This window comes from Lupinus angustifolius, chromosome LG17, assembly GCF_001865875.1.
Source record: "Lupinus angustifolius cultivar Tanjil chromosome LG17, LupAngTanjil_v1.0, whole genome shotgun sequence".
In the NCBI taxonomy this organism is placed as follows: domain Eukaryota; kingdom Viridiplantae; phylum Streptophyta; class Magnoliopsida; order Fabales; family Fabaceae; genus Lupinus; species Lupinus angustifolius.
The window spans coordinates 2,879,423-2,988,011 of NC_032025.1; the positions used below are offsets into that span (position 1 = coordinate 2,879,423).

At 32.0% G+C, this 108,589-nt stretch overlaps 17 protein-coding genes and 1 non-coding gene across 24 annotated transcripts; 7 read left to right on the forward strand and 11 right to left on the reverse strand.

Annotated features, from left to right (window-relative positions):
• LOC109331079 lies at window positions 7,626-8,308 on the reverse strand. The gene is made up of 2 exons (XM_019565354.1): window positions 7,964-8,308; window positions 7,626-7,924 (listed from the first exon to the last, which is right to left on the reverse strand). Exons 1-2 carry the CDS (start codon window positions 8,265-8,267, stop codon window positions 7,707-7,709), a joined length of 522 nt encoding a protein of 173 aa, XP_019420899.1. The 5' UTR covers window positions 8,268-8,308; the 3' UTR covers window positions 7,626-7,706.
• On the reverse strand, window positions 13,160-15,130 carry LOC109332019 (BOI-related E3 ubiquitin-protein ligase 1-like). Its single transcript, XM_019566859.1, has 4 exons — window positions 14,622-15,130; window positions 14,433-14,509; window positions 14,050-14,333; window positions 13,160-13,938 (listed from the first exon to the last, which is right to left on the reverse strand). Exons 1-4 carry the CDS (start codon window positions 14,666-14,668, stop codon window positions 13,435-13,437), a joined length of 912 nt encoding a protein of 303 aa, XP_019422404.1. The 5' UTR covers window positions 14,669-15,130; the 3' UTR covers window positions 13,160-13,434.
• LOC109331222 (beta-amylase 3, chloroplastic-like) lies at window positions 29,254-31,769 on the forward strand. Its single transcript, XM_019565596.1, has 4 exons — window positions 29,254-29,831; window positions 29,939-30,149; window positions 30,434-30,541; window positions 30,749-31,769. The coding sequence occupies exons 1-4, from the start codon at window positions 29,314-29,316 to the stop codon at window positions 31,538-31,540; spliced, it is 1,629 nt and encodes a 542-aa protein (XP_019421141.1). The 5' UTR covers window positions 29,254-29,313; the 3' UTR covers window positions 31,541-31,769.
• On the reverse strand, window positions 33,401-36,133 carry LOC109331223 (probable serine/threonine-protein kinase PBL19). Its single transcript, XM_019565597.1, has 4 exons — window positions 35,432-36,133; window positions 34,725-34,985; window positions 34,244-34,366; window positions 33,401-33,959 (listed from the first exon to the last, which is right to left on the reverse strand). The coding sequence occupies exons 1-4, from the start codon at window positions 35,762-35,764 to the stop codon at window positions 33,612-33,614; spliced, it is 1,065 nt and encodes a 354-aa protein (XP_019421142.1). The 5' UTR covers window positions 35,765-36,133; the 3' UTR covers window positions 33,401-33,611.
• Window positions 33,690-54,374, reverse strand: LOC109331224 (casein kinase II subunit beta-1-like). Of its 4 annotated transcripts, XR_002105759.1 has the most exons (8): window positions 54,363-54,374; window positions 52,426-52,650; window positions 52,114-52,332; window positions 51,614-51,723; window positions 51,359-51,524; window positions 50,078-50,469; window positions 47,804-47,807; window positions 33,690-33,700 (listed from the first exon to the last, which is right to left on the reverse strand). XR_002105759.1 is itself a non-coding variant. In XM_019565598.1 (5 exons), exons 1-5 carry the CDS (start codon window positions 52,646-52,648, stop codon window positions 50,333-50,335), a joined length of 855 nt encoding a protein of 284 aa, XP_019421143.1. In that variant the 5' UTR covers window positions 52,649-52,813; the 3' UTR covers window positions 49,931-50,332. The 4 variants fall into 4 exon arrangements, 1 of the variants encoding a protein (XP_019421143.1); XR_002105760.1 differs by lacking the exon at window positions 54,363-54,374 and having other exon boundaries at window positions 52,114-52,329; window positions 52,426-52,817; XR_002105758.1 differs by lacking the exon at window positions 54,363-54,374 and having other exon boundaries at window positions 52,426-52,813.
• Window positions 38,638-41,395, reverse strand: LOC109331225 (novel plant SNARE 11-like). Its single transcript, XM_019565599.1, has 10 exons — window positions 41,086-41,395; window positions 40,844-40,936; window positions 40,214-40,307; window positions 40,068-40,105; window positions 39,823-39,911; window positions 39,533-39,612; window positions 39,273-39,329; window positions 39,094-39,186; window positions 38,926-39,000; window positions 38,638-38,786 (listed from the first exon to the last, which is right to left on the reverse strand). Exons 1-10 carry the CDS (start codon window positions 41,160-41,162, stop codon window positions 38,676-38,678), a joined length of 807 nt encoding a protein of 268 aa, XP_019421144.1. The 5' UTR covers window positions 41,163-41,395; the 3' UTR covers window positions 38,638-38,675.
• On the forward strand, window positions 42,936-46,983 carry LOC109330787 (SNF2 domain-containing protein CLASSY 3-like). Its single transcript, XM_019565065.1, has 3 exons — window positions 42,936-44,342; window positions 44,677-44,847; window positions 45,036-46,983. Exons 1-3 carry the CDS (start codon window positions 42,936-42,938, stop codon window positions 46,911-46,913), a joined length of 3,456 nt encoding a protein of 1,151 aa, XP_019420610.1. The 3' UTR covers window positions 46,914-46,983.
• On the reverse strand, window positions 47,289-47,361 carry TRNAE-CUC. The gene has a single exon. It is a non-coding gene; the product is annotated as a tRNA-Glu (tRNA).
• Window positions 47,715-49,227, forward strand: LOC109331227 (60S ribosomal protein L37a). Its single transcript, XM_019565602.1, has 5 exons — window positions 47,715-47,849; window positions 48,103-48,142; window positions 48,634-48,722; window positions 48,841-48,923; window positions 49,008-49,227. Exons 1-5 carry the CDS (start codon window positions 47,847-47,849, stop codon window positions 49,069-49,071), a joined length of 279 nt encoding a protein of 92 aa, XP_019421147.1. The 5' UTR covers window positions 47,715-47,846; the 3' UTR covers window positions 49,072-49,227.
• On the reverse strand, window positions 54,754-57,387 carry LOC109331226 (casein kinase II subunit beta-3-like). The gene is made up of 5 exons (XM_019565601.1): window positions 57,101-57,387; window positions 56,790-57,008; window positions 55,909-56,018; window positions 55,660-55,822; window positions 54,754-55,108 (listed from the first exon to the last, which is right to left on the reverse strand). Exons 1-5 carry the CDS (start codon window positions 57,279-57,281, stop codon window positions 54,978-54,980), a joined length of 804 nt encoding a protein of 267 aa, XP_019421146.1. The 5' UTR covers window positions 57,282-57,387; the 3' UTR covers window positions 54,754-54,977.
• LOC109331880 (decapping nuclease DXO homolog, chloroplastic) lies at window positions 58,573-63,430 on the reverse strand. The gene is made up of 13 exons (XM_019566649.1): window positions 62,991-63,430; window positions 61,850-62,097; window positions 61,514-61,579; window positions 61,319-61,397; window positions 61,082-61,161; window positions 60,963-60,986; window positions 60,672-60,796; window positions 59,975-60,191; window positions 59,800-59,853; window positions 59,665-59,711; window positions 59,379-59,463; window positions 58,997-59,060; window positions 58,573-58,705 (listed from the first exon to the last, which is right to left on the reverse strand). Exons 1-13 carry the CDS (start codon window positions 63,331-63,333, stop codon window positions 58,602-58,604), a joined length of 1,536 nt encoding a protein of 511 aa, XP_019422194.1. The 5' UTR covers window positions 63,334-63,430; the 3' UTR covers window positions 58,573-58,601.
• LOC109330736 (calcineurin B-like protein 1) lies at window positions 64,225-68,060 on the reverse strand. The gene is made up of 9 exons (XM_019565018.1): window positions 67,905-68,060; window positions 67,073-67,244; window positions 66,178-66,260; window positions 65,658-65,717; window positions 65,223-65,331; window positions 65,076-65,128; window positions 64,794-64,874; window positions 64,564-64,676; window positions 64,225-64,482 (listed from the first exon to the last, which is right to left on the reverse strand). The coding sequence occupies exons 2-9, from the start codon at window positions 67,152-67,154 to the stop codon at window positions 64,416-64,418; spliced, it is 648 nt and encodes a 215-aa protein (XP_019420563.1). The 5' UTR covers window positions 67,155-67,244; window positions 67,905-68,060; the 3' UTR covers window positions 64,225-64,415.
• Window positions 70,384-73,328, forward strand: LOC109330617 (serine/threonine-protein kinase SRK2E-like). Of its 2 annotated transcripts, none has more exons than XM_019564869.1 (9): window positions 70,384-70,885; window positions 70,981-71,055; window positions 71,496-71,597; window positions 71,702-71,755; window positions 71,844-71,936; window positions 72,048-72,140; window positions 72,326-72,430; window positions 72,522-72,557; window positions 73,019-73,328. In XM_019564869.1, the coding sequence occupies exons 1-9, from the start codon at window positions 70,763-70,765 to the stop codon at window positions 73,229-73,231; spliced, it is 894 nt and encodes a 297-aa protein (XP_019420414.1). In that variant the 5' UTR covers window positions 70,384-70,762; the 3' UTR covers window positions 73,232-73,328. The 2 variants fall into 2 exon arrangements, with proteins under 2 accessions (XP_019420414.1, XP_019420413.1); XM_019564868.1 differs by having other exon boundaries at window positions 70,388-70,885; window positions 72,522-72,620.
• Window positions 77,158-81,032, forward strand: LOC109330788. Its single transcript, XM_019565066.1, has 5 exons — window positions 77,158-77,163; window positions 78,046-78,246; window positions 78,824-78,872; window positions 79,330-79,466; window positions 80,369-81,032. Exons 1-5 carry the CDS (start codon window positions 77,158-77,160, stop codon window positions 80,705-80,707), a joined length of 732 nt encoding a protein of 243 aa, XP_019420611.1. The 3' UTR covers window positions 80,708-81,032.
• LOC109331274 (protein TIFY 10B-like) lies at window positions 81,079-82,302 on the reverse strand. Of its 2 annotated transcripts, XM_019565673.1 has the most exons (5): window positions 82,110-82,302; window positions 81,709-81,867; window positions 81,569-81,660; window positions 81,411-81,468; window positions 81,079-81,308 (listed from the first exon to the last, which is right to left on the reverse strand). In XM_019565673.1, the coding sequence occupies exons 1-5, from the start codon at window positions 82,184-82,186 to the stop codon at window positions 81,173-81,175; spliced, it is 522 nt and encodes a 173-aa protein (XP_019421218.1). In that variant the 5' UTR covers window positions 82,187-82,302; the 3' UTR covers window positions 81,079-81,172. The 2 variants fall into 2 exon arrangements, with proteins under 2 accessions (XP_019421218.1, XP_019421217.1); XM_019565672.1 differs by having other exon boundaries at window positions 81,569-81,867; window positions 82,110-82,301.
• On the forward strand, window positions 83,996-90,673 carry LOC109331271 (DNA repair endonuclease UVH1). Of its 2 annotated transcripts, none has more exons than XM_019565667.1 (9): window positions 83,996-84,910; window positions 85,527-85,750; window positions 85,946-86,034; window positions 86,220-86,378; window positions 87,758-88,555; window positions 88,730-88,825; window positions 88,915-89,175; window positions 89,518-89,741; window positions 90,194-90,673. In XM_019565667.1, exons 1-9 carry the CDS (start codon window positions 84,042-84,044, stop codon window positions 90,402-90,404), a joined length of 2,931 nt encoding a protein of 976 aa, XP_019421212.1. In that variant the 5' UTR covers window positions 83,996-84,041; the 3' UTR covers window positions 90,405-90,673. The 2 variants fall into 2 exon arrangements, with proteins under 2 accessions (XP_019421212.1, XP_019421214.1); XM_019565669.1 differs by having other exon boundaries at window positions 85,949-86,034.
• Window positions 90,837-93,639, reverse strand: LOC109331272 (cationic amino acid transporter 6, chloroplastic-like). The gene is made up of 5 exons (XM_019565670.1): window positions 93,002-93,639; window positions 92,544-92,766; window positions 92,012-92,342; window positions 91,692-91,920; window positions 90,837-91,598 (listed from the first exon to the last, which is right to left on the reverse strand). Exons 1-5 carry the CDS (start codon window positions 93,393-93,395, stop codon window positions 91,042-91,044), a joined length of 1,734 nt encoding a protein of 577 aa, XP_019421215.1. The 5' UTR covers window positions 93,396-93,639; the 3' UTR covers window positions 90,837-91,041.
• LOC109331273 (glutamate dehydrogenase 2) lies at window positions 103,794-106,633 on the forward strand. The gene is made up of 9 exons (XM_019565671.1): window positions 103,794-103,984; window positions 104,083-104,196; window positions 104,813-105,034; window positions 105,138-105,212; window positions 105,467-105,583; window positions 105,676-105,926; window positions 106,085-106,160; window positions 106,247-106,333; window positions 106,420-106,633. Exons 1-9 carry the CDS (start codon window positions 103,877-103,879, stop codon window positions 106,603-106,605), a joined length of 1,236 nt encoding a protein of 411 aa, XP_019421216.1. The 5' UTR covers window positions 103,794-103,876; the 3' UTR covers window positions 106,606-106,633.

A 108,589-nucleotide genomic window follows, 5' to 3' on the forward strand; every position in this document is an offset into this window, starting at 1 on the left:
ATTAATATCACTTGTTAATAAAACCCACCACCAATTATTGTTGCAAATTTATTTGGGTTCACATATGTCCTATGAAAATAATCAATTATTAATTTTTTTACTTCAAAATATTTTTTAACCAATCACATACAAAAGATACAAACAGTAATACAATTTATAGGACATTTATATGTGCTCCCAATTTATTTGAGATGGTACAGAGATTTGGGAGACGCGCCTTGAATGAAAGTAAAAAATCTTAACCACCAACCTACCCTAATATTATACTACGTACTAGGGCTATTATTTTTCCTGAACTTGCTTCTCACTCCAGGCCCTTACGTCATCAATTCTCTTAACTTTTTCACAGATTCTTTCGTCGTTTTCATACACAAATTGTACCCTTCACTTTTTGCAAAATTCGGAGCACTTTGGTCCCACCCAAACTGCACCATGATGATGAAGATGGCGTGGTGCTGTATGGGCTTCTCGGGATTTGCTTATTAATATAATGACTACTAATAATATGCGTGATATATGATGAACTCAACATAACAACTATTCCCAACACTTCTATGATACTCGTATTTTTTATTCTAACTTTATCATACTTAAGGGGAATATTAATGTGTTTTATGGTATATGGATCACGAAGTATGTGTTAAATAAAAAATTAAATGAGTTTATTTCATATAATATAACAAAAGTATACAAAATTGTTTTATATTTAGTATCACTATTACGAAGCATCATTAACTAAAATTTAAGAGGGTTCGTAATTATTCCAACTAAAAAAGCAATATTTTTTTATATTACTAAGGTTATTTTTTCACCTTTTTGGTAAGTAGGTAATCTTTTTTGAGGTATGTAAGTGTTCCTTTAAAAAATTGTTGCTCCAAGAACGAACTTTTAATATTTTGGTCAATGTTAAGTAACTAATATGATATTATATCACTAGAGCAATATTTTGTTAGTATGAAAGTAATGATTTGCAACACATTGTTTTTATAATCTTTTAAGAGTATTTTCATTATTTCCTAAAAATTCCTCTAACGCTGAATAGAATTAATTATTAAGTAAATAAAAAATATCCTTGTTTTACGAATACATAAATCATTTACTTTTTTGGAAATGAGTTAAGAGTATTTAGATTTTTTATCTTACTTATTTTATTAGGACGAAATCTATTGGGCACAGTATCTAACATCTTCTATGTTACAGGCATTGAGGTTTAGTCACCGCTGTCTGCCGGAACTACCAACTTCTAACGTTAGAACACGTGTAACATTACGTGACTTCAGCTGACACATGTAACTATTTATTATGTGCTGCAACGTGGTTTTAAGGACAGTCGCAATTTTCCATTATCGTTCACGATCCTCTGCTTCCTTTATTTGAAAAAATAATCAGAGAACTGAGTAACGCTGACGATGATCCTCTGCTGCGAGGAATATTTTGGGCCAACCATTGAAAAGTGGATTCTATGTATGCCGTTTAAAATTATATTTTCTAGTTTAGAATCTTCCGTACTATTAAATAAATATGTAATAATTATAAAGCAATTATTTTTATATCATTTTATCACATATGTTATATATTTATTTCTCACAATGTAAGAGAATTTCTTGAAAAATATCATTTATTTATTTTGAGCCAACCATTATAAAGTACATAGTAGTTTAACCAAAGAGAGAACAAAATGATTAGAAAGGAAAATGTGGTAAAGATATAATGAATAGCGGAAGACATGAGAAATATAATGAATTTTTATATTAATTAGTATAAGAGATAAAACAAAGAAAACAAATAGAAATATGTGTCTTCTTTTCTCTTTTTTTTTATTTCATTAAGTAGAAAATAAGAAGAGAGAAACATCATATCTTTTAAATATAAAAAACATTATTGAAACAAATATAAGATAAAAATATTGATTTTTGTTACATGTAAAAAATTAAAAAATTTCTATTATGATATATATTTATTTTAATTATTATTATTATTTATTCAATAATTTTAAAGATAACTATTATGAATTAAATAGAAAAAAGAGGTAAAATTATGAAATCAATTTTTTAGGATATAATTGATATTATATATAAAATTACTTATTTTTCTTTCATTTTCTTCTCATAATTGGAGAGAAAGAATTTATGTGCATCCACACTTTTTTACTCTCTTCCCAACTAAATAGAAGAAACTCACCAACAAGATATTGAACTAGTAGTGTAAGGCATCGTTAGATTATCTTATATACTAAAAGGTTGACAATTTGATTTCTAGTAATGACATTTATTAGAATGGACAATCATATAATATGAAAGTGATCACTTCCTTCTACATAGCATAAAATGATACTCTTAGTTATACTGAGAAAAAGAAGAAGAGAAGCTTATTATTTGTCATTTACTTATCTCTCCTTCTTAATTAAAGAGTTAATATTTCTTCTTTATATTTTTAAGTAAGTAATTATAGATGACTCCTTAATAAGGCTCCTAATATCTATATATTCTTAGTTTATATATCTATTTTTAGTTAATATATTATTTATCATTCATTTATATTATTTTTCTAAAGAATCAATAATAATTAAACATAAATAATGTATAATATATAGTTAATATATAAAACTCTAAGCACACATTGTTTTCCCCTTCTTGAAAAGGAAGGATAAAATATACCCACACTCCTTCAAGTTTACAAAATACTCCACTAGAAATTGTAGTGAAAAACTCCACTCCAATAACTAACACTTTATCAATAGTTACTCAATAAGATATATATTCATACTAGTTAATAAAGGAAAAACATAAAATAATTATTCATGGTGTAATTTGTGTTTACCCATTTTATCCTTCATAATTTATAGTTTCATGTATATGTATATTACGAACATGTCAACGTAAATTAGTATTTATTCTTTAAGTGAATGACATAATGATGATATTTTTTCTTTTTTCCTTTTTGAATAGAACATGCATATCATGGTTAAGTCTATAAAAGTATAAAATTATGTATTAATACTACATATATTTTTTCCTCTCCATTTTTATTATACATCGTTTTTCTCAAATGTTCGAGTATTTTTCTTCTTTGTTATTTTTTCGATTATTTTGTCTTTAATATAAGCTATATATTATAAACAATAAAAAAATGGGTTGACAGACACAACAATACCTGTCAATATGCTAATCATAATAAACTCCCAACTTAATAAGACCACTGTTGAAATTTAAAAATTGAATGAGTAGTAGTTTACCAATTATAAAGAGGAGAAAAATAAGTTGCTGTGAGAGAATTAGGAAGGATTGTATTGACTTTGTCCGCAATTTAGTGGTCATTCATTTGTGTTTGGTACATACACTATAATACCATGCTATTTCATAATTTAAGAATGTAAAGTTGAGGTTTTCACATTACGACCAAACAAATAAATTGAAAGAAGTGAATGTAAAACATACAATTTAAAAGGGACGATACAGCTATGAATCCTCGTGCATGGACACGTGGTATTATATGCAAACTAGGGACCCTTTAAAACTTAAATCTTCTGTTACTGTCACAATAGAATATTTCGTTAGATCACAACATAATTAAAGATCGACACTCATTTAAGCGAATGCCCGACCAATTGTTTAATAAAAAGGTTATGTTACTAGTACAAGTTCACTAACGGGTAAAGGCAAAGCAATTAAAGCTTAATCAATGTATTGTCCCCTATTTGCTGTTCTTCTACACTTTATCTTTGTACCCTTTAGTATTACTTTATTGAATTAGATGCGGAGAAGCATCACATATGGCTTGAAAGCTAGACAAGTGTCAGCAAACAAATCGGAACTTGAGTTTCTTTTTAGTTACATTCTATGTACTTAGCCCAAAACAGGTTGCAAGCATTCATGCTAATCTTGTGCCGAAGTTTAGTCCTTAATGAAGAATATATCAACTTACTACAAATTATGCTAAAATATAAATTATTATAATAGTGCAAGATACTATCGTTCATGACGTTAGGGGTGAATTTGTATTCGCCAACTTTGAAATTTGATGACCCTATGACTTCAACCATTTCTGGGGAAAAACCTTGTATTTAATTAATCAATAAAAAGGATAAACTGAATAAGAAAAGAAGGAAGTGGAAATATCATCAAATATAAAATGCCATGAAAACAGTGTCTTTAAGCCTTAGAGGGTGTGTTGTAATATTTATCTCTCTAACATAGACCAGCAAATACAAAATTTGTCTCCACCAGTGAGAAAGGTAGCTCCTTCTGGCTTGGGGGACACTAACAATGTCACCGTTGGTCCTCTTCTAATGTATGGTTAGTGTTGATGTCTCCTTATGGATTTTTTATCAAGCCCAAATAATTTTATCATCACAGTCCATGTGTGTGAAAATTAAAAAGCCCAGTCCATTGATTTGGTGTGTTTAAGTATGCGCGATGAACTCTAACTTCTCAATATATTGGCCACCAACTATTTGAAGGGAATGTTAACCGGTTAAAAAATCAAATATAATTTTTTTATTAGAAGAAGATAATTTAAATAAATTATAATTTTAAAGTATGTAAGTTTTAGTGCATGGTATCTATATTTTGATTCTTAAATAGTGACTTAAGCATTTAGGAGAACCCTTATTTGAATCATTTGACCCTTAAGACCAAAAAATCATTGTCATGATTGTTGTGTAAAATAGCAAGAACGAGAGTAAAAAACAATCACCTAGATGATGTTCATCTGCCCGTCAAATGCTATTTATCATTGATATGTTTGGCTATAATGCTTGTAACATTAAACTTAAATGACATGAAAATGGGTTATTTTATGAGTGATAGGTGTATAACACTTTAACCCTATCATTTAACACCAATACGACATTGGTTTAGTGGTGTAAGGCGTATTAGGTCATCATATTAACCAAAATGTCAAATGTTCAATTTTGCCAGGACACTTGTTGAGAAAAACAACAATACCTCTCAAAAGAGATTAGTTTCTTAGTCGTAAGGTAAGATGATGGTTTAGTTATACCAAAACCTATTACCCAACATCTTCGACATATTAATGAAATAATTGAATTTATGATTTAATAAAATATATAATAAATTTTAAACTTGAAATTAATTCGTTTGTTAAGATAATAGAAATTAATTCACCTAAACTCTCCACTTTCTACTCATGATCCTATAATTTGCATCTATTAGGATGTTCATGGCACACATTAATCCCACAATGTATGTGCCTATATCACCTAAACTTTTAATAATATAATAGAAACATCTTCTCTTAAATTGCACATTAAATCAACGTTTTATGGGATGCCATTATAGAAAACTGACTAGTTTTATAGGTCGACTATGGACTAACATGAAAGCACATAAATGTGTTAAGACTTAAGGACATAGTGTCATTTTGTTTCTTTAATCTTTTATTGTCAATAAGTTGATGCCACTAAACAAACTTTCCCTTTATTTAAGTGATGCATTGGTCTTCGGTCATTGATTCTAAGATGTATGCATGTACCCAATTCATGAGTCCTGACTCTATAATTGCAATATCTACGCAAAGGTGGTAGGTATTGAAGAAGACAAATTAAAACATTGATCATGCTCTATAACATTTCAAAATTTCTTCTGTGCTAATTGGTTGGCATATGGTTATTAAAAGAAGATACCAAAATGTACAGCTGGCAAATCAGTACAAGACAATCCACCACCTAACATGAAATAAAAGGCATAGATGCAAAGACAGCGTCGATTTACAACTTCTAGAGTGGTAGCTGCTATGCGAGTACGATATTAATCAAACATACATTTATTATTTGATTTTAGTATTTTAAAATTCTTGTTTGTCCAATATTAACTACTTTTTGGAAAATTTAGTTCAAAGGTTTCTGAAAAATAACTTCAAGTATAAGATTGTAACTGAAGTCTGAAATTACAATTGAAAGCTGATAGTTGATGATCATGACTTACTTTTTAAGCTCTCCACTTGATTACTTTATTGTTAGTAAGACTAAATTGCAAACTTATGTTTCATTCCGCACTAGATGACAGACTTAAAATAGGCAAAGAAAAAGAGGTTACAACCAGTTTTAAAGTTAAACATAATAACTCCCCTAAATTGGAGGTAATTTGCTAAACTACATATCCCTACTAACACAATACATAAACTGAATATAATAAAAATATATAACATTCCCTCTCTTAAACTAAAAAATTATGTTTTCAGTTTATTAACTCTGCTGCTGCAAATTGCAAACACTCAACAAATTTCTCAAATTTTGGAATAAAGGTGCTTTGAAAGGTTTGGTAAAAATGTCTGCCAATTGATCTTCACTTCTGCAGTACTTCAAGACAATTGTTCCATCATTGTTGAGGTCTCTCAAAAAATAGTACTTAACATCAATATATTTACTTCTTCCATGGAGTACAGGATTTTTGGAGAGTTTGATGGCTGAGGTATTATCACAATATATTGTAGTAGCCTCCTCTTGCTTGAAATGTAGCTCTTCAAGTATTTTCCTCAACCAAATGGCTTGACAGGCACAAGTTGAAGCCACAACAAACTCAGCTTCAGTAGTTGATAATCTGACTATAGGTTGCTTTTTAGATAACCATGAGACAACACCTGTACCAAGCATAAAGACATAGCCTGAAGTACTTCTCCTATCATCTTGATCCCCTGCAAAGTCACTATCAGTGAACCCAATCAATTCTGATTTTTCACCCTTCTTGAAAAATAGCCCAAGTTGTTTTGTTCCTTGTAGATAACGAAAGATTCGTTTTGGCAGCTAAGATATGCATTTTAGTTGGATTTTCCATGTATCTACTAATTATGTTGACAAAATGCATTGTGTCAGATCTGGTAGTAGTTAAATACATCAAACTACCCACAATTTACTTAAATAGTATGTTATCCACCTTTTTTCCTTCGGAATCTTTGTTTAGCATCAAACCATACTCAAAAGGAGTACTTACACGATTGTAATCCTGTATCTGAAACCTGTTTAAGAGTTCTTGGGCATACTTCTTTTGAGAATAAAGTATCCATTAGTAGATTGCACTACTTCTATACCAAGAAAATAATGCATCAAACCAAAATCAGTCATTTCAAACTCAATCATCATAGACATTTTGAACTTTTCAAACATTCCGAAATCATTTCCAGTAAATATAAGGTCATCAACATATAAGCAAACAATAAGTATTTTTCCTTCAGATCCAACTTTAACAAAGAGTGTGTGCTCTAATAGGCATTTATTAAATCATTCTTTCAAAAAATATGTCTCTATTCGACTATACCAAGCTCTTGGAGCTTGTTTTAGTGCATAAAGTGCTTTCTTCAATCTATACACTTTATGTTCATTTCCAACTTTAATATAGCCAGTGAGGTTGATCATCAAATACAGGCTCATCCAAGGTTCCATGAAGGAATGTTGATTTAACATCCATCTGATAAGTAGGCCATGAGTTTTGAGCTGCCATGGCAATTACTAATCTGATAGTATCATGTCTTGCAACTGGAGCGTACACCTCTTTATAGTCTACACCATATTCTTGCTTATATCCATTTGCCACCAATCTTGCCTTGTACTTGTCAATGTCACCAACTTCTTTTCTTTTAGTTTTGAACAACCATTTTACACAAACAATTTTATGCCTACCTGGAAGATCAACAAGCTCCAATGTATGATTTCTTTCTATGGCTTCAATTTCTTCATCCATTGCCTTTTGCTATTTTGCTTCATTTGCGACATTCTCAAATGTTGTAGGATCACAATATGAAAATAATGCAAAATGTGTAACATGATCATCAATTTGATTAATTCCAGTTACCTCAAAATCTTCCATCCAAGATGGCCTCTTTCGAATGCGACTTCTAGGAGGTTCAACATATGCATATGTTGAAGTTTCTACTCTTGTTGGTGTTGCAATTTTTTCTTCTCCTCCATATTCAACTTGTGAATTATTTGTACAAGGTTGCTGCCCATTTTCTTGTTCCTCTTCTTCAAGTCCAAATTCTGAAGTATTTAGAGTAGGTTGCTGCCGATTCCATTCCCAAGTTCTTTCTTCATCAAAGATGACGTCTCTGCTTGTCACAATCTTTTTAGTGAGAGGGTTGTATAACTTATATGCTTTGGAGGCTTCACTAACACCAAGGAAAACACACTTTTCACCCTTATCATCAAGCTTCTTCCTTTTCTGGTCTGGAACATGGGCATAAGCTATGCAACCAAAAATTCTGAAATGCTCAACACTTGGCTTGTGTCCATTCCATGCTTCTTCAGGTGTCATATTCTTCACAACAAATGTGGGGCTTCTATGCAGCAAATGAATGCTTCAATTTACAGCTTCTGGCCAAAAATTTCTTGGCAGTCCACTCATCTTCAAAATGGTTTGAACCATATTTAAGATTGTTTGATTCTTTCTTTCTGCAATGTCCTTCTGTTGTGGTGTGTGAGTTGATGTAAGTTTCCTCTTGATTCCATGTGTCACAAAAATATGCAAATTCTTGTGAGCTGTATTCACCACCACGATCGCTACGGAGAACCTTGATTGCATGTTCGCTCCCTTTTTCAACAAGTGCTTTGTAGTGTTTGAAAACAGATAGAGCCTCATATTTTTGCTGCAGAAAATAAACCCAAGTTTTTTTACTATAATCATCAATGAATGTAATGAAGTAGCGTTTACCACCATTAGAGGTAGGATTAATCGACCTACAAATATCATAATGAATCAACTCCAAAACTTGTTTTGCTCTCCATGATTTTCCTTGTGGGAATGATGAACGATGTTGTTTGTCAACAACATATTCTTCACAAATTTGAGATGGATTGACTATTTGTGGAAGACCTACCACCATGTTTTTATGCTAAAGAGTCTTCAATCCATTGAAATTTAAGTGGCCATAGCGGAAATGGCAAAGCCATGAGGAATCATTCACTTCACTCATCAAGCAAGTTTGTGCACTTTGAATCTTCATTGGAAACAACCTGTTAGAACTCATTTCAACAACTGCAATGGCTCTTCTGATAGGATTATATATCTCACAAACATCTTTTTGTATGGTTATTATATAACATTTTTCCCGCAATTGACTAGCACTCAACAAATTGCTTTTCAAGTCAGGAACAAAAAATACATTAGAAATGGTTTCCACCATACCATTCTTGGTTTGAATTTTAATATCTCATTTTCCCATCACATTTACAGTAGAGCAATCACCAAAACTGACTTTAGATCGAAAGTTTTCGTCTGAATAAGAGAAAGACGACTTACTTCCACATATGTGGTTGCTACAATCAGTATTAACATACCTACATCGGATTGGAATTTCCCATGAGATGTCATCAACAATGTTTCTTTTTCCTTCTCCTCTACAAAGTTAGACATTTCTCATTTTCCCTTGTAATTAGACAATTTTGTGTAGCACTCAGAGGCATAATGACAAAATTTATGGCATCTGTAACACTCTAACTTGGACTTTTCATAAACTCTACCTCTTCGTTGTTGTTGGTGAGGATTGCCTTTAAAGTTCCTGTTGGAATCTCTATTTCCTCGACCTCCATATCCTCTACCTCTACTCCTACCCCTTCCTCTGAAGTTATTGGAATGAGTATTGGTAGAAGCCTTCAATGCTTGTTCCTCCATTGTTGAACTTCTATGCATATTTTGTTCATGAACCAACAATGAACTTTGAAGTTCATCAAGGGAGAGTTAATCAGTGTCATTGTACTCTTCAATTGAGCACACCACATAGTCAAATTTTGGTGTGAGTGAGCGTAGAATTTTTTCAACAATGAGGGTGTCTCTCATCTTTTTTTCATGAATTCGCATGTTGTTTGCAACTCCCATCACCCTTGAACAATAACTAGTAACAGCCTCACTTTCCTTCATTTAAAAAGTTTCAAAGTCCCTTCTCAAGGTTTGAAGTTGAGCATGTTTGACTCTAGAGGAGCCTTGATATTTCTTCTTCATTGAATTCCAAATATCCTTGGAAGTTTCTTTGCAAAGAATAGTTTCCAGGATAGAGCGATCAATTGCTTGAAATAAGAAATTTTTGGCTTTCAAGTCTTTCAACTTCATTGCATCATGCTCTCTGTTTTGTGCAAGAGTAAGTTCCCTGCCTTCTTCTGGTGTTGCAACACCATCTTCAACCACGTGCCAATACTCCTTGGACCTTAAGAGATTTTCTATCAACATGCTCCAGTGCTCAAAATGACCATTAAAACATGGAATAGCTGGTTACACAAAATTATCAGTAGCCATTGTCTCATCTTACTATAATTATGCTTATGTTTTCAGTAAAATTACTTCAGGCTTCAAGTTGCAGTAGGATGAGAAATAAATGACTCCTTAGAATGGGAATGACTACTTGAATGAAGAATTAGAACTTCACTATTTCTACATAAAATAAAATAAAACGTTGCTTTTTCTTTGTTCTCTTCGGCTCTTGATACCAATGTTAGTAAGAATAAATTGCAAACTGATGTGTTCATTACGTAACATAGGTAAAGGAAAAGAGGTTAAAACCAATTTCAAAGTTAAACATAATAACTCCCCTAAAGTGGAGGTCACTTGCTAAACTACATATCCAACCACTAATACAATACATAAATTGAATATAATAAAAATATCTAGCATTTATAACTCCGGAACAAATTCATGTATTATCAAAGGACCCTTTATCATTTAGATTCTCGTGTACATATTTCATGTTTTAGAATTCATTTAGCGACATTTTTATTGAATTTAAACCTCCTGGGTTTTCTTCAATATTTATTGGGAAGCTATACTGTTAAACCTCAGACATGGGTGGCCCATGACCATTATGTTATGACACTTTTCTTTATACTGCATAGTGTTCTATTCGGAGTAAATTGACCCGCAAGAAAGGGCACCAAAATCTACTACCGTTGGAACTAAAGGTGCCATAAATGTCAACTTAATATACAAGACCGTGTCCTTTCCTACGCTTATTTTTCGTTTGAAAAATGAGAGCGCATCCATACCCATGACCCTCATATTTGACTTGTTTAATTACTTCATTTCCATTTTGATCGTAAATGCTTAATACAAAAGTCTTTTTGAGGGAACAAACAAAGCAAAGAAATTCATATTTGATACCAGTTGGTACCAAATTACTTATTACGCCTCAATTTATTATCAGAATAAGAAACCCATTTCAAAGTTTCATCATTTTATGAAAATAGAAGAGAGTGAAAAGCTGAAAAGCAGAAGAAATGTCTAATTTAATAAGTGATGCAATGTATAGCAACTATACTTTTACCTATTATTTTATTAAAAAAAAGACCTCGAACGCATGTGTATGCAATAATTATTATTGACTTCGATTTTACTGCAAGTCGAACTAGTTTTATTTGGTGTGATTGGTGTAGAAATTTCTGTCAATTTAAAATTTGCAGTTGTCAGCATTTGAAATTTTTTACCTTCTTTCCCTGCAATGCTGTGACTATTATTTGCATATGGGACCATGGTTGATGACTAATCAGACAATGTAAGCAAAATGGGCTTATAGTTGGCGGTGGCCCGTAAAAAGAGTGCACTTGCAAATTAAATGAGCCCGTGACTAAGGGCGTATTTTAATAAATCGATATGTAAGTGCTTATTTAGGAATTTTGTTATAGTAAGCTAAAATAGCTTATAGTGATTTTCAGATATTTTATAAAATTTATTTTTGTAAGCTATTATCATAAATCTAAAAAACTACTTAATTTCAACAAGCTTGAGTGGTAAAAGTAAAATACATTAAATTTATGGAATAATTTTTTTTGGAATTCAACTCGGTTATTTTTTTGGCTGAATCTAACCCATTTGACCGAGTTTTATCTTATATTGATCTGAATCCGTTAATGGGAATGATTTCATTAAATCTAGATTGTTGAATACAGATTTAATAGCTTAAGTTATAGATTCTGTTTTACTATATAGTGATGTTATATCTCCTACTAATCCTCTTACATACAATAACTACAATAAAAAATCAATCATTACTAAATAAAATATTACATTATAATACATGTCATTTTTTTATGTGGTAGTAGGATTTAGTAGGAGAATATATCATTTTTCATAATCAAAATATAACTTGGTTAATCATCATTTAACAATTATTGATCAATATTTGTACTGGGCACAATAACACAAAGTGAATCATGATCACGTTCGAAACGATACATTTCACCCACATACAACAATATACATGTTACTTTCACCGAAATACGAGGGAGCTACGTCTCTTCCTGCTTGTTTTGAATTCTTAATAATCGAGCTACTATAGAACGGTACAATTGTTTCTGTTTCCTATAGTGGCATTGATGAGGACAAAATAAAATATTTATAGAATTCGCAGAGAGCAGCATAGACAAAGTGGAGCATAGTCACATGTGTGTGGTGACGATCGAATATCCTAATTAAAAATAAATTTTAATTTAAAAATTGAAAATATAAATAATTAAAGATCAATTAATAATGACAACTTTTTAGTTACTTTATTATTTTGAGTTTAAAATGTTGATTAGATTGACGATACGTTGGATTAATATTTTATTTTATTTAAAATATATATAATATTTTTATATGCAAAACACAATTTAAATATTACGTTTTTCTTTCGCAGTTACCCACTACCATTGTCAATCCCGCATGAGATCCTCGTTTAAAAAGAAAAGGCAAAAACCTTCGCAGCTTCGTTGAAATTAGGTGCGCTGCACTAAATGCCACTCGATAGTGGAGTCCTTGAACTCATCTACACCATGTAATATGGTGCTTGGAGCCGAAAGGTGATCCGATAACAAAAAACAAGCATCAAAATTCAATTTAGCATACACACAAATCCTAGTGCAATAAGCAATTAAACATCTTTCTAACGTGGAAGTGAAATTAACCAAACTATTCAACATGGTGCAAAAAATGTCGAAATTGTGCAAGATTCTGAGTTTTGATATCTATATGGTTATTTTGGATTAGGAAAGCTATTAAGGTCGCGTATCTATCCAGCGAAAGAATATATATTAAATATCAATTCGATGCAATTTCCAAAAGAAAGAAAGTAGTCTAAAAAATAAGGAAAAAGAGAAAATAGCATCACCATCACACCATGTGACCATGTACATTATCACCAAAGTAATCCTACTCCAACGAAAAATTATAAAACGTAACGGGAAAAAAATCAAGAGTCACCAACTAGATTACCTTACTCAAATCCAACTCAGTCATTGTGTGGTTCCGGTTCAATTATTCCAAATACAATTAAACTAGTTGTATCTAATAATGGTTTATGGTTTACGAGCCACACAAAAAATTCTCTCTATTTCACAACCATGTACAGTAAAAAACAAAAAAACGGGTGCAAACCCATTTTGTATGCATGAAATGGAAAAATTGTAACTTTATTAAACCTTCTTTGTCTTTTTTCTTTGGACATGCATGTGATTTGGCACTAAGATAGACAAACTTCAATGGAAGAATTTTTAACGGTGAAGCAAACAGGGCACGCCCTAAAATGTCTATCACATTCCACGCACACGCAAAGATGCCGACACGGTAAAACCACCACCGACGCAACCCGTGAATCGCAACCCCTACATTTGGGACCCGACACCGTGACCCGGTCAGGGTCATTATATGCTGATTCAGCATCCTCAGCCTGGCCCACGAAACAAGAAAGTGCCCTCTTTTCATGACTCATCATAACAGCGTGTTGCAGTTGGGCCTGTAACGATGCAGCGGTTGATTCCTGGGCTTTTATCTTGGCCTGCCAAACCTGCGCTTCCATGCTAAGCTGCGCCGCGTGTTCCTCTAACTCTGCGTTCTTGCGCTTTGCTTTCTCCACCTCAGCTTCTTTTTCTCTTAACCGTCGTGCAACTGATTCATCCGCTGCGTTTAGGAGTTCCCGATAATGTTTATGTCTCTTCTCCGCTAATGCTTGACTCAGTTGTTCTCCCTGTCAATAAAAAACATTCATCGTCTTAATTCGATGAGGTCGGCTACATGGATCGATCATAATGATTTATCACAATAAATAAGTAAAATATATAAGAAAGAGAAAATGTACCTGGGCTCGAAGGAATTGGTCAATTTCATCTCTCTGTTGTTTGATTTGGGAGTTTAAGCCTTCGGAGAATAGAGATAAGAAAGGAGATGAGAGAGAGCTATGCTGTTGTTGATGTTGATCACCGAAGGATAAACCTAAGCCTGTAGAAACTGCATTATGTTGACTGTTATGGAGTTGAGTGAGGTCTATAAGCTGAGGAGGCTGAGATTGAGATTGCAAAGTGTATAATGGATTAACAACGTTAGGAGCTGTTTCTTCTCTTCCTCTCTTCCGAGAACTAGTACCTGTTTGGTTCAAAATAAGAGATTTTTCATATTTTGTTATTGGTCTCAAACTCTCAATTAGGCACAAATTTTCTGAAATAAATAAATGATGAAACTTACCTCCATTGTTGAACAACATATGGGATTGATCTAGTCCTGTATGTTGTTCCGATGAATAATCATATCCTTGTTGTTGCCTATTTTTCCCAATGAAAAATGGATTAGCCACATCAGTTTTATGCAATCATTACCAAGCAAAATAGAAAACAGCTTTGAGCTTAAGAGAGAGAGAGGGAGAGAGAGATAAACCTGTTTAAACGAAACACATTGAATGGATATTGAGCTTGAACAGCCATGACTATTGAGAAGATAAATAAATAATCTTAGAACAAGGAAGGTTAAGATGATAGAGTATACTGAGAGTAGGAAACTTTTGAGAATACGAAGGAGTCAGAGAAAGAGAGAAATATAATGGGATTGGTAATACCTAGAGAAGTGAAGAAGGGAATTCAATATAAGGATGAGAACCTAATTTCCTTTTATAATAATGATGATAATAATAAATGAAAGGGAGATATGGATATTTAGAAAAGGAAGGGAATCAGAAGAAGATGGAACAAATCATATAAGTGTTGAGAGAGAAACCAACCACCATATAGTATAGTACTAGAGGAAGGGAAAGGATATATGAGATTGAATCGAATAGAGGGAGACACTTTTTCTTTGCTTCTCTTCTTCTTCGCGTGGTGGTGGGGAGTTAGCTTTTTCTTTGTTCAAAACAAGTGTCACCTTTGTTATTATTGCATACCAATTCTATTATTTAAATACTATCTCAGAAAATGTTTACCAAATATAGTTGTAAGCTTATATTTAAAAATGATCGTCTTAAACAGATATCGAAATGAATAATAATGGATTAGTGGGTAGGGACAAAGAAAGAGGGGTTGGTTTGCGTTTGCGTGGGTTAGTGTGATGTGTGAATGAACGATGCGTTGGTAAATGGAGATGTTGTAATTGCTGTTGTTTGGGTGTGCAGTGCATGTCTCGCGCCAGCTTTGTTTTCTTCACAACCACCTTTCCATTTTGTGCATTTTTCTTCAACAAATTTCTAAATTAATAAATAAAAAAAACTGTTTTCTTTTTGGGTACCTCCAAACATGTCAAAATAATCAAACAGAGTTAATGGTAAATAACTCTACATCCGTATTTGGGGTTTTCCCCTTGGATAATTGAAAAGCTTTCAGAACTTATCTGATGAAACGGGACAACCCCACGTGGAATTATAGCTCTATTTATTGGAAATCCTGTCAAATCATCTAAGGTTTTAGTCATTGAAATTCTCTATTTTCATTTTATTTTCTTTATATATATACCCATTCTTAAAAATCAAAACTAAAAGACACCCTATAATATCCCGATGTTAATATTCAAGTGACGTTGCCGTAATTTAAAAGCTTGAAATGCAGCTGTTTTAGCAGGGAATTTATTTTCTATTTTCTATTTTGGTTTGCATCACTAACAATAATCTTTTTAATTTCATCACGATACCTCATCGGAATTTGAAAAGAAGATGTGAATATAGTTATGATTTAGTGGATCGGATGCATTTTTCTTTTAGATGTTTGAGAAAAATAGTTAATGTATTATCAATGTGATAGTTTTTATTACATTTATTAATCATTAACTAAAGATAATTCAAAAGAGAGAAATGAATGATATATTGATGAAAATAATATCTATGTATTATCAATGTAAAGATTTATACACAATTGACATATTATTTACAATTTATTTATATTATTTTTTATGAAAAGTAAATCGTAATTAAATGTTGGATTATGTATTAACAATATATAAAATTAATAAAGTATTAGGGTATATATTTTTTATTTTTTAAATTTTATATCAATCCTATAAAAATTTCTACAATGACATTAAACTAATGAACTTTATTGCTTACTTACTTAAAACAATCTTGTAGTGAATTAAGAATTTTGATTAAACGTTCCATCATAGAAATAATATGTGGAATATTTCAAATATGGGATTTTTATAAACAGAATAGGATTTTTCAATTGAATCGAATTTGAATAAGGCACTTCGTTCTATATTGATCTAGTTATCATTCTTAGATCTTATCATCTTAATACCAATCCAAATTGTAAAATTGTAGAAGTTTAAGATGTAAAGATTGATTAAACTTAATTTGAGTTAATTCAAATAATTTATTATAAAGGCAAAATTATTATACTATAAGATGATAACGGTCCAAATAATAATTAATAAGATAATAAATACTAACTAAATACTATATAAGATAATAATCTATCAATTTAAATATATTTAACATGTCCCTTCGAGCTAGTTACGAATAATTCTTCTCAAAATAAAAATAATCAAATAATTATATATGCTCCATTAAATTTGTTGAAAGGTGTTGTGAATTATAAATTTTTTGCACAATAATGTAATTTGTGACAAAAGAGGCATTAATGAAATGATTGTAGGTGAAACGAGAAATATTAATATAATCACTATTCGAATGATCATAGATTAATAAATAAGTCATTAATTACATAATTATTCAATGATAAAAAAGATATAACCAAAATGAACGTAAACGGAAATAGAACATAATGATATAATTGCAATCAGAATAATTGACTATTGGTGTGGAGATTACCATAAATATATATAAAGGAAAAAATAAATTGTCCATCTCATATGGATTTGTGAGGTTGAAAGAAAAAATGAATATTAACGAGAATATAACCTATTAAAGGGAGATGACTAATCAAAGTTCAAAGTTTTCAACATATCAATAGTAATACAATTTAAAAGTTTAAAATAATAGAAATTAGTCAAATTCAAATATAAGTTAGTCTGAGTAATTCATTATATTAATAAAAATCATTGCAAATGATAATATAACATTAATCTAAATAATAACTAGGGATGTAAAAAAGTTAGCAAATATAATGTTTTGTGAATGCAAATATATCTAATAAATAAAAGGTACGTTGATCTTTAGTAGGTTTTCAATGTTCAATCACTGATATGTAACAGCTGTGCGTCCTCATAATTCTTATCCTATAAACTAATGAACATATCCAATTATCCCCAATCTAAACGCATTATTGGATGAGTTACATGAATTTCTATTTCTTTGCTAGTTTGTTGATGCTTAGAAAGGATTTCTCGTGTGACTATTTCAATACCCAAAACTAACGTAGCAAAATTTAACTTCATCAATAGTAACACGCAGCAGTGAGAGATGAAACTTTCAAACCTGCCATACTTAGCTACAACAATTTTAAGAATTTTGATTTTTCGAAACAAATTCTATTTTCCTTTGATCAACAACTTTTGTGTTTATTCAAATCTCAACAACGTTTTCCGCAAAGGAAACAAATTTTTTAGCGATTTTTATTTTTGTAAGTTTTGATCTGGTGAGGAAAGGAGTTATGATAGCTCACGTGACCTAATGAATGCATTGTTTTGGAATGTTTTAGTATTTATTACCAAAAAAAACACGTAATGTTTTAATCCACACTTTCAGCATCTTTTTAATCGTTTGAGGTATTGTGAATAATTTAAGAAGTCTTATACTATATAAAAATTTGATACAATTTAACTAGATAATTTTATTTAATTTACAATGGAAACTAAATAAAAAATGAATTTTTTTTATTTATAAAAAGAAGTAATGAATAAGAGCATGGTCAAAAAATAAAATACAAATGTATATTGAAATTTAAAAACATTAAAATAATTGAAATAATATGAAATACTTAAAACTTAAAATTATATAAAATAAATACATTGTTTTTTATGCTCACATAAGCAGTGTTATATTTTTATACTTAGAGAAATGGCTTAAGTATTTATCCCAATAAAAATTGCGTAGTTAGTAAAAGTCATTTTTGTATAATCGATGGGTAAAAAATGCAAAGCGCGGCTACCAAATTTGAAAGGAAAAATGGTAAAATTCTCTGGTTCAGGAAGTAATTTAACGTTAAAATCAAAGGTTACCTACATAAATTAACTTGTTAAATGCTTCAAAACACACCAGACAATCAAGTAAATACTATGACTCCAAACATGCATCCGGTGAAAAGTATAAATTCAATGAACCACATCAATAATTAATGTTAAATACAATAGTGCTCTCATTACATTGTATCAATAGTTTGCAAACGAGTTTAAGTTTGATTCAATGTTTTTATATTTTAGTGTTATAAAAACTCGGTCGAACAGGTTGGTCCGACCAATATAAAAGTGAACTGGACATCTAATTGTTTTGAGTATCTAATCTAACTGATTTTGCATTAAAATAGGATCTACTCAGTTTTATTTGGTTGGTTAATTCTAAAACTGGTGACTCGAATTATTAAACCAATTGGATTAGCCAAGTTAATTGAAAATTATTTTTTTAAAATAACCAAAACGACATCATTTTAAGATAACAAAAATTAATAATTTTAATTTATTTGTAGTTATGTTTGTCTCTTGTTAGTTTATGTTATAATAAATTTGGCGTTGTTTACCTGAATTTTAAACTTATTATGTATTTTTTTTCTTTACAATTAAAGCATAACACATTGATGTTTTCAACTTATTTATAAATTCTATAGTAGTTAAATCTTTTTTATTAGTTGTTTAATTATGTACAATAATGTTTTTAAATTTTGAGTATAAGATTATTAAATAATATAAATAGCATTATAAGTTTTTGAAAATTTTAATATAAATAGAATAAATCAGTTCAACTATTGACACACTGGTTGAACGCATGATTTATTAACTCAGCTCCATGAGTTTCTCATTGATTGAGTTGAGTTTAATAAGATACTCAATAATACATGAATTTAACATTGATCTCTTTTGATGTAAAAAATATAGTTATATTATTAATGTATATTATTATCTAACGGTTAATGATTGTTAATATAAATTATAAATGATATATTGATCACTATAAAGAGATTAAGCAAGTTTTTGATTAAGGAGCTGTCCTGCGTGAGATAATTTGTGTTTAAGAATTTTCCACAAGTCATCGAAAAAAAAAGAATTTTCAACATCATTCCAGAAGGTGCACTCTTAAATATCTACCGAATTTCTAATTAAGTTTATTTTTAGAGCAATAATAACAATGCTTTAACTATGAATGACAAATGACATTCTGAAAATTTTGGATGAATGCAAATCAATTTATGTTTAGATCTTAATAGATAGACGAAAAATCATTCATTAATCTATTTAAATTATATTTTAAATTATCTAATTTATTTTTATATAAATTTAATGAAAATATTGAATGAACAAATATATAATCTATTGATTTTTCAAGAACATTTTGAACAAAAATATTCTTCTAAAAACCAATATTTCAATAAATCATTACGTAAACTAACCTTTTTTTTTAAATAACTTATAAAAATCACTTTTTTGAAAAAATTGTTTTTTTTACATTTTTAAGAAAAACTTTTTAGAAAAAGTGAATTTTAAACTTTTAAAAAATAATCATTTTTGTAATATTCTATAAGTTTGCGAGACTTAAGTTTAAGATTTTAGGTGTAAATTTTTTATTATGTATTAATAAAAGATGTAAAATTTACTTAATTTACAAGAATAATAGTTTGACATCTAAAATCATGTTTTTTCGATAGTAAAATTTACTCAACACATTATTTATTAATAAAATTCATTTTCTTCAATTAAGTGGAGATCTAGATTCTAGAATGTATAAATAATCAATAATAATAATCTCACATGTAAGTTTTTTATACATAATGTTTTACTTTACATTTTCAAGGAAATAGGCAATAAAACGCATCTAATTCTGGGACGTGGGACCCAACATGTTAATGCTCGTCTTTGTTTGATGAATATACGTTCAAAAGAAAGTTCAGACTGTGATTTGATTCCATGATTGATGGTTAAAAATTAGAGACTGTGAACACTGGGTACTTTTTTATTTCCAATTTTCTAGAATAATATAATTCTATATTCTTACCGCAACAAAGCACGATATAGAGTCGTGGATTGCTTGGCCTGATGAAATAATATTTTAAATGACTTTTGCCCTAAACTTCAAAAATAAAATATAAGTTAATAACAAAGTTACTCTTGAATTTTGAACTTTAAATATAAGTTCATTTTAAAAGGAAGTTTGCCCATAGACGTAGCCATGAAAATTCGTTCCGACTTATATTGTATGTATCTAAGCAAAGAATCGTTTACCTCCAAATTAAATTTTACCTATTAATTTCTTCAAATCCATGATGTGAACGAAATAGATAATGAGAGAAGTAAAGAAAATATTAGGTGATTCTTCCATTCATTTATGTGGTCAATTAGATTTGAAAAAAAAATGAACGAACGAGATTAAATATAACTGATGTAATTCAATTTAATTATAAATAGACATGCTGCTATGTAAATTTGAAGTTATATATTATACTACTTTAATTAGTTAGTAAATCCCATGAAGATATGCACCCAAAAAAATGAAGACACGGGATTGGGTGATCTTCCCAAATATCCATAGGATATCTAACTTGAATTAATGGAGGATGGTGACAAAGAAAGAGAAGGCACCAAAGAAAAGGAGAAAAGAAAGCACATAGAGGAAATGTGAAAGAGAGTGTTTGGAATGGTATCACGCAATTTGTCTTTCCTTTGGTCCCACCAAGAGGGTTAGTTACTTTCCCCTTCTTACTCTCCTTCATTTCCATTACTACTATCTATTTTAATTGTTCTTCTTTTTGTGCCGATATTATAGCCTTGCACGTCAAAGATGACTCTCTATGATTTATTTCCACATAGTTTTCTTAACCCTCTTATTCAAGGCTTCCCCTTCATTTTCTCCATCTTATATGCATTTCTTGTTTTGATTATTTGTTGTTTAGGTCACGAGGCCACAACATGCTTGCCTTGCCTTCTTAGTTCTTACTTTTCATAATTCCGAATATATGAACTCATAATGTCTTCTTCTATTTTCTTTAATTTGGTCCCCCATTTCAGTTTTGGTATAACGATAGAATATAATTTTTTATTGTAAAAAAATATAACCTTTTAATTTATTAAATACACTTCCCATTAAAGATTTTCCTTTTTAGGTTTCTTAAAAAATAGTAACACCAATTATATAATCAGATGCCCTTTATTTCTTTAGCACATATAAAAAAAACCGATATTTTTGAAATAACTTATACTGGCTTATTAACGAACGGAAGCATAGATTTATACGAGGAGTGATTTTTGTAAGAAAAAAGTAGTGAGGACTGAGGACACAGCAATCAGTCCTGGTCCACCTCGAAAAGGGCAAGAAGACATGTTAAAAAAAAAGGTATGGAATTATTTATGGAATTGTCAGTTTGGGTTGGTGATGCTATAATTTATGAGGCAGTGTGTTAGTACACTGGCTACCGTTTCTGATGATAATGATAATGATAATTGCAGTCACAAGAAATATGAGCAGAGCAGACAGAGAGCTCAGAGAGATTGGTAAAGAAAGATAGATAGAAAGAAAGGCAAATAAAGAGGGACTCGTGAGATCGATGTAATGAGGAAACAGCATCAAAGTGTGGAGAGGTGATGGTGGAGCCTCTTCCTCTCTGCAAAACTCAAACCCTACTTATTCCTTACAACACATTCATTAATGTCAACAACTTCCTCATTTCATCCATATAGTATAGGCTACATAAATATTACAAGTTATTGCACCCTGGAAAAATAATACTAATTACATCTAAATTATTAATTCTCAATAATTTATACTGTAGTTTAAACTATCAATACATGGTTAAATATTTGATATATATAAAAGGTAGTCCAATATATGAACTTTCCGCTTAGTGAAATTTTGAGATGATAAATATACGAAAAAATTATTTTCTATGATTTGAATATGTAACGAGTCACGAGTAAACATGGTGAAAACTTACCCACTAAATATTTGAATAGATCGAAGATGATTAATTCATGAGCATGTAAGATATGTTAAGATGTTACTCTTTCTCTGCTACTGCCACGTCATTATTAATAGTTTTGATTTTAAGAAACTACAAACCATTTTAGAGATTCTACTGTTGTAGTAATCAAAATTTGTCTATGATATTAAATATTCTTTCTATTTCTATTTCAATTCTAACGTGAGGTAATAGAGTACTTAGTTATCTTATAATTTTTGTATTGTGATATGCTATCGAACACTTGAGCTAATGCTTACTGGCGTTTGCTGTCTTACGGTGTTATTTTTTAAAAGTATTAATTTTATGGCTAGCATGTCAAGCATGCAAAAGACAAATCAATGGCTGAAAACAATTAACAATTATTAGTGTTTTACAGCTTAATTATCTTTTTGAAAAAATATTGTGTTTTAATTTATATAACCCATCCTTTGAAATGTTTGATTAATGGACGCGATGAATAGGAACAGGCAAAACATTCGATTAAGGCCTAAAACTTGTTGTTTAGGCACACCTTCATTATTTAATAAATCAACTTATTAAGTTAATATCTTTTGAAAAAAAATCTAATTGTTTAGTTAAGTATAATGGGTGTCATGCATTTGAAATAATTTTTTGGAGATAAATGAATATCCACGTTTCAAAATAAAACTAAACGACTTATTTATACTATAATTATTATTAAATTTATTTAACATAATCTTTTTTTGTGTGTGGATAATAACATATTTTGATTATTTTCCAATTAAAAAAATACTCCAAGTTATAATATATCGTCAAATTAAAGGCTAAAAGATCTCTTTATTATGGTTAAAGTCCGCAAAATCATTGTTTAGTTAATAACAAATGTTGCGGACTTTAATTAAGTTGCACTGAATACACCTATAATATGTGTTAAAATAAATTAAGTTGTCGTTTTCAACTGCATTTTTTATTCACCGTCCAAAAGCCCCGAGCATCTAAAAGCTTTTTTTGTTTAACATGATGGGTAGATATAAACATAAACAGACAAGATTACATGGATCAATGAGCTAGATCGACAATCTTAAATTCATTTTGTGGACTTTCTAATGTTTCTTGCTGAACAAAAATATATAATTGAGGAGCGAACACGTACATGAGAAAACGACTTGCACCTCTACAATAAAAGGAATATTAGCAACCACAACTATAGTACAAATTGTAAAGCCAACCATTTATATATATATCATCATCAATATACAATAGAGAGCTCCATCATGTTGTGATGGTTTGGTTGTAGCAAAATAGCAAGCAACGCTGAAAGCTATCTTTTCATTCCAACCACTAGTGAGTGCAACCACGATGGCACGACCCATGACCCATTTTTTGTTTTGAATTATAAAGCCTTTGTGTCCTCGCTTAGAAGCAAAAAAATGACCCCTATAAATCACGAATTAATTGTAATTAGATTCTATATCTAAAAGACTTTTCTATCAAGATCATGGGGACCAGTGGAGAGGGTGAGATGATGGTAGGGGAAGATTGGTAATGAGGGAATCGATCAAAAAGACCATGCTATGGATGGGTTGTCATTCTTTGGAATGACTAAGGTGTTAATTGGCATTATATTGACTTGGGATGCAAACAAGGGAAGATGTGATTCCTTTTCAAAGTTGAAGTGCCACTCGAATATATGTAATTATTTCAACAAGATATTCCAAATTTTAGTGTCTTTAGTATGGAGTAAAAGAATGGAGAGGAGGTAGGGGATATAGAGGGAAAAAAAGGTAGGGGAGAAAGAGAATTAGTTGTCGCTTTCCAAGTGGTATATGCTTGATTTCCTTTAAGCAAGTGGTACATGCTTGATTTCCTTTAAGCAAGATCTCGAGTTCGAATCTTGTGGATGAAAAAAATGTTCATTAGGAGAGTTCGCTCCACGTACTTGTGGATGTTCCCGGCTCGGACATGATTGCCTTAGTGAGGATACATGTGAAAACAAAAAGAAATTAACTTATTTAACTTCACTCTTTGTTTTGAAGAGAATTACAAAAAAATCGGTGCCAAACTTTTGGATTCTTAATTAAGACTTAGAGGTTTTAATGGTTTTTTATTTATTTTAGGTGCTTGATGTTGTTGATGAATGATTATATTTTATATATATAGCTACTCACTTGAGAATAATACACTATTATGAGAAATAAGAACATTTAATATGGATCAATGAATCTTGATTAAATGGTTAAGATTAAAGATACATACATGTGAACAATCATTTTTGTCCGACCCAGAAAAAAGGCCAAAACATTTTTTTTTAAAAAGTAAAAAAGAAATAATAAATATCAAATCTATGTTGATAAAGTTCATAAATCTAAGTGGTTAGGTTAACTGAAAATTCAAAAAATAATAATAAATAAATCAATGTTCATAAGGTTCCTAAATCTATGTGATTGAGTTAACGAAAAATTCAAAAATAATAATAAATAAATGAATGTGGTTAAGGTTACTAAATCTAAGTGATTGAGTTAACTGAAAATTCAAAACTAATTTAAATTAATTCATAATCTTTTTCTTAAAAAAAGAGGAAAAAAGAGAAAATATATTTTTCCATATATTTATTTTGATTTTTTGAAATTTTGAATATTAAATGTATAAAAAATTAATTAAAATTTATTTTATCCATTTTTATAAATATTTTCGGGCTAATTAAAATAACTAAATAAGTAAAATACAACAACAACGTAATTTGAATTTGAAAATGAGTTAGCATAAAAATTATTAAAATAATATAAATATAGGATGATCAAATCAGTTCGGTTAAGATCTCTTAAATTAAGTGATTAGATTTACCTAGAGTTGAAAATTTGTTAACTTAAGTTTAGGTTAAGTTAGTGTTAATTTTTCTATAAATGGCCTAGTCTAGGTTTAGAGAAAGAGTTTTTTCCCAACAATTCAAACATTCCCAAAAATTCTAAAAAACATCCAAGAAATCATCTCAAAAGTATAAAAAAAAGCCATCCCACAAAGCAAAGAAAAATTTCAAAAGAAACATTCTAAGAAATTCCAAAAAAGCAAGAAATACAACATCAAAAAGCTCCCTCGTAGTCTATCCGGAGAGAGAGAAAAACTAGTATATGCATATAATCGAGTGTGGTTAAGAGGAGTGGAATGGGTGTGCATCTGTACTCCTCACTGTTAGATTGGTTGACTTCCATGTTGACCATAGTCTTCCGCCAATCCTTATGCACCTCCGTATCTACACTACCTGTAGCAGATCCAGACCCCTATGTAGACGTGGGATCAAGCGTAGTCAAGTGCACGTCGGGTTTTCGTGGTCCTTCTGTCCCAACCAATGATAAGTATCCACGTGGAGGTCTCTTCACATGGTGAATCACGGCGCTACACATGGCTCCATATTCCCTCCTTTATTTCATGGAATCCTAACACCTATGAGGTTTATTTATTTATTTGTATTGTTGTTTCTACTTATACACTATAAAATGATCAACATTTAATAAATAAAAATGTAATCTTTTTATCAAACATAAATTCATCCAAAAAAATAAAAATAAATGTTAATAACAATTTTTATGAACATATAGTAATAACAAAAAAAAATTATTTAATATAGTTAATTATCAAGAAATTCTGTTTTTGAAATTCATATAGAAATTTTTGGCAATTAAAAATAACCATAACTTTTTACTGTGATTAAAATTATCATTTGTAAAAAAATTATTTTTGTACAAATATTTATACTTAAAATATTAATTATAAATGATTTTGATATGATTTTGGATTTTTGGGAGTTAACAAAAGATGGAGAGAATGTCGCCCCGAACGCCTCCTTATTCTCAAAACATATTCGAAAGGTCGCGCTACGCCGCTTCTTTTCAACCAATTAAATCTCAAAATCGAGTAAATTCTATTTTCTTAATTAAATAATGACAAAAATTAATCAAATAGAAACCTTTTTTCATCAATAAATAAACATGCAAAATAAACATTTTTTACTAAAAAATATATTTTCCTTAATTATATGTATGACCAGTGTCAGTATTGTTAAACACAATAATAAAAATAACGAGATAATTTAATAATAATAATAATAAAATCATATATTTTAATGAAGGGTACCGCTTAAGGTGGGTGGGTAGGATGTTAATACCTTCCCTACCTTTTAACCGACTCCCGAATCTGGATATAAAAAATCAAAAAGCCCAAAGTAATTTGGCTTAAAAGATTTTTCTACATTTTTAACTAAATTTACTCTAAATAAAGTCGTGCAGTCAAAAATTCGGGGCACGACAGCTGACGATTATGTTGGGAACTTTTTTTAGAGAGTTCGTCCCACAATCAATAAAGTGTGTGACTGTTTGTCTATTATATAATCAATAACTAACTTTTAATCCTAACCATCTATAATTGGTTGTAAAACCCAAAATTTTATGAGAAATTTTCTTACTTGAGTAGCTATATATATTCATAAAACATCATATTCATGGATTATCCCTGAAAAATATGTGAATTTGGGTTTGTGTATTATGATATTATGAATAATTTTCAAGTGTGGTAAAATGATATCACGAGTGGTTACATACCAAAGCATCGTCCCTACTCCCAAGCTATATCATACAATCACTAAGAAGTTGAGGTGCTTGTTGTCATTGTCAACCATAGCACACTTGATTATACGAATATACGTTTTTTGTCTAACTTACTAGTACTCCATGACCTTTATAAGCATATTTCAATATCACTAATCTATTCATCATTCCGAGTTAGAACATGTCAAACATAAAAAAAAATCAGACAAAATGTAACAGCTTATATTTGAGAAATGTTTGATTTTCTAAAGAAGGAAAAAATGAGACATAGCACAGTATAAAAAATTGCGCCATGTTTTATTTCTAAATTGCCTTTCCTACTAGATAAAAATCTCTTCATAAACATTAAGAAAGTCTTATTTTTTTCTCCTTTACTGAACCAACAAATTACTATACTATCTTCTATTTATTCATATTATTTTTATAAATAATGAACTAACAGTGTACAGAACTCTTAGACTATCGGTATATACATTTTTTCCTCTTGACTGAACCAAAAAGAAGTACCATTGATTGGATGTACGTGTATCTGAAAGGCCTGGCCCGCTACTTATCTCGGTTTGGCCCACACTATTTACAACAGTGTTTTGGGCCTTTGTTTCTAGCACCATTTTGACAAGCCCTCTTTTTTCAACGTCGGCGGAGAAGATGCCCACGTTCACTTTGGTCCATGTGTGGGTTCAGCTTGGATCTCCATCTTGGTTTTATTAGATTGCACATCATTTCTTCAGAATTTATATAGAAAGGTTGACCCCAAGCCCAAGGTAGAATTAGGTTGTAGCTGTTTTGACTATTATTAATAGTGTATTATTAGGTTGAACTAGGTTGAAGTATTATTAGGTAGAACTAGGTTGAATCCTAATATAAACTTGATGACCTCGTCGATAATCCGTAAAACTAAATTCGTATAAACTTTTATTACTTAAAAAACATTACCCTGAAAGCTAATTAACATTCAAAATACCTAGCTAGTGGGTGTATGAAAATGTAGAATCCCTTCTGTAAGAGATAAATCAATCTCTATACTATTAGATGATATATCAAATTAATGTGTCAAAAACCGACGTGCTTTTAAATCACATGTTTTCTTTTGGTTGTTCATGTATGAACCCCAAGTATGTTATGTGGGTGAACAACATTTGTCATGTTCTGTTGATTTCAAAATTATTAATTTAATACAGAAGAATTGAGGACCACTTGTTTATATGTCCCTTCCATGCATGTCTTTCCCACGTTTTCCTCTTTAATTGATTTCTTGTTTCTTCAAATTTCATAGACTTCTCGAGAGAGTGGTGTGTGTGAGAAACATAAAGGATAAGGGCTCTATTTCGTCCACAAAATTGTGATGCTACGCAGGCCTAGGAATTACATGGATATAGCTCATCTTAGAGTCTCCTTCCAAGCTAAGATAAGGTACAAAACATCATAAATCAACATAGCGTAAGGGAATCATCAAAAATATGAACACTAACAACTTCCCTATCAAAGTTGAGTCATTCCATGTTTTTGATGCTGATGCATTATCACCGACAATATAATATTCATCTATGACTCAAATTTCCATGTTGCCTAATAATATGATTCTCTTAATTATTAAGCTGATTCATTATCACCAATAATATTCATTGATTACACAAGTTCTTTCTATTCTGAATGTATGTCCCCAAATAATGCATTCCACTTGAAACGCCGTGAAGCAATTTATTCTGAAATTTCATGTTAGACACACCCATTTTATAATTATTATTAATTATTTAATCAGGTAAACCAGGACTAATATAAAATAATTTTCAAATTCTGATAAATTTTCATCCATGAAAACGCAAAAAATTGCAGTTGGAAAACCTTGCTCACTTGTGGGGTATGTCTTAAGGTGGCAATACAAAACACTGTGCTCAAATTAAGAAAGTGATTAATATGATGTTTTACTACTTTGCCATTTTATCTCAATAATACCCATGCTTATTTATTTTCAGTTTTTATATGTAAAATGAGAGTGACATGAGAACAACTGTTATATTGCTATCTTGTTTTTTTTATAAAAGAAACCGAGTAAACATAAAATCATGTCATTTTCCTTCAACTTTGCCAAATAAACTTATTTCCTTTACTTAATTCCGATAATGAACTTGTAAGACAATGAAATTAAAAAAGGTCTTTAATCGAGATCCACTTTATATAGAGAATCTCTATTCTCTAACAAAACATTAGGCAAGGTGGGGTAACCATTAAAAATTGAATGTTTGAAGTTAGATAAGAATGGAATAGGTGGAAACACGTAAGCATGTTTCAAACACGACCAATTGAGCCAACTAGTTTTGAACTTTTGCACTTTTCCACTGTTCAACTTGGTCCTACAAAGGTTGTCAACAAAAAAACTTGAGTTTCTTATAAATAAATATGAACCATTAACAATTCTCATATACCCTCTTTCCATCTTCAACTACAACAATCACAAACAAAATGGCTCTAACACTTCGTTCCTCTATTTCTTTCATTAACCAGAATCAAACCAAAGTCCTAAAAGCTTCTGATGATGTTCTTTCCAAAGTTTCCTTTCCAAAAATGAATTCATCGTGTTGTCTAAGAGCAAAGAGTTCCATGCAAGAAGCACATGTCACACAGGATAACAACAATAACATCAACTCCAATGAAAAGGTTCATGCTCCATCTATTGCTCATAACCAAGGTGATTCAATGAGAGTGCCCGTGTTTGTGATGCTACCATTAGATACTGTAACAATGGGAGGAAGCTTGAATAAGCCAAGAGCAATGAATGCTAGTTTGATGGCACTGAAGAGTGCAGGAGTTGAAGGAGTAATGGTTGATGCTTGGTGGGGTTTGGTGGAAAAAGATGGTCCTTTGAAGTATAACTGGGAAGCCTATGCTGAACTTGTGCAAATGGTACAAAAGCATGGCTTGAAGCTTCAGATTGTTATGTCTTTCCATCAATGTGGAGGAAATGTTGGAGACTCCTGCAGGTATGTGAGAGTTCTCATTTTTAAGTTTCTCAAACTTGTTCAAGATTTTTTTGTGCCTTTGTTTTTTGCATTTTTAAGGTACTAATTGTGTTTTATTAATTTTTCAGCATTCCTCTGCCCCCATGGGTTGTGGAGGAAATCAACAAGAACCCTGATCTGGTTTACACAGACAGATCAGGGAAGAGGAATCCCGAGTACATCTCCTTAGGCTGTGATTCACTGCCAGTTCTAAGGGGAAGGAGTCCACTCCAGGTGTATTCTGATTACATGAGAAGCTTCCATGACAGATTCAGAGATTATTTGGGAAATGTAATCACAGTAAGTACTCTAACAACTTGAGCTATAATTTTTGGGGTTAAGTTAACATATATGAAAGAAATTCAGGTATATTTTTTAGGTAGCAGTGAGCCTTTCTGTCCTTATCATATTAAGTACATTAGGATCTAGGAGCCACACACCCTTATTTAGGATGGGTCAATATGATGAATAATATCAAATAAAATTATGGTACTGAAATTTGGCCTTTCACCTTTAAGTTTCAACCATGATAATAAGAGTAGTTGTTATGTTGCAAGATTTTCTAAGTCCAAATTCATCTGCAGGAAATCCAAGTGGGGTTAGGTCCTTGTGGGGAGCTGAGGTACCCATCTTATCCAGAAAGCAATGGTTGGAGATTTCCCGGAATTGGAGAATTCCAGTGCTATGATAAGGTATGAAAAAGTAAAAAGCACTATTAAAAACAATAATTTGGAACTATTTTTAAAAAATGTACCTAAAACATGGCAATGATAGAGATGTCTTGTGACAACAAGGAAATTACACATGTGACAGAATTTTATAAAATCTAGATACAAAAATAACTTTTCTTCATTTTACTTTGTTTTATGTGAATTTAAAATGACTTGTTTGTCTTACAGTATATGAGAGCTTCTTTGGAAGCATCAGCTGAGGCCATTGGGAAGAAAGAATGGGGAAGAGGTGGACCCCATGATTCAGGTCATTACAATCAATTTCCTGAGGATACTGGATTTTTCAAAAGAGAAGGAACATGGAACACAGAATATGGACACTTCTTCCTTAACTGGTATTCAAGCAAACTAGTGGCACATGGTGACAAGATCCTTGTATCTGCCAAAACCATATTCCAAACAACAGGAGTGAAACTATCTGCTAAAATAGCTGGAATCCATTGGCATTACAAAGCAAGGTCTCATGCAACTGAACTAACTGCTGGCTACTATAACACAAGGTTCCATGATGGTTATGAACCAATAGCACAAATGCTAGCAAAACATGGAGTTGTGTTCAACTTCACATGCATGGAAATGAAAGATAAAGAGCAACCTGGACATGCTAATTGTTCACCTGAAGGGTTAGTTCAACAAGTTAAGATGGCAACTAAGAAAGCAGGAGTAGAACTTGCAGGTGAAAATGCATTGGAGAGATATGATGCAAGTGCATATTCTCAAGTTTTATCAACAAGTAGGTGTGATTCTGGTCATGGGTTGAGTGCATTTACTTATCTTAGAATGAATAAAAGATTGTTTGAGGGTGAGAATTGGAGACACCTAGTAGAATTTGTGAAGAGCATGTCTGAAGGTGGTAGGAGGCAAAGACTCTCAGATTCTGATTCATGTGGGACTGATCTTTATGTTGGCCACATCAAAGGAACAAAGAAACAAGATCTTCAAGAGGTTACACTTGTGTGAAAAAATATGATAGCATCATGTGCAGGTTGTTATGTATAGTTAAAAACATCATAATTTTGCTTAGAAAAGGGGAGAATCGGTAGGAAAAAAATGGGAAAAATAGGCTGTAGAATTGTGGTGGGTATAAATATTAAAAATGGCATATTTCTTGCCAAAACATGAGAAGATCAATATTATTTTATTTCATGTTAATGTATATCTCCAAACTTTTGATAGGGTTGGTTCATTGGAATTTTTCTTTAGTACTTATTCTATCGTGTCTCATTATTCAACATATGTATAAAACAAGAGTAAAATAGAAACTTATCTCCGTTGGAGAAGACCATACTTGTTGGGTGAAGAAGCACTGCAATACCAGCACATACAAACCTTTTCTTTGGACTGGTTTAATTGTGGCAAATGCTATAGTACAAAGCGGGTATATGCTGGACCAACAATAACATATCAGAAATATTCGATTATCATAAACGATGGACGTGTAAAAAATTAATGCAATTGAACTTCACATACTTATTTACCTCTGCAAACCAATTTAGATGGAGACGATAGAGAAGTCGTATTGGGATCAGTTTTTGAGGTTTGTCAATAATGCTATATAGAAAAGTAATGCATATAGAATTGAAGAAGAATGAAATCTTATTGTGTTTTATTAATGAGAGAAAGGAAAAATTTATACTAGTTTGGTTAGTTGCTTGTGATAGAAGCAACCGATTAGAAAAGCCAAAAATAATCAAAACTAACTTAACTAAAATAACAGAATTGTTAATAAGCACATGTCAACATAAAATGCTCTACTACAATTCATTCTTCTAGAAGATAACATATGGCTGCCCAAGGAGGGGAAAGAGACATTCGCCAAAGGGAACTCTTTATGCGCCAATCTGTCCAGACTGATGTGCCAATGTGATGCGCCACAGATTCAGACAGATGTGCCAATAGCACTCGGTCAAGCATAAGCCCGATGCACCATCCTCAGTCAGGGCCGATAAGCTGACTCGGTCACAAAGTCCTTGGTCCAACATAATGCTCTGATGCACTTAGGCCTTGGCTATGGCACAATTTCTGACCTGATACTAATAAACTTGAGCAGCATCAATATGATTGCTGGCTGCATCATGAAGGCTTGGCAAAATAATCAGATGATATCTTCATTAAATGCAATGCTTGCTTGAAGCTTTCCACTATTTGAGTCATTGCTGGTCTATCTTTACGATTCATCTTTAAGAAACTATCAACCGACTTAAGCTATTTTACGAGCTGCATGACTGCATCCAAAGCATATTGGTTCCACATACGTGAAAACAGCCAAAGTGGTTAATTGTAATTCCTATCTCCCTTTAAATCATAGCACTTTAGATTTTTTAATCCTAAATTTATGTGTTAAGTGTAGTTATGCTCAATGGGAATAAAACAATGAGAACCGATAACTTCCGCAATTGTGTATTTTAAAACGACATTAACATTAACAAGTACATATTAAATAAATATTTTCTATAATTTTCTAATTACATGTTAGGCATATACATTCCCGTAAAGTGGGATTATTTGATCAAGTCTCGATACAAAAATAAATCATTCAAATCCGTATAAATTAATTGATTTTAATTGATTTGGTCCATATAGTGTATTATATTTAAAAAATTATACCCTGTTTATTTATTTGAGTTATGGATTCTGTTGCTATGCCATCATTTACACGCACTATGACCAATTTGTTAACAATGATGAAAATCAAGAGAGTCATACAGTCATCCTTGACTGGACTACGAACATATTTAAGAATAAAATGTTAAGTGTCATCACTTCTTACCTAACAAATATTGAAAGGGTAGAATTAGACATCTGAAAATTCTTAGTAGCAGCAACATTAACACTGATTGGTATATATTAGAATCTGGTATCACACAAATGGAATAGACTTCATGGTATAGTCGCTTTTTACTTTCTAGTACATTAGTTTTGTCAAGGTCAAAATTATGTAAACCTTCACAACTTGTTTCTTGAACTACCTCTCTTTCTTTTTGGAGGATAGATAATTCATAACTTGAGAAGTATTTGAGGTTTGTAACTATTACAATGCTTGCTTCAAGCTTTCTACTATTTGACTCATGGATGGCCTATCTTCAGGATTCTTCTGCAAGCAACTATCTGCTAACTTGGCTATTTTACGAGCTACACCAGAAGAATATTGGTTCCTTAAACGTGGGTCCATTATGATGCTGAATCTGCTACTATCAGCAGGATAATTTTTAACCCACTCTAGAAGCCTTTGTTCCCCTTTTGGACGTTTTCTTTCTAATACCCTTCTTCCTGTGAGGATCTCATACAGTACCACACCAAAACTCCAAATGTCACACTGAACTTTTAGATGGCCTGTTTCCACATACTCTGGGGCAGCATATCCCTGTGTCCCAACTACCTGATAACAGGATTGTTAGAATGATTATTAGTTCGAGATGAGGATTTGATTGTAGATTAATAAATGCACGGGTTAACGGGTTGGCCATATATCAAATAACAGTCAAATAAATAAACAGAGATTTGTTGTCCCAGATAATGTCTTATATGTTATCTCGCACCGATGGTAATGATACAAGATAAGATTTGGTATAATGAGATGCAATACAGTAAAAAACCAGTGACATTGGTATAAAACTACAAATAAATAGCACTTGATATGATAGAAGTCCACCATAAACTTACCGCAGTAGATACATGAGTATTATCACCTTGTGGACCTTCCCTAGCTAGACCGAAATCTGAGAGCTTCGGATGGAAATTTGCATCCAGTAACACATTAGAAGATTTGAAATCTCGGTAGATCACCTTTACATTAAACAAAAAAGATTATCAATAAGCAAGTTGGTGTTAGAATATTATATTACATGGTCAATATTATATTTAATCCTACAAGAGAGATGATCATAGGAGAAAAATTTACATCTCCTACTATGTATGTTTTTTAGTTCAACTGTGACAGAAACAAAATGCTCAATAATAAAAATCCAGCATATTTGGCCCAACACTACTGCTATCTTTATAAAGAACACTGGTCCTACACCAAAAGAAAACACTAAAGAGAGCCAATGATCATTGTTTATGTAGTCTACATAGGACAGTGTATTAATAAAAAGCATGCACCTAAGCAAATTGAAATGTTCAACACTATGCAAGTAGAAAGTACCTGAACCTCCAACCCTTCATGTAGGTAATGTAATCCTTGGGCAGCACCAAGCATGATCTTCAATCTTCTTTTCAAAGACAAGTGTGGGAAAGAAGGATTGAAAATGTGATCTTCAAGGGTCCTGTTGGGCATGAACTCATACACCAAAAGCCGTTGGATTTCTCTTCCTCTATCTACTGAACAATATCCCAAAAGCTTAACCAAATTAGGGTGATCAACAATGCTCAGAAATTGAACTTCAGCAAGCCATTCTTTATGCCCCTTCACAATAAAAAGAGACAAACATAAGAATTCAGGTACTATTGGACATAATTCAGAGAAAGCATCACATACTTGAGTAATTGGCATATTATGATATAGTTTCTAAGAGATCCAAAAACATTAAATCATTCCATCACCAAATCACAACAATGGAGGACCAATAAATACTACTAGTACTCTTATAGTCTATGCTAATCAAAAACAATTATATTGTGCATAATGTCTAAACGCCTAAAAGTGAAAATTATGCTCATTTCTACCAAAAATAGCAATAAGATGATGATTACATTTGACAAACGCTTTCAGCAGTATAATTGTGCTTATTTGGACCCAAGAAATTTTTGGGGGCAAAACTAATATGAAGTAAAGACCCTCTAAATAGTTATCAAATACTGAAATCATACACAAAAGGTGACATAACATAAGCCATTATATGTAATGAACACCTGGAGGCCACGTGTGTTGAGCTTTTTGATTGCAACCACACTTGGATCACCTTCTCCATCTTGAGGAATAATCGTTCCTCTGTATACACTCCCAAAACCACCTTCTCCAATTTTCAACATCCTATTGAAACCCTTTGTTGCCTCTACGAGTTCTCGCATAGTAAAAACTCTGAAGTTTTGTTCTTTCTCTTTGTACAATTCTATAACGCTCCTTGGTGATGATATGGAACTCGTAGATTTGGTTGCACCATTCAAAGTCCGGGTTTTCTTCTTGCCTGGGCTTTGTGATTCTGGGTTGATTTCGGATTTATGTTTGAAGAAGAAGCACTTCATTTTCCGACCATAAAAAGTTACTAAATTCGCTGAAGAACAGAAACAGAGTTTGAAAGAAGTTGAAGGAAAATGAGACGGGCAAAGTCAGAAAGATTGAGACTTTAAGAAGCAAGTGAAAAACCCAGATGAAAAAAATGAGAACTTGTCGCAGACTATATAGCAAAATGAAATGAATAATGATAAGTCCGTGGAATAGAATTGAAAGTATAAGGTAATAAGAAAATGAATAGAAGAGATAGAAATTCAGAAATGTTGTAAGAACATATTGGGGTGAGTTAAACGGGTTTGAATGGGACTTAAGAGAAGAAAGGAAAAAAACCGCGTGGGAACCCGATGTAGAAAAGAGTTGTGTCTGTTTGACGTAAGAGATATTCAACGGAGTATAATTCAAGTAAGACGCTTTACCTTATTTTATTATGAAAAATATAAACCCTCCAATTAGTTTATTAGTTTACAAATGACATCTTTTACTTTTTCATAAATTATTACTCTTAATATGAGCTTTAATTTTTAAGTGGTGACAAAATTAAAGTGAAGTATGGTAAAATATATTAATGTTGTGTGGACGGAAGGAAGTGAGAACCAGATTATGAGTCAACATAAACGAAGACTTAAAAGAAGACCTTTCAAAGTTGGAAGGTGCTATTGTTGATTTCTAGCAACAGGTAATTCCACGTCCAAATGGGTTTCGGTCGACACTGGCCACAATTACCCTTCATGGTATCACATTGACTCTCAACAATGAAACGCGCATTTCTTTTTCAAGGCTTTTGAATCAGCTGGAAGTATGAAGCAATGACGTAAAATAAACGGGACCAATGGGAACATGGATAATTGCAATTTCTGTTTCCACTTAATTCAATGGCTATGCTTTATGATGACTGGCAAAAAATAAATGATAACTAGAACCCATAAGTTCTGGAATTATCTATTTTAAATACAGGGGAATAAAAAAATGCAATAAATAGTATTGAAATATGTGCAATCTTCCAAATGTATGACCATGCCTAGTAAGTGAGATAGACATGTAATTGATGATACGTTGATGGGCAATTAGGTGCATTCACATGCCATCTTGCACTTTCACAACGACAATTGCTAGAATAACAAATTAACTATCCTAAAATAACTTTATTCTTCTATTTCAAACTAACCAAATACTAACAGATGTAATACTGTTATCTTAAAAATTAATTTAATATATATTTGATACATATTTATCAAAATCCTATTTATAGTAATGAGTTAGACATAGAAAAATAGAATAGAACATGTCAATTCAATTGTTAGGTGCACTAAGATATCCATGTGTAATTTAAAGGAAATCCTCTAATTTGATTGTACAATTAATTTTTTTTATAATTAGTTTCAGAGTTGAATTTGTAAGGGGAATGAATGAAAAATGAAGGTTTGAGAGTCATGAAATACACTCGTGAGATGACTTCCAAGCTTTCCCTTCATTTTCCTCTCCAAAATCCAACTCCCAAATTGACAGGTGTTAATAATAATGCTCTTGCTCTCGATGCTTACTTGACTTTGCTATATTCATTGACAGATCTTAGAAGTTAATTAGAAATCAGTTTTGCATGATGCCAATGTAAATTACCAAGTCGTGCTAAGCTTCTACCAAAACTAGTGCGACCTTTGTAGCACTCTTTATAACTGATTTATTTTTCTGATGAACTATGGATAAGGTGTTCGAATATTCTACAAAGGCTCGACCATGGCGCCAACTCTAAAGAGACTTGGGTGGACTCAGCTAGTGAGCTGGTCCCATTATAGACGAAAATAATATATTGCAAAACAATGACTGGAAATGAATGCCACATGACATAAGACACAAATAGTTTCCCATTTTTAAAGTATACCGATGAAAAATGTGATTTAACCAACAATGTGTTAGTCTGTTGGTGTAAATATATATTATATTAAATTTTAGAAAGATCAAAATAATAGTTCAATTCCTAGGAATAACACTTGTTATGAATGATAACCATACACTAAAAAATGAATCAATTTTTTACCAATATAAAATGAGAAAAACCTTGATATAACAAAATAATGTGATTCACAACTTTTGCATTAAGCAAAATCTAAAAAGAATGTTCTGTACATATTTTACACACACCTTTACTTATTTGTAAAGAAAAAAGATACGGAGAATATGTATTGTGATATGTGAAGTATATTTATATTTTTTTTCTAAATAAAAGTATGGGTGATTTGGAAATTAGAGTTCTAGATATTGTTGGCTATTTATTATTTCTATTTATTTTGTTAAATAAAATAAGAAAATAATAAGAATAAAAATTTCAAGAGAAATTGCTAGAGGTGAAACTATTAAATTTAAAATACAGAGTTTAGATACATGCAAGAGATGAGTGATAGGTGTCAGTTAAAACTAAAAAGTACATGATACATTTTTCTCTCTCAATGGCATCTTCATCTTACTTGGCAGTTGGCACTAATTAAAGGAATTTCCCAGAATCATGGAACAAATAATCAAAACAAGGGTTAATTTGTTTTTGGCTTTTCATGTGGTTTGGTAAATGTTAGTTATATGTGAAAATTCTGTACAATAATAAACAATCAATTCTACATGCTTTTCAAGAAGTGCAATTGAAGAGATTAGTAGTGTTCCATTGCTCTTGAGCTCAAGTAAATCCATCTATTTGAGTGGAGGGTTTTGAAGACATGAAAGGAAAGATATAATTTTAATTTTAAATTAAAATAGTGATATAATGTTTATATAAATAAATAAGGTAGATCCAATAATTTTAATCCTTATTTATTTATAAACATATTATATAACTCTCTTAATTTTAAATTAAAAAATATGTGTTCCATTCTCTCTAGTCTCTTCCTCCAATAACTGACTCTCAAGTCAACCCTAAAGCAATTTTCATGATAATCACAATTTTCTTTCCAATTCTTCAACTTGATTCCAAAGCAGTTTTCGGGTCATAACTGGAGGGGCTAATCCAGGAATGTCACGGATGTCTGTGTTGTTTGGGTTTACAATCTGGAATTGAAAAATAAAAATAAAAATGAATATTTTGCTGATAACCAAACTCAAAACAAATAAACAAATAAGCAATTCACTTGAGCTAGAAAACCTCAAGAATAGAAGAAACTCGTTGAGTAATTAAATTTACTCTTACCTTTATAATAATGATAGCTATGATTCCAATAACAATAAGGGAAAGTAATGCCATAAAACACTTGTCAGTAGCAATCTGTTGCAAAAACTCAAGTAAGTTAATCCATTAATAGTTCATATAAATATTATATAGTGGCACAAAAAGGAAGTGGATTTTGTAGAAATTGACCTGCCTACCCAATTCCTTGACCAATTGAGAAGCTTTCTTCATAGAGAAATGGATTGAATCCAGCTCATTAACAACTCTACTCATTTGTTCAGTCTAAACATGATATTATAGTATTAGATTTTATGCCAATGTGTGTGTTTAGGTAAGAGGAACCATGAATTTAATTATAAGTTACACACCTGAGCCTTTAGTGTTGCTGCTGTTTCTGTTCCAACATTTATTGTTTCTTGAACAACCTATTCATTAATAATTTGATGTGAAGGGATTCACAGCAATAAACTTTTTATCAGAAAAGGATGAGATGAGTTATGAAATATTCAAGATTTTTAAATTATACATAATATTCTATTTCTAATTCTCCCAAGTAAATGGTGGTTAGGGAGTTCAATTCTGAAAATGGTGTTGCATTGAAAAAGTGATGTTGAAGAAACAAACCAACCTTCTTTCCCCTCTCAATGGCTTGATCTGTTTCATTCATCATGTGATTCCCTCTATCCATCAATTGTTCGCTTGTCATTCCTGTAAAGGGAAATTTAACATGCATGTTTTGATAAATGACTATTTTTATATCATGGTTCGAGTTTAATATTAATGTATTGTCAATATATTATACTGAGTATATCATCTGATATTCATTTGTATTATTTCTTTAAGAGATAATGACAAGAATAATGGATGGTAGGGTAAAAAAACACTTAGTATACATATTAAATCCCAAGTAATGTGTACCAGAAGCTAGCAAGACATTGTCTTCTCCATAACCTTGATCAGGCCCCTCAAAGAGCTCAATTCTTTTATTCTCAATATTTGTAGCATATCTGCATTGCAATAAAAAACATGAACTAATTGTCCACAATATCAAAGTATTCACATCCCATTCGTTTAAGACTTAACAACATAGTCATAAATTTTACAAGTATTTTAAAGAAGGTAGAGGCATATGACATGAACAGCAAAAATATATGTCAACTTACCTTTTTTTCAAAGCAACATATGAATTTAACTCTTTGATCTGCAACACAAATTGCACAGTAAGGTTGATGATATAATGTATGAATATATAATATATACACATTCATATATGTGTCCATTGTCAAGAGTTAACAATTTAACATCTCACCTGAGAATGTTTTTTCTCATTCAACATTTTATTGGTTTCTTTATCAAGTCTACCCTCTGAAGCTTTGACTTCTTTGTCAAACTCTTTTATAAGCCTGTAAAGACAGAAGCATCAATATATACACTCCGTTAGAGACAACAAAACCTTAATTCCTCAAGCAGTTAATAGAACATATGAAACGGCAGAATAATAGGAACACACATTTGACATAACGTTAAGCAAAGTTTGGTTTTTCTTGTTTTGATCTAAATGGTTAATACATATGTTCAATTTCTATATAGTCATTCAGATACATGCATTAACTAGCATATACAAAATGAACAATTTGATGCTTTACAAGAACATACTTTGCCTTAATTAATCATTGTAAAAATTCTCCAACAATTACATTCAGATTCTTTCCCCTGACTCTTCTATTCTTCTCCCCATGGCAGCATGTTGTGAACAAGTTTTCATTACATTCCACCATATCATGACACAAAATGCAACATATGAATTATAAACAACATGCAAGGTTCTCGGTGCATAGAAGAAAAGCTACTACACTAATAATAAAAATAGCAGAAAAAAAGATGATTCAAAAGCTGCACCCAACAAATAAGATTAAAGTGAATGTATGAAACTGCATACCGCTTACAATCTCTCAATTTATCTGTAAGATCTTCCAGCTGCCTATTCTGCCTACTGGGATCCTTAATCTTTTCCAACTTTTGAAATCCATTTCTGCACCAACAACACTATAACTATTAAATATCATTTTTTTCAATGAAAAACAATAACTATATTCATTAGGAACAATAAACATGTTCAAGAAGAGATTCATATCATTAAGATGAATTGGAGTATGAGAAATGAAGGTTAAAAAATCTTACGATAAAGCACGAAATATATCAGTGATTTGTCCATCAATCTCCGCTAGGTCCTCGTTGATCATTGACAATGGATCCATTTGGTGTATTTAAATGTAAACTTAATCACACTATATTACAATATAATTATATTCCCCTCAAAGTTCATGATCATAGAATCCAAACATTGGGTATTAATTTTGAAGGCCAAACAACATTAATTCATTACATGTTCATATTATCCCCTCAAATCTCATTACACCATTTAGGTTGCAATGTACAAACAAAATATGGGTACCCCACTTGATTTACACAAACTTTGGTTTCTTTTAATTTTTTTTCCTAGCTAGTTAATCAATTTTTTTCCCAATGGCCCCATAGCTGGCAATATTTTTTTAATGTGATCCTGCATGTTTCTCGCTTTGGTTGCTATTTTAATGGCTACTAATTCGGTAATGATAATAAAGGGGAAGGAAAATACTCTTTATTGATTAATAATCTTCTACGTCGGTTTGCAAAATATCACATCTATCCTTATAAATTTGAACATTTTGTTCATCCTCATTTATATCCTTAAAAAATTTAAATAAGAAAAATCCTAAAAAGTTCAAAGCTACCTCATCCTCACGCCCAAGATTTGGAAATAAATGATATATATATATATATATATATGTTTATACCTCAATTAAGTTATACTCAATCTCAATTATTCACTTTGTTATATCCAACAGACTAAAATAATTGAAACTTGATCCAAGAAAATAAATGATTGAGATTGAGTGTAACTTAGATACAAACGCATTCCTCCTTTATATATAAATATATATTAAGTGACATGGAATATTTGATAGTAATTCAATGGAATATTTGATAGTAATTCAATGCAATATTTGTCACATATCTACACATATTCGTGATACAAGTGAGGGTAATTTATTACAGTATGTAAATTTTAATTAATCCAATGCCTCTAACTATTCTCTTAATACCAAAATATTAACTTGTTTTAAATTTTTTATCTCATGAATGTGTGATGTTAATGAGAAAAATAAATAAAAATGTAGGACACTATTGTATACAGTATTGGATCCATAAATCCCATTTAATGGGATCAATGATAAATATATAATTTTAAATATTTAAGCAACATATATATACAATTAGATGACTAGAAATAACAAATTACTATAAAATATTTAACCAAAAAAGTTACTATCATATATAATACGAAACTACCTAACTTAAACAGGCACTTGTTTACAATAGGCTAGGCTTAACATGGTTCCGTCTGAATATATATGAAGATAATGATATTAGCAAATACTGTTTTTTTGGGTACATTATATTATAGTTATGTTAATTTTTTAAATTGTGTTTTGATAAATTAAAAATTGGGTTGATATGCGAAATTTTGGGTAGATTATATTAATCATATCATATGTGATATGATTCACTAAACTATAAATTTCAATGAGATCCTAGAGATCGCGTCTCTTTTCAATGCACAATAAGGTAACATATTTTTCTTCATATTTATCCTATCATATGAAAAAGATGCATGTTCGGTTTCTTTCATTTCATTGTATCCCTTATCTTACCCCATGTACATTATTGGTTTCTCGTTCTTCTTCTTCTTCTTCTCTAAGTGTTATTAGTCACATGACATTATTGATCTTTCACTTATTACTTCTGCTAGTGCTTCTGGTATCTCTTTCTATCTGAACTAAAACTCCTCGCTCCCTCTATTTATTTATTTGTTTGTATTATTTGAAACAATTAAATGCGTGATCTTCGGTTACGGTACTGATATATTTTGGGATTGGTACTTACAGGGAAGTTTTTTTTACCATCTTGATTGCTTTTGAAGTTCAACCATGCATTGTGTTTCTGCTAGAACTCGTTCTAAACGATCACTACTCCACAATCTGAAACAGAGCACCACCACCAACAACAACCATGTTTCTGTTTCCGAGGTTGTTGGCCTCAGTTCCGACAATGATGAAGAGGAATATGAAACCGTTATTGACTATGGAGAAGAAGAAGAAGAAGCCACTGAATTTAGTGCAATTGAGAATGATGATGATGGTGAAGTTGTCTCAGATTATAAGGAAGAAGATAATGAGGTGCACATTGTGAAGGGAGTGAAGAATGAAGTAAAATGCGGTAATGTAGAAAAGAAGGAGGGTAAAAGAGGAAGAGGGAGACCAAAAAGAAAGGAGGGTGAAGGTGAGGTTGGAGGATTAAGGAAGAGGAGAATGTTGGGGCTTGATATTTTGATTGATGAGAATAATAGTCAAGAGAATAAGTGTGCTGCAAAAAGAACTCGTTCACATTTTCTTAGTAAGAACAAGTTGAAGTTTGGGACTATTGCTAAACCAATATGCATTGATGATAATGATGAAGAGAATGAGGAAGAAAAGGAAAGTGATTTTGTTCATCACACTCACGAGGAGGAAGCAAGTGATTCAAAATCTAAGGAAGAAAAAGCAAGTGGGTCTGAATCTGATGAACAATACTCTAGGGGTTTCAAGAGAAAAGGCCATGCATGTGTGCACAATAAAGGGAAAAGGCACAAAAGGCAAGGTTTTGATGTGGTTAAGATTCTCAAGGATTCTATATATGGTAAAGGGGAGATGGTTTTGAAGGCAAGAGACAAGGAACAAAATCCTTGTACTGATTTGCCAATCAAGTTTTCATTTTTACATAAGGGTCCAAAAGAAGCAGAGAAGTCAGAAGAAGCATTAGAACCAACTTGGGCCAAAATAGAGAGTGGTCTTGATGGTACTCCTGATTCGTATGAAGAGGAATATGAATCCTCTGCACTCCCAAAGAAGAAACACACCTCATCCAAATTTTCTTTTTCACATAAGGATTCAAAAGCAACACAGATATCAGAAGAAGAAAATGGACTAGAACCTATTTGGGATGAGATGGAGCACGGTCTTAATGATACTCCTAATTCTTGGGTTAGTTGTCACAAGAGAGAAGCCTCCACATGCTGCAGAAAGAAGAGACATGTTCACAGTGATCCAAATAACATTGGTGTGCTTAATAATGTTCTCCAGGATTATATCTATGCTGAGGGAGAGGTACCTATGGAAGAGCCAATCAACAATGAACTAAACCCAAACAAGGAGTTGCTGCCAACGTTTCCTTTTATGTATGTGAAGCCAAAATCACCAGAGAAATCAGATGAAGAGAAAGAATTAGATGCACTGTGGGCTCAAATGGATCTTGCTCTTTATGCTACACAGGAAAAAATCTCTAGTCCTGCTTCTCAGGTTACTTACCTTCTATGTGTCTACTAAATAGATAGATATGAGTATGAATACCACCAAAGCATGAAATAAGCTATGAAGGAGTAACTTAACTTAAAGGAAGTAAAATAGTTGTTACATTTAAAAGGAAAACAAATAACTCAGTACAACTTTCCCTAGTATTTTTTATACTGGGGACCTATAAAAGTAAGGTTGATCATTCTGCTACTGATCTTTCTTTTTATTTCGTTTGTTTCTCCTTAGATTTAATTGTCTATTCTTTTCATATCTGTGTGTATGCACACACTTCTGTCCATGTCAAATTTAGTGAAACTAAACTTCGCTTTGCTTGCAGAAGGTCCAAAATGATTTTGATTCTGATAATGATCAATGTCCAAAGGATGAAGTTAGCATAGCTACAACTTGTCGTCAAGGGAAGCATCATCTCATTCTTAATGATGAAATAGGACTTGTATGTGCATACTGCTTACATGTTGGATTGGATATAAAGGATTATCTACCTCCCTTTGTAAGTCATTTGCTTTTGCCATAATGTCCATATTAAGGAAAACAATTGATACATTTTATGTTTTGAGAATATGACATTTTCTTATATTTGGTGAGTGATTATTTGGAAATTTTACTTCACTCAACTCTTCACATCCCAACTTCTTTGCTAATTACTTTTTATAATATGCATGACCTTTTCATATGCAGAGTGAAAATCCATTTGGAAAGTCAAACAGGAGAGAATCTTACATTAAGGACCATGCACACCACTCTGTCTTTAATGATTTTCAGGATCGAGTTACAGGATATGATGATGGTGATGATAACCTCTGTGATTATACCGAAACAGTGTGGGCGATAATGCCAGGTCTGAAAAAGAATTTGTATCCTCATCAGTGTGAAGCTTTTGAATTTCTTTGGAAGAATTTAGCTGGAGGGATTTTTCTTGATCAGTTGAAAAAACAAGAAGATTTTGATGGAGGTGGGTGCATTATATCTCATGCTCCTGGCACTGGGAAAACCCGTCTCACTATTACATTTCTCCAGGCATACATGAAGTTATATCCAAAATGCAGATCAATGATTATTGCTCCTAAAGGCATGCTTCTTACATGGGAAGAGGAGTTTAGAAAATGGAATGTTGACATTCCATTTCACAATTTGAACAATCTTGACTACTCTGGCAAGGAGAGTGAGGTAGCTATGAATCTTGTGACCGGTTCTGGTTGTAACATTTCAAGCCGATTATTGAAGTTATATTCCTGGAAGTGTAATAAAAGCATCTTGGGAATTAGTTACAAATTGTTTGAGCAACTTACTAGGCAGGACTGCAGTGATAAGGAGTTAAGGAAATTCCTTCTTGAACATGCTGGTTTATTAGTTCTTGATGAGGGACACACTCCTCGCAATTCCCGAAGTCTTATATGGAAAGCTGTCTCACAATTGCGGACGAAAAAGCGGATAATCCTCTCTGGAACTCCATTTCAGAATAATTTTGATGAGCTTTACAACACACTCTGCTTGGCTAGGCCCAAGTTTTCTGATTGGAATCCATCTAGAGGGAAGGAGGTATTCAAGGATAAGCCAGGGCGCCCAAGAAAGGAATATGTTGGGAAATGGAGGCATCTGACGAAATCTTTCGACAAAGTTACTGATTATAGTAGAAAATTCAAGATAGCGAAAGAGGTCAGAAACATGATACATTCTTTTGTTCATGTACACAAGGGAACAATACTGCAAGAAAGTCTTCCTGGAATGAAGGAGTTCGTAGTTATATTAAAGCCAACCCGGTTGCAGAAAGAACTTCTTGAGGAGATTCAGAGAAAAAGGAAAAGACTTTCTCATGGAAACCAGGCACCCTTGAATGTGATGAAAATAGAATATGAGGAATCTGTAACTGCTGTTCATCCTGCATTGTTTGATCTATCTGAAGGCAAGGGGAAGTTTGAAAGGCTTAGATTGAACCCGGTGGAAAGTTCGAAAACAATTTTTTTAATGGAACTCATCAGACTTAGTGAGCTTGTGAATGAAAAGGTCTTAGTTTTCTGTCAATATATTGATCCCTTGAAGCTTATGGCAAGCCAGCTTAAACATCATTTTAGTTGGACAGAAGGAAGAGAGGTCTTACATATGCATGGACAAGTCGAAGCGAAGTTGCGTCAAGCTTCAATAAATTCTTTTAACAATCCCAATAGCAAAGTAAGGGTAATGCTAGCATCAACCAAGGCTTGTTATGAAGGTATCAGTTTAGTTGGTGCATCAAGGGTTGTTTTGCTGGATGTTGTATGGAATCCCTCAGTGGAGAGGCAAGCAATTAGCCGCGCTTATCGACTCGGGCAGAAGAAATATGTGTACACTTACCATCTGATCACAGCAGGAACAAGAGAAGAAGAAAAAATCTGTCGTCAAGCTGAGAAAGATCAGCTATCAGAGTTGATGTTCTTTAATTCTGATGGGGATCAGCAGCATCATGAAAAAGAATCATCTGCAGAATTGGAAGATCAAATTTTGGAAGAGATGGTTCAACAACAAAAGTTTAAACATGTGTTTGAAAAAGTAGCCATTAAGAAACACACTCTTCTTTGAAGTCTCAATCCACCTCCCCTTTTACTTGGTTGATTTTTTGATATACCAACATGCTTCTTATGGCCTTTTCTGGTTAGATTCTTATGTATATATTTTGATTGGTACTTTGTTATACAGTTTTTTATTATTGGTTTTTAACGTAGAGAGACTCTATTGTTACGTGAGTAAGTATACTCTCCACTAATGGAAAGGCAAGTATCACAAAAAATAAAGGAAAAAATAATACAATAGAATCTTTATACATTGTTACACATGCTAGATGCTATATTTTTTTGTTAATCTAAATATAATGTTATTTTTTCATCAGTCTTTCTAAAAATAAACTGCTTAAATCGTTTGTATTAATAAACATGGATTGAAAATAAAGATAAAAATTTCCGTTGCCGGGACTTGAACCCGGGTCTTTCGGGTGAGAGCCGAATATCCTGACCAACTAGACTACAACGGATTTGTTATTGAGACACATATGATCTATAATACCTAATAATACGTCCATTATTATAACAATATATCGCAATAGACTAAAATTGAAATAATGTAATATATAAAGTTTATAATTGATGATAATAATTGATTTAATTTGAGATAGATAATAGGAAAATAATGTAATAAAACATAAATCCGATAAATTAATCATTATAAACTGATAATAACACAAACAAAAATTATATAGTTATAAAATAATATGTAAAATTTATTATTACTAAAGAGATAATATAAATCCTTAATCATGTAAAAAATGGACAAAACAAAATTAATGCGGATATGGTAATTCCCTTTACCACGTTAGGTATTCAGATTTGAGAAGATATAGATAGATGTTACTTGCTATTAGAGTATTGAGGAGCGAGGTTTAGGGATTAGGGTTTGTGTGTGGAACATTCATTTACTTCACTCACACGAAGCCGCAGTAGCACCTTCAATCCACAAAACATGGTACTCTCTCTTTTCCATTTCATTCATCTTCTTCTGTAACTTTCTTATTACATGGTTTCATGATCATATAATCCTTCCATTCTATTCGATTATGTACGAAAAACACTATTGGATCGTGGAAAATGATTTTTATCTGATTATGTATTATGTATATATATATAATTATTCAAAACTGCTTTTTGATTTTCTCTGCATTTTTATTGAGCATCTCCTATAGCTATATGTTCATACCATCGCTTTTAATTGAATGTAGACCAAGAGGACGAAGAAGGCTGGCATTGTTGGCAAATATGGTAAGTTTTGTATTCAATTCAAACCTGATATGTCTCTCTTTGCATTCTAGATCTTGGCTTTAACATTAACATGTCTCTGGTTATGTTTGTTATTAAGGTAATTTGGATAGGAGGGTGATGGTTATTCTTAGATTCATCTGACGTTGATTTCGGGTATAGGATTGGGGGTATGATTAGGCAATTATTGTTCGAAGATGTGAATTTTGATGGGTACAGAGTTGCTGAACACTTAGTTTTTGGAATGCAATATTATATGCATAGGTGATAGTAGGATTCTAGGTGGTTTGAGATTTTGGGCAGATTAATGTGTCAATGATCTCTCTCTTTCCGGTTTCTTTCATCTTTGTATGAAATATATTTGGGAACGTTTCAATTTTTTCAAGAAATATGGACTTTCTGTATAGGTTATGGATATGTAGTTAAGAAGACAATTAGTTTTTTTTTTGAAATAATTTCTGAGAAGCCATTTTGGTCTTATTTTCTTCTCTCAGGTACCCGTTATGGTGCTAGTCTACGGAAGCAGATTAAGAAGATGGAAGTTAGTCAACATAGCAAATTTTTCTGTGAATTTTGTGGAAAGGTAGACCTTCCATCTCCTATTAATGCTGAATCAACCTTGTGTTTTTTGGTTTGTTTAAATGGTTGTCTAACATTTTTCCCCAATAAGTTTGAATTTATTGATGAACTTTTTGTTGCAGTATGCTGTGAAGAGGAAGGCTGTAGGGATATGGGGATGCAAGGATTGCGGTAAAGTGAAAGCTGGAGGCGCCTATACTTTGAAGTATGTAATTTCTTCTTGCTTTCTACTACTAAACAAATTTATTCCTCAAATCCCAGCTTATGTTGTTTATTACTCTTTTGACAGTACTGCAAGTGCTGTGACTGTGCGGAGCACCATTCGTAGGTTGAGGGAACAAACTGAGGGTTGAGCTTATCGGTTGATGCTTGTTTTTTATACTTAAGAGATGATTAGTGTGTGTTCAGAGAACCAGTTTGTTTGAATGCAATGTAAACTTTTGAGTCATGTTCTGATTTAAGATTACGGCTATAATTTAGTTGCTTGGAAGTTGGAACTGTTTTCTGGTATTGTGATGGCATCTAATTTTATGTTACAACAATTTTATTAGCATGCAAAGAAAAGGAATGTGCTAATGTGCTAGATCCATTTGAGAAAACCTATATGAATTTTACGGGCAAATGAAAACGTTAGGAAGGCTACACTGAATTTACAAAAGTAGAAAATTTCTTCAAATCAATTCAAAAAGGAATGTGTGAACCGAAGTTGGAATGACAAATGGAATTTGAAATTATGGAAGAATTTGAAAATCCATACCTTTTCTTCCATGATAGTAGACATGACCAATGGGAAAGGGGAGAGAGGAAATAAAATTGATTTCCTAGTGCTAAAAAGATAACATCGTTGGATGATGGTCGTTTTTTATTTGCTCTAACCTAGCTCACCCCATGTTGAGCCCGTGAGCCACCAGTCATATTAGCTCTGTCAATCTTTTGGTGAACCAACTTTTCACCAGCCTAAAGCGGCTCAACCCCATGGTGAGTTTGGTTGGCTCACAGGTTGAATCCCACTTTGAATGGACACATCCAACACTTAATGAGAGGATTCACAAATCACATAAACTTGAGGAGCATATTGTATTCATATTCTATATAATCATATTGTTGATGTTGGATGAGTGGGCATAAGATCATAGCAATTGAATAATAAAATCAATCTAAAATGTTGAACCCATCAAGGTCAATTTCAAAAAATCTAACGCTACGTAAATGTGACGGGAGAAAATGAAAATAATAATACAAAATAGCATGGGTTCTGTAGTATAAGAATGAGACAACCGTAAAACAACATCAAGTAAAACTAATTGCAACAATACAACTTGTAATAAGCAATTAAGGCTCATTGAAGAACCTGAGCACTTGCTAACCTGAAGCTCACTGAACTCCAAGTTGTAAGTGAAACTAAGCACTTGCATGACATGTCTCCAGTTTTCATTACAACAAGCTGCTAAAATAAGACAGGGTCTAGATTGTACTAATTTTGGACGCGTACATGAACAACTGCATGTTGCAAGGAGTTAGGCGAAAGAGATAGCAGTAGTTGAGATTGTAATCATTGCATGTGCAAGGAGTACCAACATTGGCAAACTCTTACTTTCATGGAAGCTTATAATTTCAGCTTTGTGGTTTGTGAAGTTTGAAGCCAAAAACTCTCTGAACATAGTTCTGTGATGGTTTCTGTGGCCTAAGTTGCCCATAAGTCATCAGGAAGAGGTGAGGAAACGTAGTTCCGAAGTAAGCACCATCGATGTCTATAATAGAATCAAGGAAAATTGGAAAGCACAGACTACAGAAGAGTTGCCACCATAAGTTTAAGTCACAATTATATACGGCAAAACAGTGGCACATGCATGCAATCACCCCAATATTCCTATACATATCAATAATACAAAAGTTATTTAGAATGGAAGCAAAACAAAGAACATGATGTTTGCTTCCACTTTTAAATAAAATGTAGCATAATTAAATGAACAAAACTATTCGTCCTAAAGAAGAATTTATCATTCTGCAGAATTTTCCCCATGCCCGTTTAAGGATTTCCATGGTTTTGATAACAGTCTATGTTTCTAAACTTGAACAGGTCCTAAGGTTCCCAAACTCTCCCTATGCTTGAGATATAGGACTAGAAGAGCAGGTGCAAGTAAAATTCCAGGATATAATTTTTCTCAAAGAAAATAAAGTAGTATTTTCAGAAAATCACAAGTGACAAAACACTCCAGATATCATAAATCACTTGTCAAGATATCTAGACTATGAACCCCAAATCCTATAAATCATACTTAAGTTCTCCATGGTTTGGATATTACTCTCAAAACTCACTATAAACCATCTTCGTATTGTGCATATTAGCAACGCACTCAGTAAAAGAAATCTTTCCACAGTCAGGACAAGAGTCCCCAGCCTTATTCTTATAGACATTTAACATTGTTTAGATTTTAGAAAACATCGTATCTTGTATTTCCCATTTCTTAAATGAATAATATTATATTTTCTAACAAAAAAGACACCTAAAACTGCTTGATAATAGACTAAAGAATGAAACCTCCAAACCAAGGAAGAAATGAGATGGATAAGATGATTAAATGCTGATATATAATCATCTAGAACCTACACAAGATTTGATAACATATATAAGGATACTGCCTTGATACTTAGAGCGAGGATAGTAAATGTCCTCACACCTTGGGCAATATATTTTCACAGTACTTGACCGAGCAATATCTGACTGACCCACTGGAAGGCAGGTTTGCCCAGAGCAGTAAACTCTTGGACATCTACCAAAGTCATAGTTCTTGTACTTGTCCAGCTGCAATTAAAACCCAGTATCATTGATAGAGTCAATCTTGTGAACACTAAAGCAATAAAGCTGACAGTAATTATTGAGAAAATTGGTACCATTGCAGCCATTCCTTTGCTTGTCAATATGAACCGGGCATGAATGAGACCATACAGCATCTCGGCTGCTGATTCAATTAACTCATTTTGTTCCTCCGTAAACATGTCACCTACACATTCCAAATTCCAACCAACCTTAGATGGTAAACAAAATCATACCTCACTTATTGAGCTGCCTTTTTATAAGCAAAATGATATAATCAGAGGTATAATGCACAATTTACTTTACAGCCCATCTGTTCAAGATTTAAAAAGTAATTGTTCATAACGATTTGGTACAAATGTTAAATTCAGCTACTCTTAAAAGCTTAATTTCAGCCTTTTTCCAGATAAATGCTTCTAGCAAAAGCATGACAGAACAAGCATACGAACATAAAAAGTGATTTATTAATAATTATAAAGTGTTTTTTATGGAAAATACTAAACATAACATGCTCTTAATTTGATTGAGAGCTGCAAGATAATAATTAAAATAAAAAAACATGCAGATATAAGCTTACCATGGGAGGATTCAACATCCAAAATTAAATCAAGAGCATAATCATAGTAAGGAACTTGACTGCTTAATCCACATAGGTTAAAATCATCCTGAATATAATCATCATCAACTTCACAAAAAAATTCATTCCCTCTCAAATTGCAGAACCAAGTGATCCATGACGTGTCATCTCCATCTGAGCCACTAATATCTGATCCCTCGCTATCAGTTTCAGATTCTTCTACACAATATCAAATTAACTCAACTATTAATTCAAAAATTCCTATGGAACCCTATATAACTATTCTATTATCATTAGCATTGAAAAAAATACCATCAGAAGCGTTGGAATTCTTGGAGATAGGGTTTGAGGCGGAGCGAGAATCCGTGTTGGTGTATGATGAGGACTTAACGGAGGATCTGTCCTTGCCGCCGTTGATTACCTTGGATGTGGACGGTGAAGATCGATCGAGGACATCGCTGATTCGTTTACGATCCAGCTCCGATTTGGAGGGAACGGTTCCTCTTTCTCTCTCTCGCTCCCTGTGACTGTACATCACTAACGACGGCGACCACCGTCCACCACCGCCACCGAGGTAGGGTTTCTGTTTTTACTCAGTTTCGGGAACAACGGAAACTGGAACGTTCACAATTTACGATTTTATTTTATTTACATACAACACATAATGCTTCATTCCCCCATTCTATTCTTTTTTTTTTCTCTCTTCTTTTTGTCTCCTTTCTCCTCTTCACAAAATATCATGTATAATCATTTTCATTCACGATATTTTGGGTGTATTCATCATTTTTATCTCTAATGTTATCAAAATTATATGGTTGTTTTTGAAATTGACAAAAGTAGGAACTATGACATGGACTACAGTGAATAATCTGAAAAGGATGTCAAACATTTGTCCATTTTAAATCTGATAATAATTCTAATATCGAAAGTGACGAATACTTGAAAATTGGAGGAAGAAAATGATACATTACTCCTTAAGGATTTTTCTAGTTAAATTAGTCCATGACCATTTAATTACATACATTGAAATTGTATGAATTTAATACAATATTACTATATCTTTTGTCTATAATTGTGTTTAAATATTTACAATAACAAATTATCACCTTTATTAGATCACACTAAAATTCATCTTATAATGTTGCATTTAAGTGTAGAGCCACTAGAACACCACAATAGACCAAAAGTTAGCAAATGTCTTCTTCCACTAATTATTATTTTCGGGACTCAATTATAAACATCAATTCCACGATCTTATATTTTTTATCAATTTAGTTTTAATTTAAATTTATACCATCTTGTGATTGTTTTATTATTTTTTATATAATTTTGAAAATTAGTTAATCTTAGTTGCTTATTTAATAATATCATCCATTACTTTTACCGTTGCATATACATATTGCATCATTAATATTTCTGTGCTAAAATTATAAGAAAAAACACTTCATTTATTATACATATTGCCATTGACACTACATATGATACAAGACTGGCAGAAGGAGGGTATAGGCGTATAGAACATAGTTGTCATATACTTGAAAAAGATATATAAACTGATAATTAAGAGTAATTTTTTATACCGTCAGTCTTTCACTACATCATACAATTATTTTTTATTTTTTATTTACTCTTAAACAAAAATAATACAAATAAATGATACAATGTTCATGTATAAATCTTTACACGAGAAAATATATATATATGTTACACTTTTGAATTAAAGTGGTGTGAAGAGAGTGAATAAATAAAAGAAAATGAGTTTTAGAGACTAGAGTTCAGATTCTCTACCAGATTTTTGAAGAATGACAATCTTATGAAGAATCTTTGCATCAGATTCATTTAAGAATATGCAATAAATGCTCTTATCAGTTTCATTTATCTTCCAAGTTTTATAATGCATGAACAGGACACATTAACTTCATACTAGCGTGTTTTCTCAAGAAATAGAAAAATCAAACTAGGGAATAATTTGGCTGACACAGATTTCACTTACCATTTCATCTGCTTGTTTTCTAACATCTCCAACATAGCACATTAGCTACATAACAGAGGACAAACATTTCATATTCATAACAGAGGACAAACATTTAATCTATGCTCCTTTGTCAAAGAAATTTCACAAAATTTGAATATTCTAAAAGATCGCTAATACAAATGGCTGGCCACATAAGTGAAGAAGAGATATATTTGTCACAGAAATTTCACAAAAAATGAATTCTTGACTTTGTACATATATATATCTCTTTCACCTTACAACTGAAGAGAATCCAAATCCACGTCTAGTACCATAAAGGAATCCAATTAAACTGCTATGGATGAATTACAGTAGAGGGAATTCTACTACGCACTCTGCAGTTAAAAGGTCGAAATCACACCGACATACTGATTTGTATATAAAATCCTACACTAAATTAGACGGACATGAAATTGCAGCAATTACATGATAATAATCTTACACTAAATTAGACTCAGGTGCTAAGAAACATAAATGTGAAAGACCAGCAGGTATGCAGTACTCGAAATAAAATCGTAACAAAAATGATATGAAGCCAAGTGAGAGAAAAAACCTGTCAAAAGTCATTGTAAAAGTGCATTCAAGTACTCAAGCTAAAAACAGGAAAACGCTTTACAAAAGCTCACTGAACAGGAAGCTTAAAATAAAACTAAGCCCTTAATACCCTGGGTCATGCGTGCGTATATCTTTACAAAATGATCCCATAAAATATTAAATAAAACAGTCAAATGTACACTGTAATTAGGAAAGATGAAAATCCACTTAATTTTCAAGGAATATAACAAAGAAAACGCTAAAAAGGCATGTGCAGACTCATACTTTGAAGCAAGCTTGAGATTACATCTTAGCTTCATGGCTTGTGAACTTTAAAACCAAAAACTCGAGGAATGTATCTTTGTGTCGGCTTTTGCGGCTTCAGATGCCCATATGTCATTAAGAAGAGGTTAGGAAAAGTGGTTCCAAAATAAGCTCCATCAACATCTAGATGCTGTTAAGGAAATTTCAGGATAGGATAGTGTTTCATCATGAATGACAAAATATGTTGAGAATTCAGTTAATGATAAGCAAATCTCACCAGAATGGGATTAATCACAATGTAAGAAACTTGTTAGATCCAATTATTTGTCTTTAAAGAATGCAAGAAAACAGGAAGCAATTTAGGACCAGCATACAACATCTTTTTCTAATTTGTTTTTAAAGAATGCAGTTTACGAAGATAAAAATAAAAACAACAAAAGATAAATGCAAGAGAGAAGTAAAAGGTCAGCCCAGTACACAGCCTTATCCTCAGAAGTAAAGAGACTATTTCCAGGATTTGAATCAAAGACCTCCAAGTCATAAGACAAACAACCTTACCATTGCACCGAAAAGTAAAATTCCTAAAAGCCAAACTTACAAACAAAACATTGCTTGACAGAAACACACACAAAAAGTGTAAGGACTAGAGAATAATAAAAACCATAGAATTTGCATGAGGCATGATAAATAACTAATAGGAGTTCGACAAGAGACATCAAACAATCAAAGGATACTATGATACTTCGACTGAGGGTTGTAAACGTCTTCACACCTTGGGCAATATAGTTTCACAGTACTTGACCCAGGGATGTCTGACAGACCAACTGGAAGACATGGTTGCCCTGAGCAGTAAGCTCTTGGGCATCTACCGAAGTCATAGTTTTTGTATTTCTCCAGCTGTAGATAATCCAATGTCATTATATCAATTCCAACTTTGTTTAAAGTAAAGAATGAAAAAAGGACAACAGGCAGCAAAATCATACCATGGCTGCCATTCCTTTGCTTGTCAGGATGTACCGGACATGAATCAAACCATAGAGCATCCCAGCAGCTGATTCAATTTCCTCATTTTCTTCCTTTGTGAGCATTTCATCTGATTCCAATGACATTCCGATCAATGGAAGGTATCAGCTAAACAAACAATTGGCAAAAAGAATAAAGTATCTCCTCAAAATAGGAGAGAAGTTATCTCCTTAGCCAATTTAAATTATGATATGTGTGCTATTTTTGTTTTTACTTCTTCTAAAAATTCATAAAGGCCCAAAACTGTATAGCATGTTTCTCCATCCCCTGAGGTGCAACTTCATGAATAGGGTCGCCACTGTCGCTTGACATGGTGCAAGCACCACCAACCCTGGATTCTACTGCCACTATTGCATCAAATGCAAAGTTAGTCCTATTGATATAGCCATTCGCAGTGGTATTATTAAAATTAATAGGATTCGTGTCTGAGATGATGGTGAGACTGGTGCTATTACTATTAAGGGAGCTTCAAGACACTACACTCAACTACTCAACATCTTCAGAGATAAATGAGGAGCCCGAAATCTATAATACCGGTGAGCATAGATAAGAAAAATCTGAGGTAGTCTTCCACCATTGCAATTGCCTCAGAGTATATAGTCGTAATAGGAGATAACTTATCTCCAGGTAAGACGAGATACTTTATTCTGTCTACAAAGTGGCCAGAGTAAAATTTAAATTCAGTCTGAGGCAAAATAAATTTCCATGCTTCAGTCAGAAAACTGTACACTAGTAACTAACATACAATAATTTTCATTTGCAATGCATACTATCACTTTATTTCACTATAACTATAATACTGAAGACTTACAAAACTCTTGAAACACAAAAAAAAACTTACCATGGGTAGAGTCAACATCCAAAATCAAATCAAGCGCAAAATCATAGTGAGGCACTTGACTGCTTAATCCACAGAGGTTGAAATTGTCTTGTATGTAATCATCATCAACCTCACAAAAGAATTCATTTCCTCTGAGATTGCAAAACCATGAGATCCAAGGTGTGTCATCACCATCAGAACCACTAACCTCTGATTCTTCACTGTCTGTTTCAGATTCCTCTACAGTCACAATACATATATGAAATAGGTTAGCTAAAAATAACAGATAATCAAAAGGAAACATAGATAAATAGTGATAAGTGGTAACTAACCATGAGAAAGAGAAGCGTTGGAGTTGTTAGTGGGAGAAAAATGAGTGTTATTGGGAAATATGAATTTGATTGGCTTCGAGGTAGAAACGGAAGTGGAGGATTTGTGAAGGTGCTTATCAAGATCCTCGTTGATTCGCTTCCTTCGATCAACACCAACATCTCTTCCTCCTTCTCTGTTCATGATGATGATACCTCCTTCGATCTTCACACACTCATTCTTTTACCCGAATTCCGATTCAACCAAATCCCTATTTCAATACACGCTAGGGTTTTCAAATTAATATTGTTGTTGAGTGTTGATCAAAGTTGTTATTAATTTATATATTATTATTATTATTATTAGGAATAGGGGTTTAAATTGTGAAGTGTGGTAAAGAAATAGGGTCAGTAAAAAATAATGGTCCTAGATAATTTTAAGTTGAGTGCTTGAATAAAAAACAATTTAGAGTTTAAAATCTGTGCGGTGTAAATTTTTTTATACTATTAGTATATCATCCACTGTCAGTACATCAGTCTGTTTATTTGTCTTACTTTTGTTTGAGAGTCAATAGTAGCTAATAAATCAAAAATAAATATTTGACTGACAGTATTAAAAACATTTACACTATCAATATATACATAAAGTTAAAACTCAAATTGTGAAACCTAAACAAATAGAAATCTCATATTCATCATGTCAACCATTATTATATTCATTACTTTTTCATGTATATATAGTATATACAATCATGTTACACTATTTTCTCACAGGAATCAATATATATACACTGAAGTATAAGTATTTTTGACACTGTCACCGATTCATCAATCATTGATTTATTAACAAACATCAAACAGAATATATAAATCAAACGTGAATAAGGTACTGACAATAACAATTAAAAATCTGCATAAATCTTAAACTCTTTCTCATATTTTGCAAAAATGTTTTCATGTCACAATTTCATAAATGCAAGTGTATTTGACTGATTACAATCCGGTTAAATGAAATCAAATATTTCTGCTTTCTAAATTTTATTGCTTCAAATGTGCAACCAAATAAATTACCTTCCAACGAATACTTCAACAGTTCAATGGTAGAACTTTGAAAATATAATAATTTATAGTTTAAAAAATACAACCAAACCATTCACAAAATCACCTAAGTCGAGTTCATTGTGCAAAATATACAATACTCACTAAGTTATAATGTTATGTCTTGCTTCAGTTATATGGAACCAGACAGTTTTTATGAACAAAGCTCAAACAATATCCTAATTCTTGGAAGGCAATTTCTATATTTCAAAAAACAAAGTAAAGGCATTCTCAAGAGTCAAGACCCGGAAAGAAAAGCAAGTTTAGGAAATAGATATATAAAGTTGAAAGCAAATGGAAAACTATTCTCGCACTGACGTAGAGTATCAATATCCTCGGAGTTCAAGTACTAATTAAAGCTACAAGGGAATCCCATTTTAATTCCCTCTTCCATTGTCTAAATAATTGTTAAGTCTCCAATAGTTGTTTACAAAAGATCCAGATGACTAGTAATTACATCTGGGCATGACTGTGCTTGCAAAAGTTCCAAACGATTGAAAGGTGGAGCAAATTGCAATATGTAATCTTCATCTGAAACCAAAAAATATACACATTAACAGGCACACAAAGAAAGCATTTCTTCCTATACAGTGAACGGTATTTGATTTGAAAAGGAGTTTCAGAAAAATTTCCCCTCACCATCCTTTCTATCAGCTAAACTTGCATAGGCAACAATCAGAATTACAAGTTAACTTGTATTTTTAAATTGTAAAGTTGCCATTTTATTGGTTGTCTTATAGAAATTGTGGTTATACAAGATTTACTCGATTTCTATATGTTTGTCAACAAACAAATAAAACACACAGGAAAAATAATACCCACTTTCTTTCACGGTTCCATAAAGCCAGCATAACACTTCATCAGCAAATGCCAAGCAGACTCCTCCCTGGCAACAAATTTTGTTAGAAAGAGAAGAAAAAGGCCTATTCAATATTATTTTGTCTAAATAGGACTACATAATAGTTCGATCTCCTAACCTCCAAGATAATAGTAAATGATCCTAAAATAGCTATGATATCATCAACTGCATGTATAAGCACATGAAAGTATACTCCTAAATGGCTGAGCGGGGATTTAATATTCGGAATATTCACTGTTAAGAAACCACTAGATGGACGAGGGAGTTACTATAATTGTCACAGTCTTGCAATACCTACCAAAACAAAGATTAGACACAGTGCACATTACAGAAGCAAAAATATACCTGCCAGTAGTTCTTTGTTTTTACCCTCTGTGTTATATCTTTAGTTCTAAGTCTTTCAGTCCGAACAAGACGACCAGCATCATCCCTGTATCACAGCTCACATATCTTAATACAAAAACAAAGAAGAAACCACTAGCAGTATGGATTATAATTTGTCAAACATGCTATGTTGAAGAGGATGATTTGCATTTCAATGAGCTGACATCAGCTTGATAGATCAAGCTAAAGTGAGTCAATTTCCAAGAACATAGTTTCCATAATAATCTCAAACAATAAAAATAATTACCTATACCCAAGGACAATATATGGGACACCTGCCAGGAATGATTGAATCTGTACGCAAGAACAATGACCTTGTTGAATTAATCGAACAGTAGAGAAAAAAAATCTAGAAATTCAAGACAAAATATAGGTAATGTACCCAATACTTTAGCAGCTTCTCCCTCTCAAATCTTTCCTCAGTATGATACTCCAACTGCATCATTACAAAATATACTCATGCCATTAAACCAACATAAAGAATATTAAGAAAAATAACACTTATAGAAGCCAAAGTTACAGAAATAAAAACAAAAGGCAGCTGTGACAATGTCAACCTCACGACTTGTCTTTAGCTCCACATAAAATCTCTTTCCATCATCAGTCGAATCACAGCAATCCATCTCAGCACCCATCAAGATACGGTGAGCCCCTAATTTTGTCTTAATCACAGAACAGAATTCAACATTTGCATCAACATGATGTATACCCTCTCCATCAGCTCGTGTAGGATCTTCAGTAGCAAGGCTCTCAAAACAATATCCCCAATAACATCTAATGGCCAAACAAAACAAGTTAACAATGTCAAATCCTGTCTAATTCAATAAAAAATTAATGAAAAAATAGGTGGTAATATATCACTAGGCTGTCACATGGTTGAGTGGTAGAAGGTAAAACATAATATATTTTTTACAAACTAAATATTCGTTCTTCCCTATTTGCAGTTTCATTTTAAAAATACAACAACTCTTCATCTTGATTGCATTCAGTATTCCATATTGACAATAACTTCCACCACAAATTAAATCAGCATTTCCAGCTTGGTTTCAATCTAAAGCACCATTTTCAGCCATGTTGAGAGAGAAAGATAGTGAGCAATGGATACATGACATCTACCCCTTTATTGTTATATTGGTTATTAATTCATACAAAAAATACAGATACTATGTGCCTTGGTCAATTCTCCATTGCTGTTCATAATAAATATAGAAATGGCCAATCATAAAAAAATAAAATAGGTAAGGCTCGACGTACCTCCTGCGGTCAATATCCCTTTGTGGTCTCTCTGGTAGGCTATGAACATCAAGATAGACAACACCATTCCTTTTGTGCACCCCCATCTCCCAAGGCTCGTGACGAACATAAGCTGTAGCAAGTATCTATAAAGACAGTAGTATTAAACTCATAAGCTCATCAATCGATACACATGTTCAAGTTTAACAATTAACAAGGTAATCACCACTTATCTCGTAAATTTCTCAAATATAATGATATGACAATATTCTAACCAGCAGCAAACATAATACAAAATGAATAATAGATTACCTTATTAAGATTGTTACGATATGTCTGCAAAGGATAGAACAAAAGATTATCATATGCATTAAAGAAATAAATCCGGTTACATAATATTATGAAATTTTAGAATAATATATACTCCATACCACAAAATGAATGTTTTGAAGGGGGATATTTTTGTCTCTAATGCAAGCAAGTAGATCGCCAAAGCCCTCAGAGCCTAAGTCTGCTTTAAGAAATAACAACAAATAAAAAGGATTACTAAAATATAAAAACAGTCATATATCACTTCTCATGTTCAAATGTCCGAAGTGCTAGTAGCATTAAGAAATCCAACTTCAAATTTAAAAACAGCAGCTTAAAGTTAAAGATATATCACATGCCTTTTTTAGGTACAAATGTATCATAACCTTCATTCAAATCAGCTCCAACATCTTCAGTTATAAGGCGCTTAAAAAGCCTCTAAATAAACAAGAAAAAGAAAGTGCTTAAACGAGCAAAACATCATCATGGTTTATGGTAAGAGGAACCATACGAAAATAAAAATTAAATAAGTACAGGAGCTGCAAATAGCTTACCAAGCTACGGTCGTCAAAATATACTTGCCCGCCTTCTACACGACTATAGCAGCCAATTTCACATGGCTGTCCAGATAAGAAATTTAATAACAATTATACCAAAACAACGCAGTATGAAATCATGACAGAGAAAAAAAAACACTAGACTTAAAGACATGTTTACTTTTATCATACAAATCTGAAGTTTCCTTTTCGTCGCCTATCTGGTTTCAGACAGTGAGGAAACCTTAAAAAAAGTGATATACTTTGTCTCGAAGTCATTTATTATCTAAGTAAACTGACATTAAATTGCTCAATGCAGCAGTAGTAAAATACAGGAACAGGGAATGTCCCTACCTCTTGAAAAGCAATGCACTTCCTTGACAGAGTTTCTTCACTCTTTGTAAGCTTCATATCAGACACAAATCGTTCATCACGGTGGCCATTCTGAAACCTATTTCCATACCCAAAGTTTTGTCTGTGTGGATAGGGTCCAGGACGAGGAAGAAGGCCTGCTCCCCTATCATTTTGATGACCAGGCTGCCATCGACCACGACCAAAACCTCCTCTACCCTGATTATTAACATTGCGAATGGCAGGCAATACTGCCATAAAAAATCACATCTTGCCATAAAAAACGAATTATAAAAGTAAATCAAGCAATGTTATTTTATTTAATTCATTGACATTTTTCAACTGATGCAGCACTATATAAGTACCATAGTATGATGGTAGTCTAGGAAGCATTGATACAAAGCGGGCCATGGATAGATGTGACATGGACAGATATGGGGATACAGAAAATTTAGAAGTTATAGAAAACAATGTTAAGTTTAAGAGTGTGAACGGTGTAGCAACAGTGAGGTTGTTGGCATGTGACCTTAAAAGATAAGGTATTTCGGAAAGTCTCTGCTTGCAGGAGACTGTATAAACATGTCCTACCTAGACTCCACCACGTGCAATGCTTGCACATTGTGTTGCCTTTTTATGACACAACAGGACTATGATAAAATATATGAAATCAACATAAAAGCACCAATCTGAAATCGAAAGATAAATACTGTCTTAAAAGTAAGGATGATTTGTCGTAAATATAATAAACTACTACTATTTATCTAATTTACATGTCAATTCCATCTATAAAAGTATAAAAAATCAATACGTAAAAGTAAAAAACAATGAAAAATACTGTTAGGAGTATAAAAAATGTCAGACATAAACGTGAAACTACGTTGAAGTACTTCATAAATGGTAGTCCTAAAAAATGCCTTGTAGATGCAATGAATTAATCATTCTGTCAGAAGAAAAAGAAAGGAACAAACAACACAATATAGTAATGGTTTGGTTGTGACTAACAAGGCATACATGGTCTTACACATTCGAAAATGTTGATAAACTAATAGAATACGCTATGCTTACACTATTTTCCACCAACACAACAAAGGTATGAAATATAGTATGAACAGTTATTAGTAAAGAAATGGATATAAAATTTTACCAGGAATAGGATGAGGGCTTTTCGCGAGGGTTTTACAGTAATCTTCATTATCAGAACCAAATAGATCTCTATCTTCGTTATAGTCTTCTTCATCATGATCTTGATGAGAGGAATACGCTTTGCTGGTATTATCTTCTTCATCGTCATCACCACCGCCGCCGACGCTTCCACTGGTGGAACTGGAGTCGGCGCCGCCGTGGTCACTGGCGTTGGAGGAAGATGAGGAAGACGATGAAGAAGAGGACGAAGAAGAGGATGGTGAAGAAGAACGAGAGGAAGAGTGGGTTGCGTCTTTATCGTTATCAGAATCTTCGCCGAAAAGATCTTTCTCGGTGAAATCCATTTGAGCTTTGTTGTTACTGTGGATTGTTCTTCGTATTCGTAGTTCTTCGCGTCTACTTTTGGAATTGAACCTTAACGATTAACATTCTGTGTTGAATATTTATGCCATTCACTGTTATTCATGGACCTGTAACTGAAAGGTTAAGCCCATTTAGGCCTTGTTGCTTTAAACGTACGCGACTAGCCCAATAAAAAACTAGCACGCCGATCAACACAAATATGTGTCTATAGTGTATTGAATCGATTAACTAGACTTTAGACTTTGGTTTACTTGTGTAGGCGTCACGAATTCCAGGTATTGAATTATGTCAAAAGTTTGATTTTTGCCTCAATATTTTGTAAGACGACCAAAAAATAATTAGTTTTTTACTTATTAGATCCCAATATATATTTTGTTGTACAAAAAATACTATATAAAATCATATAAATTTAATCAAACACTTTTTTCTTTCTAAAAGTATGTATATCTTTCACTAGATAATATTGCTTGAATCAGGATAAACTATGAAATGCTTTAATTACGGAATGCTATGAGTTTAGTAGACATAGAATGTGCAGAGTTTCTTTGGCAGTGCACATGGTTTTTATAAGAGTTGAAAATCTATGTTACGATAGTATAAAGTTTTTTTACGGTGTTAGCATATCATTCATCATTGATTCATCCATCTTATCATATCTTCGTATAAATTTCTTAATTTGTTAGAAGTTGGAACCCAGATAGAGACCTTTAATGCAAGTGATTTAGTGATTAGATAAATTGACATTATAGCAAGTTTTCGCTTTTCACTGAGTATTTTTTTAACGATGCACACATATAATTGATTTTATTCAGAATCATTATTCATATTCATGTCAACTCGCGCAAACTATTACCTCCCTTTAGTGGCATGACAACATTTTTCAATATTAAGGCATAAACCAGAAATTTCACTGAAACAAAAATGTAAAATACAATTTACTAAGAAAGGCTCACTATGTATATTAATCTACATTGTTATTATATCATGTGCTCTTATATTTAAAGAATAAAAAAAACCCGCTTTTATCTGTAATTGCATAATCAAAACTGTATGCTCTCAACAATCAAGCGTTAACCGCATCGTCCACCTTGGAGTTAAATACAAAACTTGGGAAAGAAGTTGTTATGTCTCTGCATTCATGAAACAAATCTTCATTAGAATATCTCAATGAAAGTGATTTAAATATTTTTCACAAATAACTCAACACGTACCTTAGGTAGGGTAGTGTCATGATTTTTAGAAGTGATGGGTTTTCAGAAACGAAGTCTTGCCATTCGGACTTGTCTATTTTCCCATCTTGGTTTGGGTCAGCAGCCAAGAAAGTCTAGTCATAAAAACATAACATTATCAATAAACTATATGAATATTGTTCATCAACTTTCTTGTTAAATTATTTAGCTAATACATTATATTATATAGGATTTTGGCAAACACAACTTACCTTGTTAATAATCGTTTCTATCATCTCATCTGTCAACTTTATTTCAGACTCACAAAGAAGTGCAATTATCATTTGCTTGACCTATAAGAAATTGCCAAAGTACTTGTAAGCAAATGAGTTGATATTTTAGACAACACTAATATACAGAACTTATGGGATTCATATGAGAAACCATGACAGAGATTTTGGAATGAAAACCATCATCATCTGATTAATATACTCAACATATCATCTAGGCTTATGAGAATTTCTAGGTGTTTGAAAAAATTATGAGCATCTTACCTCGTGGCGCTCTATAAAGCCTGTACCGTCCAAATCATAGAGCCTAAAAGAAACTGCAAGAAAATGCCATAAGTTATGATATTAGTATAGGCAGATATGGAATTAAGGATAATCTACAATGACTTGAGTTTTCAATCTTCAACTTACAATCTATCTTGACTTGTTGTTGTGCATTTGGGTGGAAGACACTGAGTGCTCTAACAAAGTCACCAAAGTCAATGACTCCTTTGCTTTTGACATCAAATAGATCAAAGATCTGAATATACAAAAACATTATATCAATATAGTGATATAATGACATTTAATAGAAAAGGCTTACTTCATGTAGAGATAGACATGTTAGTTTGTTCAAACCATAATGCTTCACACAGTCACAAACATGATTTAGGATTTTAGGCTCATAAGTTGGTTAATAAATTAACAAGTTTATTAAATTAACAGTATAGTAAAAAGGATTTTTGTTATACCCTTTTTTTCTTTCTAAATTCTAACTAGTGCATTTGTGCTGGGAATTCAGACAAGCTTGCAAAACCTACTATTATAATTTACTTGTTAAAAAAACAAAGGGATGATGTATAGTACCCGATTTGCAAAAAGATTCTCTTCTTTCCTACTCTTGAAAATTGCCAATTGAAATTCTTCCTGCAAATAGTGAAAACTATCATACTACACATTACAGAGGCTAAAAATTCAATGTGAAGAGCATAAAACAACAGTAACCAAAATGGTAACTAAATAACAACAATGCACGAAGAAGTACACAAAATAGCCCCAAAAATGTTAAAATCAAGATATATGAGGCGCAGGCACAAATTAAAAAGAAACTGTAGATCATTCATTTCTGGCATGATCATTGAAAAAATTATAACCAGCTATCTTAGACTAACACATAATAGATTAACCTGAAAGTTCCTAATATTGACACTGCGAGCAAAAGTGACAACCTGAATTCTTAGTTCTAACAAGATACACACAACAGGAGAGTTCTCAGAATTATGGGAAATTAGTTTAACAATGAACAAAGGAAGGTAGAAACAACAAAAACTAGCAACCATTATAAACTAAGTATTGCAGAAAAAAGAATGCATGTTTGGTATGATACCTTGCTTATTAGTCCATCATCAATGACAGAGCCGCTGATGCTCTTAAAAAGTTCAAACAGTGCTTCCACCTCACTGAAGGTGACTGGAAAACCAAAATTAAAAGGCAAGTTTAAACTAAAAATTATATATCATTGCATGAATAACAGAGACAGAAAAATTCCATGACATATATCACAAAGATAGTGATGTTTTTATTTTATTTTATATAACTAGTGCACCATATAACTCAAATGCAATCACTACATTCATTAACAATAGAGTTTGAGGTGATGAACCAAGAAGTCTCACTTTTGATTTTACATAAGCAAAGCTTGGTGAATTCATAGGTCTAACTTGTGAGTTCCAAATAAGAAAACAATACTGTTTGCAAATGGAGGGAAGAAGCAAAAAGCACAACCTTAAATATAAAATATAAAACATAGGGACAATTCATTAACATTTTGATCATCTTGCAAGTTTCAGCTACAGGGAGTGTATGAAATATTAAGTGCACATGCATTAGGTATTTAGATACATATCTGCAGTGATGCCAAATGGTTCCTTGAAGAGCTGATGAACCCAAAAGTGTTAATACAAATGGGGTTTTAAGAAGTGACATAATGGAAAAGTTTATACCTCAAGGAATGTAATGCAAGAGAAAAGAAGTGGGTATTAAACCACAAACACAGTAGAAACTAAGAAAATCATTCAAACTTTCCCCTATTTCACTTCTTATGTTTGCTAAGTTTTTATATATACATACTTGTTCTTATTTTGATTATGTTTATAATTACGTGCAAGATATGTGACCTTACCAACAAGAGTCAAAATTGTAGACAAATAGCTACAAATCTTATAATTTTACAATAACTATAGCTTTGCCTGATTTGCTTTATATACAAAAAAATAACTTACAAACAGTCTGTGATGCAAGGATTGCAGGGTCTTCCTGCCCTGGAAAGTATTGTCCTGCTACTTTAGAGTTAAAACAGCCCATCTATGAAGGAAATGCTAGCAATGCAGCACAAACTACAGCAGTTCCCGGATTTCACTATAAATTATTATCAAAATCATCTTCAACTTGCAACTGCAAATTATCCCATATTCAAACACCATAACTTGAAATAATTAGAAACAATAAAAATGATAAATATTATAAACTGGTAATGAAGATGGAAAAATATAAATAAACGATTGTAAAGTTCCAAAACTGAATTCCATAACAACCTATGATCACTTAAAAGATAATTTGATAAGTTAGTTCCAAACAATTTATTATATAAGCAGAAGTTGTTATAAGTTGTTATAAATGATAAGATACTGAACTCAAATAATAACCAATAGATAAAATAAACTAAAAAAAATTGAGACTAGTTAAATTATAGATGAGATAATTTTCTATCAATCTAAATATCCTCTAAGAATGCAATTTATGTAATTGTTCTTAGCCAACGGAAAACTTAAAAGGTTAACCTAACAAAACCTCATAATTCCATGCAAGTTGTCAACCTTTGCATGAATTAATAACATCGATCTATAATCATTAATTAACGTTACCAAAGCAAGCAAAGTAGGTTAACTAATAACTTTTCAACCTCTTTATACATCTATAATCTCATGCACGTAGAACCTCAAAATCAAATAAAGCAAAATCAATAGAAGTTTCATGTTTGATGAAAAAATATACGTAGAATACAATAACATGGTTGACGAATAAGGACGGAAAAAGAGAGAAGAAGAGACTAACCAATGGAATGAATAATTGGTGTAGAAATTTGGTAATTTAGATTATATTCTTATCATATAGTTGTGTATATATATGTGCCTATACGAACCAGGCGGTGGCTTGCTTAACCAGAAATGAGATACAACGTACGCGGTGTTTGTTTTATAATTGAGTGTTGTTTGGAATTTGGAAACGCCAACGCGGTACAACTCACGTACAAATTTCTTATATTCTCTTTTCACTCCGCCGTCGGATATATACTAATAATACGTATTAAACGCTCCAGATCTTCCTCGTTAAAGTAGGTCAGGGCATTGTTTATTTATTACTTTACACCCTTAGTTGGTTAATCAATAATCATAATTTATTCAATAACAAAATAAAACTATTTTATAGGGATGGAAACAAGCTACTTTGGGCTTCAATATTTCATAACAAGCTAAAGATTGCCATGTAACTGTAACTATATAGAATTTAAGAATTAATTGGCGTAATTTAATTTTAACATATTTTATCCTTATTAATATGTTATTTTTCATATTACATTAATACTAAATATGTATGAATGATGGATAATACATTACAATATATAAATTTTTTACACTTTCAATACATATATTATTTTGTAAAAGAAAACAAAACAACCAGAAAATTACACCAAAGGAATATCCCATGGTATAAGCTAGAAGGAGAGATCATGAGTTGCAAAACTCACATATTGGAGAAGAAATATTACAAATATTATTATTATAAGAGTTAATTATAGTGACACCTCTAAGTTTTAGTGAAATTACACAAATCACTCTTCACTTTTCTCGACCTATACTACACAAACTTCTCATAGTTTTTATATTTTGATTACACTGATCATCTCGCATGATAAATAAGTGTAATATTTTAAACAAAAAATGTGATAAATGCAATCAAGTTAAACAAAACATAGTATACTGTGAGGAAAAATCCAAATAATATAAAAATGAATGTATCTTTATTATTTTTTTGGTTATAAAATGCATAAACAATTCTAAAAAGATATTGTTTAAATCGTTCTTATACTATATCGTAACGAACCAAAAATAATAATGAAGTATTGACTCATATATTATTTGGATTTGTCTCCACAATATCCATGTTTTATTTAACTTAATTGCATTTATCACATTTTTTGTTTAAAAGATTATCCTTATTTTTCATGCATGAGTGAAAAAGTATGGGGTCTGTATAGGTGCAGAAAAGTGATGGGTGGTTTGTATAATTTCGCATTGAGAGAGTATTGATATAATTTACTCTTAATATAATTGACATTATGACATACGTAAAATTCTTACGGTTCTTAGGCTTGTTTGAGAGTGGAATTTTGGAACAGAAGGGAAGAGATAAAAATTTTCCCTTTTTTGAGAGTTGGATGAAGGAGAGTGAAAGGTTTTAAATGGTTTCTTAAACTCTTCAAAACCTCTATGTGTGTATTTTGTTATTCCCTCGATTTGAAGTTTTTTGAAGATAAAATTACAACAATATTTTTTTTAAAAATTTAGAGCTAGACAATTTGTGATAACATTTAATTTGGGGTGGATATCATTTTGTATTCGCACATATATGATTTGTTTTCATATGCAGGCAGACTTGTGGGTTATGTATGGAAATAAAACGACAATACCTAAAGAACGAGCAAACTAAGCATATATGTCTTTTGTGCGTGTCGTTTGAGAATATGAGAGGGAGGCCAAGGAAGAAGAAGACGTAAAGTATTCGACGTCACTTAAAACTAAAAGAGCCAACGGAAAAAAATTATTTATTTTGAGGTCATAAACTATGGGATTTAATTTATTCATCCATTAGATGTACTATATTCACATACCCCTTAATCTATGAGAGAAAATATATTTTGAGTATTTACATGTACACTTATATTTTTACATCTATGATATATTAAAGTAGTTTATATTGTATCATGTTAACAATGCATAACTTTGTTTCATGTTCCATGTTTTAACTAAGTTTCCTTTACTCAAATGTTCTTAAGTCTTTGTATAAAAAAAATGTTCTTTAGTCTTGACATGAATGACAATAAATTCTCCACTCTACTCTGCTTGAAGTATTATTCAAATAAAAATATGTTATTCTAAATGTGTTCTACAAATGACAATAAAACAAAAGTATAAAAAATATAAATATTTAAATTTTTTAATTAACCTATATGTTTTTATCACTATAAGACAAAATTTGACACATAATTTGAAATAGTAGATCTCTGTTCGTTTTTTGTTTGGCTTTGACCCAATTGAATAAAGAAATTCAATACTCATTTTCTGAGTAGAAACTAGAGTTAGTATTGAAAATCTTTGGTAGTAAAGAAACAATTTTATTACAAATAACTTGAAACAACAAAAGATTGTGACACTTTTTAGCTTCTTGATAGTTTTAACAAGTACATAAATAACAATAACAACTTACCTCTGTAATCCATTATTATCTAAGGAAATGATTCTCCTTAGTGAGCGTGGAAGTGTATCTTGATTGCGTTGTCTTATCACATCACGAACTCGAATGTTATTGTGCAGTATCCGATAAAATAAAGAACACTATCCTAAAAGATTTCTATTCTCATATCATATCTTAACCGACAATTAATCCATTAAGATTATCTTGATTTCTCTCTCCGTTGAATCAATCAATCATTTATTTCATCATCCCCAACAGACGCATATAAATATCACCACGCCTTTCATTCAGTGACTTTTACGCGTTTTTGGAGGTATTAATCTTTTGAGTTTTGAGTATCAACCAGAGACACCTTATTATTGTACACAAAGAAATACCAACAGTTTTCTTCTACGGTGGTTGTTGAGTGATCTCGTAGGAATAGAGAAAAGTGAATTATGGAAGAACGGTATGAGATAATAAGAGAAATTGGTTATGGTAATTTCGCAGTGACAAAGTTGGCAAAAGATAATAACACAGGGCACCTTGTTGCTATCAAATTCATTCTAAGGGGAGAAAAGGTAAAAGTTTCCTTTTCATTATTCTTTTATTAATATAATCTTCTTTAGTTTATGTATATAATGTTTAGCTGAGTGAGTTATGTTGGTGGTATCAGATTGATAAGAATGTTCAAAGAGAGATAATTAATCACCGATCTTTAAGGCATCAAAATATTATCAGGTTCAAAGATGTAAGTTTTTATTTTTCTCTTTCTACCTTAAATTATAATTACTCTTACTTTCCTAAAGGTTTATATTGTTGTTAGTTACACTTACAACGAATTTTTGCAAACCAAGTTCAATGATTTGAAAATATCCGCAGAAATAAAATAGTTCTCACCTCCTTCATAAGGGAAAAAATACTCATGTAATGATGTGTTGTGGGCTAGGACTAAATTTTAATATAATTAATAATATACAATCATGAAGTCATAATTTCAAATCAAAGAGTGCACCTGTTGCTTAATGACCACGAGTTTACAGATTCAAATCCTGTAAATGTAAGACTGTGTACTGGAACTCTTGTGCACTGGAACACACTTTTAGTAATACACAATCATGATGCATTCTAGTAGGAGGTTTTAGAAGTTATATATCTACAACAAATGCTGAATGTGAGAACTTTCTGTAGGTATTTCTAACCACTACTCATTTAGCTCTTGTCCTGGAATATGCTGGTGGTGGTGAACTCTTTGATAGGATATGTAACAATGGTCCATTCACTGAAGATCTGGTTAGTATAGTTTCATAGTTTGTACATTTAAAAAAATATAATAATCCAACTACATGTGTGAATTACCATTTCTTGATAAATGTTTCTGAACTCTAATATTGCAGGCAAGATTTTTCTTCCAGCAACTAATATCCGGAGTTGGTTACTGTCATTCCATGGTATATATTGTACTCATGATTCCTTTTATGTTGTTGTTTGTTACACATTAAAATCATTATGAATATATTATCTAACATTCTACTGCAGCAAATTTGTCACAGAGATCTCAAAATGGAAAACATTCTCTTGGATGGAAATCCAGTTCCTCTACTCAAAATTTGTGACTTTGGTTTCTCCAAGGTTAGTCCTACCATCTTACAAAAATGATCCTTTTAATCTGAAGTAGCACTTTCATATATTAATTGTCTTTGTTTATTGACTTTTCCTATTTAATTCAATATTCAATTGCAGTCTAATTTACTTCACTCTAGACCAAAATCAACAGTTGGAACTCCTACATATGTTGCTCCTGAAGTTTTTTTTCGCCAGGAGTATGATGGAAAGGTATTGAGATTTGAGATTCTGTTATTCCTCCAGTGGTTTAAAAATTAACTTAAGTCATAGGCAATGGTATTTTGGAAGCCATGGTTTTACAATTGATCACACTTAGCTTATAGTATATCACAATAAACAATTTAATATATAGTCCAAAAATACTGATTTTAGTTCATTAATTGGCAATTCTGTAGGCTGTTGATGTTTGGTCATGTGGTGTGATTCTTTACACCATGTTAGTTGGAGCATACCCATTTGAAGATCCAGAAAATCCTAAAGATATCAGAAAGACGGTTCAAGTAAGCTCTTATATTCCATTATGGTTAGTACCTTCTATAGTTTTATCTATAATATGAAGTTTAACTCTCACCTATTTTTTTATGTTGGCAGAGAATAATGAATGTTCAGTTCTCCATACCCAAAGATGTACATCTTTCTACAGAGTGTAAAAATCTCCTCTCACTTATTTTTGTTGCTGATCCTGTTAAGGTAACTATAGTTAATTCCATTGGGAAATTTGTTTATTTCACCTTTTTTATCCCACCAATATACACACTTAAATATTTATGAAGTAGAACTCTTTTGATAGATGGTTATAAAATTAGTGTAACAAGTGATGTTGTGAAAACTAATGTGGAAGTATCATTACTCTCATGTCAAATTGTAGGACTCATCAAGTACTCTAATTAATTAAACATTCAATGCAAAAACTACAAATGTTCATAGTAATGGTTCTAGACTTTTATAAAAAGAATGGTTCTAGATAAAATTCATTTAATTCAACCTTAAAATATCAGGTTTATTGTATTCAAGTGATTTCAGTTCTCTATATACTGAGAATAATCTCCTTGTCTTTTAAAACTAATTATTTCTCATCTTTGTTATAGAGGATCAAAATATCAGGGATAAAACAGCACCCTTGGTTTGTGAAGAAATGGCATAAACAGATAATTGATATTAATAATAAAGCTTCCGAGGCAACAAAGAAATACCAACTATGCCGAAGTGTTGGAGAAATCATGCGGATCATACAAGAGGCAAAAACACCATCCAAAGCTTTCACAGAGTCATATGATGCTCAGGATCGACGCGGAAATTGATGTTATTAGCAAGAAACTATATGAAAATTGTACCATGGAAGCCTAAATTAATTTGTGTTTGGCTACGTTGTTGAAATCATGTATTTGTATTGATTAAGTGAATATAATACTACGGGTTAGAATCATCTCATATTACTTTTTCACAAAGATCATCAATAGAATTTAACAAGTACATTATGTACCTTATAATTTATTCTGTCATGCATTTAACTATAGAGACTTTATTATTAGTTATGAATTTTATATTAATGCTATGGTGTCTTTCTGTTGATGTTACTTAATGTATTGTTACTGGTTTAATATTTATTTATTTACAGACACAAGATAAGGTTTTTATTTGAGTAAATTATACAAATGTCCCCTAGTGAAATTATATAAATTACCTCTCAATTTTTTACTCTTACAAAAATCACTAATTTTTATACATGTATTACATTGATCACACATATATAAGAAATAACTGTGATCTTTTAAATAAAAAATAATGATAAGTATAATTAAGTTAAATAAAATATGATACATTGTGGAGACAAGTTTAATAATTCTAAGAATATATTGTTATAACATATTGTAACAAAAAAAATAATAATGAAAATGTATTAACTATTACTATTTATATTTGTTTCCACATTATAACATATTTTCTTTAATTTAATTATATCTATCATGTTTTTATTTATTTAAAAAAATCATACTTATGTCCCATATAGAGATAGCTAATGTAATATATATGTAAAAATTGAGAAGCTTTTTATATGTGTAAAAAATAGATGGGCGATTTAAGTAAATTCACTAAAAACTAATTATTATTATTTTATTTAACATTTTCCTTCCTTGGATGAGAGAGGTAAATTTATAACCTTATTTATTTAAAAAATAATAAGAAATTTGAAGCCTTAATTTGTTTGTGTGCCACACCTTATAATTTAGGATTAATAGTAAACTCTTGAGTTCTAAAGAGTATCTCAGCACCAACTTTTGAGCATAAAAGTGGGGAAATAATTTTCTTTCGCCAGCATAGTACTAGAATGTGAGAAGAGGTATAATTTGATAAGTTTTTAATTTATTTATTTCAAAAATAAATTGGAGTTGTCTAGCATGTTAGAATTTGGGCTCAATACTTGAGAGGATCTGAGTGAGTCTGATAATGAAAAAGACCATGGTAAGTATTAGACCTTCAGATGTGAGAGAATGGATAAATTTATAAAATTCTAATTTATTTATTTCAAAATTAATAAAAAATCTAAAGTCTTAATTTTTTCGCTACATGTTAGAATTTGGGCCTAACAAAGGAGATGATTTCAACCCATAAACTATGACTCTAGGAGATTATTCTTATTGGTTTATAACCGATTTGTGTGATCATTGAGTTCAATTATTACAATTATAGTGTAGTTAGACTAAAAACAAATCATAAAAAAGTTGAGTTGAAATTTCTTTCCTATTAGAGAGACCAATATTAGAGTATTAGAGAGAAAAAGTGTTTTGTTAATTTTTAAGTTTATTTTACAGAAAATAATTTTAGTTAGATCTTGTTTTTTTTGCCACATATCGTTATTCATTCCTCTTTCAGTGTTTCCTCTCCTATTCTTTCCATTTCAATAATTCTCATAAATTGAAATGAAAAATATATCATATTCCTAATGAGTTAGAGTTGTCATTAAGCTGTCAAAATGTAAAAGCCTTTTTTATGTCTAATTTTGAGATGTATTGGTCTTAGATTAGATATATAGACTTGGGAGTTAATTGGTTGTCCGGAAAATTTATTAACACTTTATTTGCTTGTACTAGACAATAATCTCGTTTCTTGCATGAACTAATACATTAAGTTTTCTACTTGCTGAATTTCTTTTATTTATTTATGCATTAAGCACAAAATATTATTTATATGTCTTATAAAAATTTACCTTACACATCCACACCTACACGTATTAAAGAATCAAGAATAACTAATAACGTAGTTATTGGTAAAAAATTGTTTGACTTGTTCATGAGTCATGTAGTTATTGATAGAAATCTGTTTCACTATTTAATGTATTTTAAAGAACATAAAACGAAATATCATCACCTTTCAAATAATGAGTTTGAGATAGAATTGAATATTCATGATTTTTTTATTATTATATTTATATATTTTACATTAAATAAGAAAATATCCATATTTATTTTTTGCATCTGCTAAAGTATTTGTTATTATTATTATTGATGTTACCAAATATTTATTAGAAGGTTTCTACTATTTAGTATCAATGACTATTTGCCATATCAAAATATTGTTATTTATTATTTAATTTTTATTTTATTAAGTTCTAATTAACGATCTTGACACGTCCTAACCATTGAAAGACAATTTGAGAAAAAGAATTGATATCACAATTTTCCTTCAATATTTATTATAGTTTATTTTACAAGATTCATCATGTATAATAAGTACACTATTTTATTATGTAGAAATCATTATTTGTTATTTATATGTAAAAAAATTCCTTAAAAACTATTGCATTAATTATAATTTTAAGTGTTATTAATATTGTATCATTTATTATACTGGTCAAAGTAAATGTAAGATGATATATTGGTTGAACTAGAATTTCACTAATTAAATAAATCACATATCAATATTGATGACTTGCTAATTATAATATTAAGTTATATATTTTATAATAATTATAATAAATTTATAAATATAAATATAGTTATTTATAATATATTACTAGATTGCTGAAATTATCAATAAATGAATATATTACAAATAACTATGAGATTGAAAGTTCAAATCTTTAATCTCTCATTTTAGAAAATATAATTTGTTCATAGGTAATGTGATTTTGACCAATACTATACAATATGCTTTTAGTAATTTTGTTTAGTATTTTACAACTTTTATTGGCTTTTAATTTTATATTTAACTAACGTGTCGTCAGTCACTCTGTGTCTATTGACCCGCATTTTTACTTTTTAGTATTGAATATTTAATTTTTATATAGTTCATTTTAGAGAATTATATCACTTTTTTTGTACATGATATTATAATTTTTTGATAAAAAATATAAAAATGAATTGTGATATTATTTAAAAAATGAATTGGTAGTTTGATATATTTAGTGGATGTGACTTCCTCTGACCTTCATCTATATTTTTTATTGTATGAAAAAATATTGTAATAATTATTAATTAATAAAGGCAAAATAGGTAAATGAAAATTATACCATGTAAATAATTATAATATGTTTTAGTTTTATATATAGTATAGATATAATTATCAAATCACACTAATATATGGACTAATTCACTAATTCATATAGTTTTTACAAATCTTATTATATTCATACACTTATATAGGATAGATAGTGACAACTTCAGTCTGCAACACGTGGTTTATGTATACTGCAACATGTGGCACAATACTAGGGTGATGCATGAATGTTAGTGATGGCATTAACATGACACATAATTTATTTATTTTGATTTTTTTCATGTTTTTGTTATATTTTCGCGTGCCATTTCAATTGAAGATTAGTATGCCAATTTATAATTTACAACCATGATTTTTATTTGGGCTAACGTGCCATTTTGTTGACCGCATCATACCGATTCAAAAATATTTTTTAATTATAAAATAATTCATACTGTAACGATCGAAATCAGCATCACAATGGTTGCAATGACCATAATTGCGGACCGCAAATGGGGATCACACGTTTCACTTGCGTCCCATTTGGGTCCATCCTTTTTGCATGTCATAAACTCATAATATTATTCTATGAATGTGGGATGTTGGTGAGCCCAGTCCTGTGCAAAACACTGAATGATTTTAAATTGCGGTCTCGGCTAAGGTTGTCTTATTTTTGCCACAATTGTCATTGCACCATGATTTGGTTGCTAAGACTAATAAAACCACAATATTTCAGTTGAGAATAGATGAAATGGACGTTAGCCCCAATTTTCAGAAGTAAAGGGAGGCCTAGAATGATTGAGAAAATTTTAGAGACTATTATTTTGTCCATGGACATAATTTATTATAGAACATTATGATGACCTCCTAGTAAAAATAAGGTTTGGTTGCTGTTTTTGTATTGTGGCCCCAATTGTGATTACGAACTATAATTTAAACCCCTCTTCGTTAATCAGGTTCTTCTTATGCTGGATTTTCATTTGACTTCACATAGACAGTATATAATGCTTTTAGAATCACAGTAAAAACGACAAGTTTTTGCCATGATTGTTGCAAATGAATTGAATCATTGTTGATTTTTGGATAGATGAAATGTTCCACCAACTTAGTCTTACGTAGCAACTACCTTTGGTTTTTTATGATTTTCTGGCTGTGCTCTTTACTTCTGTCAAATTTTACTTGACTGTGTAGCATTATTTGTAATGCTGAATATGATTACCATTCAAAATTTATGCAGTCTACACTATGTGCCAATAGAATTATGCTATCAGTGTTACACTACATGGCCTCCACTTACCCGTGTTTTTCTAGATTCATTCTCAACCTTAGGAGTTTCAATTTCTTACTGCATGGTTAAGTAAGCAAATTTCTTCTGGCTGGGTAATTCGAGATTGTTAATTGTGAGAAGTAAGTTCTTGCTAGTAAGGTGCAAAAATAGATACATTATTGCCGTCCATCAAGTGTATGAGGGATACTTTTGAGATATTTGTGGGTGTGAAGTGGAACAATCTCTATCTCAAAGGCTAAGTCTTAGCACATTAAACCAATGGGGATAATTTTCAAGAGTTATTTTCTGTTATGACATCCGACAAATTCTTTTGGAGAGAGTTTATGCAGGATACAGTTCGCTTTAGCTTAGGACTATTATTCTATATTTTCTTTTAAATTCATTTTTTTTGTAAAAATATTGATCTTGAGCTTAGAAGTCACAGCAATTAACTCCATTTTACAGTGTTGGTTGAAGAAACAAAAGGACAGCTTAGCTCCTGAAATCAAAGATGGTGAGCCGGAAGGGGAAATAGTTAGTTGGACTTCTGGTCTCATCTTTGGGAAAGGAGAGGTAAAAGAAATTTGATATATATCTAAATAAAACTTCCTTTTAATTCATAAAGGCATGTCTCTTGATGATTATGCTACAACATGGACTTGATAATCATGGCCTCGGAAAAATACTACATTAAACTACTGCATGATTTAACATTCCAATAATCCAATTTACATGCTGGCTTAGAAATGCATGCTAAACCTGAAAGAAAATCTATCAAATCCTTTATTTGGTTATTCTGCATTGTGATGTGTATAATTGTGAAGTGGTAGGACTTGAGAGAATCTATCGTCAAATTTGTAATCTAGTTTTAAATTTTACATTTTAAAATCTTTCAAGGGGAAAACCATGAGATGCATAGCATAAAATCCTAGTTGATAATCATGTTTTATATTTTCATGTGATTATTAAGATTCTATTTACGCACTACGACATCAACTGAGTGATGGGATGAATCTGATCCATGAGTTACCTGTGTCTTGTGAATAATTGGTAACCATCTTGGGCAGTATGCCTAAGTTGTAAAATTGTGTTATCTCTTTCCATTGATTTCAGTACTGTATTTATCAACATTCTAATTAATCCTTTTCAGGGTATTATTCTGTTGGAAACTGAACATGGAGCTCTTCGTATTAAAGTAAGTGCTCATCTTTCTGGACCTCTAAATTCTGATGCTTTGGTGCTGCAACAATGACATCTTGTGTATGTAAAGTTAGGTTGGCTCCTGGTCAGGATGCACCCTGCATTGTTTTTTAAGCTTATATGAATATTCATTTGATCACATTGCGTGTGAATTTCCAGTAAGAGATCATGAAACCGTTATTTAAACACAATCTCCATGTTCTATTAATAGATTTGATCACACCAGTTGAACCTTTACTGGATAACTATGAAGAACCTGAAGAGTTTAACAGATCGTAGGGAAGATTAAGAGTTTTTTTGTAAAAATTAGGGAGATGTCTTTCTGCACCAAATTGGATGCTTACAGTTCCCATGAAGCACTGATGTCTACTTATACTATGAATCCGTACTATTTTCAGTACTTTGATTGTATTTTGAAGAACATGTTTAACTCTTGGACTTCTTTATTTGGTGCAGCTTTTCCCGACTGTGTGCCCCACTCTGTTGCCTACGTTATAGAATTGTTGACTTTGCGACATTGTCCAGGGTGCCAATTTTACCGTGCAGAGAACCGAGGTCAATCATGGGATTCAGAAGGAAACCATATAGAAAATGTAAGACTTTCTCATTTGATGCATCGTTGGATATAGACACACATACATATGTTGACATCTATGTCACTTTGTGATTGTCCATCCAAATTATGTTATGCATTTATGGCTTCTGCATTATAATCTCATTCTATATTTCTCATCACTCTTGGTTATTTTGTTGTCTGATTCTGTATCGAGCTCGGACTTTTTGCTAATTATCCCCATTTGTCATATTGTGATATTGTTGGGGGTCCATATGTGGTATTTCTGGCAGCACATTTTTCTTGTTTTCCTCCACACATCCGGGATCCTTCATAAAACTATAGGTTGAGTTCAGCAAGAACAGCTCACCTGTGTTAACAACTATCAATTCAAAACATCCCAAAGACGACTTAATTATGATGCCAAGTCAACTATGGATTGATTCAATCAATAGTCCTCTGGATTTTCACGGATCAGGCATGGACCATGTTTGTACTTTTGCTTAGCCATAGAGTTGAACCTTAAGGAATAGACATTTTATAATCTGCATCGTTGCTAAAATGTCAGTGTTTTCATCACCAGGATTAATTTCACTGCATTGAAGCAAATCATTTCCCTTTTAAAATCAATTTTCTCCCTGAAACTTCTTTTCCTCTCTTTCTCATTTGGTTTGTTGGATGGTGAGAACTGAGGACAGGATTTCATATTTATGTTATAAATCCCGATAACTTTTTTACTTTGTTCAAAGACATTGGTTTCTATGTTTGGTTTCGTAACAAAAGTATATTTAATGTTAGAAAAAAACTATTGTACTTCAATGTCATTTGCATATTATTCCCAAGAGAATGAAATAAAGATATTTTTTTTGCATATTCCCAGCTTCAATGCAAGCCACAAAGTTCATAATGTTGGATGGTAGTAAATGAGTGCTAATTTTGCAGGCTGCTTTCGGCCCCCCTTATGCCTTGATTCAAGGGATACTAGAAGCACAAGGCAACCCATTCAAGAAACTACCCATTGAAGATTGTCCAACATTAAGAAAGGGTTCAATCGCTTGGATTGGTTCTGGCCCAGAATTCTTTATTAGCCTAGCTAACCATGCAGAGTGGAAAAACATATACACTGTCTTTGGTTCTGTTCTTCCAGAAGACATGCATATTGCTGAGAAAATAGCTACACTCCCCACAGTATCTGATGTTTGGAACAATGTTAATGTGACTGTTTTAGAAAAACCAGTTCCCTTGTGGTTGAGAAGAGTCAAGAAAAACAGTGAAGATTGAAACAAGCTCTTGATGCAAATGTGGACTGCAATTCTTTTGCTTTGAAAGCTTACATGAATTTAATTCCTCTATATCTAATTCTTCTTCAATTTCTTTTATTATTGATATTACCTTATTTGTATGAACTATGAACATTAGCTGTAATTTCAAATTAATCAATTTTATTTTACCAAAGGCCTAAGTGTAAGGGAACAGGAATATAGAGGTTTATCATTATGTCAAGTGGAAGAATAATCATAACAGAAGAATGATATCATTAGATGACATTTTGTGTAAACCTGCTTAAACGGTTAAAGGACTAACATCTTTAAATATATGATATAATCATGAGCCAACCATCACAGATTTTTTGAATGAACCATGGCATTAAGTATGAGGCACAACATATATAAATTTATAATATGACCTTAAGCATAGGACCCTAGAAAGCAACAACACTAAGGGCTAATGGAGAAGTCCATAAAACTATACAAAATTGGAGCAACTCTCAGATCTGTCTTGTGGGGAATGAGGTGACAAGGCCAGCCATGACATGGATTCAGCTGGCTTATAAGGAGCTATTGTAGGATTGCTTGTTTGATATGGTGTTCTAGCAGCAATTCTGCTAAGACACAAAAACAAAACAATATTAATCATTGATCCAAACCAGCATAATTAAAAATATTTTCTTAGTTAAATTTGTCTGAGAGTTCATGCTTCCTACCTATCCTTTCTCTTCTCCAAAAATCGATACAGTGAGGCTTTCCTAGTAAGTGGTAGACCTGAACAAAGAAAAAGTTTATAAGTTATGAATCAGAAAAAGGTATAAACCATGACACAAACCTTCCATATTCTGAAATAGCAATGATGTGAAGAAATTACCACAAGAAACAGGTCTAGATGGTGCTTGAGTGTGGTGCTCTTGAACCAAATTGTTGCTATTATCAGGAATGACATTCATATCAAAAGGAAATTGAGAAGTGGAAGTAGCAGCAGGAAATGAAGGGTGGGTCTGAGTGAATGTATAAGGGAAGTTATTGTTGTTCTGAATTTGGGACTTTCCTTTGTTGACAAAGGACACAATCTCCTTGGCTTTCTCAGCTGAACAATCATCAAAAACAATAACTTCCCCACCATAAAAGATTGTCATTTGTGCACTTCTAGGATCAGACTTAATTACACTGCACAACATGGAAGAGATCATACATTAGTCTAATGGCAAATTGGTGAGATTCTACTAAAGCAACAATAAAATTAAGATGCTGAAAAATTAAGGTTATAACTTTATTAGGCTTAAATTACCCATGTTGTGTATTACTGATTTATTGTATATTCATTATTTTCCTTCCACATAAATAATGACATATGTTACTAAAAAGGGTTGTTGATTGACTTAAACAACAAATTAAAAAAAAAAACTAACCTGGAATTTCCCATGTTTGGAAGATCAGAAACTTGTTGAGAAAATAAATTCAAAGGGGTCAAGCTCAGTGATTTCATGTTGTTCTCCTATGAGGTTCCAAAAGAAGAAGATACTTCAAAGTGAAGAAAGAACACAGACTTTTTAGCGAAAGGAGCATGTGATATGTTTAACTACCAAGCATAAAAGCTTCATCTTCTTTTTATAAGTTTGAGAGAGGCACTAACCAGATTAAAGCACGAGGATTATATGGGTTTTAGTTTTGTTTACTTTATGAGTATAATATTGATGTACTGACATCGTAAAGGTATTATTTATCTTTCATTTAGATTATTTTTTCTTAAAAATCAAACATAATTAAAAATAAATGATAAAATACAGTGACAATAACACTCTTATACTATCAGAATATACATCTTTTTCTCTTACTTTATTATTGTGTTTTACTTTTAAAGACAGGTTGTTGTGAAGTCCACTTGCATTGTTGATTGATTTAATGTATCGGTTTTGTTTTGGTGATTCCAGCACGTGTTATTTGTCTCCCTTGGACTTAGACAGGTTCATACAAGGGGCGCCAGAGAATCCTTTCTCTTTCATCATCTAACCCAAAAATATAAAATTAGTGTTTTTCACATGGTTTCTTGACGCATGCACCTACTAGCTATTAACTATTGCTAAACATTATGAGTAAGGTTGAAGAATGAAAATAATAATATTGCTTCATGCTAACTCTAATTAAGGAAACAATTAACAAATTCTAACTCGAATCTATCAAAATATTATATATGGAGTGTGATTAGATGACATTTATTTTTAATGTCTTACAAATTCCAACCTATATAATAAAATTATATAACTAAGGTTAGCATTTTCATTATTGTAATTTATTCATTCATTTATACTTTGTTGTTTAAATTATAATTAGCGTGTGTATGTGGGATAATTATTAAATAGATAATTTTAAGATGTATTTCATAAACTTTTATTTGTATTAATTAACTAATAAATTTGTGGAAATATTTTTTCATAGTCTTCAAATAAGTTTCAAGAAGCACTTAGATACAATAGACTAAGTAGGTAAATTCTTCAAATACAAATCTATAAAAGCTTAAAACTTTACCTGTTTTATAATGGGTATATATGTTTATTCAATTAGGTTTAGTTTGAGAGTTGGATTTTGGAGGGGAGTGAAGGGAAGTGAAATGCTTGGGAGCCATAAAATACACTTGTGAAATGATTTCCAAGTCTTCTCTTTCCTTTCCGTCCCCTCCAAAATCCAACTCCCAAACTAACCCTTAAAGACTATAAATAATATTTAGTTAACTAAATCCTATTTTACTTGCTAATTTTATGTGATATCCCTTCATTCCACTATGAGTATGGTGTGCTAATATAATGAAGAGGAGGAGTACGAGTAAATAAATGGAGGAAGAACCATTCTAAGAATTGTATCACATGGTTATGATTCTTCTTTTATACTATTTGTTATGAGTAAGGAAGTATTCTTTAGGTCTTGTTTGTGAGTTGATTGTTGGAGGGGTAAAAAGAACTTGAAGATTTGATAATCATCTTATAAGTGTACTTCATTGGCTCTTGAAACCTTTTATTTCCCTTCATTGCCCTCTAACTCCCAAATATAGTTTGTTTGAGAGTTGCATTTTGGAGGGGAATGAAATGAAATAGAAGACTTCAGAATTATCTCATAAATATATTGTATTTCAGGACTCTCAAGTCTTTCATTTCATTCTTCTTCTTTGAAATCCAACGTAAAAACCCTTATGGTGCATGACTTCCATTCCCAAAGTCAAATTTATATTCAACTTATGAGGCTCGCATACCTATAATCGGCCCAGCCCATTTTACTTTAAAACCATTTCCTTCCAATTTAGGTATTATTACCGCGCGAAACACTGGTTCCTCTACATCCCATAATCGATGGTAGAATTCCACGAACACATAATCACAGAGCTTCTAGAAGATTCCAATGGCGGTCTCGTCATTCTCTCTTCTGGCCTCTCACTCTCCAAACTCATATCTACTCTTCTCATTCTACACTCTTCTTCTCAAGGCACCCTTCTCATTCTCTCTTCTACTTCAACTTCTCTTAAATCCAAAATCACTTTTCACCTCAAAACCCTAAACCCCCAATTCCATCAAATTCCCGCCGAAATCACCGCCGATCTCCCCTCCAACCACCGCTATTCCCTATACACCTCCGGCAACATCTTCTTCATCACTCCACGCATCCTCATCGTTGATCTCTTAACTAACAAACTTCCAACCTCCGCAATTTCAGGAATCATCATCCTCAACGCGCATTCTCTATCCGAAACCTCTACTGAAGCATTTATTGTCCGCATTTTCAGGTCTCTTAATCGAAATGCGTACATTCGAGCGTTCTCTGATAAGCCGCATGCGATGGTTTCGGGGTTTGCGAAGGCGGAGAGGACGATGAAGTTTCTGAATGTTCGGAGGCTGCATCTATGGCCGAGGTTTCAAGTGGACGTGTCGCAGGAACTGGAGAAGGAGCCGCCGGACGTGGTGGATATAAGGGTGCCGATGACGAAGTACATGGTGGGGATTCAGAAGGGTATTGTGGAGGTTATGGATGCGTGTTTGAAGGAAATGAGGAAGACAAATAAGGTTGACGTGGAGGATCTGACGGTGGAGAATGGTTTGTTCAAGTCGTTTGATGAGATTGTGAAGAGGCAGTTGGATCCAATTTGGCATACTCTGGGTAAGAAGACTAAGCAGCTCGTGTCGGACCTTAGGACCCTGAGAAAATTGTTGGATTATCTTGTCAGGTACATTGTTAGTTTTTTGTTATTGTTGTTTTGGTTTGGTCACTTTGGTGTTTATTTGGGTACTGTACTGTGCCACTACGGATCATAACTATATTAGATTTGGGAGGTTTTATGGGATTGAATGTTTGACTTTAAAATGGCAACATGATAATAAAGTCAATGTATGATAGACTAGAGTATTAAGTTTGATTGGTGGAATTGGGGTAACACCCACCTTAGAAAAGATGAAAGTATCTCGCCTTAGCTTGTTTGGGTATGTTTGGAGCCCAACAAGAAGAGAGTAGATCAGGTGGAGGGTAGCTCAATTGCAATATGAGAGAGACTGAGAAAAACTACATACAAACCTATTAAGAAAGATTTAGATGCCGAAGGTTTGTCTATGGACATGATTTATGATAGAATTTCATGGTGTCATTTGATCCATGTAGACGATTTTACATTGTTGGAAAATACTTGGTCGTTATTGTTTATTTTGGTACTTCGCTGAGCATTTTAAATGCAATGTCATGAGTGGTTTTTGTAGCTTGTTGGATTTGTCTTCTGATTGCATTCCTCAAGTTGTGCATCTGGAGAGAATATAAATAATAAGAACTGATTGTTGGTTTCTTCTTAATAGGTATGATGCAGTAACTTACTTGAAATATTTGGACACACTGAGAGTGTCGGAGAGTTTTCGATCTGTTTGGATATTTGCAGAGGCGAGCTATAAGATATTTGATTATGCAAAGAAACGTGTTTATCATCTAGTGAGATCAGATGGTATGAAATTAGATGGGTTGAGTAAGAGTGCCAAAAACAAAAAGAGAAAAGTTAAAGGGGATAACAAAGACACTGAAGAAGGTAAGAGCTTGTTAATTGTTAATTTGTTTTGGTGCTTTATTCTTGCATAGGTCACGCTTCAATTACAATACTTAATTATATAAAGAAAACTAGCTTAGAAAAATAAAATGAGGAAGACAGGAAATGAGATGTGCCATGCCAAGCTTATTGGTGGCATTTTTTCAGCTTAATTTTATTTTCAAAGTGCTTGTGTAGGAGTTGATGGTGCTTCATCAACAAGTTCAAATGCTGGCTTAGTCTTGGAGGAAGTCTTGGAAGAAGCACCAAAGTGGAAGGTCTTACGTGTGAGTCAGTGAGTTCCAATTCTAGAAAGTTTCTTCTCCCTTAGTTTTGTTTTAATTCACATTTTTACCCTATATTTGTTTCAAATTGAATTGCCTGAGGTGGGTTTGTGGAAAAATGGTTGAATTTTATAAACTGTTGTTATTTTTGGGCTGAATTTTGATATGATCTTATTATCACACTATAGGAGGTTCTTGAGGAGGTAGAAGAAGAAAGACAAAAGCAAGGTGCATTGAGAGAAGAAGTGTTGGCTGAAGGTGAAGACAATGGCATTGTATTGGTTGCATGTAAAGATGAACGGTCGTGTTTTCAACTTGAAGAATGCATCACAAACAGTCCAAAAAAGGTTTTTTCCTGCACATTTCCCATAATATATTATCATATCTTACAAAGTATAATATGGGTATTTCTACTTTGTTCTTCACCCAGTTTAATTGGTGATAGTTATATTATTCGTTGCACATAACCTAACTTAGCCAGACCATTTCCATGTTGAATTATATTGTGGAATACATGCTTTTTTAGTCCTGAAAATATTTTGAGGCGAAATGATATGGAGTCAGCATAGTTGATGGCAATAAGATTTTAAAGGGAGATCTTAAAAATCACTATTTGGTAGTGACCCATGCTCCTTGGTTCTTTTCATTGCAGTGAGTGATGATGATGGTTGCAACGGAAAGTCGGAAACAATAAAAAAGGAATAGCATAATAGGAGATGGATGCATGCACCCAATTTAGTGCACTTTAATGTTATGAAATATGTACATGGAAGTAGTTGTGGAAACGGTTTAGGTTAGGCTATGCTTTGCCTAAATAGGGCCCACCCCTGTTTTGTAACGTATCACCTTAAGCCTGGTCGTTGCCTGTGTTAGGCACTTAGGCTTTTGTTTGGGGCTTGACCTGGCTTGCTTATGAAATATGAAAACACAAAAGTCTAGTCTAACTGTAAATCCTATTTAACAGCCTAGTTTATGTGGACGCCTTTATATAGGTCAAGAAACTAACTTTATAATTTTTAAATTAGCATAAACTTTAAGAGGATATAATACTCTATATAAAATAAATATATTATGCTAATATATAATTAGCATAACCTTTTGGAAAGCTTAAGCTCGACTTGCTTGCTAAATTGATTGGACCTATGCAGGCCAAAATTAGGCTAGACTGTAGGCCTCTGATGGGCTTCACTGCCTACTCCCACTTCCAGATGAAACACCATCTGACTTCATAAGATGAAGTTCATTAGCAATCATTGGTAGCAACATTTCGAATTTTAGATGTATCTAGTAACTTATGTGTTCAAATAGCAATGAATGAATGTGCATTTGTGCTGCCTTGTTTGAACTTATTCTATAATAAATGGCTATAAGGTCACTGGAGCAGCCATTTTTTCGTACCCGATCATTTGTAGAAAAATGGTAGAAACGTGCCTTAGGTGATTTGAACATGTGTGGAGGAGACCGGTAGACTCTCCCGTAAGGAGAGTAGATCAAATGGAATCTAGTCCAATTCCTAGAGGAAGAGGGATGCCAAGAAAAACCATAGGGGAAATGATAAAGGTCAATACTTTTACTTTGTCAATGAACATGATTTATGATAGAGAATTATGACGTCATTTGATCCATGTGCTGACCTCACTTAGTGGGATAAAAGCTTGGTTGTTGTATCATTTGTCATATATCTTACATATCGTCATATCCTGCCTATTGTTTGTTATTTGTGAAGGTCATGAGTGAAGAATGGAAGAAGTACTTGCTAAGCAAAGTACAGCTGCGTGACATAGTGCATAATAAGAAGAATAAGCCAAAGGATCCCAAAGGTTTTGGGATCCTTGATGGAGTGACCCCCACAACACCTGCTCAAAATGCAGATGCCAGCAGCATTAGTAAGCAGGAGCATGATGCACTTCTGGCAGCAGCATCGGGACTAAAAGATTTTGCTAAAAATGATCATGTTGAAGGTCCCTCTCTGCCTGATTTTGGTGGACGGGGTCGTGGAAAAGGAAAGAGAAAATTAGGGAGTAAAAATGGTCCTATCGTCGTTGATGGATCCGGAGTCCATAACGGTAATAAAGAGACATCAACAAGTGATAAATTTGGGAAATGTGATTCGAAAAATGAAGCCCACATAGATGAAGCTAGTCCTGCCAGTTCTGGTAGATTTCATGAAATCATGCATGGTGGGACATCTGTAGACAACATACTTCTTCGTAAGCATACTGATGCTGCAGCTTTAAATGCGAAGCCACTACCTCCAGTACATTTTTATGCCATAGAAAGTGATCAGCCTATATTGGACATATTAAAGCCCTCTATTATCATTGTTTACCATCCTGACATGGCTTTTGTTAGGGAAATTGAAGTCTATAAAGCTGATAACCCCTCAAAAAGATTGAAGGTATATTTTCTTTTCTATGAAGATTCTACTGAGGTTCAGAAGTTTGAGGCAAGTATACGTAGAGAAAATGGAGCATTTGAATCTTTGATCAGGCAAAAGTCTATGATGATGATTCCAGTTGACCAGGTTTGTTTTACTTTCTTCTTTCCCTTCGTTGTGTTGCTACTTGGGTCCAACTTTTCTGGATATGATTGCCTTGGATATAGTTAGATGGAGAGTGGCAAATTGCCAAATACTTGATTTGCTGATTTCATTTTCCTTTGAATTCCTTTTTTTTTTGTTTGCTACATTTTGCATCAGAGTGGGTATTCTACTTTAGAGTCAGATTTAAATACTCCTCAAAACTCAATAACTAGAAAAGCTGGTGGGAGAAAAGAGGCTAATAAAGAAATGCAGGTTTGTGATCTTTTCTTATGTATCATGTATGGTTTATTCATCAATACTTGCCACAGGGAATTTATACTTTCGGAATTTCAATTTTTCAGGTCATTGTGGACATGCGGGAGTTCATGAGCAGCCTCCCCAATGTTCTACATCAAAAGGGAATGCACATCATTCCTGTGACCTTAGAAGTCGGCGACTATATCCTATCACCATTAATTTGTGTGGAAAGAAAAAGTATTCAAGATCTCTTTATGAGCTTCACTTCAGGTCGTCTGTATCACCAGGTGGAGACGATGGTGCGATATTATAGGATACCTGTACTCTTGATTGAGTTTTCACAGGACAAGAGCTTTTCATTCCAGGTTTGCTGACCATAATACAACTCTATTTACTCTGATTTTACTGTATGATAACTATTATTATTGGCTAGTCCCATTGAGGGAGAGGGAATGTCGAGATGCAGCTATTTCTAAGAACCATTCATATTTTGGTCCAAAAAATAGTATGAATGGCCTGGATGTAGTATTAAAATGTTTTTCCAACTTGAATGTGCTGATGGAAAACACTGTTGATTGTTTGACTCTAATAGAAACAACTATTCAAACATCAAATGCATTGTATTTTACAGCATAATGATAATACATTAGCATTTTGTCTCATGGAATTGTGAATGACATTAGATCTTCCATGGATATCTTTTTCAGTCTGCTAGTGATATTGGTGATGATGTGACACCAAATAGCATTATATCGAAGTTGTCTTTACTTGCCCTACACTTTCCCCGGCTAAGAATAATCTGGTCTCGGAGTTTGCATGCTACTGCTGAAATATTTGCTTCTCTGAAGGCAAATCAAGATGAACCAGACGAAACAAAAGCAATGAGAGTGGGTGTCCCCTCGGAAGAAGGGGTCGTGGAAAATGATGTGAGGTAAGTTGCTTTTGCATAGTTAAAACTTGAAAGGTGCTTCCAGCTATGAAGTGAAAACGTTTTAAGGAAGTTGAGTACATGGTGTCTTGCATATAAATTTTTGTAATGGTATGAAACAGTAATGAGTTGTTTTCTCACATAATTTTAAAGGCTTGCACGCCACCTCCGGCATTCCTGGTCTCGGAGTGATATTCTTTTTTGACATTTCTAATGGATGTATTGATAAAATTAGAATAGCTACATTTGTAGCATTGCCACGTCACAAACATGAAACTTACTTTGCCTATTAAGCTACATGGGCTCCATGCCTCTACGCATTACCACATATAATGTTAGAACTCGGGCTCAGATTCGGTCTTTCATATCAAATTGTGTCATCAATGAATTTGTATGCACTGTTTGTTTTTATTCATTTAGCATACTAATTTGTATATATACTTGTTGGGCCACAGAGCTGAAAATTACAACACATGGGCTGTGGAGTTTCTTAGACGACTTCCAGGTGTTACAGATTCAAACTACAGGACCATAATGGATGGGTGTAAGAGCTTGGCAGATCTCGCTCTTCTTCCTATGGAAAAGCTTGCAAAATTAATGGGTGGTCATAAAGCTGCTCGGACTCTAAGAGACTTTCTTGATGCTAAATATCCAACTTTGTTATGAGTATGAGACTAATTGGGGAAATTGGGTTATATACAAGTTATTACTGTCGTCTATTAGTACGACTCTGCATCATGGAGTTATAAGGGCCTTCCATTTGGTGGAAAACGGGTCAGCGAGTTACTGATTACGCTTCTCACTCGTGTTGTTCATTATTACTGTAGTTTTAAAATATTGTAAATTTGTAATAATTATTTCTGTTCTAAAAATGTATCCTCAAATTCTCATTATGTTCAAATTTCAAAGCATCATTTAATACCACTTTCCTTTCAAATATATTGAAAACAGTTTAAACCAACTTAGTTTTTTGTGACCCAACTCTGGACACGCAGTCGAAATGACAACGATAGAAATATTTCGCCACTATTCACAAGATTTGGTATTGTGCTCATCATTGGCCCATTTTTGGAGTTGATCTTGAATCATCTTTCCAACTTCTAAACAATGATTGTCTCTGAATAGTTTGCATCTTTATAGCATGTACACAGGTTATCAACAAGTCAGAAGGGCCAATGCAACAAGCCCTTTGAAAATCCACTCTCTTTCTCACACACAAATATTGATAATTTTATATGCTTTGGTTTTGAAGAGGCCAGGAGGGAAGAAGAGTAAAACTTAAATACAAAGTCAGCTGCTTCAACTAAAGCAGTTCAAGTTCTACCTTAGTTTGTAAGTTAGCTGTGCTTGAACTAACTTCATTTACACCCATCTCTATCTCCTCTGCTTTATAAGTGGAGTGAACACCATAGATGACATAGAAGATGGTAATGATACATGCCCATATAGCAAACCTTTGGAAAGAAAGGAGCTTCAGTGTTGTTATAAGAAATACATTAAGAAAAATAGATATTGCAGCTGGCCATGGCATAAATGGCACAGACCAAACAGCAGCAACTTGGGCATGGCTAGGCACCATGTGTTGGAAAAAAGTGGTGACTGTGATCATGAGCCCTCCAAACAGTGGCAAACCCCACCATTGCTGCTTGAATTTCCAAGACATGGAGAAGCCTAGAGCACTAAGAGAAAGGAGAACCAGGAACAAAACAGTGTGCAAGGGTGGGGTATGTTGAGTGACTACATACCGACGGTATATGAGAGCATTGGCCACAAGGTAGAAAACCATGAGTGTACCTATGTTGACCAACTCAATTATAATGTCAAGCTCGGTGAAAAGCGCAATGAGTGCTGTGCAAAGTCCTGCATTAAGTAGAAGAAAAATTAGGACAAACCTCCAAAAATTAAATGGCCAATAATGTGCTGAACCAAGAGGGATATAAAGAGGTTCCTTACCCAAAAAGAGTGTAGCGTTCAATGGGGTGCCCGTTGAAGGGTGCACTTTGGCTAACCAAGATGGCACCAGTCGAGCCCTTCCTATAACACAAAGGTATCTGGCTTGACCTAACATTGCAACCAATAGAGAAGCCACTATCCCCAAACTTGCACCTGCCCCCACAAGGTTACTCGCCCACTTCCATCCAATCTTAAGGAATGGAATAGAAAATGATGCTCTATCTGATACCTTTTAAATCACACCAACAATTCTTTTTATTTCACTAGAAAACAACATATGCATATAAATAGCAGAATTCTGAATCATTCAATATACTAACCTCGTTGTAAGGAATCATCATACACAAAGACAGAGCCATTAGGCAATAAAGCACAGTGGTTATAAGAACTGAACCCACAATTCCAATTGGCAAGCTCTTAGAAGGATCTCTAATCTCCTCTGCCATGGTTGATGCAGAATCATAGCCTATATAGCTGAAGTATACTATAGCTGCTCCATCAAGAACACCTTTAACACCAAAAGGAGCTATTCCTTTTGGACTAACCAAGTTTTTGGCACTTCCTTTGCAATAACCAGTCACAATGATAAATCCAAAGAAAATCACATGGAAAACTGTCATGATGAGGTTCAATATGGAGCTTTCCTTAGTACTGCAATCAACAACTAAAATAATGAATTCAGAAATTATGCTATCATTTTCAAATGGATACAAAAGTTGTTTGTTTCATCACATTATACTATATTAATACCATTGAGTGTGTAATTAATCATTTATCCAATGAAAGATGGACCACTAAGCCAATAATAAGAATGAAATAAAGAAAAAAAGAGAAGTAAGAAATACACCAAACCTATAACATAAGCAGAGAGTGAGAAGGAGGATAAGAGCCACAGCTGGGAAATCCAACATGTTATATTCCTCTGGCAATCCATGCACTTCCACTCTCCACACATTTGGGTCATTTTCTCCAAATGCAAAGCTCAAATATTCAGTAAAACTCCTTGATACTGCAGCGTTTGAGAACACATACTCCATTAGTATATTTGCCCCAGCAAAATATCCCACGAACTCTCCTACATCATTCAATAATGTCCAAATTAAACAAGTCAAATTCACATAGCTGGGTCCAATAGATAAAGAGCTTATTTAGACTTATGAGAACAATAAGATATTTCTAGCTTTAAAAAACATTGAATAAGTGTTTAATGACAGTAAGAGTCGTTTAGTGCACGAAACTCCCACTTAGTAGGGAATACGGAGGGTAGATGTGTTTAATGTTGGGAATGGAATAAAAAAGTTTATATATACCAAAGGTTAATCTTAAATAACTGAAAGCTCCTCCAGCAACTGGGATTTGAACAGCAAATTCAGTGTAACAAAGAGAGGAGAGAAGGGCTGATATTCCAGCTATGATATAAGATATGAAAACTGAAGGACCAGAGTGATGATGAGCAACAGAACCAGTTGTGACAAAGACTCCAACACCAAGCATCCCTCCTATTCCAAGAGCTACAAGATCATACCAATTCAGCTTCCTCTTCATGTCTGCACCTGACCTTTGCCTCACTTGGTTAAGTTCCTGGTCTGGGGTCCATGTGGCTAGCATTCTCTTCCTAAGCCTGTGGGGTGTTTGGGTCAGGGAGTGGAAATATCTTCTAGAGAAATTGGTCAAGTTGTTTATTGCAGCATGGGTGTTGTTCATTGTTATTGTCTATAAGCTTTGCTGAGTTTCTTCGCCTCAATAAGGAGTGGAGTGGTGAACGTTTTAAATATGGATTGATGAGGAATATGAATAACCATACTCATATTTATATACATATATAAGGTGTTTGGAAGTAGTTCCATATCTTCTTGCGTTATTCTCCTAGGCATGGTTTAAATACCTATTGCACTACTCATTTTATTGGCTTTGAGATGAAACCCTTAACATGATATCAGATTCAAAATTCAACTTCTTTCATTCATGGTGATCATGGATCACAAAATGCCTTAACTAGTGTTAGGAATGGAGAGAACAAATAAGAGATTTACAACATTGGCTTATATAAGCCAAAAACAAGATAAGTAGGTTTGACACCATAATTTAACACAAAACAAACATTAGGTGTAGAAGTTTTGTTACTTATATACACTTGAATTAACAAACATTAGGTGTAGAAGTTTTGTTACTTATATACACTTGAATTAACAAACATTAGGTGTAGAAGTTTTGTTACTTATATACACTTGAATTAACAAACATTAGGTGTAGAAGTTTTGTTACTTATATACACTTGAATTAACAAACATTAGGTGTAGAAGTTTTGTTACTTATATACACTTGAATTTATCCCTCTTTTATCTATACTTGGAAATTTCGAACACATATATGTAAGAGAGGCATTCCTATACATATCATGTCACATTCAGACAACATATTATGTGGTTATCGTTAGTCCTGCATTTTTTATTTTTATTTTTGCTGTTTTGCAGACTTACATATAGATCTAAAAAAAATATGAGGCATTAAGAGATGTATAGTACCCGTTTCTCTAAGAACAATGTTTGATTTCTTTCCCAAGAGTTGATAAAAAGGCCTAGCAGTTCTCGCAAGTATCAAGAATTTGTTGTCCCAAATTATGTCTCAAACCATGTCTGAAACAATGATGATTTAATTTTGTAACTGACATGATATGTTTTTATTGGCTTGAGACATGATTTGGAATACACTTTGGGACAACAAATCATTATCCTTCCGAAGAGTTAGAATTCTCTCCCTTACAAAGGAGAATGCAAATTTCAATTACACATTTATCCGTTTAATTACAATAAAATTTCAATTTTATTATTAAAAACAAATTGAGAAATATATATTTGTCTCCCTCTCATTTAATGCAAAGTATCTTTTCCCCTCCTAAGTGTCCCTATCTTTCTGAAAGTGCCTACTTGTCCTTTAGGGTATGCTTGGTTAACTCTTAAAAGTGGAGTAAAGATTTTATAAATAAAATTTTGATACCTCCAATTTTATGGGACACCAAACTGGGTCTTTGTATTTTGAATATTAACAATCATGCCCTCTTTTCCTCTCAGAATCTCACTCCTAGTCAGCCAGTGCTTAAAGAGACCCTAGTATATTATTACAAAGTAACTTCATAAGTGGAACATCACTATGAGATACTTTGACCTAATCTTTTGGAAATTTCTGGAGAGGTGAAACTCTTAAAGATGTGACAAGCATCCACAAAAGCACCAAAAGATTTCTCACTAAGACTCAACAAATAGTTGGACTTGATTCTTATGTACACAACAGTGCAATAGCCACTAATACAGTTGAAATTAAAGTTGCTATTACTATAATATTTATTAGAAAAATGTAATGAGTGTCGTTCTTTAGTTAAAGGGAATCAATATGTTTAAAATATTTAGCAGGGCTGAGAATATTTCCTATATATATGATTAATCGAAGAATGATAATCCACTTTATAAAACATTACCTTTAAGGTTCATCTTCTTTCACCTCTAGATATAATAAGGATCAATAATGATCCAACTATATAAGAAATCTGGCATCTTTAATCTCAAGTTATGCACATATAGAAGCTTTGATACTTCATTAAGCCAGTAGCCATAAATTTTAGTACTTGACTCATCCAAAATGAGAGAAACATTATAAAGTGAAATAACAAGTCTAAGGATAATTTTCATCATTCATATTTAATCAATTTGACTTTTAAAAAAAAGTAATTTAAATAATATTATTTGACAGTATATAAATATTATATTATTTCTGAAATCCATTACTGCGTATATTATATCTTCCTTATTAACTTTACTTTGGTGTGTATGAGTGTGTATAATATATATTACTACTTGACTTAAAGTTGGGTTATTATTATGAGGTCAGCGATGGCATAAGCTTCCTACTTTTCCAGGTGTACTATTTTTATGGAGTTTTTATAATATATTTTTAATATAAAAATACATATGTTGTTTTCATTGGGTTTTAACAATAAAATAAGAAATTTGAATTACTGATCGGAAGGATTGAACGATATCGATAATAAAAAATTAATTTCCTATTTAATTTCAAGAAGTTGTTTTGGATTGATACAAGCCTAAATGTCTTGTAATTATTTTGAAAATGTACTTAAAGAATATTAATCAATTGATATTGATAGAAATAAATTATACATGGAGTTAAAACTATTTAGAGAATTCTTCCCCTTGAGAAAATGATACGGACAATTGATATTTTGAAGTTCTCCTAGATATATTTGTTGGTATCGTACTTGTATACTTATTTTATTGATAAGTTTGCTTAAAGGAAAGTTAGGAATGATATTTTCCAAGCAAAAGTTGAAAACTGATATTGAAATTAAAAAATCAAATATTTTAAACTTTCAAAGAATTTTTTGTACTAATTATTTATAATAAAATTAGACAAAAAATATTAAATATATATTTTAGATGATGTACTAACAGTGTAGAAAATACTTATACTATTATTGTATATATATTTTCCGGAATTTAAAACCTAACCATCTTGAGAAACGTCTGGAATGTGTATGGTCTTCACCCATTTGATATAATTAGTGGTTTCTAATCATGAAAATTTGTTGCCCAAATTGACATCATAATCCACACGGTGCAGAAGGTAGATCTTGAAATCAATAGAACATTGGGAGGAAAAAAATATTATTACAGACAGTATAAAAGTTTTATGCAATATTATTGCATTATTTATATTTAATTATTATTGATTTTTAAAAAATAATACAAATGAATATAGGATAATGCATTGACTATATATAAATTTTTAAACTAGTTGAGCATGAATATTACACTTTAATAGAAAATATGGTGGACATCATATGAAATTGATATGGTATTTAATTATTTGCAGCTACAAGACTCCAATAATTAATCTAATTCGTCAGCTTGCTTTTCCCTTCAACTATGATCACTCAAGGTTCGGTTGCGAGATATGGAAGATATCTCTAAGGATAAAACTTCAACCTCCAAAAGAATGAAATATAATGGAAAATGACATTAACTTTAAAAATTAAAAGGAAAATCTTTCACAGTAAGTGGGAAACTCAAACATGCATCATACTTAAATTTAACATTTATATTTTGATCTACAACTTTACATTAATTTTACGGATCCGGATTTTGCCACTTATATAATAAATATTAAATTTATGCACCGATAGTATAAAGATATATACATAATCAGTATATCATTATTGTTCATTTGATTTTTTTTTTTAAAAGTAAATGATGATTAAAAATAAATGAGATAGTAGTTAATTAACTCAACATTTGATTTAGTATATATGCTAAGTGCAACATACTTTCCTAATGTGTTTCAATATTAGTTAATTAAGTAGCATGTTATTCTATAAATAACACTAAATGATAAAGAATCATAATAAGTGAGTTACATACCATATATCGACCTATGGTATTAAGTTCTTCAATCTTACTCCATTATCTCATTCATTATTTTTTTAATGCAAAAGTTCTTTTACTCACATTAGCAATTGGTAAATTTAATTATTTCATCTTCACACCTTGGCCAATTCACCACCCAACCAATTCATCACTCAACCAAAGGTCAAATAATAGTTTATCTCTCTTCATTTTCTTTCTCTTTTCTTACATAGCATACAATACCAAATTTTACTATCTTCTTATTTTCTTTCTGCCCATACTTTTTCACCATTTCCTCTCTCCTTCCGAACAATGCTTAAGTTTATTATTGGTTATATATATGTAACTCAATTATCAATATGAATTTGTAGGATCCTCTAATTATCAACTACATATATCTGGAAAATAATTTTGGGCACAATAGTTAAACTACAATTTACTCATCTTATGTGTATAGGTTTTTGTCTATCCTTCTTAAGCTTTGTTTGGGAGTTGGGGAAGGAAAGAGATCAACTGGTTAGGAAGGGGGAGAATGAAAGGGAAAAGAAAGGAAATCATCTCCCTTGTTTGGGAGTATGAAATTTAGACGAAGAAAAATAAACTAATGATAATATAAGATTTTTTTTCCCCTTAAAAATTTAATTAACAATGAGAAATAAACAATAATATGTAATTATATATTATTACGAAGCATATTTAACTATTTTGACATTTTATCTCTAAAACCCCTAATTTGATGGAACTTTAAAAATAGATACATGGAGAGTTTGAGAAACCCTCCAAAACCTTCCCCTCTCCTTGATCCAACTCCAAAATAAGGAGAAGGCTTTCTAAGGCCATTCTTTTTCTTCCCTTCCTTTCCAAAATCTCACTCTCAAGCAATACTATTTTAAACAAATATATACTACCAAATTATTAACGCTCTTAATTACATAACTACACGCTTCTCCTCCTACACGGTAAAAATAGTAAAAGCTAAGCTAGTGAGTTGCCATGTAAATTGTTATAGTCTCATAGAATGAATTTGTTAAGTGTTAAAGTATCACATTCATAAATAATATGTGTTAATTAAAGTCATTTATAATGACTTGGGTGATCGTCTCACTATTTTAATTGAGAGAGAATTCATTTATTCTAGTAGTAAATTAAAAAATATATTTCACATTTTAGTCATTATTTTTTTGTATTATAAATAGTTAAGATGTACAGTAGATTTTTTTAATTTATTCATGGAGTAAGTAGACTCTCATTTTAATTAGGAAAACATAAGCAGCTAAGTACCCTCTAACAAGCTTAGCTGTGATTTAAGCAACCAATGCCTATAGCATTTCTCAGCTTTCCGGTGTTTATGTATAATCGTTATGTTCTAATTAATCACCGACCAAGCATGAATTAAAGCTATATTTATCTTAGTTAAGTATTAATGCTAGGCATAAATACTCTCTTTAATTTGTACGTACATGAGTACATCTATCAGTATCACGTATCAGTCATAGTGTTTTCCAGCACTTAATTAATGCTTTTGGAATATGAGGATGCCCTTCAAAGCAGTTATGTTTTAATATGAGAGAAAAATATATACATTATATTGTATGAGTTTTATACACTATCGTTGATCATATATTTTATTATTAATAATTCTTCAAATAAGTAATTAAAATGAATAGTTCATGTTGTAATGGTGGTGTATAAATGTTTGGTGCATAAATATGGACTCTTTTAATATTTAATGAATCTTAAGGAAAGCATATTTCATAGGAAATGATTATGGCTTCATTGCCACTTGACTTATTATAATGAAAAGGCAAAGTTCAAGGGTGGGGAAGTGATAATTAAAAAGTATAGTGCAGAAACCTCACAAGGCATTTGCATTGTGTGGTGAATTTTTTTTTATGAATCACTCTTGATCTGGATTTGAAATTAATAAAAAACATGATTTATTATCATCCAGATAAACCTTTTGTTGGCCTAGAATGATGAATTTAATACATTATTTTATTTACATCTCAAAGACTCAAACTCAAAGTAAAATTCTAAATCTTCCTAAAATCCCTCTTAATTACTAAAGAAAGGAAGTTTTGAATACATTTTACATTTCCAACACAATAGCGCATTCATTTTTAATTAAACACTTGTTTTTTTAGTAGTAGTAAGATATTAGAAGGATATAACAAATTGTAAAGCTAAACAAGATTCATATAAATAAGCAAAACTAAAAAATTATTGAAAAACAATACAATATATCATCCATTCATTAAATATCTCATGTCTTTAATACAATTTTTCCTTTTTTGTTTTCAAACCATCATCCTAATGATAATGATTAACAAAACCAAAGAGACATGTATGAGTTTTGCTATTAATTAACATAGTATGTTGAGCATGTCTCCTTTGTATAGCCATTAAAATGCAGGATTAGAAGAGATGCAAACAGTATTCTTTTGAAGAAAAAAAACATTGAACACATCCTTCTCAAGTAGGATAAAACCACCCAAATAAATAATCCAACAATCCACTAACAAGCTTAAAATTACTATAAGAATGAGAAGCTTTTAGCTGAATACTCACCCTATACAAGTAGTCCAAGACAAATAACTTTTATGTATGATATGGCCGCACTGTAAATAACTTTTACACATCAAAATTAAATCATTAATTTGTCTATTTTCAATAAACTTTAATTGTTATTTCAATTGATTCTTACAATATCAACTTAAACATTTTGTTTAAATCTTTTACATCATTATTATTTAATTTTAATTTTTTATATGTCAATATCATTATATTGTTCTGTTTTAACTTTGAAATTGAATTATCATATTCTCAATGATTTTATATTTTGACGATGACGGGTAAGGGACAAACATTCACCCAATGCAATTTGGCCTATACTCAAGCCGAACACCGACTAATATTCACGATTGTGAATCTGATGACAGTAATTTTTTATTAACCTATTACTCATTTAACGTTATTTTTATGTTAAAGAACAATTTTATCAACTTATAAAAGACATAAAGTCGGATGGGTTTTGATGCACTTCATTTCTAACGTGTAATGTGACTTTCCTTTTCTTGATCTAATACATTTGATTTCCTAACACGTAACTCCATGGAAACCCGTCATTGCATGTAATATACCCAAGTATTTCCTAGGTTTGCAATAATCAAGGGATATAGAAGCATTAAGTGTGAGTGTGCGAACACGAAACTAATTCAGAAAAGATGTTGGATCATTCAATTGTTTTGTATTTCGATGAACTTAAACAAATGTTTCTGAAAGCATTATCCTTATATATTATATGCATGAGGTACAATGTCGGTGATAAGAAATTCTCAAGAATCAAATTTAGTGATATGGAATAAATTTAATTTTTTATTATAATAAACGCAACAAGGGATAACTTGAGAGCCATTCAATTAGAAAAAGAACAGTAGGAAAAGATGACAAACTTTGTGGCAGTTTTAATTTATCATCATATTCCTCAGGGCTAAGCTGAGATAGAGTGCATTTGTTTTAAAAAATCACTTTTTTCATCCTTTTCTCACCACACATACATAAAGTGAGAGCCAATTTAATCCATTCACATGAACCTTCTGGTGTGCCACTAAGAAACTTAAAAACTAGATGTTAGATCAGGATTATCCGTATTCCAAGGGGTACACATCTGCTGTCTCACACTTTATACCACTCTATGTGCCATGAGTTGTGATTGGTCAGGAAAAATATATTTAAGTTAAAATTTAATTATTAAGTATTTTTCTGACCAATCACAAACGCATGACATATGGAATGGCATAAAGTGTGGGACAGCAGATGTACTCCCTATTCCAAGTTGGTCTTATTTGGCCAATTACATTTTTAATCCTTCTATCATAATTAATTATTATCATAAACTAAAAGATAAAGTTAATTAATTAAAGGGATTCGAAATTTTGAGTTTCCATAGCCAATTGCCAAAGCACAAATCATCTGTAAAATTAGTGCTCTTTAGCTTTATACTATCACATGATCTTTAATAAATAATCAAAGAGGATTTCTAACTTGCCTTGAGAACCTCTACTTTTGAGTTATTATTACTTTGACCACTTTGAACTAGCAGGTTTTGGAAGTGCTGGGATTTTTTAAGCAAGCTTATCTTTGGATTGTAAACATTTCATTTTGCTCACAATTACAAAAAAATAATTCTAATTCCTTAAACCATTTGGGCAAACTCAATTTGTCGACCTCTTACCATATGAATAAATGTCCTAAGTAAATAACTCCTAGTTGTTCAAGTTGTTCATCAATAAATGATTATTATGAGTCAGATGGAATAGAATTTGATAAATCCCCATAAGTATTACTTAATAACAAGGGGTAAATCAAAACTTGTTTACCATGATGATGGTTTAGTCATAGAATTAGTTGTCGTGCCAAATACCATTTATTTTTGGAGTAAGTGAATTCCTTTCTTTTTTTTCAAAACAGGTGGAAAAACAAGTCTTTGTTTGTAGGTTAATAAATGTTTAGCCAAAACGTTGGTCTTGCCCTTAAACTTTCTTCTTAAACAATATCCTTAAACACACCCAATTAAGAGAACCTTGTGTAAATCTCTAATGTTATTGATCGAAAACAGAAGATAAGATTGGAACTACATCTTGTCTTTTTTGTCCATGGTTATTTATTGATTATATAACTTAAAAACTTTGCCCATTAGAAAGTTATAATCTTAAAGAAACTTGTTTAAAATCAAAATTGTTAGAAAATTTTAAAATTAAGAAACAATTAAAGATAAATAGCAGCGTCTGATAAACATAACTTCATGTGACCCAGTAAACTCAATTAAAAGTTGCTTTGGTTCGAGTTTAATTCTTGCATGACTAATAGTTTTATGTTTTATGATCATTTTAACCTTTTGACCATTAGGCTAACATAAACGTTAATTATGTGTTAATATGTGTTCATTGTTGTTACTTGAGCCAAGAATTTGGTTCTTGCTAAATCCTTGAAATGTTGTTTTATTTCACTAACATAGGTAAAAGTTGCAAAATTATTCACAATTCATAATTTATCTAAATTCATCCAAATTAAATCAATTCATTAGAGATAATGAATTTAAATGAATATAATCTAATTGATAATATTGATAATGAATAAATTCAAATTCATCCATTATATTCAATGAATATCTATATATATATCCAAAGTGATTTTCTTTGCTTTGGAATTTCATTTGATATTTAAGAAAACTAAATTCAAGTAAATTCATTTATGATTCTCACTTTTAATATTTTATTAAATTGATATCAATTACATGACATATGTATGTAGTTAATATTAAAATTGTATTGTTAAATACATAACATATATAAGTAGGAGAAAAATGAATGTACTGAAAATGTATGAGTTTTATATACGATCACTGCATCATCCATTATTTATATTTAATCATCATTGATTCTTCAAAAAGGTAACTCAAATGAATGATGGACGAGAAATGATTATATATAAATCTTTACACTTGCAACACATAGATATTACATTCTATAAGTATTTGTAAAAATATTTACACGTAGAACCTTAAACAACACATACTTGTAGAATCTTGAAAAGAAAAAAAAGTTCTATAAAAGTTCAAAAAATCACTTTTTTTTAAATAATGATTTTCTTCAATAGTATATTTAATTCTAATAATAAAAATCAAATGAATTTGGCATCAATCCATCCAAATCCATGAAAATTGAGTCATAGATAAATTGAATAACTTTAAATGAATTTATATGGATTGATAAATGACTTTTCATCCATCCATTAACATTCAAACTCAAATCCATACATTTGTCACCCTTAAAGATATGAGTTCATATATAAATAATTGATTCTAGATTTTTTTAAATATATAAAGTATATAAAGTTTTTAGAATTACAATTGATATCTTTATTATATTAGCTAAAACTTTTTTATTTTTGTTTGTATCTATCATGGTGAGCAATATGAAAATCTTATAATTTTCCCAAGCAATCTTCACTCAAAATCACATTCTTTATTAATCCATTGTTGGTAAGTTTGGTTTAGCAACAATGATCCTTTGACATAAACTATTTTATTTCTATATTTCAATGTAATAAAATTACATCAAATAATATAAAATATTAGTTTATATTTTTATAAATTTTTCTTCCAATTGAATTGTACATTTTGATCGAAGATATCATTAGAGACAGAGATTTTTATCCTCCTTACCAAATCATTGGTTAATAAGCATGTTGCACTGAACTATGAAAAAGGTTGATAGAAGGGAATCTAATTTAAAACAATATTCCTACACGGCTTACAAATTATACGTGGCATTTGTTATTTTATTCGTCTCCATCATCTCATGGGTTCCCTTGAAAAAAAATTAAATATATTTTTAAATCTTACTGATACACGTCAATAATAATATATAATAGTACTGAGCCTTTCCTCTTCTAGTAAAACATGTGGCGCAATCTAATGAATGCTTTGTTTGTGTCTAGCTTTTCTGTCACAATCTTAATTAACAAAATTAGAAAACTTAAATAATTATCTGAATATGATCTATGTAGTGCTAAGGTAACTATTTTTACTATTAAAAGTGGATAAATATTAAACTGGATAATTATTTGGATAATTCTCCAAATCTTCTTATTTTAGATGAGGTCTCCACATAGATTTATTTCCTAAACTAGGTTGTTTTTGTTCACTCTCACTGTCACACCTGAAACTGAAAAGAGTGATTGAGTCAAGATTCAGATTCAGATTCAGCAATGAACGCTCTTGCAGCTACCAACAGAAACTTCCAACGTGCAGCTCGCATTCTTGGCTTGGATTCCAAGCTTGAGAAAAGCCTTCTCATTCCCTTCAGGGAAATCAAAGTACATTTTCTATTCTCTTATTTAGATTTCAATATTTCTTCAAAAAAATGATCTTTTTGGAGATTAGTGAAAAGGGTTAATGTGGAATTTACATGCAGGTTGAATGTACGATTCCAAAAGATGATGGAACTCTAGTATCCTATGTGGGTTTCAGGATCCAACATGATAATGCTCGTGGACCTATGAAAGGCGGAATTCGTTATCACCCTGAGGTTCTTTTTCTGCATGATTGCATATCAATATTGTTTTTATTTTTTGATTTTGGGTTTGGTTTCAATTGTAACCTTCATTTTCAAAATTGTAATAATTTAATATTAATATGTCAAGTTTTGTCAAGGAACAATCATTAGATGATGAATCATAGAGTTCATGTTCATTATTGAAGTTCACTTATTCCTTTTAAATTTTTGTTGTGTTGATTTGACATTGTTATAAAAAAGTACATCATGCATTTCTCTGAACCAGATTAATAACGTATTGGCAATTTCAATTGCAATCTGGAAAAGTTGTTTTGAACAACATTTTTCTCTTAAGTGGACATTGGTCTTCCTATTTTTGTCTTGTGATGTGATGAGAGGAAAAAAGTATAAACAAATGTGTGATAAAGTATAACAATACATAGTTAATGTTCCAAAAAGTGTTGTGCAAATAATACCAGAGTCCTCACTTATCAATTTTTATTAGCTTTAACATCTAACATAGAAAATTCAATCGTTATGTATACCTACATTGTTATAACTGATATATATACAGTTATGATTATGAGTGTAAACAATAAATTCTTGAACTTGCTTTGGTGTATCAAACTATCATACTTGATGGTGCCAGGTTGATCCTGATGAAGTAAATGCTCTAGCTCAGCTAATGACATGGAAGACAGCAGTAGCAGACATTCCTTATGGAGGAGCGAAGGGTGGGATTGGATGCAATGCAAGGGACCTGAGCCTTAGTGAGTTAGAACGCCTTACTCGTGTTTTCACCCAAAAGATCCATGATCTCATCGGCGTTCAGAGGGATGTTCCAGCCCCTGATATGGGAACTAATGCACAGGTACTGATTTCTTTGTATATGACTTGCTTAGTGTTCATTTCTTATGGAAAGCACTTCATCTAGAAGTTTCATATATCCTTCTCATTGGTCCACTATTTCACAGACAATGGCATGGATTCTTGATGAGTATTCAAAGTTCCACGGCCATTCACCTGCAGTTGTGACCGGAAAGCCAATTGTAAGTATCACATACAGACACTCAACCAAAGCCATGCATATAACGATAATCAAACTGTGCTATATAAGCAATGCCATACACACATCATCTCATTTCATATTTTCACATCTCCTTTATTTTCTCCGGACATACACTCTGATAGCAGATAACATAGGTCAGAGATATGAGATAATTTGTGCTGTGCAAGGATCATTATTCATGATAATTCTTGTACGCAGAATTCATAAATTGACATTAAATGTTTTGGCCTTCAGGATCTTGGAGGTTCATTAGGAAGGGAAGCTGCAACAGGACTAGGAGTGATTTTTGCGACAGAGGCTTTATTTGCCGAATATGGGAAGTCGATCTCTGGTATGACATTTGCCATCCAGGTATATTCTTCACCACCACCATTGTGTGATGACATACATATTAATCCCACACCTTCATCTATATGATTATAATTTATCACAACACTGTTTAGGGCTTCGGAAATGTGGGCACTTGGGCTGCTAAGTCCATTTTTGATAGAGGGGGCAAGGTGATAGCTGTGAGTGACATCAGCGGTGCTATTACAAACCCAAATGGAATTGATATTCCCGCTCTTCTGAAACACAAGGAAAGCAATGGAAATTTGACTGAATTCTCAGGAGCAAATGCCATGGACCCAAATGACTTGCTTGTTCATGAATGTGATGTTCTCATCCCATGTGCCTTGGGAGGAGTTCTCAACAAGTATGTCATCTCACTCACCTAATTTTAGAAATCATCAGCATTAGCTAATTAAAGAGAGTGTAGTTTTACTGAGTTTTCAAATTTCCATGTTGGAAAACTGCAACATTTTTTCGATCTAGAAGCACTTTAACTTAATTTTGCATATGTTTTTGTTGAAGGGAAAATGCTGCTGATGTTAAAGCAAAATATATAATAGAAGCTGCAAACCATCCCACTGACCCAGATGCTGATGAGGTAAGGTTATTGCTTTTCTGTTTAATATGAAGTATGTATGATATGTTGAGCTTATAGGAAATAATTTGTTTCACACTTTCATGCAGATCTTGTCTAAGAAAGGAGTCATTATATTACCTGATATTTATGCCAATTCTGGTGGAGTGACTGTTAGCTACTTTGAGTGGGTTCAGGTAATGCTAGCAACAAAAACTCACATTCTAACTTCAAAACAAAGATTAACAACAGGATTTTGAATTTCAATGTGTTGCTCTTGCAGAATATTCAAGGATTTATGTGGGATGAAGAGAAAGTGAACCATGAGTTGAAGAAGTACATGACCAAAGCTTTCCGCAATATAAAAGCTATGTGTCAAATTCATAACTGTGACTTACGAATGGGAGCCTTCACACTAGGAGTGAACCGCGTTGCTCGTGCTACACTTTTGAGGGGTTGGGAAGCTTAAGGAAAGATCTGCATTACTGTTTTTGCTAGTTTTGATTGTTTATTTATTCCTCTTTCTACCTATATGTTGGAATAGACCTTTTATTTATCTGAGTTTGCTCTAGTAGTTAAGTAGAGTTTTTTATACAATAATTTATCCTTGTTACCAGAGAATGATGTTAGGGGTAGATTGTGTTTCATGCTCTCAGCTTGGCACTTTGAACACCCTTTAGAATCAACTCGATTCGGTGATCCTCAGTGTAACAATAAGGTTGCTTGTCTCGTAACATGGAGAATAAGAGTTCAAATCATGACTTATACATGGGAGCAGCTGTTATAGATGACTATAGGTTAAGATTTTTGTAGTCGTCAAAATTAATCATGACCACAATTATTAAGGTTTTGGAAGTCTCCAAACCAAAACTATCAAATACTATTTAAAACATTGAGAGAGAGTTCAAAGTAGTTTATTTAAAGAGATAATGAAAATTAAGAAACTTATAACACATGCATCTAATCCTTAAAACATGTTTACATGATATGGTGTGTCATAGATCAGTGTTAAAGAGGAATGATGTCTGTCTTGACATGAGGAAAAATGTATTTAGGAAAGCTGGTGTGTGATAGCAGGTCATATATGACACATTCAAGGGTGAGAGGAGAAGCAAAGTGTTGTTATTGGGTCTGAAAGTATACTAATATCAGTTTTAAACTAGAGAATATGGATGTATTACTGTAACAAACTTCTGAATATAAAGGTATATTTGTAATTTTTTTCCATAAGAAAATTGTATTAAAACCTCGTCCAATATATGGAAGATCAAGAAGTGATCTTTTTACAAACTAATTTAATACAATAATACATTGTTATAACTTATAAGTATTCAAAATCAAATCATATATATTTATATTTTGTTTAGAGAGAAACAAAAGCTTTACATGTAAGTAGGGGTAAGCAAGATCTGACCCGACTCATAGATCTGTCTCAACCCGATAACTTAGGGACGGATTTGACTCGTCCTAATAAATAAAAAAGGACATACCCGATTAAAAGGGACAAACCCGTCGTCAAAAAAGGACGGGTTCAGGTCTATGTCCGGGTCACCGGCCCGTCCTTATAGTTATATATCAAAGAATAGTTTAATAAGTACCTATCAATACCCATTATGTTCAGCCCACATAACTCAAATACCTACAAACTCACACCACATATCCATACCACTTATCATATCTTTATTCCTTGCCCTTTTTTCATTGTTTAATTCTCTTGGATGTGAAAGACTGATGCGACGAGAGTGAAGGGCATTGTGGCGCTTAAGACTTATTTTTTCTTCTTCATTGTTTGTTTTCCACTTTGAATTTGTTTATGTTTATGCTATTACCTCTAATTGCCAATGCCAAATAGCCTTCGACACGTCTTCTTCATCTTTTTTCCATTATTTTCAAACCAACATTCAATTCATAATAGAATCTAGTCATGTTCCTTGGTAGCTAACTCCACATATTCTAAACTTTTACTTTCACAAAATTTAAAACATAAGTTTCAAAATAATTGGTGTGCTTTTATTTATAATTGATGTGACAAACCGACCATTATGGTTTACTAGGTGCCTAGGTGGTTAATTATTCTTTTACATAGAAATTTTTTATTTAAACAAAAGTAATCATTAATTTATAATAGTTATTGCAGTATATTAGTACCTTTTGTCAAAATGAAATTATTGCAATAATTGATTATAATAGTTTTTATTTTGAATGATACAATTTACGATTTGTACTTTATATGATAATGTATGTGGAACGCAGGTTTTAGTTGAGTTTATATAAAGATTGTGATAATTTTGATTGTGCATTAAAGATTTAAGAATTTTTTTTTATGTTTATCATTTTGTCATTTTCCAACCCGGACCCGTCCTTATCTTGACTCGCCTTATTTTGGATTTGTCCCTCACGAGTCTCATCCTAATTAAGGACAAGTTCGGATTAAAAAATTAACTCAAAACTAA

Excerpts from the sequence above, each read along its gene's own strand:
- LOC109331079 (XM_019565354.1), bottom strand. The coding sequence starts at position 8,267 with ATGACACCTGAAGAAGCATGGAATGGACACAAGCCAAGTGTTGAGCAT. Across the intron at positions 7,925-7,963 it reads TGAAGAAGAGGAACAAGAAA|ATGGAGGAGAAGAAAAAATT; the intron begins ATGGGCAGCAAC and ends CACAAGTTGAAT.
- LOC109332019 (XM_019566859.1), bottom strand. The coding sequence starts at position 14,668 with ATGGCTGTTCAAGCTCAATATCCATTCAATGTGTTTCGTTTAAACAG. Across the intron at positions 14,510-14,621 it reads AATGTGTTTCGTTTAAACAG|GCAACAACAAGGATATGATT; the intron begins GTTTATCTCTCT and ends TGGGAAAAATAG. Across the intron at positions 14,334-14,432 it reads TATGTTGTTCAACAATGGAG|GTACTAGTTCTCGGAAGAGA; the intron begins GTAAGTTTCATC and ends TGAACCAAACAG.
- LOC109331222 (XM_019565596.1), top strand. The coding sequence starts at position 29,314 with ATGGCTCTAACACTTCGTTCCTCTATTTCTTTCATTAACCAGAATCAA. Across the intron at positions 29,832-29,938 it reads AATGTTGGAGACTCCTGCAG|CATTCCTCTGCCCCCATGGG; the intron begins GTATGTGAGAGT and ends TTAATTTTTCAG. Across the intron at positions 30,542-30,748 it reads AATTCCAGTGCTATGATAAG|TATATGAGAGCTTCTTTGGA; the intron begins GTATGAAAAAGT and ends TTTGTCTTACAG.
- LOC109331223 (XM_019565597.1), bottom strand. The coding sequence starts at position 35,764 with ATGAAGTGCTTCTTCTTCAAACATAAATCCGAAATCAACCCAGAATCA. Across the intron at positions 34,986-35,431 it reads TCAACACACGTGGCCTCCAG|GGGCATAAAGAATGGCTTGC; the intron begins GTGTTCATTACA and ends TTTATTGTGAAG. Across the intron at positions 33,960-34,243 it reads ATACTCATGTATCTACTGCG|GTAGTTGGGACACAGGGATA; the intron begins GTAAGTTTATGG and ends TCCTGTTATCAG.
- LOC109331225 (XM_019565599.1), bottom strand. The coding sequence starts at position 41,162 with ATGGATCCATTGTCAATGATCAACGAGGACCTAGCGGAGATTGATGGA. Across the intron at positions 40,308-40,843 it reads AAATTGAGAGATTGTAAGCG|GCTTATAAAAGAGTTTGACA; the intron begins GTATGCAGTTTC and ends CTGTCTTTACAG. Across the intron at positions 39,912-40,067 it reads TATGTTGCTTTGAAAAAAAG|ATATGCTACAAATATTGAGA; the intron begins GTAAGTTGACAT and ends ATTGCAATGCAG.
- LOC109330787 (XM_019565065.1), top strand. The coding sequence starts at position 42,936 with ATGCATTGTGTTTCTGCTAGAACTCGTTCTAAACGATCACTACTCCAC. Across the intron at positions 44,343-44,676 it reads TCTCTAGTCCTGCTTCTCAG|GTCCAAAATGATTTTGATTC; the intron begins GTTACTTACCTT and ends TGCTTGCAGAAG. Across the intron at positions 44,848-45,035 it reads AGGATTATCTACCTCCCTTT|AGTGAAAATCCATTTGGAAA; the intron begins GTAAGTCATTTG and ends TTTCATATGCAG.
- LOC109331227 (XM_019565602.1), top strand. Across the intron at positions 48,723-48,840 it reads TCTGTGAATTTTGTGGAAAG|TATGCTGTGAAGAGGAAGGC; the intron begins GTAGACCTTCCA and ends TTTTTGTTGCAG. Across the intron at positions 48,924-49,007 it reads GGAGGCGCCTATACTTTGAA|TACTGCAAGTGCTGTGACTG; the intron begins GTATGTAATTTC and ends CTCTTTTGACAG.
- LOC109331224 (XM_019565598.1), bottom strand. The coding sequence starts at position 52,648 with ATGTACAGTCACAGGGAGCGAGAGAGAGAAAGAGGAACCGTTCCCTCC. Across the intron at positions 51,525-51,613 it reads GCAAAGGAATGGCTGCAATG|CTGGACAAGTACAAGAACTA; the intron begins GTACCAATTTTC and ends TTTTAATTGCAG. Across the intron at positions 50,470-51,358 it reads TCGCTCTAAGTATCAAGGCA|ACATCGATGGTGCTTACTTC; the intron begins GTATCCTTATAT and ends ATTCTATTATAG.
- LOC109331226 (XM_019565601.1), bottom strand. The coding sequence starts at position 57,281 with ATGAACAGAGAAGGAGGAAGAGATGTTGGTGTTGATCGAAGGAAGCGA. Across the intron at positions 55,823-55,908 it reads GCAAAGGAATGGCAGCCATG|CTGGAGAAATACAAAAACTA; the intron begins GTATGATTTTGC and ends GATTATCTACAG. Across the intron at positions 55,109-55,659 it reads CCCTCAGTCGAAGTATCATA|ATGTTGATGGAGCTTATTTT; the intron begins GTATCCTTTGAT and ends AACAGCATCTAG.
- LOC109331880 (XM_019566649.1), bottom strand. The coding sequence starts at position 63,333 with ATGGATTTCACCGAGAAAGATCTTTTCGGCGAAGATTCTGATAACGAT. Across the intron at positions 60,797-60,962 it reads ATCGTAACAATCTTAATAAG|ATACTTGCTACAGCTTATGT; the intron begins GTAATCTATTAT and ends CTGTCTTTATAG. Across the intron at positions 59,464-59,664 it reads TATATTGTCCTTGGGTATAG|GGATGATGCTGGTCGTCTTG; the intron begins GTAATTATTTTT and ends GCTGTGATACAG.
- LOC109330736 (XM_019565018.1), bottom strand. The coding sequence starts at position 67,154 with ATGGGCTGTTTTAACTCTAAAGTAGCAGGACAATACTTTCCAGGGCAG. Across the intron at positions 65,718-66,177 it reads ATGATGGACTAATAAGCAAG|GAAGAATTTCAATTGGCAAT; the intron begins GTATCATACCAA and ends CACTATTTGCAG. Across the intron at positions 65,129-65,222 it reads ACAACAAGTCAAGATAGATT|TTTCTTTTAGGCTCTATGAT; the intron begins GTAAGTTGAAGA and ends ATTTTCTTGCAG.
- LOC109330617 (XM_019564868.1), top strand. The coding sequence starts at position 70,763 with ATGGAAGAACGGTATGAGATAATAAGAGAAATTGGTTATGGTAATTTC. Across the intron at positions 72,141-72,325 it reads GCCAGGAGTATGATGGAAAG|GCTGTTGATGTTTGGTCATG; the intron begins GTATTGAGATTT and ends GCAATTCTGTAG. Across the intron at positions 72,431-72,521 it reads ATATCAGAAAGACGGTTCAA|AGAATAATGAATGTTCAGTT; the intron begins GTAAGCTCTTAT and ends TTATGTTGGCAG.
- LOC109330788 (XM_019565066.1), top strand. Across the intron at positions 78,247-78,823 it reads TCATCTTTGGGAAAGGAGAG|GGTATTATTCTGTTGGAAAC; the intron begins GTAAAAGAAATT and ends AATCCTTTTCAG. Across the intron at positions 79,467-80,368 it reads AAGGAAACCATATAGAAAAT|GCTGCTTTCGGCCCCCCTTA; the intron begins GTAAGACTTTCT and ends CTAATTTTGCAG.
- LOC109331274 (XM_019565672.1), bottom strand. The coding sequence starts at position 82,186 with ATGAAATCACTGAGCTTGACCCCTTTGAATTTATTTTCTCAACAAGTT. Across the intron at positions 81,868-82,109 it reads CCAAACATGGGAAATTCCAG|TGTAATTAAGTCTGATCCTA; the intron begins GTTAGTTTTTTT and ends CATGTTGTGCAG. Across the intron at positions 81,469-81,568 it reads ATCTAGACCTGTTTCTTGTG|GTCTACCACTTACTAGGAAA; the intron begins GTAATTTCTTCA and ends TTCTTTGTTCAG.
- LOC109331271 (XM_019565667.1), top strand. The coding sequence starts at position 84,042 with ATGGTAGAATTCCACGAACACATAATCACAGAGCTTCTAGAAGATTCC. Across the intron at positions 88,826-88,914 it reads AGGCTAATAAAGAAATGCAG|GTCATTGTGGACATGCGGGA; the intron begins GTTTGTGATCTT and ends TCAATTTTTCAG. Across the intron at positions 89,176-89,517 it reads ACAAGAGCTTTTCATTCCAG|TCTGCTAGTGATATTGGTGA; the intron begins GTTTGCTGACCA and ends TATCTTTTTCAG.
- LOC109331272 (XM_019565670.1), bottom strand. The coding sequence starts at position 93,395 with ATGAACAACACCCATGCTGCAATAAACAACTTGACCAATTTCTCTAGA. Across the intron at positions 91,921-92,011 it reads TGATGATTCCTTACAACGAG|GTATCAGATAGAGCATCATT; the intron begins GTTAGTATATTG and ends GTGATTTAAAAG. Across the intron at positions 91,599-91,691 it reads GAACGCTACACTCTTTTTGG|GACTTTGCACAGCACTCATT; the intron begins GTAAGGAACCTC and ends TACTTAATGCAG.
- LOC109331273 (XM_019565671.1), top strand. The coding sequence starts at position 103,877 with ATGAACGCTCTTGCAGCTACCAACAGAAACTTCCAACGTGCAGCTCGC. Across the intron at positions 105,213-105,466 it reads TTGTGACCGGAAAGCCAATT|GATCTTGGAGGTTCATTAGG; the intron begins GTAAGTATCACA and ends TTTGGCCTTCAG. Across the intron at positions 106,161-106,246 it reads CTGACCCAGATGCTGATGAG|ATCTTGTCTAAGAAAGGAGT; the intron begins GTAAGGTTATTG and ends ACTTTCATGCAG.